Source organism: Podarcis muralis, chromosome 13 (assembly GCF_964188315.1).
Source record: "Podarcis muralis chromosome 13, rPodMur119.hap1.1, whole genome shotgun sequence".
In the NCBI taxonomy this organism is placed as follows: domain Eukaryota; kingdom Metazoa; phylum Chordata; class Lepidosauria; order Squamata; family Lacertidae; genus Podarcis; species Podarcis muralis.
In genome coordinates, this window is record NC_135667.1 from 26,962,506 (window position 1) to 27,103,956 (window position 141,451).

Sequence of the window (141,451 nt, forward strand, 5' to 3'; positions counted from 1 at the left end):
GCTGCAATTCTCTATTTCCCATTTCCCTGACATCTTAGCATTCCTCAATTTTACAACAATTTTTAAGATATATCTTGAATTTCTTCCAGTCCTCTTCCACTGTCTCTTTCGCCTGGTCACGGATTCTGCCAGTCATCTCCGCCAGTCCCATATAGTCTATCACCTTCGTCTGCCATTCTTCCAGCGTGGGTAGTTCTTGTGTCTTCCAATACTTTGCTAAAAGGATCCTTGCTGCTGTGGTGGCGTACATAAAAAACGTCCTATCCTTCCTTGACACCAATTGGCCCACCATACCCAAGAGAAAAGCCTCTGGCTTCTTAGGAAAAGTCCTTTTGAGAACTTTCTTAATTTCGTTATAGATCATTTCCCAAAAGGCTTTTATCTTCGGGCAGGTCCACCAAAGGTGGTAGAAGGTACCTTCAGCCTCATTACATTTCCAACATTTATTATTGGGCAAATGATAAATTTTTGCTAGCTTGACTGGGGTCATGTACCACCTGTAGATCATTTTCATAATATTTTCTCGAATGTGAGATGTAATTTGAGCCAGAAGGCTCTCTGCTTGCAGATGGTATTATTTCCTCCTTTTGAAAACAATGCTGTTTCAGAAATCCTATGGCTTTTGTTAAAGTCCAGGGCATCTCTTCCTTCCAATACTGTTGCAAAAGCATCAGAATTATCTCCTAGTGAGCTGATCAGCACAGAGACCTTTTGCTGATCACCAAGAACAAAACCTGTTAGGGCCAAACTGGTCAATCAGTGTTGCTACCTGGGTTAAATGCTTGCCACAGTCTCTTTTGGAATTCAGTGTTAGCCTCAATAGTTGATTCATCCATTTGACCGGAAACTTCTTGCTAACAAATTCTAATTCTAGCTTCTTTAAAGCTTTGGCTGCAGTTTCACAATGCTTAATTTGAATCAACTGGGAGTATTCTAAACTTTGCACAATGATTCCCATTGCAAAACTGCTTTCTCTGTCTCATTTGCATGCTTCCTCAACATTGTTTGTGGGTCTTGCTTTTTTGTACAATTTAATGCCCTTTCGCCCTTAAAAGGATATCCAATCCCATTTTCCATGGACCAAAGGGGTAAAACTATGACCACTCATTAGATCCTGGGGTGCTATCGTTAAAAAACAAGTTTCACAAAATGCACAAAACTGCCACAACTGCAAAAATATTGCATTTTATTTTATTTTTTACATTAGCCGAAAATGGGACAAAAAATTGATGGGTGGGAAAAATAACAAGATATAATGTTGGTGGTGAGTCACTATTCCCCTCAGCAAAAAAAAGGGGGGGACCAAAAAGGACTCAAAAACAAAAGGGCTAGGGCCCATAACCCATAACCCATAACCATTATTCCTTGGAAAGAATGGTACATTTCACAGCATCAACAAAGAATGCAATACCTGAGCAAGACAAACAGCTTTGTATCATTTCTAAGAATTATTCATTAATGTGCTCAGAGGCAGGGGAACTTTATTTGGCAGGTAGACCAGATCATATCTCCCCACTTTCAGTAGGGCTATCCACCTGCCAATCATCTGACATCCCTGCATCATCAGATGGTGCTGCACATTGAAGTCCCAAATGTGAGTACCACAAATTTCAGCACAGGGCTGTTGGAAAGTCCTCCTACAAACAGCTGTGTAATGCAATTTAATCCTCTGGAAACTGGAGGTTCAAAACGCAGCAAAAAGCTGTTTGCAAAAGGGCTTTCAAACAGCCCCACATTGTGCTTTAAAACTCCAAAAACATTGGAACTACTTTCCCCAAGAAACTATTTTTAAAAGAAAAATATAACTCACATTTATGTACAGACAATATAACATTTCTTTTTCAGACATGGCCCATTGCTTCAAATGTCCAGATGAGCAATATGCAAACGAGAACCAGGATTTATGCATTCCCAAAACAGTAACTTTCTTGTCTTATGAAGAACCTTTGGGCATCATTTCAACCATTTCTGCTCTTTCATTTTCTTTGACCACAGCTCTGGTGCTAAGAATATTCATGAAGCACCGGGATACTCCAATAGTCAAAGCCAACAACCAGGACCTCACTTACATCCTTCTCATCTCCCTCCTGCTCTGCTTCCTTTGTGCATTGCTCTTCATTGGCCAACCTACAAAGGTGACGTGTCTCCTCCGCCAAACAGCTTTTGGCATTGTCTTCGCAATGGCAGTTTCTTCTGTGTTGGCAAAAACTATTACTGTGGTTCTGGCTTTTATGGCCACCAAGCCAGCATCCAGGATCAGGAAGTGGGTGGGGAAAAGCCTGGCCATCTCCATTGTCCTTTCTTGCTCCATTCTCCAAGCGGGCATCTGCCTGGTGTGGCTGTCCACCTCTCCTCCATTCCCAGATACTGACACCCAGTCAATGATTGAGGAGATTGTACTGCAATGTAACGAGTCATCCCCAATCATGTTTTACTGTGTCCTGAGCTACATGGGCTTGCTAGCCATGGCCAGCTTCATTGTAGCTTTCTTTGCCCGGAACTTGCCTGACAGTTTCAATGAAGCCAAGTTCATCACTTTCAGCATGTTGGTGTTTTGCAGTGTTTGGATGTCCTTTGTTCCAACTTACTTGAGCACCAAAGGGAAATACATGGTGGCTGTGGAGATCTTCTCCATCTTGGCCTCCAGTGCTGGGTTGCTGACTTGTATCTTCTTCCCCAAATGCTACATTATCTTGTTCAGGCCTGAGCTGAACAAAAGGGAGTCATTAAATAGGAGGGAGGAGCACTGAAGAAGAGGTCCATGCAGCCTTTTCCACTCAACCCTTTCCAAATTAAAGAATACATTGAGAGTGCAATGGAGCTGCATGAAGAACATGTTGATGTTATGTAACTGTCAGGAATTGATTGACCAGCAGAGGCAGGTGCTGATAATGAGGCTCTTTTAAATGTAAACTCATGACTGGGCTGGCTGGTTGCCAGACTCTTACAGTTGTTATAAAGACCCTATTGGTTCCACATGCCTGTGCTGGATGCCATAGCTCTTGACCTGCTGCTTGAATATTGTACTGTAGCTGTTGGATGTTTTAGTATGGTAAGGTAAATAACAGCTTTTATGCCATATCTCTTGACCTGCTATTTGAATCCGGTTGCGGGTGCAAAGAAGAATCCCTGAAAATAATTGTGGATATGTATAGTCTATTTTTTCCCCTCTCTTCTTCTCCTCCTCCTCCTCCAATTTATAGCCATGCCTTTCCTCCAAGGAGCTCAAGGCAGTATAGGTGGTTTTTCTCTCTATGCCATCCTCCTAACAACTGTGTGAGGCAGGTTAGGCTGAGTGTTAGCAAGTGAGATTCACGGCTAAGTTCAGATGTGAACCAGTCATAGTATGAAACTTGAAGCACTACACCACCCCACCACCCAACAGCTTCTTCTTTTTGCTTTGGCTTGGAGTTGCCAAGAGCACTAAGCAGCCTAAACAAGCTACAGCTCCCAGGATTCTTGGGGGAGAATCTGTGACAGATAAACTTAAAAGTGGCATGACATTATAGCTTGGGCCACCAAAGCAGCACTGCCAAACACTTCCTCCCAGTGCTAGTTGGTAGAGGTCCAAAAGAAGCCAGTGTCTATGTATCTTTTCTCTCTTGAGGAAGCTTCACATTTGAGAAGAAATTCAGAAAATTATACCATTCAATGTCTTATGGCACTGACTTTGCTAATGATTTATTTCTTCAACATCAGGCACCACATAGAATATATATTTTGAAGGATATAATCCACTATGTTTTAGGCCATCTGCCTGGATCTTTGGGGGGGGGGATAAGTACCTGATAGTGTAGCACTACTCTGTCCTGGTTTTTGTACAACCTCGCCGGAAAGTGGTGTTCTAATAGTGAGATCACCGTTCGTTTTATTATACTCGGCTATTCCCAGATTTTCCTAAACATATTAAGTGTGCTGGGTTCACAGGTTTTTTCCCATAGTCTATCTTACAGGATTTTGTGGACACACAGAGTCCAGTATATTGGTTATAAATGCAGTGGTATAGTGTGGGGGGCAGGGGAGGCTGAGGCTCCGGGTGCAGAATCTGGGGGGGGGCACAAACCAAGTGCCCCCAGGCCTCACAGAGATCCCCGTGCCCTGCCTGTCTCCAGCAGTGAGGGCTTGATGAGAGTGGAGGGTGAAAAACATCCTCTACCCCTAGCCCCTGCTGGGCACCCAACCTCCAAAACAGGATTAGACACACCCATGAAGATGTCAGTGGTTGCTTGCCATGAATGCTATGTACTTCCTCCATTGTCAAAGGCAGTAAGCCTCTGGGTACCAGTCTCTAGTGCAGGGCTTGATTGGGATCTTTGAAAGTAATGTCCGAACCAATATTTATTTTGAGGTCTAGTAGATGTTTCCAGATTTTTTTTCAAAAAAATCCTCTTCTACCAGTTTCCTTTAAGCATGAATGCTGAAAAGGTCAGTTACCAGCTTCAAAGTCATGCTGAGAGTATTAATACTTATTCTGATATAACAAGTTAAATTAGTAAATCCAGACCCTCCAAGTGTCCCTATTTTCCAGGGATGTCCCTGATTTAGAGAAGCCATCCTGATTTCTGATTTGATCCCAGAATGTCCTGCTTTTCCTAAGGATGTCCCTATTTTCACTGGAGAAATGTTGGAGGGTATGGAGTTATGCAACCCCTGACCCATCTGAAAGCAATCCTGTATAGGGAAGCTGTACAAACAAAGCCTCTCCCTTATCAGTCCAGGAAGGCTTAGTGATGGATGGCCTTGTCAGTTCCGAGTGGAGCGAGTGGAGACGGGATGGAAGATCTGGGTCTTATCTTGTAGGTTGTAAATATCCTGGCCACTCTGACGCACAGACTTTGCCTGTCAGACCTGTCAGCCCCCACTCCCGGAGACGGCGCCAGGGGAAACTCCTATAGCTGGGTGACCTTCTTGCCCTAAGATAAGCACACAGGAACCGGAATATCTGTTTATGCTCAAGGATGCTCAAGGAGATCAACTTACTCATGAGGCAGGATTCCTGGGGAAGGGGCAGAGGGGGTCTGGAGGGAATATATACTGTATGAAAATTCTCTTTCAGTGTGCTTGCTGTGAACTGACCACACAAGTGCCTTTCTGGCTGCTCTGGAGAGCAGAAATAAAAAACTCTTTCTCTGAACCAACCTCAGTGTCTTCTGACTCCTTCCTCCCTCTCCGGAAGCAACGCTCACCCAACCAATCGGTAAAGTCTAAGAAGGCTACACTAGGATTTTGATTATTTGGGTTATGAAGGGAGAATGCAAGCTGCAGAGTAATTCCTGGGCTAGCCTATGCAAAATGACCTGGCTCAACTGGGGCCATTAAGGAACAATAGAGGGCCATTGAGAGACATTGCAAGACAAGAGAAGAATCCCTGCCTCCTGCCCTGAGGTGTAAACAGAGACTGGGTTTGGAAGGTGGCCAGGGTAACTGGGTGTAAGCTGACAGGAAAATAAAGTTTTGATTCAGGTAGGTAGACATGTTGGTCTGACACAGTCGAAATATCAAAATAATAAAAAAAAAATTAAAAAAAAATGTGCAGTAGCACCTTAGAGACCAACTAAGTTTGTTCTTGGTATAAGCTTTCGTGTGCATACACACTTCTTCAGATACACTGAAAGAGAAGTCACCAGACCCTTGTATATAGTGGGAGGGTGGGGTGGGTTTTTCTCAGGAGGGTAGTAGGAGATGGGTGATTGACTCAATGGGCATGGTAAACATGTTGACTGTTAACGACTGCAATTAGTCCTACATGAAAAAGCAAGGAATAGTATGCAGATGATTAGCATATGTAATGAGACAGGAATCCAATATCTCTATTCAGACCAGGTCTCTCCAGTTTAGTGATAAGTTGTAATTCAGCAACTTCTCTTTCAAGTCTGTTTCTGAAATTCTTTTGTAATAAGACAGCTGTTTTGAGATCCTGTATTGAATGTCCTGGGAGACTGAAGCATTCTCCTACTGACTTCTGTACTGTATAGTGATGATATGTTTTCATAACGTCTGAGTAAAGAGAGGCTGAGGGTAACACCATAACCACAAAACATATTTTTCAGAAAATATGTTTCTTTTCTTGTTTTATTTATTAAAGCCATTTCTATACCACTTTACATTTTGGAGAGGGTCGTGTTGTCTTTAAGGCAGCCATCCTATGCACAATAAGTGCAAAAAACAAGCCTTTGTAAGTTAAGCTTGTCTAAAGTTATACCAGATAGATTCCTATTCAGTGGCAGAGGTCCTGCGGCTGCTCTTTCTAAACCTGGTACAAGGAAAGCAAGCCTTTAAAATAGTGTTTTGTGCCAGGTTGCCAGGAACGAGCAACTAGCAGTAACATACCTTTGGCTAAACTAGGTTTAGAGACTTAGTGCCGGCTGAGCCAGGAATGAGTCCACTGAGTTGGTGATCATCCTAAATTGCTCATCTCAGTGGATCTACACTTGGAGGAACATACCAAAGCTTCCTCATACTGAGCCAAGCCATTAGTCCACCTAGATCAGGGTTGTCTACACTATGATTTCAGTCCTAGCTAGAGATGCCAGGGATTGAACTTGGGACCTTCTGCATGTAATGAAGAACCTGTACCACTGACCTATGACCCTTCCCAAAAGGAAATCCATGAATGTCGAAAGTGTGTTTTCTTTCTCCAGAGATGGGAAATATTTCATCGTAGTCTTGCTCAGACCTGTCCTACAGCCTTTTTAATTTTTTTACTGAAGGGCTATAGGCTGAGTTCTTTAATGGCAAGTTATGCTTCCAGACAACGCTATCCAGAGCATAGTAAATACTTCCTTTCATGAATGACAAACAGGTGTTCTCCAGCAATGCCATAGAGGCTTTGAGCTGAGTCCCCTGTAATTACCATAAGGACGGGAGTTAACTCTGGAACTTGCAGAGTCCTCTCTGGAAATCTAGTGACTAATAAGAAAAGAAATAATATGCTTTGTGAAGGGCGGTATAAATACTCCCATGCACTCCAGTACCAGGGTCTCAGGAGTAACAAGGCTCCATCAGGCTGATTTCTGGTACTCTGTGTTTGATAATGATGGATTTGGTCTTGTCTGCAAACAGAATGATCATTTGGGTCAGTCAAAACAGTCTGGTGCAATTACAGAGATTATAAAGATTGAGATTTCCCTGTTTGCATCTCCTGCAACCTGTGTTCATATCATACATTTGTACTCAGGATGTTGATGTTAGTATTAATGTTGCTGCTTCTACTGCCTCACACAGCATGCCAAAACCAGAAGGTTCAATGTGGGATGCAGCACTCCCAGCCTTCTCTTCCCGGATATTATCAGTCAGGAGATTTCATCTTTGGATGCATTGTTCCAGTTGCCTTCAACAAACATTCTCGTGGGCCACAACAATTACCTAAAAAGTTTGTATAAAGAAAAAATTCTCCCTGGTACTCTACTTCTGTCTAGACGGTTGGAGAGCCCGGCCGATCTAATTAAAGACTAGATCTAGATTGCATTCTGTAGCTGAAAGGGAATAGATGCAACAGTACACCTTTGCAAACCTGGCTTGAACACTGCAAAGTAATTTCACTTTGAAAATGTGACCATGGAAGAGAAAAGGAGGGAAACTGCACAGGAATCTCATGATCTGTGTGTGAATAGAAAAACAAGTAGCCTCCAGACAATGTGTGCTGCAGGCAGCATTAATTAAAGAGGGGAATTGCAAGGAAGAAGGTCTTTTCCTCCTGGGTAAAAAGTCACTTGGCATATATTGAGGCTTTAAATGATTCTTCTTCATTCTTTTTACATCTCCATCCTCTTCAAGCTCTCTTCCCTATTGGACTTTCTTTCATTCCAGGATGGAGTGAATAGAAATATGACTAACCTCCAGGCAATTGCTTACTAGAATGTTTGGTAGGCAACATTAATTAAAGAGGCATTTTTCCCTGTAAAGGTGTCCATGTACAAAAAAGCTACCATGTATTGAGAGTTGGAGACATTATCTGACTTATATTTGCATTGCACCCTCTTCCTATTCTTAGTTCTCTTCCCTGTCAGCTTGATTTCATCCCAGGATTGTCTCATGCTGTTGAGAATCCTGTGAACCTACTGTAAATCCGGTGTATTTGAACTCCACAAACCAAGCTGCCTCCCCCCAAAAAATTGGAAGACAGTGCAGTTCCAAAAAAATAAAAATAAATCGCCCCACCCTGCTTTATTTCAGTATCATCAGGAGCCGAACCCTCACATCTAAATCCCCTTTATGTAATGATGCAAAATAGTATTATAGGGTGGAGGTGGGAAGAGGGGTGTAATTTAGGAAAGTAAGAAGAGCTTTAAGTTTGTGTGCATTCATTTTAGTACACCCTGTGGCAAATAATTTGCCTTAATTGAATAGAGCATGTTTCACCTTGGTTGATCCGATTTACATCCTATGCCCTTTTAAAAAAAATTTTGGGGGGGGAGGAAAGGGTTGGGTTGTTTTTGTTTTTATTAGGTATTTTGCAGTTTTATATCTTGATTTTATTCTGTGAACTGAGACCCCCAGGAATAGGGTGGTATATAAATTCAAAGAATAAAACTAATACTAATACTAATAATGTCAGTTAATATAGGCTTGTGGACTGATATGCTTGTCTTATTCCTGTTTTACTTACTACAGTTTAAAGAAACATAGTGTATATTTTCACGAATGACAAAAAAATTCAAAAATTAGACAGTGTAGAATATGTTTAAGAAACAAAATGTTGATCTCTTTTTAGCATAGCGGCTGAGAACTACCAGCAGATGCCTTAGGAAGAGAAAGGGATAGAAGCTGCACAGGCATCTAATGATCTATATGTGTGGATAGGCAAAGGCTTATTAGAATGTGTTGCAGCAACAATAATTAAAGAGGAGGCCTTTTAAAAAAATCCATAATACAGGTTCGGAAAGTGTATAAGATGTTTATGAAACAAAATGTCAATCTCTTTTAAGCATAATAACTGAGAACTACCAGCACATCCTGGCTTTGGCATTTGCTGTAAAGGAGATCAATGAAAATCCCCAGATCCTACCCAATATTACACTTGGATTCGGCATCCATGACAGCTATTTGAATCCAAATTTGATTTCTCGTGCCGTAATGGAATTTATTTCTCCCAAAAACAATTTTATCCCCTATTACAACTGTGATATCCAGAACAATCTACTGGCAGTCATTGGGGAACTGACATCTGAATTCTCCCACTCAATATCAAATGTTTTCAATATTTACAAGATTCCACAGGTAAATCACCTCATTTCTAAATAGCATGCAGGCTTCCTCTACCTTTCATTCTAGAAATGCACTAATCCCAATTATGTAGACTTGTCCAGAAATGGGGGAGATATTAAATTCACATGTAAAGGCAAACTTACCTAATTTTCACATTCCGAAACAAGATCTGAACTAAAAAATAAAATAAAATACAGCCAGCTTTTGAAATTTATGTTTCTCCTGATTTTGCAATGCATATAGAAATGCATATGCTGGTGTAAAAGTGTGTGTATGAGTGCATATATATTAGAGAATTGCATTGCAATAAGGGAATATTGCTAAAAGGTCTATATTTTGAGAAATTCACAAATGTTGTTGAATTTTCATCACAAACAGATGTGAAAATATAGAGTACAGAAGGGAAGACTGGAAAAGTAAGATACTGAGAGAAGCTGAAATTGCCACGTTCCCTCATTCCTGTTTGACATTGGCATCTGCCTAGGGCTAAGGAACAGAACTGCAGTTAAGACAATGCCTTTCCCACTTGAATGAAAGTGCAACCATTTCCCCATTATGTCAGCACTTTTACAACATAGCATGGATGGGTGGATGAAGGTGTGACAAGCATGGCGGCACTTTTTCCTCTCATGCCGTTGGGCCCACTCTCACTTAGATAAATACACACACACACCCCCACGAACAACCCTTTACCTGAAGGTTTCTTTTCCTTTACTCTTAAAATTCTAGCCCAGAGTAGCCTGTGGGGGACCTTTGTGAGGAGATAATTAGTAAGTTGGAGTCTCAGACAGGTTTTCTTTAAATAAGCAATAAAGATTTATTTAAGGCAAGATAGTATAAAAGATAGTATATAAAACAAATGGGTTAAATGTAGGTTACTTCAGGAATACAGTACAATTTTGCTTTAATTCATCCTCAGTTGTTTTTGCGTTATAGGTTTGGTTCCTTTATACGGTGATACAGTGGTACCTCGGGTTACATACGCTTCAGGTTACATATGCTTCAGGTTATAGACTCCGCTAACCCAGAAGTAGTACCTCGGGTTAAGAACTTTGCTTCAGGATGAGAATAGAAATCGTGCTCCGGCAGCGCGGCGGCAGCAGGAAGGCCCATTAGCTAAAGTGGTGCTTCAGGTTAAGAACAGTTTCAGGTTAAGAACAGACCTCCAGAACGAATTGAATACTTAACCCGAGGTACCACTGTACTTTCTTTCAATTATCCACCCCCTTTAACAATCCTGCTCCTGAGGTAATTTAAATAATAAACCAAAGGGCTCTCCACATTCCCTCCCTTCACGGGGCTGGGGGGATTTCTTGTTTTCCTTAGAAGCATCTCTCCCCTCCAGACTAGATTTGAGTCCCAAGTATGCTCTTCCTTTCCAGCTCCTACTTTTCCTGGCTCAACCTCCGCCTCCCAGTAAAATTCTGGTCTATTCCTCCTACAAGACACCACACTCTGTCCTTCACAATACACTCAGAGTGGAAGTTGTTTTCCCCCCAGAACCAACTCTTTCTCCCATTCACTCTTTATACCTCAACCTGTCTCCCAACCTCTCCAGCCTCAATTGCAACCTACCTCAACCAACCATCTCAACAATCTCTCTCTTTTCACATCCTCTCCTTTTAAACTCTCCCTCCTAGAACCACGGCCAATCAGAGGCTGCCATTTGTTTACCATTTGCTGGCAGTGAAAGAAAGGGGGGGGGACACACTTGTTGATCCAACCTGTCCTGCAAAACCAACTGTTTCATCACAGAAGGCTAATAAAAGTAAGTTATTTTCTTCCCCTTCCCCAAGATCACATCTGTATTGTTGTCTTTCCATTTATATGCTATCAAACCTACAAGGAAATATTCATACAACAGTGTGGCATAAGAACTCAGCAAAATGTAATGCTTCCCAAAGAGAACATTTTAGAAGAATTTAGAAGAAACTTTTTAAAAACTCCATTAAAATGTTGGGACAATCAGTATGGCTAGCATATGGAATAAATGTCATTTTAAAATACAGTATTGTACAAATGCACCCCCCTCTCATAAAGAGATAATGTTATACTATTTTATTGTTGTTAGCCGCTCCGAGCCCGGCTTCGGCTGGGGAGGGTGGGATATAAATAAATTATTTTATTATTATTATTATTATTATTATTATTATTATTATTATTACATGAATGTCATTAAAAACATATTTCTCTCTATCCCCACCTTGCATCTTTAGCTGATGTATAATTCCGGTTCAGTGATCATGGATAACCCAAAACTCTTTTCCTTCTACGAAATGGTTCCAAATAGATCCCTTCAGTACAAAGGGATTCTCCAATTACTTCATCACTTCAAGTGGAGATGGGTTGGATTCATTGAAGAGAACGGGGAAATTTTAGAATGGTTCAAACAGAACATGGTTCCTGAATTTTCCAAGCGTGGCATCTGTTTTGCAGTCATGGAATCCTTCAGCAGCTTGTTTTATGATGCTGTGAAAGGGGGTTTTGTCAGAGGTGTCCTGCAATTTTATGATAAGGTCATGAACAACAAAGCCAATGTTTTGGTCGTCTGTGGGGATGTTACGTCCATGATCTTACTGAGATGGTTGTTAAGCCCAGAAATCACAAAACAAAAGTCCAAAGGCAAAGTCTGGATTCTGACAGTCATGATGGAATTAAAATCCTTTCCTATGGAACAACGGTGGGACATACAAGACTTTCATGGTGCTATTGCACTTTCCCTTCACTCTAATGAAATTTGGGGATTTCGACCATTCATTCAGGAGAGAAAGCCTTCCACCACTGAAACAGATGGTTTTATCAAAGACTTTTGGGCTCAGGCATTTGGCTGTTCATTCCAGGATTCTGTTTCAGGCAACATGAGTGGTGATATCTGCACTGGAGAGGAAAAGCTAGAGAACCTTCCTGGGCATGTCTTCCCAATGAATGTAACTGGCTACAGCTACAGCATCTACAATGGTGTCTATGCTGTGGCACATGCTTTACATGCCCTGCACTCATCCATATCCAACAGTAAGAGTATGATGCTGGGAAAGAGAAGAAAGTTTCATAAAGAGCAGCCTTGGCAGGTAGTGGACTCAACATCTTAAGGGGAAGGGGGTAATGCATTACCATGGTTGTCCCTGTTCCACTCCTGGCAATGATTGCAGCAAGTAGACAGTGATGGAGAGGTCAACAACTTTGGTCGGCCCACTTCATCAAATCTGGCCCTCATTGAAAAATGATTGGACACCCCTGACCTATAAGAATCCACTCTGTAGAAACAGACGATGGACAGGTCATACGGACCTTTAAAGCACATCTTAGAAAAAAATGAAAAAAAATTATTAAGGTTTATTTTTTAAAATGCAAAGATTATTATCAAATATCTTCTTTTCCCCAACCTAAAACAGGAGTAGGAAGGAAGGAGAAGAGATAGAGAAAAGGGAATAGGGGGAAAAAATTAAGAGAGAGAGAGAAGTTAAGAAGCTAAAGAACTTCCAAATCTTCATCTAGCCACTATATATAAACATTATTCACTTCATCCAGTTCAGTATAATACCTAATGAAGCCACTTTCTATTAAACATTATCTTCAATCTTCCAATACAAATGTCATTATTTCTTTTTCATGCAAAAAGTCTATGAGAGGTTTCCAGTCTTTAGTAAGTGTTAACAATGACTTTCTTTCTGATTAAACATGTCAATTTCGACACCTCAGCTTAAGTCCATTTATTTTAACAACCATTCCTCCATTGTTGGAAATGATGAGTCTTTCTATGTTTGTGCATATAAAAGTCTCATATATTGAAGCTAAGTTCCATAGTCTTTTTCTAACTGTATGTCCATAAGTCCCAGCAGGAAGAATTGTGTTTCAATTGAAATTTAACCTTCAAAACTCTCTGTATCAGTGTATGTATTTGTATCCAATATTTTTTGGCTTTTTTATGTGTCCACCAAGCATGATAAAATGTCCCTTCATGTTCTTTACATTTCAAACAAGTATGTGGGGCATTTTTGTACATTTTAAATAATTTTCCAAGAGTTAAGTACCAAAGGTACATCATTCTATAGAAATTTTATTTTAAGTCATAACGCAGTGTATATGTTAACCCTTCAGTTGACATATGCTCCTGCTGTTCTATTTGTATATTGTACCCAAAATTTCTCACCCATTTAATTATGCATTCTTTAACTTGTTCTTCTTGCATTTCACTTTTCAACAATAATTTCTACATTTTTTCAATAATATATTCATCATATGTACACAACTGTATTTTGAAATTTGTCTTTTTTTGGTTCTCTACCAAAGGTCTTTTTATCTATCTAAAATCTCTCAGTTAGTTGTAAATGAGCAAACCATTGGAGACTGTAACTTTCTCTTGTTAGTTGTTCACTTGTTTTAATTTTACAGTCCCCTCAATTCCACTCTAATAATTCTCTCTTTTTTGGTATTTTTTTTTATTAAGGTTTCTAGAGAAAAATACAAAACTTAACTTAATATCTGGCTCTGGCGGCAACAGCAACAAGGGCTGGGCTGGCATGGTGGACTCTGTTCACTCTCTGTGTGGGCTATGCAAATGTCCATCTGCCCCCCCCCCCCAGTTGCCCTGCCCCCAGTGCCAGCAACCTGCCCTATGTGATGCTGGGAGCCGTACACTTCCTTGTACTCCAGTTGCGACTTTTCCACGACATTTTTCTCTTTTCCTTTTCAATCCAGCTCCACCACTTTCTGAAATCCGTGTCGTTTAACAACAGTGCTGGCGAAAAGGTGTCCTTTGACCAGAAAGGGGAGCTTGTTCAAGGATTTGACATTGTAAATTGGGTCACATTTCCCAATCAGTCTTTCATTCGAGCAAAGGTTGGGAAGATGGATCCCTGGGCACTTCCAGATGAACAATTTGCGATCAGCGAGGTTTCCATAGTATGGCACAGCTGGTTTAACCAGGTGGGGTTTAAACGCAGATGCTTTGGGAAGTGTCCCAATTTTGGAAGTTGGAAGTTTTCTCTGTCTAAACAACGAATCCTTAACATGTCTTAATTACTGGATTTAGTCTCAAGACAAATTGTAATATGCAAATGCCTTTATCACACAGATAAAGGACTCTGTATCTTTGTTGCTGTTGTTACTTATAGTCCTTAAAATTGTATATGCTACACCTTTAATGAGGTGGTTCTCAAAATCAGCCACAAATTTTGAAATGCAAAACAAATGTGATTCCCCCCCCTTAACCTTTAAATTGTATGGTGTATAAGCAGTACTAGTTTTCTTGCACATGATAGTAAGCTACAGCTTAGGATCCCAGGTAACAAGGCCTCTAAATACAAAAAATACCCAAAACCTAAACAAACAAGACAGACTCCAGATCAGACATTTTCATCCAGTGGAACCTTGGTTCTCGAACAGCTTAGTTGACGAACAAATCGGCTCCCAAACGCCAAAAACCTGGAGGTAAGTGTTCCAGTTTTCAAACGTTTTTCGGAAGCCAGTCAGCTGTCAGCTATTGTTTCTGGGGTGCCTGCGCCAATCAGAAGCCGTGCCTTGGTTTTCGAACGTTTCAGGAGTCAAACAGACTTCTGGACCAGAGTAAGTTTGAGAACCAAGGTTCCACTGTTTATCCTAAAAAGGAAACCATAAGGTATTTTCATTTAAAGGTACTTCATAGTCAAATACAGTGGTACCTCAGGTTACATACACTTCAAGTTACATACGCTTCAGGTTATAGACTCCGCTAACCCAGAAATAGTACCTTGGGTTAAGAACTTTGCTTCAGAATGAGAACAGAAATCGTGCTCCGGTGGCACGGCAGCAGCAGGAGGCCCCATTAGCTAAAGTGGTGCTACAGGTTAAGAACAGTTTCAGGTTAAGAACAGGCCTCCGGAACGAATTAATTACATAAATTACATTAATTACATACCACTGTACCTTTATTGAAAGATATGTTTGTTAGAGCATTCCTCACATTCTCACCTATGTTCTAGTGCACACGAAATTACAATTTGTTATTATTATGTTATTATTTCTTGAGTGGAGGGGCTATAGCTCAGTGGCAGGGAATCTGCCTTGCATGCAGAAGCTTCCAGGTTCAATCCTTGGCATCTTGAGAGGAGACGCCCTGTTTGAAGCCCTGAAGAACTGCTACCAGGCAGTGTATCTTTATGGGCTAGAATCCTTCACACTCTACTATCACCACATACCTTTAGTACTTCTGATGCACTGCAAGGATTTGGACTGAGTGCCAATGACTTCTTGTATGCATGATGTGCAGCAATCCTCAAGCAGGGTACCAGCAAGGCAAAACACATGCAGTGGCAGATACATTATCGAGACAGGGTCTTGGGATCCAGGATCTGATTTGAACTGGTGTTAGGAAGGCATGACCAACAGGTTTTTCTCTACTCTCCCAATCCCTGGTGATGACTCTTGGAGAGAGCCTGGGACAGATGTCACCTTCCCATGTCAGATGTCTGGAATTGAGCTCAAGTGCTGTGGAGTTGAAGGGAGGGAGGCCTCAAATGCTGCTGATCATGCTTGTTGTTGTTGTTTAGTCATTTAGTCATGTCCGACTCTTCGTGACTCCATGGACCAGAGCACGCCAGGCACTCCTGTCTTCCACTGCCTCCCGCAGTTTGGTCAGAGTCATGCTGGTAGCTGTGAGAACACTGTCCAACCATCTTGTCCTCTGTCGTCCCCTTCTCCTTGTGCCCTCCATCTTTCCCAACATCAGGGTCTTTTCCAGGGAGTCTTGTCTTCTCATGAGGTGGCCAAAGTATTGGAGCCTCAGCTTCACGATCTGTCCTTCCAGTGAGCACTCAGGGCTGATTTCCTTAAGAATGGATGTTTGATCTTCTTGCAGTCCATGGGACTCTCAAGAGTCTCCTCCAGTACCATAATTCAAAAGCATCAATTCTTCGGCGATGAGCCTTCTTTATGGTGCACCTCTCACTTCCATACATCACTACTGGGGAAACCATAGCTTTAACTATACGGACCTTTGTTGGTAAGGTGATGTCTCTGCTGATCATGCTTAGGATAATAGAAAAATCCAAAGCAGGTTGTTTCCTGAACCTCAATGATTCCAGGACTATTCTTCTGAAGCTTAACATTCTCCTCTTCCATTGGTGGATAGGTACAGCCCCTTTCTGTCTGCAGTGCCAACTGCCAGCCTGGTTACAGTATGAAAAAGAAGAAAGGGGAGCCCTTCTGCTGCTATGATTGCATCCCATGCCCCAAAGGGTGGATATCTGACAATGAAGGTGAGGGTTCTAGTGCACAGACACATCAGAAGACTGGTGAGGATCCAGAGGAACATGCATGCAAGAACATCAGTGCACACGCAGAGCTTCTTGGGTGCATAACCTCAGTGTGAGAAATGATCTTTCATGCTTCCTTGTTCTCCAAAGTTACCAGTCTTCAGTATTCGAAATATGGTTAGACACTGTATAGGAGTGTGTCTGCATTTTTCTGAGTTGCAACAAGTTTGCACTGTAGGAACATATTGCTTTGTTGCTCTGGGGTTTTCCCCCATTGTTGCCTGGAATGTGTTGCCTTGTAGGCGGGGTTGTTACTCCAGCACACAATAGTCCTGTGCCCTCCATCCCACATTTGAAACAGGTAAGATATTCCCTCTTGGGCTGGGCTTTTCCCCCTTGAATGTGAGATGTAATTTGAGCCAGAAGGCTCTCTGCTTGCAGATGGTATTATTTCCTCCTTTTGAGAACAATGCTGTTTCAGAATCCTATGGCTTTTGTTAAAGTCCAGGGCATCTCTTCCTTCCAATACTGTTGCAAAAGCATCAGAATTATCTCCTAGTGAGCTGATCAGCACAGAGACCTTTTGCTGATCACCAAGAACAAAGCCTGTTAGGGCCAAACTGGTCAATCAGTGTTGCTACCTGGGTTAAATGCTTGCCACAGTCTCTTTTGGAATTCAGTGTTAGCCTCAATAGTTGATTCATCCATTTGACCGGAAACTTCTTGCTAACAAATTCAAATTCTAGCTTCTTTAAAGCTTTTGCTGCAGTTTCACAATGCTTAATTTGAATCAACTGGGAGTATTCTAAACTTTGCACAATGATTCCCATTGCAAAATTGATTTCTCTGTCTCATTTGCATGCTTCCTCAACATTGTTTGTGGGTCTTGGCTTTTTGTGCAATTTAATGCCCTTTCGCCCTTAAAAGGATATCCAATCCCATTTTCCATGGACCAAAAGGGTAAAACTATGACCACTCATTAGATCCTGGGGTGCTATTGTTAAAAAACAAGTTTCACAAAATGCACAAAACTGCCATAACTGCAAAAATATTACATTTTATTTTATTTTTTACATTAGCCAAAAATGGGACACAAAATTGATGGGTGGGGAAAATAACAAGATATAATGTTGGTAAGGTAAAGGTAAAGGTACCCCTGCCAGTACAGGCCAGTCTTGCCAGACTCTGGGGTTGTGCGCCCATCTCACTCAAGAGGCCGGGGGCCAGCGCTGTCCGGAGACACTTCCGGGTCACGTGGCCAGCGTGACATCGCTGCTCTGGCAAGCTCTGGAAACGCCGTTTACCTTCCCGCTAGTAAGCGGTCCCTATTTATCTACTTGCACCTGGGGGTGCTTTCGAACTGCTAGGTTGGCAGGCGCTGGGACCGAGCAACAGGAGCGCACCCCGCCGCGGGGATTCGAACCGCCGACCTTTCGATCGGCAAGCCCTAGGCGCTGAGGCTTTTACCCACAGTGCCACCCGCATCCCTAATAATTTTGGTAGTGAGTCACTATTCCCCTCAGCAAAAAAAAGAAAAGGGGGGACCAAAAAAATGACTCAAAAACAAAAGGGCTAGGGCCCATAACCCATAACCATTATTCCCTGCAAAGATTGGTACGTTTCACAGCATCAGCAAAGAATGCAATACCTGAGCAAGACAAACAGCTTTGTATCATTTCTAAGAATTATTCATTAATGTGCTCAGAGGCAGGGGAACTTTATTTGGCAGGTAGACCAGATCATATCTCCCCACTCTCGGTAGGACTATACACCTGCCAATCATCTGACATCCCTACATCATCAGATGGTGCTGCACATTGAAGTCCCAATTGCAGATGGGTAGCCGTGTTGGTCTGCCATAGTCAAAAAAAAAAAATTGTTTTGAAGAAGTGTGCATGCACACGAAATACGGGCAGATACGGGCAAGTTCCCGTATCTGAAGAAGTGTGCATGCACACGAAAGCTCATACCAAGGGCTGTTGGAAAGTTCTTCTACAAACAGCTCTATAATGCAGTTTAATCCTCTGGAAACTGGAGGTTCAAAACGCAGCAAAAAGCTGTTTGCAAAAGGGCTTTCAAACAGCCCCACTTTGCGCTTTAAAACTCCAAAAACATTGGAACTGCTTTCCCCAAGAAACTATTTTTAAAAGAAAAATATAACTCACATTTATGTACAGACAATATAACATTTCTTTTTCAGACATGACCCATTGCTTCAAATGTCCAGATGAGCAATATGCAAACAAGAACCAGGATTTATGCATTCCCAAAACAGTAACTTTCTTGTCTTATGAAGAACCTTTGGGCATCATTTCAACCATTTCTGCTCATTCATTTTCTTTGACCACAGCTCTGGTGCTAAGAATATTCATGAAGCACCGGGATACTCCAATAGTCAAAGCCAACAACCAGGACCTCACTTACATCCTTCTCATCTCCCTCCTGCTCTGCTTCCTTTGTGCATTGCTCTTCATTGGCCAACCTACAAAGGTGACGTGTCTCCTCCGCCAAACAGCTTTTGGCATTGTCTTCGCAATGGCAGTTTCTTCTGTGTTGGCAAAAACTATTACTGTGGTTCTGGCTTTTATGGCCACCAAGCCAGCATCCAGGATCAGGAAGTGGGTGGGGAAAAGCCTGGCCATCTCCATTGTCCTTTCTTGCTCCATTCTCCAAGCGGGCATCTGCCTGGTGTGGCTTTCCACCTCCCCTCCATTCCCAGATACTGACACCCAGTCAATGATTGAGGAGATTGTACTGCAATGTAACGAGTCATCCCCAATCATGTTTTACTGTGTCCTGAGCTACATGGGCTTGCTAGCCATGGCCAGCTTCACTGTAGCTTTCTTTGCCCGGAACTTGCCTGACAGTTTCAATGAAGCCAAGTTCATCACTTTCAGCATGTTGGTGTTTTGCAGTGTTTGGATGTCCTTTGTTCCAACTTACTTGAGCACCAAAGGGAAATACATGGTGGCTGTGGAGATCTTCTCCATCTTGGCCTCCAGTGCTGGGTTGCTGACTTGTATCTTCTTCCCCAAATGCTACATTATCTTGTTCAGGCCTGAGCTGAACAAAAGGGAGTCATTAAATAGGAGGGAGGAGCACTGAAGAAGAGGTCCATGCAGCCTTTTCCACTCAACCCTTTCCAAATTAAAGAATACATTGAGAGTGCAATGGAGCTGCATGAAGAACATGTTGATGTTATGTAACTGTCAGGAATTGATTGACCAGCAGAGGCAGGTGCTGATAATGAGGCTCTTTTAAATGTAAACTCATGACTGGGCTGGCTGGTTGCCAGACTCTTACAGTTGTTATAAAGACCCTATTGGTTCCACCTGCCTGTGCTGGATGCCATAGCTCTTGACCTGCTGCTTGAATATTGTACTGTAGCTGTTGGATGTTTTAGTATGGTAAGGTAAATAACAGCTTTTATGCCATATCTCTTGACCTGCTATTTGAATCCGGTTGTGGGTGCAAAGAAGAATCCCTGAAAATAATTGTGGATATGTATAGTCTATTTTTTCCCCTCTCTTCTTCTCCTCCTCCTCCTCCAATTTATAGCCATGCCTTTCCTCCAAGGAGCTCAAGGCAGTACAGGTGGTTTTTCTCTCTATGCCATCCTCCTAACAACTGTGTGAGGCAGGTTAGGTTGAGTGTCAGCAAGTGAGATTCACGGCTAAGTTCAGATTTGAACCAGTCATAGTATGAAACTTGAAGCACTACACCACCCCACCACCCAACAGCTTCTTCTTTTTGCTTTGGCTTGGAGTTGCCAAGAGCACTAAGCAGCCTAAACAAGCTACAGCTCCCAGGATTCTTGGGGGAGAATCTGTGACAGATAAACTTAAAAGTGGCATGACATTATAGCTTGGGCCACCAAAGCAGCACTGCCTACCACTTCCTCCCAGTGCTAGTTGGTAGAGGTCCAAAAGAAGCCAGTGTCTATGTATCTTTTCTCTTTTGAGGATGCTTTACATTTGAGAAGAAATTCAGAAAATTATACCATCCAATGTCTTTTGGCACTGACTTTGCCAATGTTTTATTTCTTCAACATCAGGCACCACATAGAATATATATTTTGAAGGATATAATCCACTATGTTTTAGGCCATCTGCCTGGATCTTGGGGGGGGGGGGGGAATAAGTACCTGATAGTGTAGCACTACTCTGTCCTGGTTTTTGTACAACCTCGCCGGAAAGTGGTGTTCTAATAGTGAGATCACTGTTCGTTTTATTATACTCGGCTATTCCCAGATTTTCCTAAACATATTAAGTGTGCTGGGTTCACAGGTGTTTTCCCATAGTCTATCTTACAGGATTCTGTGGGCACACAGAGTCCAATATACTGGTTATAAATGCAGTGGTATAGTGTGGGGGGCAGAGGGGGCTGAGGCCCCGGGTGCAGAATCTTGGGGGGGGGGGCACGAACCAAGGCCTCACAGAGATCCCCGTGCCCTGCCTGTCTCCAGCAGTGAGGGCTTGATGAGAGTGGAGGGTGAAAAACATCCTCTACCCCTAGCCCCTGCTGGGCACCCAACCTCCAAAACAGGATTAGACACACCCATGAAGCTGTCAGTGGTTGCTTGCCATGAATGCTATGTACTTCCTCCATTGTCAAAGGCAGTAAGCCTCTGGGTACCAGTCTCTAGTGCAGGGCTAGATTGGGATCTTTGAAAGTAATGTCCGAACCAATATTTATTTTGAGGTCTAGTAGATGTTTCCAGATTTTTTTTCAAAAAAATCTTCTTCTACCAGTTTCCTTTAAGCATGAATGCTGAAAAGGTCAGTTACCAGCTTCAAAGTCATGTTGAGAGTATTAATACTTATTCTGATATAACAAGTTAAATTAGTAAATCCAGACCCTCCAAGTGTCCCTATTTTCCAAGGATGTCCCTGATTTAGAGAAGCCATCCTGATTTCTGATTTGATCCCAGAATGTCCTGCTTTTCCTAAGGATGTCCCTATTTTCACTGGAGAAATGTTGGAGGGTATGGAGTTCTCCAACCCCTGAGCCGTCTGAAAGCAATCCTGTATAGGGAAGGTTTTTTAAAATGTTGAATGTTATATTATGTTTTTATATTTGTTGGAAGCTGCCCAGAGTGTCTGGGGCAACCCAGTAAGAGGTGTGGGGTATAAATAATAAGATGGAATGGGACTTCCCTATTTTCATCAAAGAAATGTTGGAAGGCAGTGCTTTTTTTCTTTTAAAAAAATATTTAGGGGTACTCTCATTTTCCTAGTCATATTGAAATACTGCCCCTCAATGAGGCCAAACTTAGATTCACAACATGTTTAGGGGTATGTGTACCCCTGTGTACCCACAGGGAAAAAGGCACTGTTGGAGGGTATGTAAATCAAGTCATTCTTCAACCATGGAGAAATGTTTGCTTTTCACAGTTCACATAAAATAAAGGAGTTTGCCTCTACTTGGGCCTCCTCACTATATATGCACTGATCTGGGTTTTTGCCTACCAGAGCACTCAGGGCAATGCACAAACAAAAACAGCACATCACCACAAACCTAGAACAGGCACACACAAAACCCCATTTAGTTTCATAATGCCTTTTTGACTATCGACCACCAGGGGTCGTTGCAGGCCCATACGAAAACTTACATTCTTCCTATATTGTTTCCCAGCTCAAGGCAGGCGGCAGAGTGGTTTCAGTAGGGCGGGGGCAGCCAAAGGGTTGCAAGGAGAATGAAAGCATGATGCTTTTATATAAGGCACAAGCTGCTGGCAAACTAGAGTGACGTTAAGTCCTTTTAGCCTTCCGTTTCCCACCTCTGCTGTTTGCCAGTGGTGAATAACTTGCTGCCTGACATTCTTCAGACGAGTGGGTAGTTTCAGGTCTACTAAAGTTCAGAATACAGTGGTACCTCTGGTTAGGAACTTAATTCGTTCCGGAGGTCCGTTCTTAACCTGAAACCGTTCTTAACCTGAGGTACCACTTTAGCTAATGGGGCCTCCCGCGGCCGCCACACGATTTCTGTTCTCATCCTGAGGTAAAGTTATTAACCTGAGGTAATACTTCCGGGTTAGCGGAGTCTGTAGCCCAAAGTGTTTGTAACCCGAGGTACCACTGTACTTACGCAACTCTCCCCCCCCCCCATCTTTTATTATTTTCTTTGTCTGTTTGTCCTTGTATTTTGGTACTACTAAAGCTGTAGGCACACCATGTACAGTACCGGTATTTGAAACTCATGGCTTCCCCCAAAGATTGCTTGGAACTATTGCTTACCCCTCACAGAATGAGAATTTTTAGAACCCTGAACAAATTACAGGTCTTGGGATTATTTGGGCGAAATATGTTCTTTAAATGTATGGTGTTTTTTGCAACTACTCCTGAACTTGTTTGTTTGGCTCAGCTTAAGTGCACTGCTAGGCAATGGTCAACTCGCAGTGAACAGCCTCCTTCGGGAGGTGGCGGGCTCTCCTTCCTTGAAGGTTTTTAAGCAGAGTTTGGATAGCTATCCATCAAGGATGCTTTGGTTGAGATTCCTGCCTTGCAAGGAGTTGGACTAGACAACCCCTGACGTGCCTTTCAACCCTACAATTCTAAGATTCTGTTATTGCGATTTACAGATGTTTAAATTAATAGGTATATTCGAATAACTAATCTGTGCTCCGTTTCACAGTTTGACAGCATGACCTCTTCACTCAGGGTTCATCCTGATTCGCTGGCACAATGCTAACATGGAAGGCACACTATACTTTTAAGACACACTCCAAGGACAATTTTCCCCCTTGATGAATTCTGGGCACTGCAGTTTGTTAAGGTTTGCTGTGAATTGCAGCTCTGTGAGGGGTAAACTACACTACCCAGAATTCTTTGAGGGGGAAATGTGCTTTGAACGTGTTGTAAATATATAGCATGTATACAGCCATAGTCTGGTCTTTATTGAGCATTCATTCCGATTTACATGATGGGTGTTTATACATCTTCCCATTAAGCATTCGTTCAGTCTTAATACCACAGCCCCAAACTTTTACTTCATTTCCCTATCACTTTCTTAACTGCTAAAATTCTGGCAGTTGTCTATATTAGTGTGAGTGTTTTACAAAACGCTTTAATCCACTTTAATTGCTCAAAGCCCAGTGTAGGGTATATACTTGTATTCCTCCCACAAAATACTATCTCGCTTCCTCTTCCCCCCCCCCCTCACTCACACACACAGAGGGCATGACAATGTCCTGCTTTCTTCAAATGACTCACCAAGGCTGGAAATCTATTTGCGTTTACCCAGGAGTAAGTTCCATTGAATTCCATGGGGCTTACATATTGAGAAGACATGCATAGGGATGGCGCGGTCAGACACTTGGCACACTCCACACACGGTTTACACAGCAAACCCTCTTCTTGTACTAACCAAAAAAACCTGCCATTATGTACACAAAGAAACAACCCCCAAATATCTACATCAAACATCAGTGCCGGCTCAAGACATTTCACAACACACTCGAGCCAATCTGCCAATCTGCTTTACCGCCTAAGGCAAAACAAAAAAAACCTACGTCCACACCCGACAGTAAAAACACAAGGCTAATAAATGAAATAACCATTTGCTGTGCTTTCATGACCTCCAAAGTCAGTGGATTGAGGTGGCCGCATCAAAGTGCCTAAGGGTAGGGCTGGCCCTGCTGAACACATACAAACATTTTGCATATCCGGATAGGCATATATCCTGCACCCCCCACATACACACACAAATGCACCCCCTGGCCACATTCTATATTGCAAACAGGTCCCACTGAAATCATGCATTTTCCCAGGAGTAAGCCCCAGTGAAACCAATAGGACTTCCTTTTGAATCAACATGCACTGGATTGTGCTGCAATACATATCTAGTTCTCCTACCAGGATGTGATCAATCTTGCTACCAAAAGTCCTGCTTCACCCATACACATGCCAGCTATATGCCGTGCCTTTTTGCATCAGTAGCTCTCTGTTGCCAGAGTCAAATGTGCAATGCAACAGCTCACCAACATTTCCACCCAAAACTTCCACATTCACCTCTCTCCCTTCCACACAAGCAATTTGACAGTCAGGATTCATGCAACAACACAATTAGTGTCAAAAGCCTCTGACTCACCCCCCTCACAGCTGCACAGAAATGCCCCAAACCCTGGTGCACATCCCACCATGCCCTTAAGCCACCTCAGTTCCCAAAAACAGTTCCAGCTGTGCTATGCATGCAGGAAAACGCTCCACATCTGTCATCAAGGCGTATCAACCATGGTGCCAGAGCTTAACCTGCTCTGAAGCTTAAGCCCCTGCATTCAGTGCTAGGTTGCAAACCCTGAAGCGTATCTTTCTTTCAGTTCCTCTGAGCACATGCAGAGTGGACCACTGAGCAGTCCCAGCCAGTGTCCACACATCTGGAAGCAGGGCTTGATTGAACCCCAGCACCTCTCCGCCACACTAAATCCACTCCAGCCTCTGAAGAGGGACTTGTACGAGATCCACTCGCATGTGCCACTCAGGTGTACATAACTGCATTACTGCAAGACACATACTCCCTGAGACAAGCGCCACAAAACCAAACCATCTCCTTCCTCAGAGATGGACCTATTGATCCCGGCCCACTGAAAAGATTCCAAGCCGCTCTGAGGTCACGGCTGGTTTGGCTGGCCACAGATCTCATCGAGCTTCACACCTTCTGTAACCAATTATCCTTATGCTGCGTGGGCAGCAAGAACGGTGCCCATCAGTTGTCACTCCCTGCTGCGACTGATCTCCTTGGCCCTGACTCTGTGGCCACCTTCCAGGTCAGAGTCCACCATTTACCGAGAGAGGCGATTTGATTCCTGTTCCTCGCTTGCCCCCAGCCCTGTTGCAGGAAGGGGAAGGGAGGGTGCTGTGTCCCAGCTAAGCCTCTCTGCGAATTAAAAAAACCTCAGCGGCTGCAGCCTATCTCAAATACCCAAGAAGATACACACACACACAAATACACGCCCAGCTATCTGTCTATCCCGCATGACTGGGCAGGGCTCCGGCTGCCTCTAGCCAGAGGAATTGTCAGCACCGCTCTCCTCGGTCAGTGCAGAAGACACAGGCACGCACAACCAGCAGACCCAGCATGTCAGAGAGCCACAGCGATGCCGCTGCAGAGGGACAGGGTGCCCCTGACCCCACCACGGAAGAGCCACCCTGCGCCGAGCTGAAAGCCGCTTCTGAGAAATGGTAAGGGGGCTGAGGGGCGAAGTGGGCAGTGAACAGCCCCCAAGGGCAGGTACATGTCAGCTTCAAAAGCCCCGCCGGGAAGGTGAGGAAGGATGCTGTGGAGTGTGGCGCACTCATGCACTGAAGGGATGTGGTTGGTGGGTCGCTGAAGACAAGAGTGGGAAGACCCCCACCCCTCAACCTGACTCCCATCTGTCTTTCCAAGGGAAGCTGTACTAGGGTGATTCTAGGTCAGATGAGTGACAGGGCGGGTTGGATGCCCGGAGGCAAAAGCTTGGGAAGAGTAATGAAGGGATACAAGCGACCTCTGCTGAATCAAGGAAAGGAGCACGCTTAGAGTCCAAAGGCATGTGTGTTGGGAAACTGGCCTAGCAGAAAATTGTTAGAGGCCCCCACTGTTCACACACATGCCTAGAGGGAGGCAGCTACCCATATTTTGGCACCTGATGCGGAAAATGCAAATGGCGTCCTTGCCTCATTGGCTGCAAATGATCAAGCAAGGTTCGTTTTTTAAAAGGATGGCTGCCAGCGTGCCACCATTTCATCAAGATAGCTAAAATCTGCCACCAGAGGCAGCTGTGTCCCTCAGCTTCAAAGAAAGGTCAGCCCTAAGCAGGCCAGGCTTATGTCTGGTGGTGGCATAGTTTGTGGCTGAAACCACAGAGCTGTGTATAAAGATCTGCCAGCTCTTAGGACAGTTTTAACACTGATTCCTCCTCCACCCACCTGGTTCGACATCTAATCGCCTGGCTTCACCTCTGGTTCTGATCAGCTTCCGCTTCAATGGGATTTCCTAAACCACGTTAATTGCTTCTCGGGCTTTTGGCTAAGATCAAGTGTAGCATAGCTAACAGGCAGGTGTGTTTTTTGAGAGCTTCATTTGTTAGCTCAAAGCTGAGCGCTCTGCAAAACCTTGCCTCCTCGGCTAAATCACTCACATAAAACCTTTGCAAGACCTGAGCTGCTGGTTAAGCTAGCTCAGAGCTCCTGGAAAAAAACGAGAATGCAATACCTTAGGCTTTCTGCTGCCAGCGAGCTATAACCACATTCAAATATATATGGAGCAGAGTAGGGGAAGAACGGCTGCAGGGAATGGAAGTGACTGCTTGGGGATTACCAGTTGTGAGGCCACACAGATGTCAGTATTCTGGATCAGAAACCTGTGTATATATTTATAATAAATAGGCCATGGCTTAGTCCCTGCTTTCAACGAGAACTTGGGATAAAAAGGTGAGGAGAGGAGGAACTGCAAAAGTAACAGGATATGCCTACAGCATACATTGAAAGAGCATGTGTTATTGAGTTATTCGTTTCCCTGATTTAAATGAAGTAGTAGGGATACGAAGTGGCAACTTCCAGAGCAGCAGACTGGTCTTGAATATACGTTACTGGTGGTGTCTGTGTTTCTCACTGGCTGTATTCACACTATATATATGTGGGGCATCCTTTTGTTTATTTTTATCTACAGCAGTACCTTGGTTCTTGAACTTAATCCGTTCCAGAAGTCCGTTCGACTCCTGAAACTGTTCGAAAACCAAGGTGCGGCTTCCAATTGACTGCAGGAGCTTCCGGCACTCAGTCGGAAGCCACAGAAACCACAACAGACATTCGGCTTCCAAAAAAAGTTCGCAGACCAGAACACTTCCGGGTCTGCAGTGTTCAGGAGCTGATTTGTTCAACAACTAAGCCGTTCGGGAACCAGGGTACCACTGTATATCTATCTAGAGAGAAAGCTTGAGATTCAGTAGAGGTTGCCCATTAAAGCAAGTGGGGCATTGCCCAGCAAACTTCAGCCACACCCAACTTGCCTGCCTTTTTACTTATAACCAGTCCAGGGGTCACTGGTCAGCAGCCAACATTTGGAGACAGTAAGGTGTCGTGTACGCTTCTAGTGCTAGGAGGATGTGTCCCTGCTTACCATCTCAAATTTAGCACAAGAGGGGGGTAACAGAGCAAGAAGGGAGGGAAATGGAGGCAGGGGTACATAAAGCAGTTTTGAAACGTTATACTGGTCGTGTGGAGCAGTTGTGAAAGCCCAGGGGAAAGATGTGGTTTTTTCTTTTCCTGTGGGGGTTTTTTCCATTTCCCTACCTTCTTCTGGGTTTTCCTTCCAGTTTTTTTCCAGACTGTCACCTCTGCACCTACATTTGATTTAAATGGGAGATAAGCCCAGTGCCTGTTTGGAAGGGGGTTGCACTCCTTCTAAAAGGAGCAGGGACACATTTTAGGCAGACTCCTTGATCTCTCTCTGTCACCAGAGGTCCAAGTCTGTGGCAAGGAGTGCATCTTACCAAGTCCAGCTGATTTGCCTCTTCTCTTTTTAACCGATCAGCATTTACTGATTTTTAATGGTGTTTTTGTAGGCGCCTTTTATTGATTTTATTCTTATATGTTGTATACTGGCTTGATTATTATTTTTTTATGAAAGTGTAAATTATAAATACATAAACAAACGGGGCCTGGACTCCTCTAATAAAACTGCCAACTTTTCGGGTAAGGGTCATTTCACACTTACATTGTGTGCACTATTTAGCACAGCTGTGAAGAAATAGCACAACACATCATCATAATCATACAGACTAATAAGGCAATGTCTTTTACTAGGCCGATGTCAGTGATGTCAGTTTTCAAGTTACACAGGTCTCTCTCTATCAGTTTGAAAAAGTTCATCGGCACAAAAACACCACACCCAAAAGCTTGCAAACACCAACAGATAATGGCTGAATAAGACACTGGAGTACCCGTCCTGCATTTCCTAGGGCCAATTCACATATCACTCTTTCTTTAAAAGAGAGAGAAAAGATGTGAACCTAAAATTTTATTTGAAGTGTATGCTTAAAAATATAATGAATGAGTAAAAGAAAGACACGTATCAGACAGACAGGTTTCTGGTTGTAACTGCCTTTCTGGTGTGTACTCTGTTGTCCATAACTGTGGCCAGTTATCACTATGAATTGTAGAAGACCATCTCGCAGCAGCCAACTGCGTATGGTCAGGTGGAAGACCAACGTGCAGCATTTGTCCTGAGGTTCAAGTCCCAGAGTAGCTTGGACCAGTCTTGGAGCCTCAGTTGCCTCTCTGTGAAATGGGAGTAACTTTATGCTGGGTGGTTGTGAGGAGACAGGTAGAAGATTGTATTTGCACATGAAAGGTGCTATGCGGGGTGGGGGGAGAGAGAGACAACTGATGGAAAGGAAATGACAGCTCTGCATTTCTTCTGCCCTTCTTTGCAGTGATACTATTCAGACCCTGAGCCTCCTGAGCCTCAATTAACTCAAGCAGCTAAAGCTCAACTAGGAGGATTAGAGGGTTAGGAGTAAATCCTCCTCTTGGGCCAAAGGCCAGGGTGATTCTGTGACGGATGCATTTGGCCCCACAAAGCTCTCCACAGGAACTAGCACTCTGACCCATTCCTGGTAACAGGATTTTGCCAAATGCATCATATTTTTAAAATACAGGGCTCCAACCAAGCCTATCCTTTATTTTGCGCATACACACACACACACACACACACACACACACACACCCCACTTAAACATTTTTTTAAAACCTCTGCACAATATACAGTGGTACCTCGGTTTTCGAGCGTAATCCATTCTGGAAGACCATTTGACTTCTGAAACGTTTGAAAACCAAGGTGCAAAGGGCAGTCTGCCAATTCAATAGAGACAATTGTGAAAGTGGAACGCAGTGGAAGCCATTCGACTTCCAAGGCACGTTCGAAAACGGAAGCATTTACTTCCGGGTTTTCGGCGTTTGAAAACCGAAACATTCAACAACGGAGACATCAGAAAACCGAGGTGCCACTGAATATAAAACAATAACCAAATAATACAGATTTAATCAGCAAATGTTTAAAACGACTATGTGTAACTAAAGTATGTGTCTGGATACGATTGCTGAACCAAATTAAGGCTTTGGCAAGTGCCTAAAACAGTATAGCAAGGGTGCCTGCCTAATATTAATAGGTAAGAAGTTTCAGTGCATTAAATCCCAGATTTCGGGGGGGTGGGAAGTTCTCCCAAAGAATCTTGAGAACTGTTGTGCATTAAATGTGCTGGAAACTGTAGCTCTGAGGGGGTAAACTAGAGTCTGTAGGATTCTTTGGGGAAAGCAATGTGCTTTCTAAATGTATGGTGTGGGTAAATAAATTTACCTTTGTAAGTTCACACTCTAGCTTCAGGACACAAAACAGTTGTGTATACCTTTAAAGTCCCTTCAAAACACATTTCCCCCCTCAACGTATTCTGGGCACTGTAGTTTAGCCCTCACACAATTACAATTCCCGGCAACGCTTAACAAACTACAATACCCAGAATTATCTGAGTGAACGAATGTGCTTCAGATGTGCTTTAAAAGGTGCACTGTGTGTGCAGCCTTATTTATTGGGTTAGATCAGTGGTTTTAGGAATAGGAAGGCACAGGTTTTACCTGTATTTTTCCACCACAGTAGTTGGAGGGAGTCGTAATTGGGGAAAGGGTTATGCATACACACCGACTCCTCACCTCTGCCCTGGCTACGTTTCAGCCAGAAACCATAGAGAAGGGAGAGGCAGCAGATTATGTTTAGAAATCTTCAACATAGTCTTACTTAGTCTCAGCTCTGGTTTCAAACGCACCCAGAAGACCTACTTCTTGCTCAGTAAATAATCTTGGACAATTATTTTGTTTGCTTGTTTTCTGTATTTTGATGCCATCTTCCAGAGCGACAGCTCTCTCAAGGCAGCCACAATCAAGCTGTGTGGACACATTGTTGGCTTAGAACACGGCTAGGTTGTTCTTTCTATCAATTCGGGTCAAAGCTGGTTTGGGATAAATGCAGCATTTCATGATAAATGATAGGATAGATATGGATTGTGACTAATGCTCTGTGTGCAGTGAGGAATGCTGAGAATTCGGCTATAGTACAGGGTTGCCATATGTCCGGAATTTCCCAGATATATCCGGAATACTGCAATTGGAAGCAGTGACCAGGCGGAAATCGATTAAAAAACAAATGTCTGGGGAAATCTGGACATGTGACAACCCATGCTGGCAATGTTGCTCAAAAACTACATTGGAAGGGTGGCAAAAATAAACTTTCCTGTCCGGATTTTCACTTTGAAATACAGCAACCCTACTAGAGATCTCTAGGCTTTAAATCTCAAATACAAATCCTGCACCCCTTTGTAATTTTGGAGATATTCTCTCCTTTCCTTAAGCACCTCTCCCTTCACCACTACCCTACTGTCCCCTGCTTTTTCTTTTGTGACATCACTGTGATTTTATAATCTCTCTCTCTCTCCCTCTCTCTCTCTCTCTCTCTCTCACACACACACACACACACACACACACACACACACTTGTTTCCGTCTGCCAGGCTAATCCTAAAATGCCTGCAGAGGGGATTTTCTTTTGGAAGATGATAGTTTGGATTTACCAGAAATAATACACTACCAGGCTCATTCCCCTTTTTTTCTTTTTTTGCTAATGACCAGGTGGCTTGAGCTAAAAAGGACTTAGAAAAGATGAGCTGGCAGGGTACATGCTGCTCTCTAGAGGCAGGGCAGATACCTAATGAAAAGCAGTCATTTTGCACATGCCTGCATACATACATACATTCCAGAGCCACCACACTTCAAGCAAAAAAGAAAGGTGCTAGTATTGCAATACTGCATGCATATAACAAATACACACCATTATTGTTTATTATTTTAAGATATTTTTCTTTATACTGCTTTTCTAAAGCAAAGTGCCCAAGGCAACTTACAAACCAAAAGCAATAAAATATGGCTTCGCATATTTCTCATTCTGGATGGAACAATTTTCTTTGGTGAGAAAAATGGTGGCCTCCTATATCCAGTTCTTTTGGATATAGCTATTTTGGATATAGCTTCTTAAATACTTTCTTGATGGGTGACCCTGGTCTTTGTCCCCTTAGCAACCCACACTCAGCTAGCTATCACCAGGCAGGCCTCGCTTGTTAACTTAGGGTTCAGTGCATGGCTCAGTGTAACTTCCCAAACCTCAATTAAATTCTAGCTTTTATTGGACCCAGGAATTCAGGGTGTCTCACACCCCACATCATAGCGCAGATGGGGCCTTTGTGTAAGCAGACCTTTGTGTAACTATTTTGTTATACTTTTTCGGAGTACCTTGTGGGATTGCCATATTTCAACAAGGACACCCTAAAAATTTTGACCTTTTTTTTAAGGAAACCCTCAAAGTTTTTGAGCTTCTTTTTTTTTTACAAAAATACCCCAAAAAAACAGGGGTTTTTTATTGACTTGTCTAAGATCCAGGACAAAGCACCACCTTGCGGAAAAGACCCCCCCCCCCCCGGACGTCAATTTCGCCTTTGAAATCCTGGTAATGTCAGGGAAAATCCGGATGTATAGCAGCCCTAGCGTAGGTATGCTTTATGTGTGTGCTTTCGTGGTTTTAAGATTAGTCGCTCTGACTGGTTTATGCTTGGACAGGAAAAGTGGGGTGCATTTCATGTAAATAAATCTGTGAATTAAAAATGTCGCAACACACTCTGATCGACCCCAGCGGCTCTGATCTGCCTGTTGGTACTAATGCAGGATGACAAGAACGCCCTGTGACTTGCCATCTGCTAGGCTGTGTTGGGGATGGGGACATAGCTGCCGCTAATGAGGCCGCAGGGATTTTTGATCAGCAGGGGACAATCAATTACATAACTGGACTCGGGGGGGGGGGGTTATTGAGGGAAAAGAGACACGGCACACTTGCCAAGGTCAGCAAAGGGGCAGGACAAGGAATGGCAGCATATGTCTCTAAATATCAGTCGCTGGGGGTCACGGGTGGGGAGAGGGCTGCTGAGCTCAAGTCCTGCTTGCAGGCTTCCCATAGGCATCTGGGCTGGCCACTGGGAGAGCAGGAAGCTGGTCTAGATGAGCCATGGGCCTGATCCAGTAGCGCTCTTCATACATACAAGTCATGACTCGCATCCAATGTGTGCTCAGATACCTAGAGAAGTTGTGCGGTCCCCGTCATTGAACCTTGTCGAGGAAAGCCGGAGCAGTGATGTGTCCGCTTACAAATTGCCAAGACAGAAGATACAGGTTTATATAACACACGCACAGCTCAATGTATATCTACCGGTGCAAAATTTAGAAATAATATAGTAATTCAAATAGAAATGCAGTATATGTCACCAGTGCTATTTTTCTAGAAAAAGAGGTGCCGGAACTCACCATGAACACCTCCTCCCTTGTTCTCTTATTATGGCAATGGCACCCACCTGAAAGGTGCTGGAACTGAGTTTCGGCAAGTTCCAGCAGAAAAAAGGTTTGCGGCAAGAGGACTGATGGCCTTTCAAATAGAGGACTGTCCTCCGTAAAGTAGGACACATGGCCTGGTCTAGCGAGCAACCTGTCTCAAGCTGTGGGCCTAGAGCAGCTGTGGTCAAGAGAAAGAGAGCACTGTATACATATCAGTGTTTGTTATTGTGATGTTGGTGCCAACAAGGCTGATGGGACGGATCTTGACTATACAGTCATACCTTGGAAGTCGAACAGAATCCATTCTGGAATTCTGTTTGACTTCCAAAACATTCAGAAACTAAAGCACGGCTTCCAATTGGCTGCAGAAGCTCCTGCAGCCAATCAGAAGCCACGGAAGCCCCGTCGGAAATTTGGGTTCCAAAGAACATTTGCAAACTGGAACACTCACTTCTGGGTTTGCAACGTTCTGGAGCCAAAACGTCCGAGTACCAAGGCATTTGGGATCCAAGGTATGACTGTACTGGCTTGGGGAAGTCCTATCAACTTGATCTATCCTACAGATGGATTGAAGCATAGCTTTTGCTGACTAAAAGGCAAAAGAGAACCTTAAAATGCTTTTTTTTTTTAAAGTACTCAATTTTAGGATTTTTGATGATGATGGTGATAATAGTTCAGTCCTCAATAATAAAAATTAATCTCTTGTCATTTGAAATTAAGTTGAGATCTTACTACTTAAAATCTCTTTGTAGGAAGAACTTTATGTTTGGCTTCTGAGGTTTGGGTTTATCAGTTATGGTGAGGGGGAGACAGGAAAGATCTCTGATCGCTGTGCAGGATTTGGGCCAAATTCAATCCAAGTTGAATGAGATTTTATTTTAAAGAAGAATCCTAGAACTGTAGAGTTGGAAGAGGCCAAAAGAGCATATACCAAATATGTTACTTCTGACATATTGGGATTTCAGTGTTAAAAAATGCAAGTGCTTGTGGGAGCCAGGAAGTCCAACAAGTGCTGAATCTTTTAAATCTATGAACACTTAAAATTGTACTTTGCAAAGAAAAAGAAAAAGAAAGAAAGAAATAAAGAAAGAAAGAAAGAAAGAAAGAAAGAAAGAAAGAAAGAAAGAACTCTGCACTGTATGTTTGCATGCTCAATCCTGTTAATCTGTGGACCTGATAGGAGACGACAGGCAAAGGCAGCCGGCCAGATCCTCCTATCTCTACACAGCAAACGTCTCCAATGGCTGGCACCTGCACAACCACGTGGATCCCAACTAATCCACTGCCAGCAGCACATCCCTGACCCACATTGGGCTCTTCCTGCTGCGTTTCCCTGGCAACAGGCAATGCGTGGAACTGTGGGATTGGTGTGATGGTCTGTGATAACTCCCTGTGTGCCAGCACATTGCTCAGCAGAGGAAGCTTTCCCCTATCTCCTTATCGGAAGAAGAGTCAGTGGTGGATTTGCTGCCTGCTAATGCCACTGTTCAGTGATCAGAGCCAGGTGTGGGACGGACGGCAGGGAGGGGATAGAGTTCTGCTGGATGTTTCACCAACCATCCTACAAGTTGTTCTGCATCTTTTGGCACTCTTAAATATGCCTAGCACTTTAAAGTAGCTTCTAAGTTTTCCCTCGCCCACCATTTCCTGCCAAAACACAAAGGGGAACAGGCGACAGTTCTAACCAGCACATAAGCGCCCTATGGGGCAACACACCTCCATTTTCTACACTAAGTCCAGAAGGTCCAAAATGGAGAAGGATGTTATGGCATGGCAACCAGAGAGGCAGGGAGAAGGAGAGGAGCTGACTCAGCACAGGCTTCATTAGCACCAAACAGAGAGGACAGCCATGTGGAAATAATGTGGCTTGTCTAGCCCCGCGCAAGTAACCCTTTACTTACTGCAGTGTCCCTGTACACAGTTCCGCTCACACAATTTAAAAATAATGAAGAAAGTTCCTTTGTCCAAATTAAACACACACAAAGTTGACCGTTGTTAGTTCCATGCAATTTGAACCAGGAGAGACTGACAAAACTCGGATATTAGAGAACAAATACACTTGGCCATTCCTTGTTAGCGTATGCCATGTCTATGCTAGCCTCAATGTAATGGGATAAATAGAACGCGAATCATTTTGTGTGTGCCGTTAAGGCCTGCAAAGCATTCTCCTGCAGTCTATCTAAAACTGCAGTGTAGGAGCTGCCAGTCAATACATCAAACCAAACTGATGTAGAAAGTGTTTGGGATGTAAGTCAAGGTGGGCAGAAGATAGCAAACCTTGACCTAACAAGGGGCTAACAGTCCTCAAGGGGCTCTTAGAATCAATGGTATATCTCCTTTGTTTTGTTTTGTTTTTAAAAAAAATTATTTGGTTTTACAAATTTATTCACATTTAAAATCACATATAATAAAAATTACACAAGATTCTTCAAAATCTCTAGACTTCCCTTGTCCCCTCCATGGGTTCTTTAGTTAACTTTAGTTAACTTTTTCAAATCATAAATCACTCTAGTTTTTCAGTTTTCCATTGTGTCCAAAGTCTATGTAACATTACAAGAGTTATTTAAGACCTGCTAAAGAGTTCAAGTGTTTACAGTGGTCTCTCAAGTACAATATAAATTTTCCCCCATTCTTTGTTGAAGTTCTGGTCCTCCTGGTTTCTGATTTTCCCAGTCATTTTTGCCATCTCTGATAGTCCAACAGCTTATTCTACCATTCTGGTAGCGACATTGTCATCTTTCCAACTCTGGGCAACCAACATCCTTGCAGCTGTTGTTGCAGTCATAGACAGTCTTTTCTGATCCTTCGGTATCTCTGCATCTAATGGTATATCTCCTTTGTGCTCAGTTAGGTGTTAGAATCCCTGAGCTGTATCAATGAAGATACGTACTCACATAAATAGCTTACCCCAGAGTATGGCTTATGGAATGCAGGAGATAATTAACTCCACCAACACCAGCATTTTGCATCCAGCTCGGGCCCCTCCAAGACACCATTTTGCACCTGGCTCTGACTGGTGGACCTCACACTAATAATAATAAGTACTTGTACCCCACCCATCCAGCTGGGTTGCCCCAGCCACTCTGGAAGTTCCTGCAAACCTGACATCTGTCTGCGCCTGATATGAGCTACACAGGGATGAGCATGGCTGGATTAACCCCACCTTCTTTAGAAACACATGCCAAGAAGTTAACACAGGGTTCCTGGGGACAATCCCCAGATTTGAAGATCTGTCCCCGGACAAATTCCGTCCCCGGAATGTCCCCAGATTTGCAAATCTGTCCCTGGGAAACGTGGCAGTGGCAGCCTCAGTAGCCTGGAGCCAGCCTGGTAGAGCAGTTTGCTCTGGCTGGCTCCGGGCTGCTGACTGCCGCTATCGCCACCACTGCCGAAGGGGAACTGGGGACGTGTAGTGGTACAGATCTCTTGCCCCCTTTCCCCTTTGTTTTTACTGATGGGGGAGGCTCGGGAGTTGCGGGCAGGCGGCCGTTGCCCAGGAGGGGTGCAAGGCACGCGGTTTCTCTGCCGGGCAAAGTGCAAAGCCCTTCTTTCGCACCCTGTGAAACATAAATGCGCAGTGTTTTTTAAAAACTGGGCAATGACGCGCCACCTGCCCATGACTCCTGAGCCTCCCCCGATCTCCTGCCCCCTTCCCCCTTTGTTTTGACAGATCGGGGGAGGTTCAGGTGCCGCAGGCAGGCAGCCATTGCTCAGTTTTTAAAAAACTCTGCACGTTTATGTTTCACAGGGTGCGAAAGAAGGGCCTTGCACCTTTATACAATATGCATGTGTGCTTGGGCCCAGGGTCTTTTGCCTCACCATCCCCACTACTGACTCCCTGTTGCTACTCAGCTTCAAAAAAAAAAAGGGGGGTCCCCAGATTCATTGAAAAAAATCTAGTAACCATGAGTTAACATCCAAGAATGGTCCATACCTACTGGCTTCCAACAAAGGGACAAAGCTGTCACCCTGAGGCTCTTTTTGTCTGGAATGTGCTCAGCTGTAGCAGACAGGAAAGGGGCCCAAGTGAGGAGGAATTTGAGCAGCTGAACCAGGCAGGGAGAGGCAGAAACAGCAGTGAAGACTATTCTGATCTCAGTGGGGTCCCTCTCCTACCAAGTCACAAAGGGCTGGATGCCCTCCATGCCAAGACAGTCAGTTACCATGGAGGTGCCATCATGGTCTCATTGTTAGCAGAATAATTCACTTAATATTCTCAATTCATGAGGTGGGGGTGTTCTTCCTTTACCTTTTATAAAATCCCTCAAATTTTCAGGCTCTCCAAGTGTCCCTATTTTCCAGGGACAGTCCCGGATTTAGAAATACCATCCTAGTTTCTGATTTGATCCCGGAATGTCCCACTTTTACTTAGGATGTCCCTATTTTCATTGGAGAAATGTTGGAGGGTATGGAGTTATCCGACCCCTGAGCCGCCTGAAGGCAATCCTGTATAGGGAAGTGTTTGATTTTTTTATTGCATTTTTATATATGTTGGAAGCTGCCCAGAGTGGCTGGGGCAACTCAGTAAGATGCAGAGAGTATAAATAGTAAACTTATCATTATGGAATGGGATGTCCCTATTTTCATCGGAGAAATGTTGGAGGGTATGCATTTTACTACTGAGAAGCCCCACTGAAGTTAAAGGGCCTTACTTACACCCAAGTGTACATTAGGATTGACCATAATTGACTTTTTGCTGCATGATGACCTCTCTTCTGTGGAGACTCGGTTGATTCAGCTGTGCAGGGAAGGCAGCCATCAAAATCTGCAGAAGTTCAACAATCCTTAGAGGTGGGGGAAGCACTAAGAAGGACAAAAACTCTAGAAAAGTGGTGCAGTTCAGGAATTCAGAGGAAACTCAGCTGATTAGTAAAGTTAGCGTTGTTGATACTTCTCATGTGATGTAAATGGGTGTAGATGGAATGGTTTATTGAATGAATGGACTTTAAACCAGTTAGGCTTGCTGAAAGGCCACAGGAGTCAAAGGAAGGGAACTCAGTAATAACCAGAAATTCAAGTACAGTATCTTATTTTGGAACTTAAAGGAAATCTGTCATTTCAAAGACGCTGGGGAAAATATTCCTGGATAAGGTCTGAAACTTGTAATAAAATTAATAGTTCATTGTTAAAGTACGCTAAACTTATTCCCTTTCTTTGTTAACTGCGATACAGCCCGCCCGCCCACCCCCCAATTTACACAGGCATTGCATTTTGGGTTATCACACATGATGGCCAAGTGTGCATAAGCCCATTACGCCCCTGTTCTGACCCCTTTTCCAGCCACTTCTGAGTTGCTGTGATGCGCACGTGTGCAATCAGTTGGACGCACATAAATTGGTTGTACATAAGCCAATCGGAAACCTCTATAAATATACATTTGTGTTGTAAATTAGGTTCTTTCCAAGAGAACCTCCCTGGCTCTGAGGCCAGGAATAATCCTTAACATTTCAGCAGAGCTTTTTCCATTGGTGGAAATTCGTTATGGAAAGGCACAACTATTTTAATAATCTTTTAAAAAGGCTTTTGAAACATGTTTTTTATCACTGTGCAACTGCATTGTGTTTTTTCTCGTCTCTTGCCATTATGGAATTATTATTTGATAATTTAAAGCAAGTGTTCTTATAAAGACCTTCCCTCAAGTCTTTTTGATTCAAAAATATTCTTTCAGTGTCAATTCTGCCAGAACCCAGTAAACCTCAGGCAGGTCTACTTCCTCCATGAGATATCTTGCATTGTCTAGTAACACCCAGACTCTTTCTCGCAAGCGGCTTACCTTGCATGCTGCTATCTTAGGGTCACTAGTTCAGAGGCATCAAGAACAACCAACCTGTGCATGGGGCCACCCTCAAAAACAGAGACTACGTGAGCTAAATGAGATGTAAGCTTGATGTACTTATGTACTTACGAGACAGTGTGACCTCAAGCTACTACAACTGAAATACTACAACACCTAAGGCGTAGACGAGTCGAAGAAAGGGAAACTAGCCTTTGCTAATCGCTTTAGCTCCAAAAGGTACTGAACTGACCTAGGTCTCTAAAATTCCCAATTGGTGCCACGGAGAGCTCCACCAAACTTGCAGTTCTTCTCCCTGCCGTCAAAAGCTTCACCTGCTAAGTTTCTGTGAGAGTCAGGGCAGGGCCAGGGCAAACAGGCAGCAATTCTCTTTTAGCATTTAATGAGAGCTGGCGCCAAATAGAGCTGCAGGCTCCAGCAGGACCTTTCTCTATGCTTATCTCAGGAGCGACCCTCCCTCTGCCAGCTTTGCTGCTGCTATCTCTGGCCCGCAGGCCTAACCGCCGGCACTTGGGTCTCTTGGTTGGCTGGTGGTAGGTAGCATCTGCAAGCAGTTTGCGGCCTTTTGAGAATGCGCCTGTTCCAGGCTACCACCTTTCTATCTGGGAGGGTTTACTATTCTTCCATTAACAACTGCATAGTATGTTGCTGTTGTTTTTAAAGGAAGGAGAAAATAGGTGACACTTTGCCCAGCATTGCAGTTAGAAAAGAGTTCAGCTGCCTTATTTTGGCCAGCCATCCAGCTGATCAAAACACATAGTAGGAAAAACAAAGACAACTTTAGCAAGGTCAGCAAGCATCAAGCAGGCAGCAGTCTCTCCTGGCTATGGGTGGCCCTCTGCTACCACCTGGCGGCCAATCCATCTAACGTTAATTGACACAAGGCACAAAATATGGAAGGTGAAAGTTACAAGTGAGGGGAAGGTGCTGTTGCTGCTCATCGAAAGCACTCAGATTATAATGGTAGCAAGGTCCTGAATTCCTCATGACCTCTATTTTTTAAATTTTCACTCCTGATCTATAGCCTAATTTGCTGATTGCATGAGGAAATGTTAATTGGCTTTCTCTTCAGACACCCAAGACTTTGTTATGGCAAAATGACGGTCATTTCTTTTTTATCGCTCTTCAGGAGAAATCACATTATTGTTTTGCCCTTAGAACCTTGAAGGTGTCCTCTAGATGACCTGCTTATTGAACACACACAAAGCTTACACAGGTTAGAACATGGCCAGTCATTCCTAAGCACTACTTCCGATTTGGCTACAGGGGAGATTTACATGACAGGCATCCATCCCATTTTTTGTGCTTGCTGCACGTTTATAGACTACTTCCTGTTAACCATTCATTTGCCATGCACTCCCCCTCACTATCCTAACCACAAGAAGACTGTTGTTTAAGTGGAGTTGTTGCACTAGGGCTGGGGCAAGAGAGTGTTTTAATCCACTTTAATTGCACAAACCCAAATTTCTAGCATGTTTAAATGCACTTTGTTAAGCTAAATTCCTTCCATCACATTCCACTGGGTGGGGTGCTTCCCGTATGAGCTGCCAGGTTATGGTTTTTGAGGGTGCAAAAGTCTGCCTTGGATCTATCCAGATAACAGGCTCACAAGCACATTATGGAGTAGTCCTGCAAACCTAGAATAAAAAAGGGTTGCCAAAGCACAACATCTAGGCACAGAACCACTCCAAGCTGCTGCAAGTGTGCATGCTTGTTTGGGGTTTTTTGCAAGTCAAAATCTTTACAGGGCAGGAAATGTAAAGGCTCTTCACTGTTTCCATTTACCTCCTGTAGCATTAAAGAACAGGGAGGAGAGGCATGCAAGGAGCTGCTGGAGGCGTACCACTCGTGTCTGCGGGCGCTGGGCATGGCCCACCAAGATCTAGAAGCCAACCCCTTGGTAAGATATTGTCCTATACAGCGCAAACAGTTGAAATGAAGGGGTGGGTGCTGAATTCAAAAGGTACAGTGACAGTAGCAATACTCTGGACTCAGCAGTAAACGGGATGCATTAACTGGAGCGCCCTGAGACATAGGACTACCTGCCACCAAAGGAAGTCCCTGAGGTAGTGGTGGCTGTGGCAACAAGACCTAGGTTCTCCACTCCTAGCTTTTTTTCAAAAGTGGCCCTTCTGGGACATATAGTTGCGGACCAGGGATAATATGACATAGATGAGAGGCAGTATGAGGAATGGGGAAGAATAACATATCAGCCCACCCTGGAGACTAGTACTGACACATGCACACCCTAAAGGGTGCCTGGGCATTTAACACAGGAGCCCAGGCTGGCAAAACCTTTAGCACATCAAAGCTTTTCCTCCCAAGATGACAAGATGGGAGAAGCTCCACATGCTGGATTTCTGCTAGTCAGAGGAGCCTTGCCAAACAAGAGTGAGCAGCCATAGATCTAAGGCTAGGGGGAGGCTTGCAGTCAGCAATACTAAGGTAAAGGTAAAGGTTCAGGACCCCTGGACGGTTAAATCCAGTCAAACTTGATTATGGGGTTGCTACGCTCATCTCGCTTCAGGCCAAGGAAGCCGGCATTTCTCCAGACAGCTTTCTGGGTCATGTGGCCAGCATGACTAAACCACTTCTGGTGCAATGGAACATCATGATGGAAGCCAGAGCACACAGAAACGCCATTTCCCTTCCCGCTGCAGTGGTACCCATTTATCTACTTGCACTAGTATGCTTTCAAATGCTAGATTGGCAGGAGCAGGGACAGAGAAACGGGAGCACACCCCGTCGCAGGGATTCGAACCGCCAACCTTCTGACCGGCAAGCCCAAGAGGCCCAGTGGTTTAGACCACACCGCCACCTTGCTATATCCATTCTTCACAGAAATTGTGAAAGGTATAGAATAGGTAGGGGCTGGGGGAAAGAGAGAGGCTGGAGACTGTAATGCCTAGGGGAGGAACGCCCAGCTGTATCACCCTATGGTTTCCCTTCCTTATTCTTACAGCCGCCAAGTCACTGAGGGACCTGCTTGACTGAGTCTTCCGGCTCCCGGAAACTCCGTGGCACTCAAGAAGCAAAGTTCCAGGGTGGAGACTGCGCAGAGCTGGAGGCGACGCTCCCTGGAGCCGCTGGAGCAAGGGCTCCCAAGTGCAATAAAGCCCTTTTATTTTACACAGGCTGGGCCTGCATTAGTTACCGAGTCGTTGCTCTTTCATCCACCCACATCAGGGTGCTCCCAGCCCACCTTGAAATCCCTGCCTCCCCCAGAAGGTTGTTGACCCTGCCTTTGCTGTATCTGCTTCGAATATGTATCATTTATATATAGCACCTTAAAAGAAAAGTTTGAAAAAGCGCTTTATGATCCTTTCTTGCCTCAAGTGCCCGGCTGAGCCAGCCCTGAAAGAGGTCCATTTCTACTTCTCCTCATTGCTGTCGCCACAACCAATCCTAGACATCACACATGCAGACAGAACTTTGCATCCGGATCTCAGAAGACACTTCAACTAAACTTCTGGGGCAACCCAGTAAAAAAAACAAAAAGAAGAAAAGGGGAACTGCCTCTGTGGACCTTGGTTCAAGAGGCTTGATGTAGCCTGCAGGAGTTAAGTGCCCATATAATCCAAGAAAATGGGCAGCTCTTTTTCCAGTAAAATGTGGTGCAAATATTAGAAACTCAGTCCATCTCTAAGTTTCCTTTACTTTCCGGGGTTCTTTAATCCAGACCCAACCAGCCACTATGGCCCAGTCTGGGAGGCAACTGAGCCCACATGGCTGCTTTGCACATTTATTTCAAGGATAGGAAGAGATCAGCTCCTTCCTCCACCTACAACATGTTGGAAACTTAACTTCTCTAGAGGCCACTGCGGCCTAGGATTGTGTAGGATTTGGGGGTTCGTGTTTCAGGGTGTAAGATTTGCCCATGCAGATTCTTACATCTGTTGCTCAAGATACTAGCAAGATTCCTTCTACGAGTGTGGCACAGAGATTTCAAAACTGGGTTCGCACTCTTGCAGAACTTATCACATCTCAGATTCTGGATCCCATCACAGAACTCCCAAAGTTTGGTTCCCAAGGACATGGATAAATAAGTAGAAAGACGTAAGGCAGGTACACTACAAACACAAATCAGACAAGTTAGAAACCTGCCCTATCTGATCCAGACCCATACTCAGGATTGCTCCAAAAGCTTTACGTGACGTCCAGGCTTTTCTTCTTAGTTGCCTCTTGCCAATTTTCATGTTTGCAGAAGACTTTCCAGCCTCTCCAGTTCGAAAGACAATCAGGGTGCCACAATATTCCAGTCACACCATAGCTGAGGTTGGTGGCACAGGGCCCTGCTAAACATTCAAGAGTGCTGCATTTCAACTCAAGTTGTCCATTCTGAGAATTTCAAGGTGATGGGCAGGCTGGGTAGAGTGGAACTTGGCGGCTGCTCCACAGCCAGCGCCTGTGGTCATGTTTAAGAGGCAAGCAAACATAGTCAACACACTAAACCAGGGGCAAGGAACCTTTCACCTTCCAGATGTTGCCAAACTATAACTCCCATCATCCCAGCCACTGGCCCTCCTTGCTAGGGCTGATGGGAGCTGTGGCTCAACAACACCTGGAGGGCCAAAACTCTCTACGCCTGCACCTAAAACCTACAATAATCCCCTGCATGCAACACCTATGTACACTTCTCCAAAAGTCATGGGTTGTGTCAGAAAGCCAGATACGCACCGACAGCAGTGCCAAGACCAGGCATAGGCAAACTCGGCCCTCCAGATGTTTTGGGACTACAACTCCCATCATCCTTAGCTAATAGGACCGGTGGCCAGGGATGATGGGAATTGTAGTCTCAAAACATCTGGAGGGCCGAGTTTGCCTATGCCTGACCGAGACTATTGGGCCTCCCAGCTCTGACACTCCACCATGGGAGCAAGAGCAGACGCCACAGGAACGTTCAATACAAATCTACAACCTTTATTACAAGAGACAGACAGACGCAATGGCAACGCCCACCTGACGCCAGGGAGCAGGGCTGTATATAAAGCTTTTAAGCCAGGAAAAGTGCCGGAGTGTCTCTCTCCCCGTTCGCGGGAGCAGGAGGTTATCAGCCAAGGTGCTGCCTGGTGCTTCTCTTCTCGTCTCACCGTCACCACCAAGGGGGGGGGTATTATCAGGGTCTGGGCAGGGGTTACAGTAAGGGATGTCAAACACACTTTCCCCCACCATTCAGAAGAGAGCTCGCCCGAGTCTCCAAACCACCCAGGCTTATGGAATGGAGGCACTGACAAGATACAGGAAAAAGAAAACCCTTTGCCTCCACGACCTCGCCTAGTGATGCTTAAAGTCCTTTTTTTAAAAAAAAGGAAAGGGAGGGGGGAGCAAGAGCACTACACAGCTCCATGGAACCCTTTCCCACCCCTCATGCTGCCCACAGCCACACCCCTCAGGAGCCCATGACGCCCTGCTCCCTGCCGCAGCAGAAATCATCCCAATGCCAGGAGGGTTTCAAAGAGCCAGGCAATGGCAGAGGGAGGAGAGCCAAGCTCCATGCCCGCTAGTCCCGCCGCAGGTTCTTGAGGCGCTCCTCCAGGTCGGCATCTGCATCGGCAAGAGCTGCAGAGGAGGCTTCGGCTTTCTTCCCTGCCGCCACACTCAGAGAACCGCCAGTCGAAGGCAAGTCTGGAAGGGAGAAGAGGAAAGTCTGAGGTGGCAGAAGGGACGCCATTCCCCGCCCTTCCCCCAGTTCTCGCCATACCCTTAGCACCCCGTACCCAGTAAGGACCCTGGGCACTGGGTAGAACTACATATGCATGCAAGAGATGTAGGTCACAACCACTCCATACATTACCTCTTCTACCACTTTAACAATCATGGCTTCCTCCAAAGGATCCTAAGATAAGAACTGTAGTTCGTAAAAGTATGGAGAGTTGTCAGGGCAACCTTAAACTACAGTTCCCAGGATTCATTGGGGGAAGCCATGACCGCTAAGGTAGTATAAGTGGCTTTGAATTTACGGTGCGGCTCAACAACACCTGGAGGGTGTTAAAGACTCTTAAGTCTCTAACCTAACTTCTTTCATTTCTAATGTACATTGTTTCATTTCCTTACTATGTTTCAGTCTGTGTCCCTTCTGGGTTCTACATCACTAGCAGGGTGTTTTTAAGCCAGGGATGGGGAACTTGCAGCCCTCTAGGTATTGCAGCCCTGTATATCAAGTTTTTAATGTGTGATGTTTTATTGTTTTTAATATTTTGTTGGGAGCTGCCCAGAGTGGCCAGAGCAACGAAGTCTGATAGGTGGCATATATATAATAAAACTGTTGTTGTTGTTGAACTACAACACCCACCATCCCTGTATCTGGAGGGCAAGAGGTTACCCATCCATGATTTAAGAGGTAAATAATGAGGCTTGAAATCTTACTGGGCTAAACAAGAGAAATTTCACAACAGTCCAGTTTCTGTTTGCTCAGACTTGGTATCCCTGCCTACCAGACCGTAAGCATGTGGGTCAAGTGGTGGCAGCAGACCTACTATTGAAAATTAAAAGCACCCAACAACTTCTGCAGTGCTGATCCTAACCCTGTTGTTAGAAGCGCTCTCTGACTCATCTGAACAAGAACATCAGTGTGTGCGTTTCTCTCAAAATCAGGGGTGCTGAGGCCCCTTCAAAGCCTTTTGCAACAAGGTCCATCAAGTCCAGCACTCTGTTCCCTACAGAAGGTAAGGCAAATTCTTGTAGAAGAGGAATGGGGAAAGTGTGGCCTTCCAGATGTTGTTGGACTCCAATGCCCAGCCTAGCCAATGGCTAGGGATGATGGGACCCTATCCTAGAAGCTCCTCATCAAGTCATGAAGTTAAAAGGTCATTCCCCATTTGTCCTAAACAGGACCACTCCACTCCTTCCCTCCTGCCAACGGGCCTTATCTTCCCTGTCTGGGAACTGCACTGGTCTGCAAGGGCAATGTGAGTTGTGGCCTCTTGCCTTTGCCAAACTGTTCCTTCCACTCCTGTGTTCACTATGCACAGATACTCACTGGATAGCTCATCCGTCAGCGTCAGACCTAACTCATCCAGCACCTGGGAGACAACAGCGTCACTGTGAATGGAAGGGTAAGACAGCATGAGACCTCAAGATGCATCTGTGTCTACACATCCTGTTCTCCCTGCTCCCCTATCTGCCACAGTGGCGTAGCGTGGGGGGTGCAGACGCACTGGGCGCAACATCGGGGGGGGGGGCGCTCGCACTCGCAGCTCTAAAATCCACGGGTTAGGGGGTGCAAATTACTTGCCTTGCCCCGGGTGCTGACAACCCACGCTACGCCACTGATCTGCCACGCCCCCTGGAGCAACTGTTGGTAAAATTTTGGGTGAACTTATGTATTTTGTTTCATTGTGAACAGGGCTCCACTTGTTGTGCTATGCACAGAGGTAGGAGGGATACAGCAGCTGGGATTCTGCTGCTCCCAACCACCCTCAAATGTCTTATTCGCAGTCTGCCCATGTCCCTTGCATTTGAGTATCACTCAGCTACGCACAGAAATATACAAGCATACAATAAATTTGTGTGTGCATGCACAGATGGGCAAAGAGTATATATTTCTCATGGATAATATCCCTATTGAGGTGCTTGCCCTTAAAGGATGATGTTGTAGAGAAGGAAGCAAGGGTGCAACCAGGGGTGCAACTCACCCCACCCTCCGTCGCATTCACAGTGGTGCTCCACAAGCTAGAGGATGACTGCTCTAGTACAGAGCCCTCTCTACTCATGCAGACACCTGATGCATTTCAGAACTTTGGAAAATCAGGGTTCTAGAACTCATAAGAAACCTACACAATAGAAAACAAGAGTTCTAGAATGCACAAAGTAAAGCAGTTGCTCTCTAACTGATGATGGCCAGAAATGAAACAGAGTGAGAAAGACAAGTAGACTCATCCCCACTTCCTTCTCCATTTGATTAACATGCCACAGATGATCTGAATGATCTCAAACTCATTCCGTTGTTCCCTTCAACGTTCACCATTCAGTGATGGTGGCAGCAGCAGCACCAATAACCTCTCTCTCAATTACCACATGCACACACCCTTTGCAGGAACCTCATCAAGAAATCAGAGTGGGCAAGCCCAGATTTCATAGAGGTTTAGCAGGACTACTGGTGTGGAAGCTGCTGCCTTCATGTGACCAAGGAGAAGCGTCATTCCAAAACCTAAGCTACCTACAGAAGTTAAGAGATAAGCAGCAATGGGGACACAGAGGTGCCCACTCCCCACTGTCTTTGCTTATGGACCCATAACTGTCCCCCATCGTATACACACCTTTCTTCTTCATCTTCTTCATCTCCCATGGCATCATCAATGGCATCATTCATCATCTCCTCCTTCATGTCCATGATCTCTGACTGTTTCTCAAACTCCATCATGATCTTCTGGATTTGCGGCAACTTGAGCTGAAAGAAACCCATGAAGCCTGTTGTTACAGCATCCCAGAAAGAGACAGAGGCAGTCATCTGTCTTCCACACAGGTGGAAGCCGTAGCAGGTTTAAGAACTTGTAGGAGCACAATCACATCACTAAACATGGAAAGCTGTCTTACCAAGAAAGAGGCAGGTTGAATTTTCATTTCTAAAGAAGCAATAATTAGAGACAACAGAATAAACAGCCCAGAACTCCTTACATCCAGTCTGGTGAATCCTCCCTTAGTGCAAGCAAGTCAACTGCTCCAGATGCTGTTGTTGTCTGGGAGAAGTAAGCTAAGGAAACTGAGGAAAGAAGAACTGTGCCCCGTCTAGGTCATTAGAAACATCTTTTCCCATCCTTTGATTCAGGAGCTTTTGAAAAAGACCTTTCCACTTGTTGTTTTCTGCTAGGCACCCACAGCCGATTCTCACCCTTGACATCCTCCCATCATGTGTCCACCAAGGACACCCCATTTTAAGAAAGTCTGTCTTACTGCACATCCTGTTGCAAGAAACAGGGAGCTGTCTTTTCTCAGGCCAGACAATTTGTCCATATAGTCAAATATTGTCTACTCTGTCAACAGCTCCCAGGGGTCTCAGGAAGAGAGGCCTTTCCCATCCTCTGCTACCTGGGATCCTTTATGCTGGAAATACCAAAGAGGGAACATGGCACCTTCTGCATGCAAAGAAGGTACTCCAGAACCAGGCTATGTCCCCTCAAGTGGACTTTCTCTCTATCTCTCTTGGCACTGCAGACTCCTAGCTGGACTGGCTTGGAGACAACCCACCTGTCTGTTCATAGTAGCCATGGCTTTGGTGACACCTTTCATTGCTTGAGCCATGGAGTTGTTAGACTTGAGGGTCTGTATCTTGAGGGACACTGCCTGGATATTAGCCCGCATCATGATGAACTTCTTGACGTAGCGCCTTGTCCTCACCAGGTCTTTCGCCATGATCTTCACTGCATCCTGGGGTTAGAGAAACAAGTTAGAGATGGAGATAAGGGTTGCCCTCCAATGGCACATCTGCACTTCCAAGCTCACCATCTGCCCCTGTTTAGCCATCTTCTTGATGTCAGCAATTATTTTCTTCTCTTGGGTTTCCAACTTCTGCCGTTCTCGGTCCAGCTCTCGCATGGCACGGTTCAGAGCCCGTTGGTTTTGCCGGAGCATCTCTTCCGGGGTTTTCCGGCGTCCGAACAGCATATCCATTGTGGCAGAAGATGAGTCAGCCTACAATTGTCAAGGCAGAGAGTCAGATGATGAGACTGATACATACATCTATCTTTATGAAGTGCTTTGTGGTAAGAGCAAAAGTGAACTCTGACCACTAGATGGCCACTAAAAAGAGGAATAATGGGTTACGAGGGGAACGACTACCAGAGCCTAATGATAAACATATTATACTGGGCACTGAGAAAAGCCCAGAGAGCGAGGGCTGAAAAATATATCTGACCATGAAAATATCGCAGAGAGAAAGCAAGCTATGGGTGATTTGACCTTGCACCTTTCTGAAAGGCGCAAATACACTCCCCCCCTTTTGTTTTGATCATGCTTTGCTAACAGGCTTGAGTCAACAGGGGCTTACTGACCCCTGTTTTTGACCCGTTTGTTTTTGGTGCTGCTGTCATTTACTGCTTACCAATACTCAACATAATAATGACAAACACCTAAGCACCTGCTACGTAGTTCGATGTGGAATTATTTTTTTATTTTATAAGCCACTCAGACAGGACATTGTCCTACAGGGTGAAATCTTCCAATTAAAATAAAATAATAAATATCAGTTTGAATCAACCAATCATATTAACACTCTCCAAATCTTGCATCCCAGCACCAGCTCTCTGCTGCTGTGCGCACATAATAGAAACTCCATGAATTGAGTGAAGGGGCGTGGAATGAAAGAACCAAAGAAACAGAATGTAACTTCTAGAAAGCAAGCAGAAAAACAAAAAGGGAACACTCTTCTAGGCATGAGCAGATGCCCAGTATCAGCCAGCCTTACCCGGTTCCAAAGCACAATCTGATGTTTTGAACAGCCACTGACAGCATACTGAACTTCTGGAGTAAAGCACAGGCATATTTTTGAGCAAACCTCTGTCTGCCATAGACTGTAGACTACTAACTCAAGGTTAGTGGCAGAGCCCAAGACACAGCCTGTGTGACATCACAATGCTAGCATCACAATGCTGCAGTTAGCTGGGCCAGAGGCCCACCAAGCAATGTGAGGAAAAGGCTTCCTCAAACTCAGCCCTCCAGATGTTTTGAGACTACAATTCCCATCATTCCTGACCACTGGTCCTGCTAGCTAGGGATCATGGGAATTGTAGGCCAAAAACATCTCGAGGGCCGAGTTTGAGGAAGTCTACAACAAATGTTCAGAAATGCCACACACAAGATCCCTATGCCTACCCTTACAAAAGTGTATTGGTGGTAAATCCCATAACATGGTTCATGTACCAAACATATCTAAGAAACCACTACCCTCTGACCTCCATGATTATCCAAAAGTTTCTTTTGTAACCCGCAGCTAGTTACAAAATTTTGTTCCCTGAAGATTTACTGGTAGCTGAATCATGGTATATTTTGGTAGAAAGCTGTAAAATAACTTTAGTTGAGCAGAGTCTTAGCAAGGCTAAAATGTAGGGTGTCCTTTTAATGCGTTATTCAACTTTATTATTTTAACTGGCTACCACACACAACACAGCATGGCCCTCCATTGTATCTCTTTGCCACTCTCTAGTATGACCAAGAGAGGTGTAAATCAAGGGGTGGAGCAAGGGAGGTAGGGGTTGGCTTCCTTAATGTCTACAGACACATGCCACAATCTGGGAAAGCCCAGGGCAAATTCGGCAGTAGAGATTTGGAGAGGAAAGGAAACGAGGTATCTCAGAGGCAAACTGTACACACAAAACACCCTCCTTTACTTCTTTCTCCCTTCTTTCTGTGTGTGACTTCTTTCTGTCAGTTTACTGTTACCTGCAGATCAGTGATACAAATCCAAAATGAATACATAAGTAAACAGAATGATATGGGCACAGGACTGATGCTGCCAAAGAGACAAAGAGAGTCACTTGGCAACCAGCCTGGAGATCTCCATCTCTTTCATACTCATACAGAGCTTCTGCATTAGCATCACATTCATATAGACTGCATAACTAACAAAAATTAATTACCCTGTAAAGCATTTTTGGCTCTGAATGTGATTCTTCAATTATTAAAGGGGAGGGACAAGGGGATAAAGGTTAACCCCTATTAATGACTCTAATATAAAAATATAAAAGAAAACCCATAAACAAGACCTGGAAGGCATTTTGAAGTATTTATGTTGAGCATATAACTGCTACCACTTTCACGTAAATTTATACATTAATGTGTCTCCCATTCAAGGATCAAAAGCAACTAAACTTCCTTATAAAAGCTACCCAAGAGAGGATTCTCCCAGAGTAGAAACAGGAGTGAAAAACAGACAATGATTTCGACAGGTATGAAACCTGGCCAAGGAGTTCCTGTCATTAAGCTCCACTGAGACCACCAACAAACTGACAGAACTCTGTTGTTCAGTATTTTATGCTGTCGGGTGGAGGGAGGTTGGTTGATACTAGGGGTGGAGGAACTCAGGTCTGAGGCCCAAATGTGGCCCCTAGGGCATCTCTAGCTGGCCCTAAGGACCATCACCAGGCCACAGCTCCTCCACAGCCACACATCCCTCTCCCAAGATCACAAATACCAACTTTCCTGGCCATATTTTACACCTTCCTTGAGTGTTCCTTGACCTGACTGGAATGCGTCCTTGATCTCTGATAATGGCTCATGGTTGCCAAGATGAAGGACAGATAGGAGCATGTGTAGATAATAGCCTACTGTACAAAGGTAAACTTTACTTCTGTTGCTCTGACCAGTTTTGCCTCTGACCTCACCCATCACTGATTGCACAGAAGGGAATGTGCCCACCCCCAGTCTGAAAAAGATTCTGCACCCTGATCCACACACTCTTTACTGTAATACCACACTTATTTGTTTGTTTGTTTGTTCATTTGTTTATTGCATTTATATGTTGCCTTTCTGCCATGGCACCCAAAGCATGCAATACCAAAAAAATAAATAAAAGGCTTATGGTAGACTATCTGACCACCACAAAGAAAGCTGCCAAGGCAGCTCAACTGAGGGCGACGGCATCTAGGAGATTTGACTGTAGGTTATCTAGAAAATCTACATTGCGAGGCAAGTGATAAACTCCTGGCAAGGGAGGGAGAGGAGAGTAAAAAGGAAAGGGAAGCACTGTAAAAGAATTACTGAATGTCAACTCATAGGATAATGTGGTGAGATTTACTGGCCTGAAAGGAGGGGCATTTGCTAAATTTTACTTTTGTGACTCTGGGACAACCAGAAAAGTTATACTGAGGGCCTTCTCGGTAGTGGCGCCTGCCCTGTAGAATACCCTCCCATCAGATGTCAACAAAATAAACAACTGTCTGATATTTAAGAGGCATCTGAAGGCAGCCCTGTTTAGGGAAGTTTTTAATGACTGATTTTTTAATCTTTTGTTGGAAGCCACCCAGAGTGGCTGGGGGAAACCAGCAAGATAGGCAGGGGGATAAATAAATTTTTATAATTATTATTATTATTTTTATTAGTATTATTATTATTATTTCATCTCAAATCTCTCTCTCTCAGACACACACACATATCATTACATATAATTATACTATAATATACTATGTTAATACAACAAGAAATAAACGAGGGTGGGGAAGAAGAGCCCCACATAAGGCACCCAATCCCCAATCTTCTCACTTAAATCCTAAATCCACCAGGTGCCCCACACCCGACTCCATCAGCACAGCTTCCCTCTCCCCGAGCCCTGCGGGCTTTCCCAATCCCTCTCCCGGAAAAGGACAGGGCACCCCCTCCCCATAATAACCCAGAAAAAGGGAAGCAGCCCCTTACCCAACAGCAACAACAAAAGCAGTAGCAGCAGCCTCAGTCCCCTCCTTCCCAGTCCTTGTTATTTCTTCCCCTTCTTCTTCCGCCTTGGCCGAGTTTACGTCATAGGGCGGGGTTCTCGCGTCAGGATCACGCGGGGGGAGGGCGGAAGAGGAAGCCGGACAGCGGAGGAACCATAAACACAGAGGAAGCCGGACATCGGGGGAACCATAGACACAGAGGGAAGGGAACGGCTAGAGAGTCAAACACAGCCGGCCGTTTTCAATAGAGCCTGTTATCGCGCCAGAGTTAGAAAAGTGTAGAGAAGGCAATCTCACTATTTTCCTGTATCCTTTCCGGGTCCCCATCGAGAAACCACATTTAAATATTCCCATTTACTTATTTTTAGGGGGAGTGCGGCCAGAAGTGAGGGTTGTCTATATGGCAGAACAATGGAACAATGTGGCGATAGCGCCACATGCAGGAATTCGTCCTCTTTCAGTTGCGGGGGGGGGGGGGGGGATGTTTTTTTAAAATTAATCTCTGCATTGGTATCAATGAATACCTTCGAGGCGAGGGGAATTAAATGCGGGTTTCTGTGTTTACTCGGAAATCCCGTTCAGATAATGAAAAAGGTCGATCTATTGTTCCCTCTCCCGTGTAGAGACCTCAGAATTGCCTCGTGGAAATGCTCGGGACAAGCGTCTAGGCTCTAGAGATTAAGAAAGGAAGATGTTTTACCGTGCAGAAACGTGCTTTGCAAGGGCGAGGGGTCTAAGACCCCCCAGCCTAGACGTTGTTGGACTTTAGTTCCCATCAGCCCTAGCCTGCATGGAGAATTCATGGCTCAGGGTGCCCCAATTCCCTGCATTATTATTATTTATCAAATGTGCATACCACCTGTCATCCACTGATCTCAGGGCAGTTCAGAGCATAAAAAATACAAGATGAAAATGAAAAATTCATAATAAGAGCAACAAGAACAAAGCCAACTCCTTGAGATTAATCTGCTATAATAGCAGAGTCAAGATCCTGCTGGATGCAAGTGATTTTTTTCTCCATAATGCTTTGCAAACAAGTCACAGTGACTGTTCCACCACCTCCTTCTGGCCAAGCTGTAAGAGGCCTCGCACTACCTGGGCAAGTTCTGGATGGTATAGTGAGAATGCAATCTTCTTTGCTGCCTTCACTGCCACTAGGTCCTGAGCCACCCCAAAGCCAGCAGTTTGGGAGCCCTCAACACCGCCTGAGACCAGCTCTGTCAGGGAGACTGGGCAGCAAGGTGGGAGGTAAACCAGAATCCCTTTGGTGTTGTTTTTCTAGACCAACACGTTATGTTTGTCATTTCTGTAATGTGATTCATGCTATGCAACTGTGTGCTGGGATCCAAAGGAATTATGGCTTTCACAAATGCTACAGATGTTTCTGCAGTTGTTTGGGGAAGTCTGAAAGCAAAGTCCTAGCAAACCACACCTCAAGACCCGCTGTCAGTCAGAGTAGGCAGTAGTACTTTAGAGCAGTGTTCCCCAACCTTGGGCCTCCAGCTGTTTTTGGACTACAACTCCCATCATCCCTCGCTAGCAAGACCAGTGGTCAAGGATGATGGGAATTGTAGTCCAAAAACAGCTGGAGGCCCAAGGTTGGGGAACACTGCTTTAGAGGGACAAAAAAACCTGAAGGCAGTTCCCTATGCACAAGCTTGGTATCAAACAAACGCCACTGAATTAATTCAAGGGATTCGTGATATGCACAAGCAGTGGCAGGTTACATACAGGTACAACAAATGCTTTTGTTGGTGTATAGTAATTAACCACACTGAATATTCGGTGTAAGGGATGATTTAAGAGCTGCCCTGCCAAATCAGACAAAGGGTCCCATCCAGCCGAGAACACAATTTCCTACAGTGTTGAGCCAGATGTTTATTGGAAGAGCAGGACCTAAATGCATCAGCCCTCCCTTCTGGTACACCCCCCTCCATGTGTCCTAAAGACACAGCACAAAAGGATAGCGGACCAATGACAGTGGAAGGAAAGGGAGGGTAATAAGAAGCTAGAAAGACTCCCTTTTGAGATGCAGCTGCAAAAAGCACCTAAAAATTTATGGAGCATTATTTTAACCACAGACTGTTGTTTTTAATGTCTGCAATTTGGGCCAGCTTGATAATAAAAGATGTGTTCCATTATCACGTTGCCTAGTAGCTATTGAAATTTCAGTGCCAGATGGAGCTGAGCATACATTTCAGCCCTCAAACAATCCTTTTTTCAGGGTTATAGCCTAGGGAAACCAATTTTCATAAGCCCTCTTCTCCCCACCCCTCAGCTCCTTTGAACACTTTAACATTTTCAGTCTGCATGGTGCTGTGCATTGGTTATGTCTCAGTTCGTTCCTGTGGGCTAGATTACTGCTTGGAAGTATTCAGACAGACTGCTCACTGGGGAAAGAAGATGCAGCCAAGAATTCTAGCTGCTGACCCCAGGTTCCATTGGTAGACTCACTACCTCCCAGTCAACAGCCAAGAAAATAGGATGAAAGATTACACTACCACCAAAAATGAGACTTATATCAATTGAAACAAAATCATCAACATTCTAAGGCAAGTTGAGAAATTCAGAGGACCTCAGCTAATCACAAAAATCAGCACCACAAAGCACTAAGTTTCTAACAGGCTTATTCTATGCACAGGAACCACTATGATGAGTGATGTTTCATTGTGCTATCTAACCTAGTCTAGTGCAGCAGGCAGACCCCAGAGGGTTGCAGTTTCTATTCCATAAATAGCATGTTGTCAGACCTGGTCGGTGGTTTGCTGTTGTTTCCAAGAGCAGCATTTAAAGACAAGGATCAGAAAGTCAGCCAGAGAGCTACTGCAGAAAAGATTTCCTACTAGCAAAGGCTCTTCAAATATTTACCACCTTTTATTCCTTCTCTACCTTCACACGTCTTGAGCATACACCAACTCCCTACTAAACAGTTTACCGGCACTGTAAACTCAGAGTGTTTTTCAGAATCAACCAACAAGGTTGCAGGCTGTAATTTTTATGCAAAAAACAAGCATCACCCACCTTGCACTGCCAGTGTTTACTTATTGCAGCAGAGCAGATGACATCCGCCCCGTTAATGTATTCCTAGAAGGCACACGTTTCACAGCATAGCAACCCTGGATTACTTGGAACCATCACAAAGATGGCAACTCTCTCAAACTGAAAAACTAAGCTTCCTAAATAGAAAGATCATGTGGAAAAGATCATGTGGAAAGAGAATGGTGTCACCAAACAAGGATTAATTAGGGTGAAATTTCAGCTCCTCATTCAGTCCCCATAGAAGTGGTCACCAAGTCAGGCTTGCTCAGAGGGTCATGATGCTGTGAATGCAGATGTCCAGAAACACATGCAGAGATTTCTACAACAGCTGTCACAGTTGTCCATGTGTTATAGTGAATGGGGGGGGGGGTGTTTTGTCAGCCAGAACTGTCTCCAGCAAGATCGTAAGAAACTGAGATCAGCTAGGCAAAAATACAGAACACAAAAAAGCCGGTGGCCAGCATGGGGGCTATTTTCTCCCCATATCCAAGCGATCATAAACCAGAGTTGACAAACTAGGCTTGATAAATAACTAGGATTTCAGGGAGAGGACAAGTGGGATGGAAGAGGGCCAAGCCTGCCCACGTCAGAAATGTTAGCCTTCTCAAGGGGTGCCTAAGCTACACGCCCAATCAGTCCAAGGCAGCATGGTCAATGGTCAGGGATCAGAGTTGCCATCTCTGGAATACCACAGCTACTTATCATTCTAGAGCTCTTGCAAATGCACCCAAGATGTTTTAACAGTATAAGGCATACAAAGAGCATAAATATAACTGCTTAGAGTCTGTTTGTCATTCTTTCTTTGGGAGGGGGGGAGATTTGGGCCCCAAATTTCCAATTCCTGCACAAAACACTCAGGCCATATTCAGTCTCAACACTTGGGAGGTGCCTTATCATTTCTGTCCAGACTTTTGATTGACAGGAATGAATAGCACACACTAGGGAACATGCAGTTCCTTTACCTGCAAATAAAATTCTCACGTCCTCAATTTCTGAATGAATCAACCTAAGACTGCCAAATTTGGTTGTATTCACCATAACACGTTCCTGCTAAAATGTCCCAAGCATACCAGCCACACTTCAACGGGAGTGGTTCAAGCGAAAAGAAGTGCTTGCAAGTATCCCAGTGCAGGAAACAGACCCCAAAATTCAGAATAACTACTCCAGGAATCTCCACAGAAAATATGAGCAGAACTCCTTTTTACATAGATTCCTTCATAATCTTTCACTGAAACCAGCACCGTTTCCCCCCTCACACCAGTAGCAAACCAGAAGAGTAGTTACATTGCAACTGAACTTTGCATAGCTGCACCAAAGTAGCTGATCTGAAATTCTCATAGCAGAATCAAATCAGAATTCACGACACTCATCCCTAGACTATACTTGGGAAAGTGTTCATATCTGTAAAATGGGAAGTAGGGAGAACATTATGGTCACTGCAAAATGGTTATCAGCAAAGCAGTTTTAAGTATGTAATAAGCCCCACTCAATACACAACTTGGTTCTGTGTAAATATGCACATTGTGTCTATGTGAATTGTGGTCACAACGCTTTATGTAGACAAATGCAAAGCGTACACACACTTCTTAGCTGTGAATCAAGCAACAACTGAAGGCCAGATCCAATGCAAGGAGCTTTGAACACAGACGTTGTTCTTCAAGCAGCAGTGCAAGACATACCACACAAAGCTTAACTGTCAAACATCTTTCGTGGGACATCTGGATTTGGCTGTTGTGCTATGCCAAGAGCAAGGCTCTTGCTGGCAGAATGGCTGTTGCCTGAGCAGACTGACACAATTAGGCATCGCCCTGTATCTCGCTCAGAGAGAGAGACCCAACCCTTGATTTGCTTTTAATTTTTGAAGGTGTCCTAACACAGAACTGAACCAAGTCTTCAAAGGAATAAAATGAGGTGGCGAGGTAAGGTTTTCACAAAAGGTATTGTTTCTACAGCCCCTCTTCGGCACACACGCCCAACTCTTCCCCCCACCCTTCCTTCCTTGGATCATCTCATTTCCAGCAATGCAAGAAGCACACAGGATCTGCTTGTCTCAGCGGATGGCACATGGGGGGCTGAAGAAAACTGCATCCTATGGACACTGGACTTCACTTTCCCCTCCCGCTCACCAGGGCAGAAGGAAGCAGAACACAAGAGAGAGAGAGGCAAGGGGCCAATTGAGTGCGCTAACATTCCCCTTTAATAACCCGACACACTAGAAGTACAGTGGCTTTATTTTGGCCAGGGGCTCACAGGAGTCACTGGAGAGGCAGAGAGTGTTTGTTGCTGGGCAGGCCCTGGTGGACACAGTTGGGAGACAGCGCTGCCCCCCATTACATTTTTACTACTACTATTATTATTAGCACTGGTTGTTTTGGTTGTGGTTTTTTTATTATTTTTCCTTAAAAACCAGACACACAAGTGAGTTGATTCTAAAAGGAATATTCCAGGCCTGACCCAGCCTCCCCAGAGCCACGGCGCCTGGGGCAGGATGGAGATGGCTCAACGCCCCCTCTCAGCCTCCCAGACTCACCCAGCCCTCGAGAGCCTCCCCTGTGTAATAAATAGTTACGCTCGGAAGCCGTGGTGCCCAGCAAGGGAGGAGGAAAGGAGAGGCAAATGGCCTGCGGATCATGCAGTGCAGTTATACCACACTGCAGGCAGGGGGTACCAGAGCAGAGAGGGAGCCTTCTGTTCTTAGCAGCAAAACCACAGCCCCCAGAAAGGCAAACGGGCACCATCATGGGGTCCCGCACACCCAGCCCCATGGGGCAGGTGGCTACCCCAATGCGGTGGGGCATGGCAGAGAAGCAGCAGTAACCTCACCCCTCGCCCCGCAGCAGCACACAGGGAGAGTGGCGAGAAAGGTACGAGGGTTTAGTGAGGCGGCAGCTGCTGGGGCCCCAGGATGGCAGTTGGGGGGGGGAGGAAGGCGAGCAGGTGGGGCGAGGAAGCGGGGAAAGGAGGATGGAGGGGGGCCTCCTGCCAATTTCTGACTCCTGTGCCCCCCTTGGTGGCTGAAGGCAGCGGTGTTGGCAGAGTCCCTTAGGAGAGCTGGAAGGGAGATGAAGGGGCATGGGGAGGGCAGGTTTGTGCCCGGAGCCGGTCAGTTCTATTTGAGGCAGCGTTCAAAGTAGGTGGAGCCAATGTAGCCGCCCCGCATGGAGCGCTGGACGTTCTGCTCAAACAGGCGTCTGTTGTTCTGGAGGACTTCAGCAGCCTCTTTGTTCAGGGGGTCTTCAGGGTTTGGCTCCTGCGAGGAGGGAGGAAAAAGCTCAATTATTAAATGCCAAAGAGATTTGCAGCACCTTCAAAGACAAGGACTTGTTATGGCACAAGCTTTCATGGAGCAGAGTCCATTTCGTCAGATGCAAGATTAAACGCCAACCCGCATTCCTGTTCTGTTACCTGTTCACAGAGCTGCCTGGGGCTCACTCAACTCTTTCCCCCCCGCCCATCACAAATCCCCATTTCCATACTGGAGTGCAGATGCCTTACTCATGGTCCAAGGTTAATAGCTGATGTTCTAGAGCAGGGGTGGAGAATCCCTTTGAGCAGGCATGGTGAATCCAAAAGCAGCCATCCCTACATGGGCCACTTTTAACGGGTGGGCAAGTCCATCCAGCTGTCAATCACCAGTCAAATGACATCAGGAGGACCAGTGTTTGCCAGGAAGAAGCAGGGCTTGCACTGAACACTGAATCTGAACCGCACCCAAGTCCCACTGCAAAGAAACAACAGGGAGTTTGCTCTAAGCCATGTGCTCCCAATTGTTGCTTGTCGGAGGAACTTGCATTTGGCAGTGTTTAAATTCAGAGCTGAATTAAAGCCCCGTTCTTGGCAGTGATCGGGTCCACTCAGGAACTCCTACTAGGAGCTCCCAAATGGAGCTTATCTCAGCAGAGCTAACTTTCAGTGCTGAATTCAAAAGGCACCAAGCACAAGCCATGCTGGCAATGGAGAAAAGCAGGAGCACAATCAAAGGCTCCTGGTTGTTCCTTTGCAGACAAGCTTTAGCTACCCATCAGTTAATGCCACTCAACTTCAGGTGGATATGGCTGAGGAAAAGCAATCTCTGAAATGGAATTAGGGACCCTGGAGCACCTAGTCCAGCACAGAGGCTGGAGATTCCCCTTGCCTGTTCTAGGAATAACAAGGGAAGACAGCTGGAGAAGTGAAAGATAAATATTGAAGCTAAAGCACATTTAAGATTGGTGGGCTAAAACAAGAACTGGGGGCATCGCCGCTTTTAGAATAATTATTCCCACAGAACTGGAACTAGCTAAAAAGGTAGCATTCAACTCCTGCATTGAGGGGCAAGAAGATCAATTGGTTGGCAGATCAACCCAGACCCAAGAGTAGGCCCACCTACAGAGAAAAAACATACAAGTTTAATAGCAGGGTTTGACTACATGCTTTACAGCAAGTCAAAGCCTGTTTGATTTCTTATTAACATCATCTGCACACCATTTTCATCAGTGTGGCTGATGCCCAACTTCTCCTGAAAGATTGCATTTCCTCAAGCAATTTCCCTCCAATACGAAGGAAAATGAAGGCATTCCCTAAAACCATGCCTTGGATAAGCAGCTAGAAAAGACACAGCAACAGCTATAGCAGGCAATGGATAACTCAGCATAATCATGTGGCAAAAGCCCTTCCCATGCCACCATTTACAACTTAATACCGCGAACTGCACAAACAGTCCCCCAGGTTCTGTCTCTAGTGAATCACATGAAGTGGCCTTCAGTTTCAGTGATGAGAAGAGGCTTCCAACCTCTGGGTTTGCATTGCTCCAGGGGGTGGGGTTCTCTTGCTATTATAGCAAGCCTCCTCCTTTTCCTCCCCCTCCCCGTCAAACAGAGAGAACATATGAGGCTATCCTATTGTAGCATCGCCTCCCAGCATCACCTCTTGCACTTAGCAGGGAGGGAAATACAAAAGGAGTGGGGCAAAGTAAGTCCACAGAAGCCTCTGAAAGGCTTCATGCAAGGAACTCGGGGGGGGGGGGCAGGAATACATCAGCAAGCCTACAGAAATAGCATAATAACCTCTAGCAACCTCAGCAATGATCACAAATGTAGGAACTGATGTATAGCCACATGCTGTGTTCCCCATTACGTTGGCACTTTGCCTCCTGACCTCATGAAAGCACTAGCAGGGATGGTTTCCAGGAGAGGCTTGAATTTGCCTAGAAACAGCCCACAACACCTGAGAGATGCCAGCCTCTCACCATGAATCTGTCTCCTAGGAGACAGTGTGTTACACCCTCTTCCTCTACACTCTTTGGACACAAGGTCAACTAAGGCTTTTAGAACTACCAGGGCACATGACCTCAAATGTTCCTCTGCCTCTCACCCTGCCAATGAGAGTTGTAACCGAATAACTGGGTCAGTTTCAGCTTCCCCATTCCCTGAAGCAAAGAAGCTCCAAGCCTATTTGAGTAAAATAATGATCACCATTCTCCAATTCAGCTCCAAAAGCACAGAATAGACCAAAAAGCATGGCAAGTCTGGGTTGGGAGTTATGAGACATTATGGTACATCATTTCACTTTCTGACAACTATGCAGGGAGGGACCATGACAACAAGATCTACAGTTGTCAGAAGGGTTGAGAGACACAACCCAGAGGAACAGCAGCACCAGCTTTATTGCAAATCCACGCAAATCAGGCTGTATAAAAAATGATTTAAATGCCTTAAAATGGCAAAAACTTTTAAAATCAGAGTTTTTAAAAAGTTATATTAAGCACCCCTTTAAAATAACCTGGTTTTTCAGAATACAATAGAATAAATATTGATGTAATACAAACAGGTCTTTTAAAGCTGGATCCCCGATTAAAAGCAATGAATTAAAGCTTAATTTTCTATGTAAAATTATAATCCAAGAGCAAAAAATGTGGGTACCTTGCAGACCAGCATTACAGGGCTCATTGCTCCTGGAATGTATTTATTGTATGCACGGTGAGTATTTATAGACTTTCTGCCCAGTAACTACCACCCACTGCATACGGAAAGTTGGTGGTACTTGGTCACCAGGGAAGTAATTTGTGTGTCCTTACACATGTACAGAAAGCTAAACAAAACTACTTAATTTTACGAACTGTCCCTGATTTAAGGAGAGACTGAAATTCTGTGTATACTTACCTAGGAGAAAACCCCATTAAGATAGCAAGACTTGCATTTTAGTAAACATGCACAAGACTGCACTAATAGATTTTGTAATGGAAAATGCATCAGGGGGTGGATGACGAGAGGTTTCCAGATTATGCTCCTGGGGCTTCATCTTATTACAAACAGGTATGTTTTCACTATTACAACTACATATTAGTATGCATAGCTGTTTAGGAAATAAATGTATTAGGAAGCTAAAACAAGATTTCAGTCAGTGCCCTTCAACCATGGGTTCCCAGATGTTACTGGACTACAACTCTTATTTTTTGTCATTGGCAAAAATGGTTGGGGAATATGGGAGCTGCAGTCTACTGGCATGTGGTGACACAAGGATGAAGAACACTGGTTTACGTCAAGCTACCCTGGATCAGAGGCTGTCAGAGCAAGGCCTCATAATGCTTCTTTGTCAAAACTGTCAAGTACACTGCTGTGCAAAGGCAAATCCCCATCTCAAGCTATTCTTGAAGGCTGACAGACAGCACAATACACACATCCTACCCAAGCACAACTATATAAAGCCAAAACTGCCTTTACCTTATGCACACCCTGTCTCACACTAACACCCACAGAATCATCAAGCCAGTGCTGCATTTCTTCTACCTTCGGTGCCGTGTGTCTCCCATTCCTACACCCACACTTTCTGCTCAGGCTCAAGTGAGGAAAGACATGTTTCTTTCTGCGTTTTCTACTTTCAACTTCACGCATACTCACCAAGAAAAGATACTGCAGGCCATAAATTATAGAGTTTATTGTTAGTACAGGCTTCCAGTCCTCTCTGTGTGAGAGAGAGAGGAAAAAATGAGTGTACAGAAAGGAAAACCTCCCAAAAGGAGTAATAACAGCAGACTAAAATGTAGGGTAGGATTCAGGATTTATTTATTTATTTTAAAAAATTAATCTTAAATCAAGTCATATTGAGATGCTTTTTGTATAAGGCAAACAACAAATGTCATAAATAATAAGATCACTGCGTGGCACTGCACCAAACAGGTTGAAGAAGCAATTTCCCTAAGGACCAGGACATTATGTTTAAAATCTTAATGCTTGAAGGGACATATAGTAGAACTCTATTACCGAAACACATTTGAATAAAATTCTTAAACCCCATAAAAAATAGCCCAAGAACAGGCCTCAGTACTGTCAAGCTGGTTCCGAACTTTTACTCTCCTTGGTTCTCATTTGTTTGTTCACATCAATGCAGTTCTATCAAAATCCAACTGGTTATTATTATTACGAAGGCAAAAGCAGGGAATGTTACTGATGACCCAAAATGAAAATAATATTTTCATATCCAATTGAAAAATAAGTTAGGGTAATCAACAGGAAGACAAAGTGATGTGATGATGCTTGGCATACATGGTTACTTTATAATTTTAGAGAAGTTCACCGACAGCTGCAGAAAAACAATGTATAGAAGTGAATGGAATATAGGGCTTAGGACAGCAGAGCAGCCTCTGTACCTGAGGATATTTAGGCAGACATTGCCTTCTAGGTCTATGTTGGGATGATACACCATGGTCTCACACTTCACCTTGGGTGGGTCATGTGGGTACCCTTGTCCCACCTGCAAATGAAATACAAGAAAAATAAGAGCTGTTTGCCTCCTTGGGTTCATTATAAGACATTCCATAATGCACAGCAAAACTTTAAGATTACCAGTCACAAAATCCTGGACACACATAAGCCATACCTAGCAGATCAACTTCTCTCATACCAACAAGCTAATTTCCTAACATGGTATCTTATCTTCATACACTCTAGGTTTTGCAACCTGTTTGCCCTAGGTCACAGGGTGTGGAACCTGCAAGAATCCTTATCTTGTTAAGACTACAACTCCCATCAGACCTAGCCAGAATGCCCAATGGTGAGGAACAATGGGAAGTGTAGTCCAGCAATATTTGCTGAGTGATAGGTTCCCCACCTCTCCTCTAGGAAGTTTGTCCTAAAGACATGCAAATACAATCGTACCTTGGAAGTCGAACAGACTCCGTTCCGGAAGTCTGTTCGACTTCCAAAACATTCAGAAACCAAAGTGCAGCTTCTGATGGGCTGCAGGAAGCTCTGTGGGAGCCCCGTCGGACGTTCGGCTTCCAAAAATAGTTCGCCAACTGGAACACTCACTTGCGGGTTTGCGGCGTTCAGGAGCCAAAACGTTCGAGAACTAAGCTGTTTGAAAACCAAGGTATGACTGTAATCAAGTCATTCCTTGAAGCACTTAATGCACCATCTTCTATTAGAAAGCTCTGGCATCTCTTATTCATGTGTGCAGTGCAACGCTGGTTCCAGAAGCAAACAGGTGCTTCTACAAAATGCCTTTCAGATAGTAATTGTGTGTATTTATTTTGTCAATTGCCTGGGGAATATGACTCAAGGATCGTATAAATAAACACTTTTAAATAAATAAAATCAAGGAAACTGCTGTGACTGAGTTGCTGAAAGGGTGAGATCCAGATCTTTGTGAGTGGAGACACTGGGAGGCTCCAACAGAAAAGGTGAAGGGAAGAAGCCCAACATGCTCTCAAGATACAGGGATCTATGTCTGTTTTAAATTAGGTTGAGAGAAATGCTTCCAATGTCTTCAGGAAAGAAACAGCTTTAAAATAAAATTTGATAGCTTGATAGTAGAAGGAACCACCTTGGTGACAGATTTTATTGTGGATTAAGCTTCAAGAACCAATGGACTATATAGAGAATATGTTGTTGGGACTGGATTGGGGAGACCCAGGAACAATCCCTCAATCAACCAAGCAGCTCCATGGGTGCCTTATGACGAGTAACCAGCACCCAGCCAGGCCTATCCCACATGGCTGTTACAATAATCAAACAGCAGGTGAGGGAGGAAGAAGAACCATGCATAACACCCTGAAGGGTGGGATAAAAATACAATTACAGCCAACATTTATGTATCAAGCCCAACTGACAAAGGAAGGGAAATCTTGGGGCCCACACACAATTACGAACACCCTCACTACATTTTTAGAAACGTTCCAGGGTTCTTCCCATTAATGCTGTCTTTAAATAGCCAAAATTAAAGCTAATTTTAATTGTTTACATTTCATACTTTTGTCACTTTCCCCCTCTAGTCAAGAAAGATGAATAATGAGCAGAAAAACCTTTCACCATGGCAGGCAGCCCCTTTTCTAACTCCTCCACATCCTCATCAGAACTCCTAATTTCTACTGACAGCTCTGGCTCATTGGGAAAGTTCTCAGTACATTTTAAGAATTGCCAAGACAGCGCAGAGGCCTAAACAGCACCGAGTTTCTTTCCTCTTTCACCTCCAAGTTCAAAACAAGCCAGGTTCCTTGCCAAGCTACACACCCAACATTTTTCTTCATTTGCATCACATAGCCCAGCTGCTGCTGGGCTTTCACAGAAATGGCCCTGACATGGAGAGAGAAGATCCACCTGGAGCACTTTTTACTGGAAAGGCAGGGTTAAAAAAAAATAAAACTTCTAACAAAAAAATAAATAAATAGAGAGGGTCAGAGCTGTACAAGAAACATTTCAGCTATCCTTTTGTTTTGATTCATTAGTAGCCTGTGTGCTCACTGATCTTCTCAGAACTAGGTGTTTTTTAAAAGTGAAACAGAAAGTTTAAATGAAAGCAAAGATTGCAGGGATGCCAGATTCTGAGCAATGGAATGTGCACCCCAGATATATTAACTCAAGACCAATGGGGCTAAACATTAGGTGCTATGAGATACCCTGATTTGGAAGCAGGTATGTTTTAAAGTGAGAAGAACTTCCTAGATCACTTTTTTTAAAAAACCTGGTTTATAAACCTCATGTTTTGAGGGGCTGGCAAGTTTGAAAACACAAAGCAATGTTTACTAGATGATCAGAACCAGGGCAGCCTTTCCCTTCTATGTTTTCAGATCGCAACTTCCATCAGCCCCAGACAGCATGGCCAATGGTCAGGGATGATGCAAGCTGTAGTCCAAAACATCTGATGGGCAGCAGGCAGAACAAGAGAATTCCCACAAGGGCTCCTCACTCCAGCCCATTCCTTGGCTAAAGTCACTTCAAACTCTAATATATATATATATATATATATATATTTAAGTTTGGTAAAAGCAACAACAGTAAAAAATAAAAAAGCAGCCCCAAAATCCCAAACAATGCATGTAGCTGGAGAATTTATTCTACACAAAGAAGCAGAATTTCTTCAATTTATAAATCATTCAGCAACCATGTCTTCAAGCACAGACCATCCCCCAGTTTGAGGTTCTCTAAGTAGGAAGTCTTACATCAGGCAACAGCCCATTTAGGACATGCCTTCAATCCCTCCCAAATCATTCTCTCTTGGTTGTTGTTGGTTTTTTTATTGGGGGGGTGTTTATTTATTTTAAAAAAGGTGTCTCTTTCCCATCAAGTGGTTTTCCCTGAACCAGGCAGCTTTGAGGCAGAAAAACAAGGACAAACCCTGTCCTGCTGCACCACCTCATTCCCAGTCATGCTTGGATCTACGTTCATAAAATCGACCACAGGGTTCTGCGTGTGCCCAAGAAAGCTCAGGTACTCCCAGAAGTAAAGTCAGATTTGGGGGTTGGGGATACACCCAAGGAAACACACAATCACATTGTACCTCACAATTAACCAGTCTATTACTTCCTCTCCTTTCCTGCCCCCTCTGCTCCAATTACTGTTACTTTTACTCATCTTCATGGCTGTTGACACAATATATAGCCTCTTATAACTAGCCCGAGTAAAACAGGGTAGCTAAAATGCAGTGAAAAGCAGGCAGCTTGATAGTGTGCCAAGACAAACTCCTACAACCAAACGTATACCTCCACCACACCACCCCGTTAAAAGCCTGGGGCTTGGACAAGAGAAAACAGGGAGGTTACTTACTTTAAAACTGAAAACGAATTTCCCACCTTTATAGAAGCCCTGCAAGGCAAAAATTTAAACATTTTAAGCAACTTTGGCTCCATATAAAAGAGAACAAGATTCACCTTTTTGGGTGGGGGAAGGCAGGTTAATGATATTTAAACATTTTAATCAACTCTAGAATCCCTCATCCAAACAGTCAAAATTGAATGTGTACAGCAAGGTGATTAACGCTTCATAAATCTCTGCACTTTTGCAAACCCAGTATTCTGGATGTACAGCTAATTTTCCCAAACCAGACAACAAAATGGTAAACTAGTTGGGAAAACAGCCATGGGTGGAAATTCTGATGCGCTAAAATGTGTTTATGTGCACAGAAGCTCAGAAGAGAGACTTTGAACCATAGTGGAAGGACTGTGTTTAGCAGAGGTGCTTTTTCTCTATTTTCCACCATCTACCAACACTTATCAGTATCCTTGACTGCAAAAAAACCCTTTGTCTGAAAATGCAAACAAAGATTCTCAGGTTTTTAAGTTGAGGCTTTCAGTAATGGCCAGCACCAATCATCACAGATTACTACTTATTGTGCCACCCCAGCAGGGCTCCAACTTTCAGTGCTTGCTTCAGATGGTGGAAGGCAACAATGAATGGTGACTCATGGCCCCAGTTTTTGAAACAGTAAATATACACAAGGCAGCTTCCTCCTGTAATTTTCACAAAAACATGAAAACCGAATGTGTGCCTATGTGACACCCACCACTTGTTCGTTTGCCATATCACCATGAGGAAAAGGTACATTCAGAAAGAAGTTTCCTGAAATGAAGTGCTATCAACAGCCATCTCAAAGTAAGAATCAAGCCAAAAATGTTCCATGTACCAAGTTTATCATATCAGCCAATACTTGAAATCTGTGCAAATCAAATGCCAGATTTGATGGTCTGTGGCCCAAAGTCAGTTACGCATAATTAATCTCCTTCTTTCATCTCACAGCTCACACTTTAACCCGCCACATGCAGGGTTATAATCACAAACACACAGGTAGAGAAAAACACCACTGTCTGAAGGTTTAGTACACCTGTGCTCAAATCAACCACTGCCCAAGATAAGAGAGAACTGCAGCCAGAGTATGTGTATGTAGTTGAAATTGCAAGCAGTACTGCCTGAAAAAAATGCTCATATGAACATGCTACGGAATAGAAGGGAATATGGCCAATTAGTTCTGGTTGCATGGAATTAGCTAAACCAGGAGAGTCTGCACACTTGAGCACAGCAAAGGCCTAGGACAGGAAAATAAAGATGTAATTCATCTTGATCATTTCACTGTAATTCATCTTGATCATTTCAATAACACACATATGAAGTGTATAAAACATGCTGAACTCCCCTTTAGGGACAGCATGCCAAGGCAGATAAAGAATAAGCACTACAAAATGCTAAGGTATGGTTAATCTTACCTCTCGTGCTGATAAAATATATATTGCACTAATATGGATGTATTAAAACATTTTATCCTTTCTTTTTGGCCTAGCAGGTCTCCAAGGTGGCTCAATGTGAAAAATTAAACAATCAAAACACACAATCAACTACAAGACAGGAAAAACAAGGTAACAAACAGCAAATTAAATAAGCACTAGAAACTTAAGTAATTCCTTGCGGACATTAACAGATATAACAGGATTCTAGAGATCTTGGCTTTAAATCTAAGAATGAGCAAAGGGGCAGAGAAGGAACCTTCCCACAGGGTAGAGGTAGTTAACCTGTGGCCTTTCAGTTTTTGTCAGACTACAACTTCCATCATCCCTGGCCACAATGATGGAAGTTTTAATCCATCACCCTCTGGAGAACCATAAGTTAATCACCCCTGCTGGAGAGCATTCTCACGGCCAAGACTCTTCTGGATGCTAGACAGCATAGGAATCCTGGACAGTGCTTCTGAAAAAGATCTTTTAAAGTGTGGGTAGCTTCATGTGATATTGTTGGACTTTTGTATTCTGGATCAAGGAAGCTAACGTGCCTCCAAAATATGTAAGATGTCAAAGTGAAATTAAAATAAAATAAAATACCCACTTACTTGGCATGCATTTTGTACCTGATACTTTAAGTTTTGGTAGCATCTCAATTATTTTACCTAGAAGCAACAAGCTGGTAGGCACAGAGGCTGGGTAGGTAGATTACAGCCTCCATGGTATGGAATGAGGATAAAAGGTATAGGTAAGAAAGAGGTCAAGATAGATTTAAAAATAGGAAACATGAGAGAGTTCTATGGGGGAGGGAAGGATGGAGCATCCCTGATCACTGTTGTCACTTAAGACACAGTCCTTAAGCAATTCAAAATCCACCACAGCCCCAACTAGAAACAAAGTAGAAAAATCACAGAAATCTAAAGTTCAACAATAGATTCCTTGCACAGGTTTCTTACACGGGCAGAATAAAAACAGCCAGATCTTAGAATTCTGTCAACCTCATGGTGGTGGATATCATCTCCTGTCAACTGATGCAAGATTCCTCCCTGCTTTAGCTGTACCTTAGAATTGTGCTGTTATGCAATGGAGTTTCCTGGCACACCCACCAGGCCTTTCTATGGTGACAAACAGAATGGCAAGCCCCAGCAGAGTGTCTGGCTACATGACTCCTCTCTCTACCACTTACCTCATCAGGGCAGATAACTAGCTTGAAGTTGAGGAGGTCATCCTGGTCTGAAAAGTCTATTTCGCATGTTTTCGGCAAATTCAATTCATTAATATCTGGGAGGAAAAGCAGAAGTGGTCAGTTGCAGGGACAGACTACTTCGCGAGACTGGTGATCAAGCCAAAACCAAAATAAACCTCCCACTTTTTAAATCATAATCTATTCCTATCTCTTTTTTCCCAGTGGCCTTACAAGCTTTGTGATTTGCTGAAATGAGGTGCCATTTCATTTTTTAAAAAATTAGAAAAAGGGGGCACAGAAATACCATCAGCTCCCTGGTCACAAGTCATGAACAAAAAGAAATACTTCCATCTGAATAAAAGTCCATGCTAGTATGTTGGAAATATAGATCTATGGAACCGTACGCAAAAATTAAAAAGAGCGACGGGTGTGTATGTACAAGAGCTGGCAACTACCTATGAGTAATCAAACACGGAAGGGGACCTGAAGATTGGTTTCATTTCTCACTCTAAGACAAAACAGGGGAAAGAGCTTATTTAAAGAACTATATACTTAATTCTCTGTTAGATGGGGCCCAAGAAGAATGAGGTTCAAATTCTTGCTCAGCCATTAAGCTCCCTCTCTTAGTCTATTTGAAGTCACAGATTTGCCATAGGGGTAAAAATGTGAAGACACAATGGGTGCCACCCTGAGTTCCCTGGAGAAAGACAGGATAGAAGAAAAGGCAGTAATAAATAAGTAAATATATAGTCTGAGCAAGGGCCCCAGGACTCAAACAAACACGAGACCACCTTGGGGATGAAACAGTGCTTTAGCGTCATCAGCCAAAGAGGCACTGCTCATCCAACACTTCCTCAGGCTTGAATTTCAGAATTCCAACCGGGAGTATGTACCCCAACATCTCTTAGCCACAGTCACTTAAGATAGTGGGCACTCTCCAAGTTTCACCTCTGCCACTCCCTTAGGCGGCATTTATCGTAGTTTGCACAGTGGGGGTACAGATGCTCTAAAAACAATAAAGAGGCAGCATCTGGAAAGCCCACCCAGTCCTGCAACGCTAGTCATACTATCCTACTAATAAAGCAAGTGAGCACCTCTTTCATCAGCAGTGCATAAACTATTTTAGCTTCTTCTTCTTTTCCCCTCAAATTGCAAGCCCCTCATATCGCCAGGAGAGAGGGGCGCCGTCCTCTTAAAACATTATTCTCACTTGCTGTGTGCACAGAGGCCACGTAATAGGACTGATCTACAGCCCAGAGTGCCTATTATTATGCGTGTTTGTGTGATGGGGAGGACAAGGTACTTTCCCCCCTTTCCCCCCTCCCCAACCTTTCTGGATGCGGAGCTGCGCGGCGGAGGCTTTCTTGCTGGAGCCCTTGGTGCCGCCGGCCGATTCCTCCTCCTTCTTCTGCTGCTTTAACGAGAAAAGCTTGATCATCCTGACTGGCTTGGCTGGCTGGCTGGCTGGTCTCTCGCCCTTCCGGCCGGGGCCTCTCCCACCCGGCTACCGAGGCCCGGCCTGGCCCGTCTTGTGGGGGGGGGGGGAGGGAGGGGGGGAGGGACGAGGGGGGAGGAGAGAGAGGGGAAAGAGGGAAGAGGGGGGCGCCGGCGCCGGCGGCGGAGAGAGCGACTCCCGAGGCCTGGCCTGGTCTGGCCCGCCGGGGTCGGCCGAGGGACGGGGCGGCCGGGGCGGGGATGGAGGGGGGGAGAGAGGGAGGGAGCGGGGCAGGGAGAGGAGAAAGAGCGAGGGGGAGAAAAGAGAGAGAGGAGAGAAAGAGAAGGAAGGAGCGAAGGGGCCAAGAAACCGGGGCCGCCCCGCCTCAGAGCGCCGCCGCTTTTCCCTACTGCGGGCTCTGTTCGTGCGTGAGTGTGTCGGACGGCAACGGACAGCCCCCTTCGGCCCTTCCCGGAAGACTGTCGGCAACTTCCGCCTCACGCCCTCCAGCTCCGCCCGCCGTCTCTCCGGAAGCACTCGGGTCCTCCCGACGCTCTCTCGGAACTCTCCGGAGCGGCCCTCGGTGATTTCCGGCTCCTCCTCTTCTTCTCTTTACCACAAGGCTCAGGGTAGTGGGGGGGGGGGAAGGCCCCGCCCCTATCTCAACGAGCCGGGATGTGTGTGACGAAACGGCGTCGGCGCTTTCCGGCCGCCGTTCGGGCTCCGAGCATAGGATCGAAAGGGTTGCTCGATGGGCACGTCCGGCTCCCAGTTGAACGCGGGGGTATTGCTGGCTGACTTGTGCGAAGAAACGGCGCTGCCCCGAAACACTGTCCAAGCTTCCGTTCCGTTCTTTAAAACCTTACCGGAGAAGAATGCGAGGGCGAAGCAACGAGCACCCCCACCTTCCGTTCTGCGCTATGCAGCCTGCCCCGCAAAAGGAGGCACCCGCACGAGAACCGGCAGTAAGGGCATAGCGTGGAACTCCCTTGTTCTTGTCCCTTTGAGCCGCATGTGCGAAAGCGGCGGTTCTTTGCGAGCCGCGCCGCCTTTGTGCATAAACGGGGGAGGAGTTCCATCCCCACCGGTGCAATTCTCACGCTTCCATGGGAAGAAACCTCGTAGAAACCCATAGGCTTTATTTTCGCGTACTCAAGCGTGGATCAGCTTTGCACTATCGGTACATTAGTGTGGTGGTTTTTTCTATTAAGAGCGCGCAGCTGCCTCTCTGCCCTTTTACTAACCGAGATCTTATTTCCATCAGTTGCATCGTTGAGGAAAGTCGCTCCGTGTTCGCATTTATTGGTTTTAATTGATGCAAATAAAAGGGAAGAGAAATGCCTCTTGCGCGGAGTTTGGAATACTTCTAATGCGGGGTGGAGACCTGACCCGCTCCTTTTAAAATAGCTTCCTGCTGCTTCTTAAAAGAGCGAGGATATTAACAATTAAAATATGTAAAAAGTAAGTATGAAAAAAGCTCTTTGATCCCATCCTGACTAGCAGAAGCAAAACTCTGAAACATAACTGTACATGTATTACCATCGCCATCGGTTTCTTGGCACAGAAATTAAGTTTGTACAAGATCTTGTATGCATTAACAGCTGTGTTTTCAACAAGCAAAAAATTAATCCAAGCAGTTAGGGAACCAATCATCCACTAGTGATGTGTTCCAGAGCAGGTTATTTTCAAACCCAGAACTCATTTTTACTCCAAAGGTGCATTTAGGGACCCATTATTTTTTTACCAGGACCATTAACTCTTCTCTCGAGTACCTTCAACCTGGCACACACCAATCTGTTTAGAAACCCACTAAATTCTGCTCCCTCCTAACCTTAACCCCTTAATGCAAGTTGTTCAGATCATATATATGACCACCCATTAACTGCCAGGAAATCTCATTTTGGCACTTAAGCCACACTTTCCCAAGAAACTGGATATAAAGTCAAGACTCCACAAGATCAATGTCATCTCCTGTAGGACCAAATCTGGATCGCAGAACATTCCAAAAGAATGTTGTATCCCAGGTTTCTGCTCATTTGTTTGGTACTCCACAATTGGAACTGGGGGCTTTCACTAATCACAGAAGCAGCCATCCATTTTTTTTCATCAGGAATAAACTGTGGCTTATTTTTTTGCTACAGTTACGATTAGAGCTTTTAGTGCATGCAAGTGAATTGCCAGTTTTGTTTGTTTTGTGTACTCCCCACTTTTAGAAAACTTTGTCTTGGGACAGCAGGAAGGGAGCAATTTTTGAGCCAGTCAGTACAGCTTCAGACTGCATTATGCCCAGTGGAGGCCAACTCTTTAGGGCTAGTGAGGCACTGCCTCACCAAATTCAGGCTGCCACCACCACCACCAGTCCAGGGGATTGAACCACCTTTCAGATCCCATCTCAGCCTAAGTGTTACCCCTGTAGAACTGAAAAGGAAGGATGGGGACAACAGTAGAGTAGGCATTAAACAACACCAGAGTATGCCTTTGTGAATTCTGCCAACTGGGCAGAGATTATCAAATTCACTGTATTATAACCCCACTGTGATGCAGAAAATCGAAAATCAAACTCTTTCCCACCACCACCAAATTGACAAGACACACCAGTTGCAAACATCTTTTATTTTTCTCGAACATGGAAAGAAGCAAAGTCTAAAATATACATAAGCAAAAAAAAAAAAAAAAAAGCACATTTTCATGAGAATGGCTCTTGGGATAGTGAGGATAAACTACTGGGACAGAAAGCTTTTGAAGATACGTACAGCCAAAAAGTACGGCTACACGGAGGGGACAACTGGATTTAAAAACCTACAACTACCTTGACTTATGAAAACAGACATCTCTCCTCTTCAACAAACTCAACAGAAAAAGCAAGGAGTCCTATTTGGACACAGGAATAAAAAAATATATAATCAAACCACCACCACCTCAGAAAACAGCTGTCATGAAGGCCCAACAACAGTTGCATCTATTAGATGTCCAGGTTGATTTTCACTAGGACCGTATATAAATTGAGAAAAAACACTATGTTCAAAAATTCATAGACTTAAAAAACAGACAAGGAAGAGGAGAGTCTGTGCCCTCAACTCTCACTGCAGTTGGGGGCCTACTGGGCACCCCACAAGAGCAGTCAAGTATCTTATATGGGGCAGAGATTTTCTGTTAGGAGATCCAACTTGTTTCTGGGCCACAACAACCTCCCTCCTTGGTGTGCGGAGGTGAGGACTGGGGGGGTGGGAGTGGGAGAATTTTAAAAAATAATAAAAAGGGAACTACAACTTTGTTCCCACTTGGAGCAAGAAAGGAATACAAGAGGAGAGCAAGTTATAGGGTTCTGGATTGCCCCGAATCAATTTCCATTCCAATACAAAAACAAAACAAAACACAAAGTGTATCTGTCAGAACAAGGGCATAAAATTTTCCAAGCGAAAAAAAAGAGAGAACAGGTCAGACGATTTATAACCATTATCTAAGCAGTCGAGGTCTACAATAACTCTCAAAAAAAAAAAAAAGGCAGAGAGGTGCAGAAGGGAACAAAGAAGGGCTGCCCAAGAAAGACCAGAAGAGTGGAGGGCAGAGACAAAATGAAGGCAGCTTCAAGAGGGTGCCCCCCCCCCACATTTCCCCTCCTCCGTGGAATGCTGGTCCGTCTGATAGGAGCAGCTTCTTCACTTCTTTTTAGGTGGCCATTCCCTCGTCCTCACCGCTCCCATCAGGCTTAGAAGAGGTGGCCTCACCGAGGTCGGTGGCTGGGGAGCCACGGACAGGAAGAAGGCCGCTTTCCTGCGGCTCATCCACATTGATGGGGTCGCGGAGTGCCGAGAACTTCCGGTCGCCAAAGGCAGCGCTCAGCTTGGCCTCAAAGAAGCGCTGCAGCCCAATGATGGACTGGACATCCTCCTTGTCCTGATGAGACAAAAAAAACCACCAGGGTGTGGGAAAAGCAAGCGAGCACTCAAAAGTGAGACATCAGGGATATTTATTGCCCACTTGACACACTAGCTGGGGAATGCAGCAGGCAAGAGTGTTCATTATCCTCCAAGTGCAAGCCACATGAGGGAATCCACCCAGGATTACATACAGCCGTACTGTTGCCTGAACTATTCGGTGTTAGGCTGCTGACAGATTTAGATGCCCAATGTTGTCAGCCAACAGGCTCAATTCAACCTGTGAACACAACCAGGCACAGCCCTGTTTGTGTGCAGAAGAAATAGTGTTCAACTTACGTTAATGGCAGAAAGGAGCTAGCCCATTTAGAACTCATCCTATTCTAATGACTGCAGTTTTAACTGGTGTTAAATAACACGTTATTAAATTGGTGTCACCTGTAACCCAAAACCTCATAGTGAAGAGCAGGTAAGAAACCTAATAAATATCTATCTATCTATGTTAAATAAGGGGCACTAATGAACCTGTAAAACAGGTTTTTTATAGTAACCAAAACATTTGCAGGAAGTGTTAACACTAAGTAGAGAACTACAAAGGTTCCCTTGTCTTTGTTATACTCAGTAAATATCAATGATTCCCAAACATTCAACACCCCACCCCAACCACCTGAAAATTGCTGATGGTCTTGGCAGACCCCTTAATTGTTTTCTTCCCTGCCTGTTATTACAATTGGAATTCTATGGAGCTCTTACAGCAATATAACAAATAAAAAAGCAATAAAAATATAACTGAGTAGCAGTAGAAATATTTGGATGTGGTGGATGTGCCAACTCCCATCTTCAACCACAAATCCAGATAAACCACAGGCCATCTGTATTTGGCTTGGGGAACCCTAAATTTGGGGACCCAGGGATATGTTTCCAAAGGAAATATATAAACTGTTAAAAGGGAAAGGGGGGTGGGGGAGAAGAGTCAAGTATTTACAAAGTTTATATATTTCACAATATTTATATACTGCTTGAGTGTTAAAAAAACTTTACAGCAGTTTACCAAAATAGTGAAACAATGAAATTGCCATTACAAAGTTATTTAGAAACATTCAAACAGTCATCAATATCATTGGTAAGCAAAAAAACAACGACCCCAGATTCCAACACAGCACATCTAGACATTCTACATATCTAGGGCTAGTCCTGTAGCAGGTTGGTTGGCTGGAAATGTTGCAGCAGTTTCCGCCCCGCCCGCCCCCGGCCACCATTCTAGCCCCCTTAAACCTGTCGTCCTTCTGCCCTTTTGAGCAAGAGGAAGCCTTACCTCTGTCAGCTTATTAAACTGCCTGAACATCTTCCAGACATCATCTGCAAACTCATCAGGAGAGCCATAGGGTGGCGAGAGCTTCCGCTGCAGCTTGGCTCTGATCAAGGTCAAGTCAATGGTGTTCTGCCCCTCCTGCAGTACAGAAGGAGACAGGAATAAAAACCAAGCTGTCTTGATGAGGTGCTTCCAGCACCTCTCAAGCTATCACAGGTACATGGTTTTAGAAGTCCACAAGACATCCGGCAAGCTTGCAATGCAAATAGTGGCATTTTGGGAAGAGTGCTCCTGCTGTTATGTGAATGGCTACCTAAGAGCAGGTGGGAATTCCTCTGCCCCATCCTCTTTCAAAGGGATCCCCCAAACACTCCCAATATAATGCAATACTGTGTTTTCCCTGCCGAACTGGGAAGCAATACAGCCACAGCATTTGTAGGCCTTTAAAACCATGCAAGTAACCCCTTTTGGGTTTGGTTTTTTTAACTGGTTCTCTCTTCCAGCCTGTGAAGAGGGTGGAAATAGGCAAATTGAAAAGTTGGCAGAACTCCACCAATGTGTCCTTGGAGCTAAGCAGGGGTGAAACAGGGGGGGAGTTACCAGGGTGATTTGCAGGTCTGCCTATTAGAGCAAATGGGAGGAGAAAGTCCATTAAGAGCAGGGGTTGCCAACATGGTGGCCTCCAGTTGTTCTGAACTATAACTCCCATCTTCCCTTATCATTAGCCATGCTGGCTGGGGATGATGGGAATTGAAGTCCACAGCTTCCAGAGGCTACATTAGCTCCTCCTGTATTGCAAAATACCCTTCTCCATGGAAGGAATGGGGTGGGTGTGGGGAGGATCAGAGCTGAAAAAGAACAGGAAACAAATTGCATTTAAATCCATAAAACCGGTCCAATACTTTGGAAGTGGGGGGCCAAAAGGAGAAGGGATAATACTTGTCATAAACGTGTTAACATTTTACAACTAAATGAAGCACTGTTGCGGTGATTAGATATTCAACATTCCCCTTACATCACATACAACATACTCACTATGGTATTGGAGAGTCGGTGGAGAGGCCTGCATGGCTCATAACACAGTAACTCAAGGAGAACCTGCTCACATCTCTGTGGGAGACAAAACGGAGAAGGTGGTTAGTGGCAAATGGAGTTAAGGTGACTAAGCTGCCAGTCAGAAGCCTGCAAGATACATGGATGTGTAGGTTTATTGTCAAGTCCTCTCCATTATCATTTCAGTGCTTTGTGACATCCAGGAATCAGCTGGCTAAATCAGGTCCATATTGGAAGATTCGTGCTGCTTTGCCTGCCCTTTCTCCTAGGGTTTTTAAGCTTACACAGCTGGTGGAATCATACCTCTATGCAGCTCACTGTAGCCCTAGCCCTGGCAGGGTCCAGGACTAGCTGACCTCAACCTGATGTTTCAGATCGTATTTCTACAATCACCCCTGAACATTGGGTCATGCAGGCTGACAGGAGCTGCTGCCAAAAGGTGCCATACTGGGGAAGGATGGTCCATATGGCCCCCTTGGGGCTCCTGGGTGAAACCATGAGCTTAGGGGGCCACAGAGGAAAATGAGAAGCGAAGGGGGATTTTAAAAATAATAAAAAATCCTGATTGGCTGGCTCTCCGCTTGGCCAATCACAACTGGGTAAGAGGGCGGGTCCCTTAAACCAGTAGAGCCTGCAATCCAGAACCCCCAGGTCAGGCAAGTGCAGTGGTGGGATGGCAATGGGTAGGACTGGGAGCGAGCCACAGCTGCTTGTTGCTGCTGCCAGTTCTGGGCCTGGTGGCAGCCTGGGCCTGACACTGCAGGGTGCAATCCACCCCAGCGCCTAGCCAAGCAGGGCTGCCTGGTGCTGCTGACTTGCATCTAGTAAATAACTGTCTACTCAGAAGAAAGCCGCACTGAGTTCAGTGGGCCTTACTCCCAGGTAAGGAGGGGTTTAACTCGGGGTTAGCCAAGGCGACGCCCTGCAGATGATGTTGAACTCCAGTCTCAGCCAGCAAAACCAATGGGACTTGGACATCCTAACCCATTCCTGGGATTGGATGCTGTTATAATTATATGTGCTCCAGACCTTGTCTGCTTTAAAGGTCAGGTCAACCCCGAACGAAGCATTCAGCTCTCCAAAGCCCCATGTCAGCTCTGCCCACACCATCAGCCAGAGCAAGCTGTTTTTCTTCTCAAGGCAGGGCAGACTAGTACCTGCTGGTCAGCAGCTGACAGTATCTTCACCTCCCCATCTATGGAGACTGGAGTCAAGTCGGTCCCATCCTCTTCAATGGATCTCACTGGCTGCTCACACAACAGACACTTCCATTCCTGGCTGCAGGGGCAAAGTGAGAGAGAGGTATTGTTCCAAGGCTGGCCACCGCTACAGTACAGCTAGGGAGAAATCCTGACAACTTGCGTTTGGAATTTTTATTTTGTGATTTCGTTTCCATTCTTGCTACTTTTAAGATGGCTTAGAAGGTTCCATTCCCCACCCCATTATTATTATTTTTTAATCCTGAAAGGGTGCTAGGTATTTATTTCCATTTGGCTAGTCACTGCAAACCCATTGCCTTTGAAGTGGAGAAGTTAAGAGATCAGAGCTGCTTACAGGCTTCACCCTTTAGTTTCTACAAGCATCTCTGTGCAGAGATTTAAGGTTCCATTCCATCAGATAGTCCTCATGCACTCCCCACCACACGTTTGCGAAGACTAGCTGTGGGTGGCTTAGGAAGAAGTCTTACTATTCAAACACCTTCTAGAATTGTGGTGGGGAACCTGTGGCCCTCCAGCAAAGGAATGTTCCCAGATACACTAAGTCTGCATTAACTTCAGATCATATAACACAGAGAGAGGAAAATTCATTTTGATGATTTCCAAAGGGGGAAGCATCTATTTCCATGTCTTCTGAGCACTCAAGTGTTTTGTTGAAGGACTTCCCTTCAGCAGCACTACAAGAATAGATATTGGGCACAGTTATCTTCATAAGGCTTGCTGCTTGTGCCACTACCACCATTCCTGACTTACAAGCCCTGTCTTCTCCTCCAGAGCCAGCGGGAGGAACACCAAGATGCACAAGATGACACTCAGGAATAGGGAAGCCCATACCTGGGGATTTCCAGGAGAGCAGGCAGGTGACAATCCAGGTGGTAGCACTTCTTGCAGCCATCACACATGACCACAGCACCAGCTTTCATGCAGACTCTGCAGGAAGCAGCTTCGTCCCCGTTGGCAGTGCCATCATGGCTGTGAACAGACTGCATTTCCATAGCAGAGCTGGTACTGCCACTGGGGGAGATGAGCCGGGGCGCTAAGGAGCCTTCTGGAAGCAAAGCATCCTGGGGCAGCACCACCGGCTTAGTGTCTTTAGCGTCAAGAGAAGCTGGGTGGTCAATAGCTGCCTCCATCTGCTCCTCCTGGAGGAAGGAGGACAAAGGAGGAGTCAGGACAGAAGCACAATGAGAAAATGCACAGGGAAAGCAGTGCAAAGAATAAAGAGCACCCCTCATTATAAGGGAACGGGTGAAATAAATCTGCTCCTACAAACCAGCTGGGATGAATTTAGTGAATTATAGTGATCCAGATTATGCAATAGTCTCATGTTTTAGAAATTTTTCTGAACAGCTTAATATCTAAAAATGTATAACTGACACAATGGAAAAATTGAAAACTGTTTATATTTTTTTTTTAAACTGATTTTTTTAGATGCAGGAGACCATGTCCACATTGTCAATATTGGGCTAGACCTGGCATAGGCAAACTCGGCCCTCCAGATGTTTTGGGACTACAACTCCCATCATCCCTAGCTAACAGCATCAGTAGTCAGGGATGATGAGAAATGTAGTCTCAAAACATCTGGAGGGCCGAGTATGCCTATGCCTGGGCTAGACCAACATCGCACAGGAATTTACTCCCTTCATTAAAATTGGGGGGAGCACACAAGTATTCTTCAACTCAAAAAGCACACTGGTTTTTCCTTGAATAGCTCCTAGAACGATGGATGGGTATCCACCTTGCAGCTGCCCGCGACAGGCCAGTTAAACCTGTCCCCCTATTATCCAGCCTCCCCACTGCCTAGATGACAAAGGATCAGAAGACTGCGCTATTTTCTGGACACTGATGATATTCTAGGAGCTCCTTACGTCTTTCAGCTTTAACGCAGACTGAAGATGCCCAAGTAGATTTCCTTGTCATACTAGCTGGAGGGAGAGGTTGAATACAGATCGGTCAATCTGCAGCAGGCATCCCTGCTTCACTGGTCAAATTCATCCAGGCACACTTCAACCCCTTGGGCACTGCAGCAGCATGCTCTGGCCCACACTTTCAGCAGTGGTGGGCAGGACGGACTTACTTTGCTTGACTGTGTACAAAACTTGGAACTCCTTATGGACTGAACAGGAGGCGATGGTGGTGGTTTTTAAAGTGGGTGGTATTCACAGGTGAGCAGGATCGCTACATGAGCAGGATAGCAATACTCACCACCCCACCCAGATCTATGCTAACTCCAAAGGGGCAACGCTGACCTTCACTGCTGCCGGCAGCCCTGCTAAATGGGCAGCGGCAGCTGCCGCAGCTGCAGCTTGCTGAACCCCACGTTCGATCACAATGAGATTGAAGTCTTCAGTGGAAGAACCAGGAAACACCTTGAAGACAGGTGGCTGGTTGTCCGATGTCAGGTCCACATCCAGCCGCTCCAGACTGACACGGGGCACCTTGCGCACGGTGCCACCCTCTCCATCTTGGCCACGGGACCTGAAGCATAGTAGGAAACCCATGTTAGGAATTGCAGGCCTGGCCTTCATGTATAGACAGTGAAGTCTAGGAAATTTAAGGTCCTAGGCCCTCTTGCCTTAGATTTACAGTTGAAAATTGTGTATGTTAAACCTCAAAAATTACAAAGGTCTAGCTGAAGTCTGCAATACCTGGTGGGAAAAGAAAGTCTCCCACTGATACCACCCTTTCAACACACCTATTCAATGACACTCCTGCAAGAGTACAACCCCATTCAGCTGTTGTAGTGTTATCTAGGATGGAACTGGTTTTATATGCTTAATGAGTAGACGGCAGCCTTCTATCTAGTCCAGCTCAAGGCAAAATACACTTCCTAATGATTAGACCTGAGATCCCAGAACATGGCAACTCTCAAGCTTTCCATCTGCATGGAAATTTGATTGGAATGTGTCACATGGATGGGCAAAATAAAATTCTCGTTTGCACCAAGAATTCCAGTCCAGCAACACAACCAGTTTTAATACCTATTACCTCTTGCAGTCAAGGATGCTTGCTGGCTCAGTTTTAGATCCACAACAAAAGGTTATTCAGGTCTTATTCTGAAGAACTCCTAAGGTTATACTTTCATGCAGGAATAATTCTTGTTCCAGGCATTTTGCGACTGGGGGGGTGGGGGGTGGAAAGAGTTACCCAGCAACTGCATGATGCTGCCCTTCAATAACCATCTCATACATTTACTGTCAAGAGGCAGTAAATAGGTAAAGCTACCCCTGCCCGTACGGGCCAGTCTTGACTCTAGGGTTGTGCGCCCATCTCACTCTAGAGGCCAGGAGCCAGCGCTGTCCGGAGACACTTCCGGGTCACGTGGCCAGCGTGACAAAGCTGCACCTGGCGAGCCAGCACAGCACACGGAAACGCCATTTACCTTCCCGCTAGTAAGCTGTCCCTATTTATCTACTTGCACCCGGGGTGCTTTCGAACTGCTAGGTTGGCAGGCGCTGGGACCGAGCAACAGGAGCGCACCCCGCCGCGGGGATTCGAACCGCCGACCTTTCGATCAGCAAGCCCTAGGCACTGAGGCTTTTACCCACAGCGCCACCCGCGTCCCTAGAGGCAGTAAATAGAGTATCTCTATATTTTAGGTAAGTTACCACTCCACTTTTTCACAGTAGCCTACAAATCTACAAATCCATGGCCAAGATCTTTTTCCTTTGGAGCAGGCAGATTCTTAGCACTCAACAATGCCAGATTCTGAAATGGCACACGTGTGTGGGAATAGAGAAGACGGAGTATGGTTTGGAAGTCAACTACTGCAGAATGGGGCCCAAGCGCCCCAGGAAGACATGGCAGCATATAAAAAAGAATGCACTTACCTCTTCATTCCAGAAACATTGGCTTCACCAGAGTATGATCCTTCTGTTGTAGTAAGGGGAAACAAGTGTCAAAAGACAGTCACCCCAAAGTGGATCCCATCAGCCCTCCTTGGCCCAAATGAAGAACAAATCTGTCATAATCCATGGGACTGCCCCATGCCTAATTTTACCCTTCACCCCCACCCTGATGCGCCTTCTAAATCTTAGAAGTGAAAGGGCCCCTTAACGCAGAGATCAGAAACCTGTGGCTCTCCAGAAGCTGTTAAAACCACAACCTCCATTACCCCAGACAACGGAACAAAGCTCATGGAGTTTGCAAAATCTGGATGGCCACAGGCTCCTCAGCCTGCCCTTAAAGCTTTTACCTGCCCTCCCACTGAACACCCCTTCAGCTCCCTTCACGCTGCTTACCTACGCCAAAGCCGTCACCCATGTCCATTGGCTGCAAAAGAACAGAGCAAAAAGTCAAGGGAGAGACCCAACACAAGCCTTAAGCTGCTTCCTCACCACTTTCCGTCAAGATACATTACTTGTTACAGGTCCTGTGCAAGACAGTGGCCCTCGACTGCAGGCTTACAACTGAAAGGCACACCTTGGGGGAAATCAGCACCCACAAAGACACATTCCATCTCCTGTAAGCAGTGCCAGGAAAGGTGCCCTCCTCCATTCTAGAGACCCTTTCTTCCTCATCCTTCCCTGCTCACCTGTCCAGCAGAAGAGGCACTAGCATCATTGATATAGCAGTCGGGGATTGCCTGCCGCTGGCTGTTGGAAGGCAGCACAGGCTGAAGCAGAGCTCCCTTATTCAATATGCTTGTCTGCAGAGACATCTGCTGGACACCCTACATGGAAAGGTGGACCAGGAAGCCTGTTACTGCACGTTAAGCCAATGGATATGGAGCATTTCATGGACCATCGACCACTATGGGGGCCCCGGCAGGCTAGCCCAAGGCATGCAGCAACGTACTATCTACTTGTAGAAGGCACACGACTGATGACGCATGGTGTGTTGTTACTGTGACAGCTTCATGCATAAAATGCACCTCCCCGCCACTGAGACAGGCACTCCCAGGATGCAGGTGGACCAACCAGCCAAGGGTTGCTGGATCTACAGAGACAGGCAATCACGGGGAGACAGAACTGGTACAAAGGAGAGCCGGTACCTGAGAAGGAGGAACAGAGCCCTGCCTGACTGCCACTCCTCCAGATGCAGCAGAGGTAGAATTGGCCCGCTGTTGGGGAGTCTGGGCATTAGGGGTCGCCAGCAAGCCACTCCGCTCCGAGACTATCTGACCTAGGGGAGGGATGGTGGGGTAGAAAAGGTAGGTTATGTCTCTCAAGGGCTGGCATTTGTTACCCTTGTCTCGATGCAAGAATGTAAAAATTGTCACAATGAGGTAGGGCCGGAACAGTGATGCAGGCAAGCAAAGCATCCAGCCACAGAGGCCAGACAGCTGGCACATAACAGCTCAAGAGAGCCACATCCAGATGCTGTTACCCCTGGGCAGGTTGGTAGGCAGCACTGTACATTAGGTCACATAAACCTTACCACCTATTGAATGCCAAAGAGGCACTTAAGAATTTTCTGTTCTCTGTCTGTCTGACAAGGCACACACATTTTTTCACTAGTAGATTTTTATCTTGAAAACACATGTATCTGCAAGACGTTTGGGACTGCACTGTGCTTTGCATGGTTTCCCCACCTTCCTTTGTGGCCTTCCTGCACATCACCCAGCATCACTATTGTACCATCAGTGTGCATGAAGTCTATGGAGTAGCTAAAGAAGACAGACAACAGTTCTTCTAAGTTCAGGAAGTCCCAGTTCAGAGAAGCCATGCACAAAAAGGGTGCTGACTGACTACACCCAAGAGTTTGGGGTCTCAGAAATCTGGTTCCCTGGAAGCAGGGGGGGAATTAACCAGTGTGTTACTTTCTGTTCCAATCAAGTCACTCCCTTGAAATGGGAAAGAAGTTTAGTATTTATTTTAGTTACTTGATGGTATTGATGGTATACTGCTTACCATAAATAAAATCCAAGACTCTGTTTTAAAATGTAAAATAGAGATCTAAAATTATTTCAAACCGAAGTTATTATTATAGATTCCACTGTGCGAATAGGACAGCAGGACCCCATGCAAATGCCTCCATCCCTTCTCTTAAAAGCATGAATTACTTGAATGGAAAGCACTGTTCTTTAAAAATGGTAACAAAGCCCATTTTTCATGTTCTTAATTGCTTTTACAGGCGAAGGTTTTGGAACGTTATACTGCAGGGTAATAAACATAGCTCACTCCAGATGTTCTGAGCTACAGCTGCTGGGTGCAACACCTGGGGGGGTCACCACGTTGCTCTGCTCTGCTGTATTTTATTGATTTCATGGGGAGGTATATGTCCGAAAAGGTGGGCTACATTCTTATTAATAAATGAAATAATTCCAGTAGTCCGGTTCTCACCAAATGTCTCTGCGCTCTTGGTCCAAGCATTTAAGTCCCACTGGAATTTCATGTCTCCATGGGGCTCCACGGGATCGACGATCATTTTGAGAGCCCTGTGCAGCTGGAAGTAAATCTGAAGCAGAAGTGGGTGAGAGAGAGAGAGAAGAAAGCTTAATTGTATCAAAGGGAAACCATTAAAAGCTCATTCACTACCATCAATATAGTACAGTCTAGCTGGTCAGTCACCACCCTTCTGCACTGCCTTTGGGTACCCAGAATGGATACCCATACTGTGTGGCAAGGAGGGCAGAGATTTTAATGCAAACCGCAGAGAACCATGGCAGGTTTGTTAAGGAATGCAGTTAATGGGTCAATTCCATTAGCAAGGAAAGAGCTCCTTGTGATTAGACTTCCTTATCAGTGTTACTGGGCAGCTTAGGTACCTAACTTTATGTATAAAAGGGCTCAAATTACAGCATGGGTTGTGTTGTGCACAGCTCACAGACTTAACATATAGAATAAGGAGAACATACATTTAAAGAAGACTGGAAAACGTTTATTGACTATATGGGAAATAACTGTAAAGCTGAAAACACTGGCAGCATTAAGAGAAATTCAACAGGGTAACAAGTTTTGATGGATGCAGTAATGGAATACTTAATGGTATGGTTTTTGTAAAATATGCAGGCATTCATGATATGAACCATGAACCATGGAAAGAGAAGGTAAGTCACTGATATCTTAAGGATGTAGTAAGAGTATTTTAAATTGTAAAACAGAAAACTTAATTTAAAAATTATATACAAATTACAGTGTGGGTTGTGGATCATGATCAGGAAGGAGTGAATCGCTGTGTAATTGTGGAGTTATCTGAACATTTTGAAAAGGATGTCTGAGAAGATCTGGAGAACTGCCAGACTTATAGGCAATAATACCAACAAGGTTTCCAGTGCCAAGGTGTGTGTAACCTACTACTTTTGTGGCAGGAAAACCCATGTTAATGAACAATACACAGTCTAAGTTCAATTCACACTTAACTAGACACAGGTGATTGTGGGGGATAGCCACCTTCATATAACCAACCAGCTTGAATTTAATTAATGCACTAAAGGCGTTAAGATCATAAGACTGGGCTGTCCTGCCTGGCTTAGCTAAGTCACTTCCCCTCACCTGGGAAGGAAGGGTTTCATGCCTTTGTTCTACCATTCCACCATGTGAGCCCTACCAGGAAGGAGGCCTGCGCAGGTTGCTCCAGGCCCAAACCACGTGGCTTTCTTACAAAGCCACCTTTGTGTTTCTGTACAAATAATTTAGAAACACTTACCACTATGGAACCTAAGCTTCACTGCCTGTTTAACTGCTGGATGGAAAAGCACATGAATCTGACCTTTGAATGGTTTGTAATTACAGTCGTACCTTGGTTTTCGAATTGAATCTGTTCCGGACGCGGCTTTCAATTGGCTGCAGGAACGGATGTTCGGCTTTTGAAAACCGTTCAAAAACCGGAACAATCACTTCTGGTTTTCGATCATTCGGGAGCCGAAATATTCGAGTTCAAAGGCGTTTGGCTTCCAAGGTTCCACTGTATACCATTTTTAACTACAAAATGTATCATCTTTTACTATGCTAAGGGAAATAGGGAACTTTGGAAGTAACTTAGAAGGAGCCATTTTAAAGCTCTAACAGACTGTATTCCCCGCTTTGTTTTGCTGCATCTTTTGAGATTTTAAATCTCTGCTGGGGTTCTCTCACCAAAGAGTACTTGTCCCAAACCTGGATCTAGGCACCCAGAGAATTCTGTTTTTTTAATACAGCTTTTCCTTTAACCAAAATGCAAAAACCAATAGGTGGATTAACCTCAAACATGAAGCAAATATCAAACATTTGAGAAGTGCCAAGTAGCAGCTTGAAAGCTCTCAACAATTCCTGCATGGGCATGTGGGAAAGGAGCACCAGAGCTCTCACCAGCTTCTTCGAAAGCAGCAAGGCAGTGTTGTTGTCGCTCTCCAGGGCCCAATTTGCAAAGCGTAGGATATGCTCCTGGTGGCGCTGGAGCTTTGTCATGGCCCAATGTTGTCTCTCCAGTTTCTCCTGCTGCCCTTCGGTGACTTTCTGTAAAGGGGAAGGAAAAAAGGGAACACTTGATTCATTATCATCATAGCCACTACTGCCTTTATCTAGTCTTACTATACCCAATACTGGCAGTGACATAGTCAAAGTTAAGCTTTGGCTGCCACATGTGAGGAAGCTGTGGCTAAGGCCTTTACTGTGCATATTTGCAGTGATGGTGACCTGTGCAATAAGGCCACCCCCTCAAGAGCAGTTCTTCCCAGAGTCAGATTTTGTTCTGCTTTTTTAAAAGCATGGTTGGTCCTCCTTGATTAGATAAAGAATGACTGAACGCTAATAAGTGAAGATTACTTTGATTGGTGGCATTCAAGTTTTCTTTATGCAATTTTCTTCCCTACCCCAAACTCTCCCGTCTTTCCCCCAAAACCACCACGCTATGCCATGCCCAATCGCAACCAGAAGCGGTCATTTCAGTCTCTCACCTGCGCATCATTAACCAGCACCTTGCCCCGCTTATTGAGCTCCTTCATGATTTGCAGGATGGCCATCTTCACATCCACCTGCACTCGCTTCTGCACATCTGCCACCTGCCGGATCCTGTGGATTTAAAGCAGGTGGTATCATAAGGCTGTGGGTCCCCAGAGAGCCAATACGTTCTGTACAATTCTGCTACTAGTGCTTTTTCTCCCATAATCCTTTGAAAAGCCTGTGACCCAAAACCACATGACGACCCTGGAAGCTTAATGGATTCTAACTGTGGTCATCCAAGAATTGGGTCTTCTGCAAACGAGGCACTTACGAGGTTCGCACTTCCTTGGTGGACTTCTGGAGGTTGGCATGCTTATCTCCCAGGCGCTTTACCAACGAGGCCAGCATCTTGCGTTGGTTCTTGACCGCATCCTCCAAGAACTGGTACCTGCAGAGAATGGTACAGCCCTCATTTGGTGACAGTACTAGGACTCTAAAAGCTATTATTAAAAGGTGTGCTTGCATTTTCTCTTGCAATTTTTATTTTTATTTATTTAAAAGGATTTATAGAAAAGAGAAACATTCAGCTGTTTTATTACTGCTTTAGAATTGTTGTTTGCTTTTACAGTAATCCTTCTGTGCTCCCTACGGGAGGAAAGGCAGGGCATAGTGGTGGTGAAACAACATACCGAGATTCTTGCATAGCACAGGGTTGGACTGGATGACCCCCTACAATTATACGTTTCTATACAGTGGTGCCTCGCAAGACGAAATTAATTCGTTCCGCAAGTTTTTTCGTCTTGCGATTTTTTTTCATCCTGCGAAGCACGGTTTCGGAAAAGTTTTGGAAAAGCTTCAAAAATCACCAAAGTCTTCAAAAACCTCAAAAAAGGCTACCACACCGCGTGCTATGAGTTGCTCCTTGAAGTCAAGTCGCAACTGTATTAACGGTTTTAAGAAAAAGGAAACAAACTTGCAAGACGTTTCCGTCTTGCGAAGCAAGCCCATAGGGAAAATCGTCTTGTAAAGCAACTCAAAAAACCAAAAACCCTTTCGTCTTGCGAGTTTTCCGTCTTGCGAGGCATTCGTCTTGCGAGGTACCACTGTATTCTGATTAACCATCAAAACCTATTGAATCTTAAAATCTCAGGCTGGAAGGGGGTCAACACCTATATGGCACTGGCTTTCCCCACTTATTGTCAAGACCAATTTAGCAGAAGCAGGGGGAGGAAAGGGGTGAAGAAATAAGCCTAACTCAATATAGGAGCAGCTGGTTTTTCTTGATGGAACTTCCACATGTGGGCATGGAATGGCATTCTTACAGCCAAGACAGCCTTCCCTAACCTGGTGCCCTTCAGATGTTTCTGGGCTACCAGCTTCCCATCAGCCCCAGGTAGTACAGCAATTAGACGTGGCTTATTTGAGTCGCAGTCCAAAACATCTGCAGGACACTGGATTGGAGAAGGGTGGCATCAGCTGATGAACTCCACAGTTTGTCTCAGGCAGCAGCAGCAGAAGGCATCATTCTAGATTGACAGATATGTTTCTACATAGCCAGCAGGAATGCTTACTGGTGATCCTTGTGCACATTCAGCTGGCAGTCCCGGCAGGTGAGGGTGTCGCAAGTGTCGCAGAACAGCACCAGTGGCTCATGCTTGTGGACGGAGCAGTACACTGTCTTCTCTCTCTCCTGGGATTTGGAAGAGCCTAGCAAGAAGCAGAGGACAGCATGTTTACGCTTGCAAGGCACACACCTCAACAGATGCAGCATTATGTGGGTGAGAGAGAGAAAACCATGGCATTTGCGCCCACCATGCCAGGGCCAGCAGCACTAGTTTCAGACAAGTTATGTTTCTCTCTTGGACATTGTTGGGGACCGTGCTGAGGAGAGCTGCATGGAGGAGGCATGGTTGGGAGCCTCCCCCTGCTCCTGATCAGAATCCTGAATCTTCCCAGGAGTGCAGTATAGATTTGGAACAGTGGTTTGCAGAAGAACATAGTTCAGAAGGCAGAAGCTGGGAAATACTGGATGGGGAACAGGTAGGAGAAGAAAAAGGGGGGGGAGAGGGTTAACAGATTCACCGTCTCTGGCCAAGGACAATAAGAGCTCAGAAGGTGGCAGAACAGAAAGAACAGAGGGTGTGAGATCAGGTTACAAGATGCAGTAGTGACATGGATGACTAGGGAGTCATAGGGTGGAACTCTTAATTGGGAGCACACCATTCAAGGGAAATGGATTCTTTGTTCTCTCGCTGTGACCATTAAAAGTTTCTAACTGGTAAGAAGACTCCTTTTTCTTTTTTTCTGCTTCTCTGCTGCCAAGGAAGGGAGGAAGCAGATTCCCTGAAGCCTGACAGACGTTTCCACCAAACACCCATGACAGTGAACCTTTGCAGCCCAGAAGACCTTCTCCCTATGCCGCCAACTTACCTGTGGACCGGACAGTGTGTTCCTTAGTGTACTTCACTCTCTGGTGAGCCTCCACGCAAGTCTCACACAGGGGCTCTTGGCACTCCACACAGTAGCTGGTGGCCGGGGCATTGTCTTCACAGCTGGTGCAGCACTGATGGGAAAAGGCACGTGGTTAATTATCCATTAAGAACAACAGAGTCTTTTTCCTCCAACCACCCCAATCGGAGAGGCAGAAACAGCCAAGGAACATCCAAAGATTGAGCAAAGAAACATTGAAATGAGATGCTTTTTGTGAGGAGGGGGGTGACCCCATTACCTGGTTAGCTTCTCTGGCATCCCCAAAAGACTCTGTTGCACCATCCCGCAGGAAGTAGTTCTCCACTATGTCTTTTAGGTAACACTGGTGCTTGCACACTGGGCAGTCAACCACTGCAAAGAGAAGCACAACACAAACATCAGGCACGACCCACAGGAACCCACTTATCTGTATTTTCTGGAAACAATTTAAGACATTTTTTGTTTCATTTCAACAGCCTTTTCCAGCTAGATAAAAAAGTCTCTGCCTTGGAGATTCTACGTTTTGTATTGCTTATAAGCCTACCTGCGGGGGTGGGGGGTGGGGTTGTACTGCTTATCATGATTTTTACATTTTTTAAACAAAAGGATATATGCTTGTAAACTGCCTTGTAGAAATAAAAATGGAAGACCCACAGAAGCACCTAGCAGAACCAGTCTCCTCTAGCCTGTTAGCCATATTTGTGCAGCCATTTCAGGATAAGGTGGGTTTGCAGATAAGAGAGAAGCAATGATAAGGCGCATGTCAATGCTTCTGAACTGTTCTCCCATTACTCATCTGCCTTGCCAGGTCAGCAGCCATCACTGCAACCTGAAAAGTGGGGGAGGGGTGCTCGCTTGCGCACGTGCTCTCTCACTCACACACCCCTCCCCAAATCCCCTGTTGCCTTGATTTCCCTCTATATCAGAAAGATATAACCAAATATACCTGTTTTACAAATGGTTACAGGGGATGAAATGGAAGAGCCACACCAGCAGCTCACATGTAAAGATTAGGTCAACTGCTTTCATTTCGGCTGGTCATATTAACGACTCAGAAACTTTAAAAACTGGTGCCCCTCTATCCTACTTTCCTTTTCATCTCATGCTTTTAGACTAACATCATAGGCAGGGACTGTTATGTTTTGTGTACAGCACTGACCACAATATACAAATTATAAGCAACCAGTTATTAGTACAACAAGCAAGTCAAGTCTTTCATTCATTTCCCCTGTGCGTGTATTTCACACATGCGTGTGTGCAAGGATCCATTTAACCCAAGATTCCAAAGCTGCCCATTTCACAATCCACATTTCCCCCACAACCTATAACCAACTACAGTCGTACCTCGGGTTACAAACTCTGCTAATCTGGAAGTAGTACCTCGGGTTACAAACTTTGCCCCAGGATGAGAACGGAAATCGCGCACTGGCAGCATGGCGGTAGCAGGAGGCCTCATTAGCGATAGCGTGCCTCAGGTTAAGAACGGTTTGCACTTATTTTTTAAAAATGTGAAACATATTTGCGTAGATTTTTGTTATTTCCAGAGCAGTTCACACCACAATTCCAACATTAAAGCAAAAATTTTAGAATCAATAAATACTTGTATATTTACCACATCTTATTTCACCATCAAAGTATTCACAATGTTGTCATCTTTACAAAACCAAGTAACAGCCAGAATGACAACAATTGGCAGCTAAGCCACACTATTTCATACTGAGATACACTACTACTACTACTACTATTATTATTATTATTATTATTATTATTATTATTATTATTATTATTCCCCGCCTTTTTCCTCCCTGACAGACTGAAAGCAGTTTACAGATAAAAAGAACCACTAAAAACATTGGAAAACAGTAATTAAAAAAACAGTAAAATATTGATAGAATTTAAACTACAAACACTCTATAAAATCTGCTTAAAGCATACAAATAATTACAATAAAAACAGCACAGCACCAGCCCTTTGATTAAAAGCTGTCAATTCCTGAAAGCCTGTTGGAACAAGAAAGTCTAGCAACTAATATGCAAGCAAGTATATTAAGGAAAAAATGTTTTGGCTAGTTCTGACCATACACCTCAGTATTCTCCAAGCACAATCACAGACAAGATCGTCAATAAGCACGGCCTTTGTTTTATACTAGCAGATATTACTTGAACACAATTCTCTTTTAAGGGAAAGCCACTGTACAAACCTTTGTTCTGCAAAGCTTATCATTAACATGAGATGCACTATTGGCAATAGCCACCAGTTTAAATGAAACCTCCAAAAAGATTCTAGAAACATACAATAGGCCAACTTCCCAGAGTCATCTGGCCGATGCAAACAGTGGACAACTCATGTTGCCTGGAGGGGGCAGAGGCACCAAGCACAAGTATGGCAATAATGAAGGGGAGCATTCCCTCAAGGAGCCCTATATACTTTCGAGGATAAATATATAGCTTTCTCCTGCAAGTTATCAGCTGTAATTTCTCAGGGCGTCTTTGAAGCATCCGATTCCAAGAATGAATTCAGTTCTGCAGAGAAATGATGCCTGCAGACTATTATTTCTCTTGCCACCCCGCTGAAGGCTGCCCTCCTCGGTTCAAGAGACAGGCCAGAGAACAGAAGTCGCCATGGTCTTATAAAGTAGCCAGTTGCCAAGTACATTCTCCAATTGGCAGGGGTCATGGGTTAGACAGCATTTTTGTTAGAAGGGGGGAGAACCTCAGTTAGCTATGTTTTTATGGATTTAGGGGGGCAGCTCCCACACACACACCCCTTGGCCACACCCATGGCACAGGTCCAATTGTGAACATGTGGCGATCTCTCGATGCCAGGTTGGCAGCTGACATCTCCATCTGGCTGGCCTCTCCAGCTTTCTTAAGCAAGTATGCAGAAGAGCTTATTCACTGCATTTATATCCCACCTTTTTCTTCACTGAGTATATGGTTCACCCACCCACTCTTCTCAGTTAATCACTACAACGACCCTGTGAGGTAAATTAAGAGATTGTGACCCATCCAGGGTCACCCAGTGAGCTATCTGACTGAGTGGAGATTTGAACCCTGATCTCCCAGGTCTGAGTCCGACACGCTTAACCACTACACTGCACAGGCTTCCTAGAGTAATTCTGCTATGGTGCAGCTATATACATTAAGACGGTAAATAAATATGGGGAAAGCAATATGCAACTTGGAGAGGGATCCAAAATATTTTCTTTGAAGCTTGAATTCATTTCATTCTAGATTGTTTATTTGATGTTTTAATATGTTATAAATAGCTTTGAGATTTTATTTCCTTTAAAATATAAAGTGTTATTGAAATTAAATGAATAATAATATATAATAAAAGGTAAAGGTAAAGGGACCCCTGACCATTAGGTCCAGTCATGGACGGCTCTGGGGTTGCGGCGCTCATTTCGCTTTACTGGCCGAGGGAGCCGACGTTTGTCCGCAGACAGCTTCCAGATGATGTGGCCAGCATGACTAAGCTGCTTCTGGCAAACCAGAATAAGCACACAGAAACGCCGTTTACCTTCCCGCCAGAGCGGTACCTATTTATCTACTTGTACTTTGACGTGCTTTCAAACCGCTAGATTGGCAGGAGCTGGGAACGAGCAACGGGAGCTCACCCCGTCGCAGGGATTTGAACTACCGACTTTCTGATCAGCAAGCCCTAGGCTCTGTGGTTTAGACCCCAGTGCCACCCACATCCCATTAATACATAATATATTTCACCAAAAAAAAAAAAAATGTGCCTAGGCATTCTGTGGTGGCAACTGTACCCAAGCTTTAAAGTGTCATTTTGTGATTAGCTGAGTTTCTAACACTTGAGTGTCGCCCACCAAGAGGAAACAAAAGGAAGCCTCATTTATCACTTTTATTGCTGCAAACCAAAAGATCAGCAGCAGGCGCATTTGTGCAATCACCATATGAACAGGGGAGGAAGCATTCATGAGGCTACAGAGCAAGGTGAGGAAACGTGGAGGGGAAAGGGGGAGAAAAACTAAAGGCAAAGCTTCTGAGATGGAGAAGGGCACCAATCCCTAGTAGAGATGGACCAAAAGCAGCCCTAAATGTGCTATGTTGGAAATGACCCTAGCCACCATGGCAATACAAAACTTATGAAGGTATAATCCGGGAGTGCCTTTGGGTAGTAAATCTCACAGCACAATCCTGCCTATGCTTACTCAAAAGTAGGCCTCTCTGCACTGGCCTGTTTTGTGATCCACACAGAGATGCTCCCAGGACTACAGCCTAAAGTGGAAAAGGTCAGGCTCCTTCGCTACCATCACAAGGCCTACCGATTACCACTGTTAAACGTCTGTTTTAATTTAGTGCTCCAACCCATCCTGAATCTTCAGGATTAAATACATAATTTATAGCATTTTATAACCCACTCTTCAGCCAGAGTGGGTTTCCAGAGTGATTGACAAACAAAACAACAAGGCAACAGTCCCTGCCCTCAGACTTACAATCTCAGAAAAAGAACACAAAGCGTGGGGGGGGGGGTGTTTACAGTTGTATCTTGGAAGTTGAACGGAATCCGTTCTGAAAGTCTGTTTGACCTCCAAAACCAAAGCACGGCTTCTGAAGGCGTGGAAGCTCCATTGGACGTTCGGTTTCCAAAAATAGTTCACCAACTGGAACACTCACTTCCAGGTTTGCAACGTTCGGGAGCCAAAACGTTCGCGAACTAAGTTGTTCAAAGACCAAGGTACAACTGTATTGGGAAGGGAAGAGGATAAGCAAGGCCAGGCTACAAATTCTTAAATGTTTACAAGGTTCTTTTAACAACCAGCTTTGATGAAAACATGCTGTTCAAAGCTTTAAAAACAAGGCTTTAGATCTAACCTTTCTAAAAGTAGCTGTAACACAGCCTTGAGACTGAATTTACAGGATTGTATCTAAAACCCACTCAGCCCAGACCTAAGCTTGCTATTTCTATTCATCTCAATAAGCTTCCTCAGAGCACGACTTATACTGGATACAGTGGGCCATCTGGGGCCTAGCTGGAATCTGCTGGCTGGTCACCTCCCATCACAGCAGCCAGGGCCACAAAGGCCCAGATGATGCCATTGCCCACCAGGGTAGACTGTCCTCCTGGTCTTCCTAACAGGGTAGTCGGGTTCAAAAGCCTCAAGGGGACAAATGATGGTACATGGAAGCTGATGGATATTGTAAGCAGAGATGGATCTTTCCATTTCAATTATTTTTAAAAAAATGCAAGTCTGTACTCTCAATGAATTTTGTTTCACCGTTATTTCTAAAGGCTAGACTACAAGACCAAAAAACAGTGCTTTGAAACAATGGCCCTGGGCCAAGCATGACATCATTCTTCTACTGAGATAACAAGAAGGCTGTATTTACATTGAGCTTCAATTCTGCTTTCCGAATATGTGGAACACAGGAAGTATTCCTGAGCTGAGTGAATCTTACACATTTATTTTATATTCTTAGAAGTCGGCAATAGGAAAGTTAGTTCAGGCTCTTAAGCGGTAAGGACTAATTTACTGAAATGTAGACAAAGCAGCCCTCTATTTTAGCTTGAGGGCAAGCCCAAAAAACAGAGAGAAAAGAGCAGAAAATGCACAAAGGGACAACAGCAGGACTATAATTCTGTGTGGTGCTACCATGTGTTCAAACAGCACGTAAGTCAATTAGCTAGTGCAGGACAAAAAAAATATTTTATTCAAATGGTATGTGCAACACCACCACAACCACCCCACAAAAAATAAGCTATTTAAGAAGACATGTGCTAAAATACAATTTTAGCCCACCAATGGTAGATTACCCCCTTTCCCCTGTTTTGTATACAAAGCCCTGCCAAATAATAAAGTTGGTACTTCTGTTTTGCTATGGCTGGTTATAACCATCCATATACCACAAATTGAAAAAGAACCAAATAAATTCTCAAAAGCACAAGTTGTTCACACATTTATAAAGACACAGGGTTTTGTCAAATTGCCCTCTCTAATTGAGTAGAAGGGGTTTGGTTTGGTTTTTACTTTTGCTAGAAGGAAACACCTCTTCTAGGCTGCTTTTCAACTTAACTGGCTCTGTGTTTTGCTAGTGAAGACCATTCCCAAGTCTTTTGTGCACATCATTTACTCCAGCTGAATGGGAGCCCTGGCTAAAGATATCCTCATCTTCAGCTAAATCCCCCATCTTGTCTTCATTTGCTTTACAAAGCAAGGCGTCAGCAATCCTTAATGGAAAGCCCTTATCTCCTTTCTCTCCACTTCTCAGGAAACTCATGGCGTTGAGGTGGGAGTCATCAATCTTCACACACTTAAAGGAACACAAACTTGCCCTTAAGCTACAGGGAGAAAGAATGGCTGGGTGATAAGGAAACTCCCCCACATGAAAACCTTGGCATTTCCTCTAGGAACAGAGAAAGCTCAGGGAACAAAGGCGCATACACAAGAGTCTTGTTTCATTTTTGAAGAGAGTTCTGCATAACTTGTTAACCAACAAGATGTTGCAGAACTACACCATCATCTCTGGACCACCACCTCTAAATGTTCTCCTAATGCTAACTGGAACCAACGGACAACTGCAACTCACAGTAAACCTCGGCAAATAGTCAGGGATGGAGTTGTAGCCATATAACATCTGGAAGGCCCCAGGTTCCGCACTCCTTTCCTAAAAGCATTTTCCTTGGGGGATAGCTGTGCCATATTGTTGCAGCAAAATGAAAGAACCACCTTTTGGCAGCTTAAAGATTAATGAACCAATAGTGGCACAAGCATTCATGGATTACAGTCCATTTCACCATGTGCCCGAAACATCCTGCTTTATACATACAATTTGAAAGAGTGTTTTATGAATTTCTGCATTTAATGCCCCTCTAAACTCACCAGTTACAATTCCACTCCAAACCATATGTATATACCAGAAACTATGGATAACGCTCCATGTGTCTGATGAAGTCTACTGAAATACATGAAAACTTAATGTTATAATAAACTATTCTTAAGGCATAAAGTGTCACAAGAACTTTGTTGATCTTAAAGCACTTAAGATATTAAAATATTTTACAAATATTTCCATTTCTCCAGTATGAAGCGTAAATAGAAAGTTAAATGTTGACTTGGTGATCTTGTGCAGTCCTGAACACTTAGGGTACTTTTACTACAAACCCCAAAACCATGTTCTACTGCGCCTGAAACACGCAGAATGAGGCAGAAGAGAAACTGTATCACTTCAGGTTGTAGGTGAGGGATACTGCTTTTGAATGTTGCCTTGTGCAAAACAAAACAAAACACCAAAAGCCTGCAAATATAAAAATTAAGACTCAAATTTCTAGCCTAGCCTTCCCCCTCATGCACTTGTTTCCTGTTTTCATGGAACTATCACACTAGGGAACGTTCAGAAATGTTTACAAACTGCAGCTGACCAGTACTTTACAAAATGTCACAAAACTACAGAATGCTAGAGTTGTCTGGAACTCTTCATTTGGCAAGATATTACACAAAGCAGGAGCTGGGAAGAAACAAGTGAAATATATACACTCTTGTGTGAATTAATTGAAACAAACAACGAATGTAGTAGGATTTCCATCCGGGGAATTCCCTGGCCAATCAAGCACCTGTATTTGCTGCTCTGCCGTGAATTTCTTCACCACTTTCGATGTGTGACAGGAGGCTAGGTCCAATGTGGCAATCATGAAGCTTCTTCTCTCCCTGTGAGCTTCGAACATGCGGACTTCGCTGACCCTGTACAAAGAAATGGATTTCGCCGGTGAAGAGGACTTTTCTCCACTGGTCTTTTATTCATTCCTTGTACTTTTTTGCCAGTTTATACCACTTTTCTTTCATTTTTTTTGGTTAAAAGCTGCTTATTGACTGGTCTTCTGGCTTTTTGTTCGATCGCAATAAGGCGCCTGCGAACTGTAGAGGAACTGATTTGAATTCCTTTCTCCTTGAATACGTATTCAATGCATCACTCTTCTTGCGGGGATCCTTTTTGCTTTGTCGAAGCAAGTAAGCATCATCTCTAGTTGTTTTCTTCTTACGACCACACTTTCCTTTACGTTTAGGAGGAACCGATCTGGTTTCCTGCTTCAACTTGATGACACGGCTGACAGTTGCTAAACTCACACCAACTACTGAAGCAATCTCTCGATACGTCTTAGCTGTGTGTTCGTGCAGATTTACGATCTTCATACGTTTCCTAGGTGTCACATCCATCTCGAACGGCGGTTGAATCACATCTGGTCAGGTTTCTAAAAGCTGAAATACTGTAGCTGCTGACGTAATGATTGCATCATACACTACAGTGGTCGGACAGAATTCTACAGTCTGATGCAATACAGTAGCTGCTGACGTAATGATTGCATCATTAAAACATAAAAAATGATCAAACTGACTTTTGATGTTTGTTTTGAGTACAGGATTATGAGTAAGATAGAAAACATGTTTTGTTTCAATTAATTTGCACAACGGTGTAAGGTACAAAAATTAAACAGCCTATTGTAGCCATGAGGTCAGCTTGTAGGCTCATTTCCAAGATGAAGATTGCAGGATAAGCAAATCCCTCCCAGGTGTTAAGGGTATCAGGTTACCCACCAAGAATTCTGGGATGAAGAGGCAATGGCTGCTCCTCATTTCTGAGAAATGAAAGCCAAGCTTGTAACCTATCTGTCCTAGATCTTTTTAAAGCTTCACTTAAATTACATTTTTATCCCATCTTACTCCAAGAAGCTCATGCTATTGTACGTGTGTGCCAACCCCTCATTTTATCCTCACAACCACCCTGAGAGGCAGGTTAGGAATAGAGAATATCCATCTCAAGGTCCCTCAATCAACTCCATGGACAGGTAGAGAGATTTGAGCCCAAGTCTTCCCACACCAATGCTGTAACCATCCCACCACATTGGCAGCAATGCAGAAATAACCTTTCTGTAATTATTAGTTGTTCTCTAAGGCTGGGGAAACACACATTTCTGTGGAGACGAAACCATTTAGAACTAAAATCGTAGTATGATATATTTTGGGGGGGGATTAGGAATCTGTTTGCCTGGGGTCACCAAAGGAAAGCCGGATGCAGGCTTTAAATGAAGCTAGACCTTTATTGTGATGAGCGCACATGATGACAGTCTCCCCGACTGCTCATTGTATGTGAAGACAGCATTCTTAAGCATTTCTGTATGTACTACTATTAGCCACTCATATGACTACAACAAGATTACAGCAATCACAACGCACTGAGGCAAACTGAAGCCAATCAGGAATTTTCAAAGTCCTTCACATCCATTCTTATTAACTTTTAATTAATGTCTCATTCATTAACTTAACTCCTCTGCAACAGATTCCATTCTTCTGAGATTAGCAGTCATTTGACCCTGCTGATTACCGTATTTTTCCCTCTATAACACGCAGATTTTTTCTCCTAAAAAGGAAGGGGAAATGTCTGTGCGTGTTATAGAGCGAATGTGTGGTCCCTGGAGCCAAAAAATCAGGCAAAAATCAAACCGCGCTTCACGGAGAAGGGAAACCTGAAAAGAGGAAGCTGTTGCTTTCCTGCATTCTGCCTCAGGGTCTTACTGCCCACCCTCCTCTGTTTCGTTGCTGAAACGGAACAAAGAGCAGGGAAAGCCCCTCCCCTCCAGGCAAGCAGTGTCGTTCTTTCTAATTCCTCTCTGTGCTCCGGTGCTGCTGGGGGAGAGGGAGAGAGAGTGGGGGAGGGAGAGGGAGAGGGGGGAGAGGGAGAGAGAGTGGAGGAGGGAGAGGGAGAGGGGGGGAGGGAGAGAGAGGGGGGGAGAGAGAGAGATGGCTGGCTTGGGGGGAAACTTTTGCCTTTCTTTCCTCCCTCCCTTAAATCCCTCTCCTGCATTCTTAGCCAGCTGCTTCTCTGCACACCCCTCTCATGTCCCTTCTTTGTTTTTCCTTCGCTCCCCACTTAAAATGTGGTTACAAAGCATAGATCAACATGGATCCTCAGGATCTTTGCATTGGGTCACCCCAAATTCACCATCAGATCACATAGCATGTCCATGGCTACAGCCTGCACCAAAAAAATCACGCACCCACTGTTGCCTGGGGCTGCAATGGTGCAAAAACGTGGTTAAAAAGCATGGATCCACATGGATCCTTAGGATCTTTGCATTGGGTCACCCCAAATTCACCATCAGATCACATAGCATGTCCATGGCTACAGCCTGCACCAAAAAAAGCACGCACCCGCTGTTGCCTGGGGCTGCAATGGTGCAAAAATGTGGTTACAAAGCATGGATCCACAGGGATTCTCAGGATCTTTGCATTGGGTCACCCCAAATTCACCATCAGATCACATAGCATGTCCATGGCTACAGCCTGCACCCAAAAAATCACGCACCCACTGTTGCCTGGGGCTGCAATGGTGCAAAAACGTGGTTACAAAGCATGGATCCACAGGAATTCTCAGGATTTTTGCATTCGGTCACCCCAAATTCACCATCAGATCACATGTCTGTGGCCACAGCATGAAGCACAAAAATGATACATCCACTGTTTCATTCAGAATGTTTTTCCCCTTGTTTTCCTCCTCTAAAAATGATGTGCGTGTTATGGTCAGGTGCGTGTTATAGAGCGAAAAATACGGTACTTGCATTCCTCCAGCTCACCTTTCTTGGCCTTGGGTTCCCATCTTAACTACAACTCCCCATCATCCTTGACCACTGGTCCTGCTGGCTAGGAATGGTGGGAGCTGTAGTCCAACAACATCTAGGGACTAGTTCAGAAAATCTACTAGTTCATCAGAATTCTGATTACTACATAGTTACTATCTATAAGCATACTTCTCCTGAAAGTAGTTTGCTAACATTCATGCACATATGCTAAGCTACAAAATGGATTCAAGGCAAGGAAAATTAGGTTTTCTCCTTCAACTAAGCCTGGACCCTATAACAATAAATTGTGGAGGCAGGAGAGAGACCGGGAGAGTGGAAGAGGAAGGTACCTCCTAGTCCAGACTTTTCTTAAGAAACTCTTACCTCCTAGAGCTAGGATGGGAAACTTATGCCTCTCCAAATTTTGTAGGATCTCAATTCCCTTCAGCCCCAAACAGTAGGACCAATGAGAGATGAGTCAAACAACATATGGAGGGTTACAGGTTCTCCGTTCCTGGCCTGGAGGATGAAGAGGCAAGCACCCAGCAGCTGGGCCAAAGGATGGCAAAAAAGGGATTCTGTGACGACATTTTAAAGACCACTCTAACCTTGGTTTTCATATACAGTGGTACCACGGGTTAAGAACTTAATTCGTTCTGGAGGTCTGTTCTTAACCTGAAACTGTTCTTAACCTGAAGCACCACTTTAGCTAATGGGGCCTTCCGCCGCTGCCGCCGCACAATTTCTGTTCTCATCCTGAAGCAAAGTTCTTAACCCAAGGTACTATTTCTGGGTTAGCGGAGTCTGTAACCTGAAGCATCTGTAACCCGAGGCACCACTGCATAGACTCATTTGTTGCAGCTTTAGCTTCAAACTGGGGACAGGGGGAGGCACAAATTGAGTCCCCCCAGTTTGAAAAGCCTATTTTGAACTAGACACCTCTGAATTCAGGTCAATTCAAAATGTAGCTGTTTCTCCAAAGCTGCCTGGCCTTCCCAGCCAATTTCCCCACAAACCTGTTCCAGAGGAATGAGAAACCTACAGGAAGAATGTTAACCAGAAGGGTAAAAATCTTGCTAGTGTGGGAATGATGCTCCCAACTACACTCAGAAGCATCATTTCCCAATGGGGAGCATTAGATTTGGAAGTTCTCTGGCTCCATTTCCCCAAATAACCTAATTTTCCAATAGCTCCCAAAGCAAGCTGAAAGGGTTTCAGTCACAGCTGATTCAAATACAAGCCAAAAAGCATTTAGGTAATGAAGCACACAGCTGTTAACATAAGCATGGTATTTAGGAGCAAACAGTAAAGTTATGCTCCCATACAAGACATCTGAACTATCTGAATCTTGGATAGTTACAAAATTAAGAATTCTCCATCTTTAAAGGGACTACCAATTCTATAGTAAACAGAGGAGTACTAATATACTCTCCTTCCTTAATCAGAAAACAGTGCCACATACAAGTTTTAACAACACACAACGTAAACAGGCCCCTATTTAGAGAAAGCACTGTTATTTACTCTCATAAACAAAGCTGAAAATTGCTGTTCATCTTCTTTTGGATAAGCAGCAGGAAACTGATACCATTCTAGCTTTTGGAGTACCTGTTTTAGTCTCTTGTAGCAAAAAGAAAACTAAGGACTTGTAGTACTTGAAAATTATGCCAAAAGGTTTCAGGGACTAGATGTATGCAATGCTTTCCCAGTTTGCCAGGTTTGTAAACAAATGTGGAGAGAGAAAACATTAGCATAGAGATCACAAATGTATAAAGACCAGAGGTAAGCCAGTTAAAATGCTAACTTTTGCTAACGTTTCCCCACCATTTCCCACCAATTGCAATTCAATAGCTGGTTTCTTTTGGCGGGGGGGGGGGGGGGGTTGGGGGACTATGTGGGAGAGAAGAAAAGAGGTCTAGCTCCCAGACTGCTGCAGAATCTTATCAGAGGGAGTAACTGGTGGTTTCTGCTTTCACAATTCAAGGCCAACTTGGCAAACATTCTACTCAAGAATTAAATTCAGTTCCATCTTCACTGAAGCTGCACTGGTGGCAGAAGGATCATATCAAAGGCAGATCAAACCCTTCCTTTTGTGAATCAGTAAAAGACAGAAATCAATTAACTCCCCCCACACTTCATTTAGATCAGCTGCATTTCAAGTCAAGAAAAAGAAGAGCACTCAAGGTAAAATAATGTTCAATTGCCTAGTTTCCTAGGAGTATCCAGCTGCTGCTTTGAAGGTCTGCCCCCTCCCAAAAAAAGTATATGAGGTATTAAAGCTGTCAGGAAAGGACTCTGGGGCGGAAGGGGGGGTCCCACTCCCAAATGCATCTGAGCTAGCTTACCACATTTTAGAGTGAATGAAGTAATACACTTGACTAATGAGTGAAGGACCCCTTAAGACCATTAAGCCCAGCATCAAAATTACTGCACCGTTGTTTATGGTTTAGGGGGATTTGAATTCTTCCTTTTCTACTCCAAGATGTGCCCTCAAGGAATGCAATCCTAAAGTTGCTTATGTGTATTTGCATGCACAACGGGGAGGGCCACCACTAAGAAAGCTTGTCTGGCTGCCACTGTGCACCAGTGATAGGATGGCAGAATAAAAATGCACCAGAATAATAAATCTTTGTTTGCTGAGAGTTTCTGAGGACAGAAACCTCTAGACGTTTCTTTTCCTTGACCAAAGCGTCCTGAAAGATCTCACCTCTCACTCTGGTTTCTCTTGTTTGCCAGAGGGATCTAAGAAAGAGGCAAAGCAAGTTATCCGAAGTGTTCTGTGAGTAAGAGAAGTCTTTGCATTTTTCCTCCAGAACTATCAGAGGACTTGGAAGAAAGGCTGAGATTTCTCAGAGGGAGGTTTGTTTACTTAAGGGGGGGGTATGCTTCCCTTGCGTAAGCAGACAAGGCTCCAGCCCACTCCCGCGTTCTCACCAGAGGACATCTGGGCAAAGGAATCCTCTCACTCCTGCTCTATTTTGGAGAAGACGAAAAGCACCAGAATAAGATGTACATACTCACATAATAAGGCCGATCAAACTTTGGGTAAACTTTGGATAAACAGAGGGTTACTCTAAGGGCTAGGCAAAATCATAGCTAAAAGCAGTTTGAAATCAAATAAATAGTTTAAACGCCACTTGGCACATACCGTATTTTTTGCTCTATAAGACTCACTTTTTCCCTCCTAAAAAGTAAGGGGAAATATGTGTGCGTCTTATGGAGCGAATGCAGGCTGCGCAGCTATCCCAGAAGCCAGAACAGAAAGAGGGATTGCTGCTTTCACTGAGCAGCGATCCCTCTGGCTTCTGAGACTCAGAATATTTTTTTTCTTGTTTTCCTCCTCCAAAAACTAGGTGCGTCTTGTGGTCTGGTGCGTATTATAGAGCGAAAAATACGGTACTTAAAAGTATGCTTAGGCCAGACCATTAAATAAAGAGCTGACGCAAAAAAATAAGAGGTTTTTAGCATCACAGTCTGACAAATGTCTAAGAAAAAAGAAGAACCAAGGAGAGGGAGAGACATTGTTTTCTTTTCAAAGAAATGAATAGGGCAGAAGTTACCACCACAGGAAGACTTGATTTAAGAAAACTTTCAGAAAAGGCACTCTCATATCTGAACAGATTTATCGGGCAGAGCTTTCAGAAGATGAAGAAAAGACAAAGAACTGAACCCATATGTGAACCTGGATTTGGGCCAAGACACTATCGGAAATCACCTGTCCTAAAAGTTCATTACATATAAAAACCAGTAACTTTGCATATATTGCTTATTCTTTTGTATGTAGTAATCATAACTTAATAAACTTTAACATTATCTTAATTTGCTTGTTCAGCTGGCAGGTGGAACTCCTGTGGAATCAAGAAGCACACATCTTCACAAGCAGTAGGATCCCTGAAGAAAGGTACTGGGGCACATTTTAGGCTTATTTCACCACAAATTCCTACATCATCTTGTCCACATCACAAGGCAACTCAAAGAAACCCTGATCTCTTCCAGAAGTCCCCCTCTTCATGCCAGAAGAAGTGGGAGTAGGTAGGAGTAGAATGCATAGGCTGCCTGATAGACCCAAGCAGCTGAGTGCAAAAGCACTTCGCCTGCAAAAAAGCCCTCCAAAACCGCCATTATGAAGCAGAGGTTCTCCTGTTAATTAGTGTTTAATTGGACTAAAGTACAGGCACATGCTACAAGAAGTGAGATCACAAACTCTGGAACGGAAACAACTGCAAGGACTTTTAAGATTTGAATTTGATATAAAACTTCATTTGGTGCAAAAGACGGTGTGGGGGGAGGGGAGCCTATGGTTTCTTTATTTAAAGTTTTCTTCTCTACATTTATGATTTGGCAACCTTCCTCTGAATGTTTAGTTCAAATTATATTTGTACAAGTGAGGACTGAAGATATGGAATATAACATTAAACTGAACTTTGTGAGTTAATAAAAGGGGGGAAAGCTCTATTTTGCAAAAGGTTTATGATGGAAAATTAGAGCTGGCCCTTCCCCTTTATTATTTAGTGAGTGAACTAAATAACGCTAAGAGGATTTGGAATTTAATGCTCATTTATCTTCAGTTGAAAGGAAGGATGAAAGAAATCTGCGAACTTGCCAAGGAACTGATAAGATTCATTACTGAGTCATCTGCAGTTCGACAGACCACTCTTCTTCCCAGGCTGAGAGGGGAAATGGTGAAAACAGGTTATTTATTGGGACACAGTGATTTTTGCAGCTGTTAAAAGTGGCAAAATGACAAGCAAGGGAGAAATTTCTGGAACAATGGGATATCAGCTTCTCCCAAGGCATGATGGATAACAGCAACAACTGGGGGAAAGAAAAACATATTTGAACAATTGGTATTAATAATTGTATTTATAAATTGGTATTGTTATAATGAGGCTATTGTTGAATTGTACTTTGAAACTAATAAAAGTATTTTTAAAAGAATTTACAGGAAACAAAATAATAATAAACCAAGCAGCTAACCATAAACACTTGGCTATGTTGATGTTACAGAATGAGGCTGGATGGAGGGAAACAAAACATTCCCCATCCCAAGAAGTTCAAGGCCAGAGACAAGCCTTTAAAGAAGCCTTTGCTCCACTAGCCCAAGATGTAGTCCAAAACATCTGGAGGGGACTAGATTGACCAAAGCAGATTTAAAGGTTCCCTAAGTCCAATGCCAGAGAAATTTTTTTTTTATTTTTAAAAATATGCCACTTTTCTGGAACTAGGAGGCCTAAAGCAGCTTATAACATTTTTTTAAAAACCAACAACCATAGCACTGTTGTAAAACAGTGTCCCTCCCAGCCTAATTCAGGCAAATGACCAGGAAGGATACCCCAGTCAGTGGTATGAATAGGTCCAGGAAAACTAACAGCAGGCACCCCTTCTCCTCTCAGGTGACTGAGGCTGTTTCCAATCCAATATCCAGGCCTGAAACTGAAAGGATCAAAATAATCAACTTCATTTAAGACTGCTTGGAACTGAGAAGCCATGACCAATACCTGGACACCTTCATTTAGTGCTAGAGTGAAATGACCTAAATATACTTGGGGTATGCAGATTCTATCAAGAACTAGGAATATAAGCATGGGTCAAGAAAAAGCACATATCTTAGCTTGGCATGTAACTTCGGTTTACTTTCACTAATGTGGAAGAAACAATTATCACATGAATTACGTTCTAGAACAATGACCATACAGTACTGGCTCGACAGTGTTGAGCAGCAAGCTTTTGGAGTGCAAAAAACTCTTCTTAGGGACATCAACAGCAAACATGCTGCCTTTTTGATTAACCCATTTAGAGATGTTTCTGAACCCATTGCAGTGTACTCCTCCTATGCATGCTTTCCCATATGTTCTCTCACCAACTTTGACTGAAGTCTCATATGCTTTCTTTTTTTGGTGGGCGTACCCTATTCAACTCAGGCAATTAAATTCCGCTCCACAGAACGTTCCCCCTTGTAACGAGGCACCTTAAGTACTGTATGCATAAAACAAAAAGTTACGCTTCCAACATCTGTTACAATTCCCTTCCTCTCCCTCCCACAAAACCTTGAGGATAAGGAGGCAGAAATCCCTGTTGGGAATGCTCAACGCAACCAGGGCGGGCCTGGAAAAGGCGGGAATGGCGAGGAGGGGAGATAAGGACCCGTCGCTTCCCCCACCTCAAAAAAAAGGCAGACCAGCAGCTGCACTTCTCGCGATACGCGTCGGTGCCCCCCTCGTCGGAATGCACGTGGCCACGCCTCCCTCGCTGCACCTCCGCCGCCGCCGCCGCCATACACGCATCCTCCTCCTTCTCCACAACGTCCCTTCCTCCACTCCCCCTCGCCTCCTCCTGCTCACGACCCCCACCCCAAAATATGCTCTTGAGCGGGGAACGTGTACAAAACAAGGCATTCCTCTCATGCACCTTTTTCTCCCACGTCTCCTCCATTTTTTACTCCCATTTATACCAGCACGCCTGACCCCCCCCCCGCGCGCGCACTCTCCCAAGGCCACTTCTTGCAATATATATATATATATATAAATCGACCTAGCGAGCACGAGGATAAAACAAGGACGTTCCCTCCCACACCAAAGCCCCCCCCCACCCGATAAAGGGAGAAAGGGGATGGGATAGGAAGCCAACGTCTTTTGCACCCGCCTCCCATTCCGTCGCAAGCTTCCTCAGCCTCGACCCCTGCCAGGAGGGGCTCCTTCTCACCCGCCGCCCGCTTCTTCCCCGCCAGCCTCACCTTGGCCATCCTTGTTGTTGCCGCCGGCTGCTGCAGCGGCGGCGGCGGCGGGCTCGACCTTCATGCACTCCTTGCAGACGGTGTGGAGGCAAGGCAGGAGGCGCGGGTCCCGCTCGGAGCGCAGCCTCTCCCGGCACACGCCGCATTTCTCCAGCAGGTCGATGCCTTCCACGTTGAGCGGGGCGGCGGCGGTGGAAGAGCGCTGCTTGTCCCCAGCGGCGCCGGCGCCGCCTCCGCCAGCAGCTTCCGCAGGGGCAGGGGCCGTCGCAGGAGCAGACATTGCACCGAGAGGAGGAGCAGCAGGAGAAGCAGCAGCAGCCGCACACACGCGCCCGCGCGCGAAGAAGCTGGGCCTCGTGGGAGGCTGGCGGGGGGGGGGAGCGCGGCGCTGGCGGCCTCGAGAGGGAGACGCTCCGCCACCCGCTGGGGGCCTGCCTGTTCCCCGCACGCGCTGCGAGAGAGAGAGAAAGACAAGGGGAGCGGCGCGCGCAGCGAGCACAGAGAGACAGACAAGAGGCCTGGCTCCGTTACAGCTCGCTCTTGCCTTCGCTCTCTCTCTCTCCCTCCTTCCTCCTCCTCCTGAAGCTCCGCCCACTCGGCCAAGTGAACGACGGGTAGTTTTCAGGAGTTGGGGGGGGGGAGGGAAGGCAGGGATAGAAGCCCCGTTACGCGCGCCTTCCAGGCTTCTTTTTTTTTTTTCAGGAGGCGGAGCTAGGCATCTTCCAAGGCCAATAGGAATCTTTGATCGATGCTCAAAATCGGCCAACTGGTAAACTGCCCTCCCTCTTCCCGCCTCCTCCTCCTCCTCCTCCAAGAAACAAGGAGGGAATAAATAGCCGTCCAATCAAAATCCGGTACGCTTCACAATTGTCCACCCCGCGCACCTCAGCTTCACCGATCTGTTTTATTGGAGCGAATAAATCAAGGCTTGGAATGCTGTCGGCTCAGGCCCCGCCCTCTCCCTGAGCGAAGGGAGATTTAAGAGGCTGAAACCATGGCAACCGTGAAGTCTCTGGAGCTGGTCGGGAGAGGCGGGGATGGGCTTTGGAGTGACATGGGAAGAGCCAGTTGCGAAGAAGCAAAGTCTGGGAGCAGCCAGTCCTTTTTGTTCCGCCTCCCCGCCCCTTTGCTTAGCCGAATCCCTTTCATCCTCCATGTTGAAGCCCGAACAGAGGCTCCCCTTTAAAGCATTAAATGGCTGAAGCGAAGCAAGCAGGTCAGGGTAATTCTGGAGTAGCTGCTTCGGAGTGACACTGAAGTGACACCGACAACCCCTTCGCAGCCCAATGAACTGGATAATTTATTTTTCAAAGATAATGGGGAGTAACTCCGGATTCACAAATGTCTCCTAAGCACTAGCCAGTCCCTGCCACCACTAACGGCTGGCAAGTATTGCTACACACATCTCGCCCTAATACTGTACGATTGAAGCCAGTAACATGTTTTTCTTAAAAAAAAAACAAATCTTGCAGCACCTTAAAACCTAGCATGGGCGTGGCCAGGATGGGGGGGAAGAACCTCAGTTAGCTCTGTATTTTTATTGCTTATGGGGGCAGCTACCCCTCCCTTCCCCCTTCCCATGAAGCCTAGTAAATATATTGTGGTAGGTAATGGCATAAGCCTTCAAGACTAGAACTCACTTTATTAGATATATGAAATGAAGATAACACTTTGTGTGTCTCATGATGGGGACTCTGGTGACTGGAAGCTTGGTCACAATATTATTTTTTTGTAGTTTTCCATCTCAGCTATTGCTTATGAAGGCTAGGCCAACATTAATTTGAGCCACCTAGCTTCCACGTTAAGGTGGTCACTTATCTAACACCAAAAACATGCAAATGCACTGGCAGAAAAAAAGAGATTTGCATAAAATTTGCTTATGCTGATTTATATGTATAGATGGGGGGGAACTGGGGGGGGGGGGGGAGACCATAGTGGCAGACTCGGAGCAAGTGACCTATGTGCCTGCTTTGTTGGCTGCCCAGGTGCTAAATTCTGATGGGCAACTTCAAGCTCTTTACTGTCCTTAATGGGTTTTGTAATCTTTAAACTAGGTTTGGACCAGATAGCCATTCAAATAAAGGACACATTCCAATATATTATTCTATCTTTTTATCTTTTATTTGTTTTTGTTAAGAGTACCTAACCTGTTTAATACATTTACAGTATATCCTGCTTTTCCTCCAGGAAGAGTACATGGTTTTCCATGCGTCCGTTTTATGATCACAGCCACTCTGTTGTGGCTAGGGCAAACCAGTCACATGGGCGGGGTACAAATAATGAAATTATTATTATTATTGTAAAGTATGCAAAACTAACAGATAATGACTGGCCCCAAGTAACCCCAATAATGGGGGGCTTTGAATCTGAGTCTCTCGTTGCTACTTTGTAACTAGTCTGGTGACTCCAATATTCCTTCAAATACAATACCATCCTCACATGATGACCCTATTCCAGGTTCCAGTATCAGACACACACCATGAGAGTCCCAGCAATTTTCCTACAGTTATTCATCTTTTTCCCACACAGATTCGTCAAAATCCAAGCTTGAGCCTCTCTCTGAAATAATTTAGCAGCTATCTGTTTTGAGGGGCATGTATAAACCTGAAGAGGATCACAGCATTTGTGTTTAACTGATTCAGACATCATAAAATACAACTACCGCTGCATTTCATTTCCCAATCACTCTTCCCAAGTAATTACTCAGTAAGGCTGCAACCCTATGCCCATTTACATAGGAATTAGCCTCAATGAACTAAAGGGGACTTACTCCTGAGTAGACATGCCTTGGATTCTGCTGCCAAAATTTTGAAAACATACAATGGAGTCTGAAGTGGACCCCCCCCCCCCACAATGACTCTCAAGTACATACTTTCTTACACATTCATTCACAGCCCAGTGCTTTAGTGGCTCCATTGATCTCTCATCAGTGAATAACAATGAAGGATTTCCCAAGTTTTATTTATTACATTTATTCCCTGAACTATCCTACTTAACTTTACATTTTTTTGGATAGCCTTTAGAAGAATCCTGCATTGACTTTCCAGGCAAGACATAATAGGTCATTTAGATGCTAATACACTGAAACAGAGCAATCAGGAACAACTGATTATTAGCTTGTGCTTTTCTCTTTTCCATAGAAACACTGTCACCCTGCCTTTTCACTTGATTGTTAAAACTCTTTGAAAATACATTTCTACATCTTCCTGGTGACTTGCATGGTGTGGGAAAATTGGAGAAAGGTTTTTCTGTCTTCTAATACTAGATTAGAACCTGGGTCATACAATGAATGTTTGATGATTCAGGACAGGTAAAAGGAAGTAATTCTTTGCACAGTACATAGTTAAGCTGTGGAATTTGCTCCCGCAAGAGGTAGTAATGGTTGTTGTTGTTGTTGTTGTTGTTGTTTAGTCGTGTCTGACTCTTCGTGACCCCATGGACCAGAGCACGCCAGGCACTTCTGTCCTCCACTGCCTCCCGCAGTTTGATCAAACTCATGCTGGTAGCTTGTAGTAATGGTAGAGAACTTTAATGGCTTTAAAATTCATATAATGCTATCAATTGCTATTAGTCAGGATGGCTGTGTACCATGTCCACTGTTGAAGGCAGTATGTCTCTGAATACCAGCTGTGAGATAGAGCTGGACTTGATAGAGCTTTGGTCTGATCCAGCAGGGCTTTTTATCTCATTTTCTGCCTTCTTTCCCCTCTACCAAGTATTTTGCCAAGTTAGTTCATCTGTCTGTCTGTTCTCTATGCATTCATACACCTATTGATATATCACCCACCCAACTTGGCACAATGGTTCTCAAGATGGAGGAGTTAGTTTCTGCCTACTTTTAGAAGCTAGGTGCCATTCTGAATCAGAATAATGGACCAAATCATTCCAAACTGCATCAATTTGGGCACTTCTGAAGATATTGTCACCCAATTTGCTGTGACAGTTCCCAAGATTGAGGAGTGGGATTTGGTTTATGAAAGACCAAACAGTTACAAACACTACTGATTTGGACACTGTTGAAGATATCATTGCTCAATTTGTTGTGATGGTTCCCAGGATGGAGATGGAGATGGGTTTTGGTCTGTGTTTGGAAATTGCCATGCCCCTTTTGAATCAAGATGGCAGACAAAACTATTCCAAACTGCACCTCTGAAGATATCACCACCCCCCCAAGTTGGCATAATGGTTCCTGAGATAGAGGGTAACATTTTGGTCTATATTTGGATATCATGGGATGCTATTTTGAATAAAGATGGTGGGCTGAACCTTTCAAAATTGCAGTGATTTTAATCAAATTTGACAGTTGATTAAAATGGCTGTGCACCAGATTTGGATCTGAGCTTCAACCAAGTTGGGTTGAGACAGCTACAAATCACCCTGAGTCAGGTTGCCTGGAGTAATCCAGGTCTGTCATGGGAAAGGTGGTGAGACAGGCAGCTTCTACCAATAATAGCATGGGGCTGTTTTCAAGAGGGCTTTCAAACAGTCCCACACAGCAGTTTGGCTGTGTGTTTCTATTCCCAGCAAAGGAACACACACACAGTCAAACTGAACAGGACTGAACCACCTAGTCACTGGACCACCACTGCAGGTCAGTTAGTTGGTCTCTCACCATCAGTTATGGCCCCCATGGCAATGACTAATGCACAGGTCAGAAGATGGGGAGGGGAAATGAGCTGGGTCCAGGTCAGGCGGATGCTTCCCACAATGTGGTGGTAGCAGCAGCGATGATGGCAGCCAGATAAGCAGTGGCCAGGGAGTTGGAGAAGGCGATGCTGGCAGTGGTAGTGATCGGAGTGGGTGTGCCTGAGGCCTGAACCACAAGTCAGGACACATGGGTAACAATGTGGAGGGCAGGAGGGCAGACAAGGGAAAGCAAGCAGTTATGAGCATGTGCATCAGCAGTGCAGGAGCCTCCCACCCATGCTGCAGTCCTTTTGGCTGCAGGGGTCTGCTTTGCCATAGTGCTCACTGCAGGGAACATGTTAACAGAACAACACCCAGCAGATTGAACCCTTCTGCTATCTGCAGTGTGGTGGGGAGGCGGGGGGTGGGGAGGAGTTGCAGCATCTCTTTCCTTTGCCCCCCTCCTCATCATATTATGTTTTTAAAATCCTAATTAAACATGAGGCCTGCCCCCAAATTGATTTGGGGCTGGTCAGGTGTTCCCTAGTTGGGGGAGGGTGGGCATGAATAGCCCTAAAAACTAAGAAAATATAGTATTCATTTATAAATCCTAGTATTTATTAGCTTGTTAGAATTCCCAAGCAATGCTGGGCTCTTCCAGCTAGTATTCAATAAGAGAGCAAGTGAGAGAATTTTATTGCTAGATTGGGAATGTGTGTCGTTTGGCTATTTTCTTTTAAATATGCACTGGTATATGCTCCAGCATAGGAGACAAGGGAATACATAGTCTCCAAAGGTGGGGAGGGGGGCTGAAGCTTCATAAAATGCTGGTGCAGTAGTTTTCTCATTTGAGTGTTATGAAAATATATCGAAAATATGCTATGAAAGTATATTGCAACCACTAAAGGTTTTGTGTACACTTCCTATTAGTAATATGTGTTTATTTGTGAGGAGAACTAGGAGGGAATGTGAGAGCTAGTTAGGAGCCTCACTGTGAGTCTTCAAAAGCACCTCACTGTTGTCTGCCCTTCTCCCATATTTAAGTTTCAAACTGCATCATGTACCTTCAGACCATGAGATACAGAGTTATCTGAAAAGTAATCATACACAAAATGACTAGAAATAACAGATAAAAAAAACAAACATAAGCAGACAATGGCCTGGCTCCTAGCTGAAGGGGGAGGGAGTTGCATAGGTAATATGAGAAATGGAAAACTGGACATATAGGACAATTTCAGGGACAGGACAGATTCCATCTGTGTGGGTTTCTGACAGAGCAGAAATTTTAATTTATAGGCCATAAATACTTATAACTCAGAAATTCCAGAAACGCAGCCAACCATGCCCTTACTCCAGTCTGGTTTGTTGCTGAAGCTGAAAGGGCACTAAATCAATGTTACAGATAATATCTCTGGGGCCCTGCTGCTCACTCCCTGAGCTCTAGGAGTGAAGCTTCAAAGCAGTTTTAGATCACTCCTGAAGTGCATTGGTCAGTGGACTCGTCCTCCCTTCTCACAGTCTTATCAACCCTGCCATAAACTAGAACAAAGGGAGTATTGGAGGAGAAGGACAAGCATAAATCTCTTGGTGGGGGAGCAGTCTGCAGGGTGGATCAAGGAAAGGAGCAGTGCTTTGCCTGGAGGCAGAAGGGGCACAAAGGAGGCTACCAAAAGGATAAGCTTAGGCTTTCGTAAATGTATTATAATGTAAAATTGGAAGCTATCAAGCACCTTCCATTTCCAAATCGGAGCCGAGCCAATATTTAAAACTGTTGCTAAAGCCGAACTGTGCGCATCAAATGATTTAATAAGACTATGCACCTTACTGCGCTCAAAGTGCTTCACATAAGGATGCTGCGACCACGCCGTGCATTTAAAGCACACGCACGAGTCCCGGGAACCGCAGTTTATCCCGCACAGAGCTATAACTTCCAGCACCCTGAACGACCTACGTTTCCCAGGATTATTTGCGCTTTAAATATACGGTGTGTGCGCGCACCACCAACACCACAGCCCTTCAAGGGAGGCCCTTGCTGTGAAACCCGCACGGCAGCAAATCTTGCAAATCGGTGCTGAATGCGACCTCTGCATTCGGAACGGGTTTTCTTTTTTTAAACGGAAATAAATAAATCTGCCTCTCGGGTCTGTGGAAACGAGCGGCGAGAGCTTGCCGTCGTGCCTTTTCTTAATAATGATGGTGGTGATGCATCCTCTCTGCCTCCGCTCCCTTTGCGCTTGCTGCTGTTTCCCAACCCAGCCGGGCGAACTCCCTCCCTCGTCGGCTGGAGCAGGGTTAAAACCATCGAGCCGGAGCTGCCGCCGCCGCCGCCGCGCGAAGCGAAGGGTGGGGGACAGGATGCAGCGAGGGGTCCTTTCCTGTGCCCGGACTCGCCGCTGCCCACCCACCCACACACGCTGCGAGGGTGGCTGGTTCCCTCCCAGGGCCCGAGCTCCGGACGCGCCTGCCGAAGGGCGCGCGAACCCCCCCCCCCTCCGGGATCCCTGCGCGGGGCTGCATCGGTGAGAGCGCCTTGGACGGAGAGGAGGGCGGAGCCCACGATGCGGAGCCGGGGAGGGCGGCGCGCGCTCCCTGCGCCGGAGGGCGCTTCCCGCCTCCCAGTTCCGTGCCCCACATTCCCCCCGTTTTTCTCTCTTTCCTTATTCCCCCCTTTTTTTTGCAGCAGGGAGATTCTCTCCTCCCTCCTCGCTTTCGGCCTTTAATTGTCTTCCTCCCACTCGCCCCGTTTCCGCGACTAAGCGCGGCCCAACCTCGGGTGGGATTTTCGTTGTGGGTTATTCTTTTTTTTATTTTATTTTTCTGCAGATTGAAGGCGGTCATCCTGTAATGACTTACCGGGGGGAGGGGGGAAGCCCCATTGAGACCCATCGGATTTGTGCGATTTAGCTTGTAATGGGGGAAAAAAGAAAAAGGCTGTGTGGGTGCGGCTTTCTAATGATGTATCTGAGGTGTTATAGAAATGCTTGGCTTGTTCTCTTTGTATATAAATACATAAAGGTAAAGGGACCCCATACATACATACATACATACATATATATATATTCACACACATACACAGTGCTATTTTTCTAGGGGGGGGGGAGTGCCCAAGCTTCTCCCTTATTCTCTTAGAATGGCAATGGCGCCCACCTGAGAGGTGCCAGAGCTGAGGTCCTGTGAGCTCAGGTTTAAAAAAAGCCCTGCACATACACACCCACACAGGTTCAAGAACCATTGTTTTGTTTTTCTGAGTAGCATTTAAGATTTAACGTAGAGCGTAAGTTACGTGGGGCAGGGAGCTAAATACACATTCACTATTAAACATCACAACATAGTGTGCAAGTTTTCCGGGACTCTTCACCAGGCCTGATGGTAAGCGAAACAATGAGTGGGGAAGGAAAAGGTGGCTGTGGACTGGTGTCAAAGCCACTGTGTCTCAGCTGGCCATGGTTTTAAGATGGAATTCTGATTCTACATCGGTAGATTCTCCTTGTAAGCTGGTTTGGGGGCCGATCTTACCTGAAAAGTATAATTTGACATTTTTTTAAAAAAAACCAATTTCTTTGGAAGTGTGTTATTAACAACAAGCCTAAAATGCCCTGGATCTAAAGGTACAATGTGCGCAATGCACATCAATAGTGCAGTAATAAAACATGTAAAATGCTACTTTTTATCTACTACATTTCCCCAAAAGTACATGAGCCACTAAAAAAAATGTATGTGGGGGTGAAGGTGGTGAGTGCAGCAGGTGAAAAGTATTCATAAACTTTGTTGACCTACATTACGTTGTCTCTCTTTCCCATCCTATTGGCCACAACTCTCATATGTTCCTTCTCTCTCTCTCTCTTCTCTTTTCTTTTTCTCTGTTTCTCGAGCAGGTGGTGTGAGCAAAGGTCCAAAACCTGTTAGTCAAGAGAAGGCTGAGAAGGTGAGAAGTGGTTGAAAGAAGGCTTATAAAGAAAGAAAAAAGCCTAACTATCAAAACGGCTTACTGCGGGAGAAGCCCCGAGATAGGCCAGGCCTATTGCTCTGGGCTGGCAGGAGGTCTGTTCAACCACTGCTGGCCAGGCCAGGCCGAGGTGAGGTGTGCTGAGGCAGGAGCTTCCTTTTCCTACGGAGGTACCTTCCCCGGACCGCCGCCACTACCACCACCACCAGCAGCAGCCGCTGGCATGGGGGAGAAATCTCACACGTGCCCCTACTGCGGGAAAGGCTTCCGGCGCAATTCGCACCTGACCCGACACATGGCCACCCATTCCGGGCTCCAGCGCCCCTTGGGCGGGAAGCGCCTCGGGCAGCAGGTGCAGGAAGAGGACCGGCCATTCAGCTGCAGCTACTGTGGGAAAAGCTTTGCCAAGAGCGCCCACCTGGCGCGGCACCAGGAGACCCATTCAGGGGAGAGGCCCTACAAGTGCACCTACTGCGGGAAGGCCTTTGGGCGCAACTCCCACCTCACCCGGCACCACAGCACGCACACCGGGGAGCGCCCGTACGAGTGCGGCGTTTGCGGCAAAGCTTTCACACGCAGCGCCCACGTCACCCGACACCAGGGCACGCACACCGGGGAGAGGCCTTTCCGCTGCACGCGCTGTGGCAAGCGCTTCACCCGCAGCGCACACCTCCAGCGCCACCAAGGCATCCACAGCGGGGACAAGCCCTTCTCCTGCGGCGACTGCGGGAAGGGCTTCACCCGCAACGCCCACCTGGAGCGCCACCGTGCCACACATTCGGGGGAGAAACCTTTCAAGTGTGCCAGCTGCGGGAAAGGGTTTGGGGCGGCCTCCCACCTTGTAAGGCACCAGAGAACCCATAAAGTTTAGTCAGCTGGGTTGGTCCTATATCCATCCAAACGGGGGGTGAGAAATGGCCAGTATTGGACATATGTTTGTCTTTATGTCAGGATGGCTCTTCCCCCCCTTCCCCATGTCTTTTCTCCATGCTATAAAATAACCTGAGTGTTTAGCTGCTGTGATTTGAGAGAGAATTGAGCATAACAAATTCAGCAGTGGTTGGTCCCTGGTCTGCACAAAGACCGAAGCAATGTGGACTTCACACTCAGTTCATTTGCAGACCTAATGACGATAATTTTAAATGCTGGAACTGCAGGTTGTTCTGCTACTTCTTTCAGAGCGGGAAGGTCAGTGTCAAATCTTCCCGACGCCATCTGTATGTGGGAGTGGGTGTTTTTCCTTCTCTTCGGTATGGCAAATGAAAGCCACCCTTTTAAAATTTCCACTTGGCTATCAAGAAATATGCTGTGCGTCAAAAGTAAGAAACGCTGAACAAACGCTTAGACTTGAGGTGTTTGCACACCTCCCCCTTGCACACCTCCAGCATCTCAACGGATGTGGGAGCATGTAAACATTATGCCAATCTGTGGAGTAAAAAAAAAGCATCATTCTGGTGATTCACTTGGAATGAAGTTAGAGTAACTCTTCCACCCTCCTTTCCCTCAGCTTTTCATTTCAGCCATCGTGGCCAAGAAAAAGCAGTTTATATCATACTTTCATCTGCCCACAGTACCCAGGAAATGACACCAGGAACACTGGGCCTGACCTTTGAGCATTTCAGTATCCTTCAGCTGGGGGGAAAGGCTATTGGTTTGCTTCTGAACCAATTCTCAGAACTTGTCTATGTCTCTTCCATGGCACTTGGCAGTGTGTGCATCTAGTTTTGCAGTATTTTTATCTTGCAAGCGGGATCTGCAACAAAATGTTACAGTGCTTTTGCCTGCCAGCCACGCCTCTTTTCAGAGTACTCCATCCTGTTCCCCACCTCCCAGTTTTCTGTCCCATTGCCCCACCTGACAGATACTCGGTGTTCTGTGGCCACCGAGCGTGCTCTGTTCTCATTGGGGTTTGTTTGGGTTGGTTTCTCCTCTGCCCTTCAGAAGGGCTGTAGCTCAGTGGTAGAGCATCTGTCTTGTATGCATAGTGTTCCAGGTCCAATCTTTGGCATCTCCTGGTAAGGCTGAATCTCCTATCTGGAACGGTTTTCTTCTCCTTGGACAAGACTATAGTTCTGCTGATACATTTCACAGTGTAACTCTGTTGTAGTTGAGAGATAGGGTAAAAAACTAACCTTAAATTAGTTGGGTTTTTTAATGTAGCTACTTGTGCTTTTTTAAATGGAGGAGGAAGTTATAAATGATACTGTCAGCTGTCTCCACACAATATAGTTAGCTGATTTTCCTCTATAGAAGACATTTAAGGGGACATTTGGTGATTCTTGAGGAAGTCGGATATCTTGCTGCTCTGAAATATATGGAAAGAGATGCGGAGGCAGCAAACTTCTTAGCTGGAGTCCCCAAAACTTTCTCTGCTTAAGACTGCGCTCCTAGGAAATACTGTCTTGCTTATCTCCCAGTTTCCTGTCTGTGGCTCTTAACTAATCTGATGTGTGGTTTTTTGAAGGTCCTGGGCACTCGGGCTCTTCAGAGGCATAGCACAAGGGCACAGCCATGGTCTTGTATCGGGGCCTCCCTAAGACATGGATTCCCCCATGTGACAGCCTTGAGTTATGTGGCCTTTGGCCTCTGCATGTGTCATTTTTTATGTGGCCTCTTTGGAATCCAGGGTGATGAAGCAGTGCAGAAGTACAGCAAGTATGGAGCAAAACATCTCATGAGAAAGGTTTGAGTTTATGAACACACACAAAAGAAATAAATTTAAACTCAACGGAGGGAAGAAATAGGAGCCAAGGAGCGACAGCAACCTGCCAACTCTCCGTTTGTTCGGCTAAGAGCAGAAATACTTTATAACACCTTTACTAGTTTGCCTAATGACAGGTCTAAATCTTTGAAGCCCATGTTATTCGTAACAAAGGGAACTGCCAGCAAGATGCAGGCACAGACTCTTTTGTTTTCCCTCTGCTTTTTCTGAACTCTTTCTAAATATAAAATGGGAGAAACAGCATCTGTACATCAGAATCTCAATGGCCAACATGATGTAGCGCAACAAAAACCACAAGAGTCATTGGAAAGAATACTAAGGTTGATGGGTCAAAACTGCAGCTGTTTCATACTTCTATTTCAACTCTTATTTTATTCTGCTTCCTATGAATTTGAAACTGCACTAAGCCTGACATTGGTTTCTCTCTGAGTGCTCAATCAGTGGAAATACTGAAATTGTGAACCTATATTTGTTCAGTATTCTGCATAGTACAGACGTGATGGTTGACTTTTTCCGTTTGGGATTCCCAAGACCCTGCAATTGCTAGAAAAATACTTGGAATGTTCTGCCGTGCCCTAAATGATGGTTGCAACCTTTTAATTGCCTTAGGGGTTTATCTCCCCAAAGTCAGGCTTTTGCCTTTCTGAATGGGGATATCCCTAGTAATTGCTATACAGCACACTTGAGACTGGTATAGTTTTCCCTTCCTCTTGGGTGGTCAGTTTGTGTGACGTTCCTTCCACTAGGGCCAAGGCTCCAGAGTCTGATTTGAGCCTTAATTCTTCAAGTGAGGAGCACAAGCTAAGTCAGTTCGCTTTGGGGCCAGAGGTACAGTTTTCAGGTCTGCTCCCTCATACATCACAACCAGAAGGCAGCTTTTCCTGGAAGTGAAACTGCTTGCTTCCCTCACCTAGGCTTAAACACGTCCTCTTCCTGACTGTCAATAAGCTTTCAGATGTGTGGAGTGGGGGAAGATAGTTTTCTAAGAATATGTCACCTCTGACCCATGGCTTAAAAATCTGGACCTACACACACCCACACCCATTCTAGATGTGTGTAGTTATAGCTGTTGCCCATGGGGCTGTAAGATCAATAAAATGTGGAGCCACAGCCAATGACAGGCAGAGCCAAGTAATTCCAGTTCCCATCTTTCTCCCTGCTGACTTGGGCAAGAACAACACAGAGACTAAGGATTGCTGATAGACGGTGTAAACCCCCCCCCCCCCCTGCACCATGGTAAGAAAGAAGGCAGGGAGGACTGGCTGAAGGCAGACTTGAGATGGGTAGGGCAGTGCCCTATTCACCGTAATGGGCCAGCCTCCATTCCCAAGTGTGGAGGTTATGCCACACAACAAACTGTTAAAGAAAAGAATAATATTGGTTGACTCCAGACTCTTGGGCTGCAATCTGCCATATTCTTACCTTGCAGAAAGTCCCATTGAACAGAGGAATAGCATTTGATAGGATGGTGCTCTTAGTCATGCTGTAGGCTCATTGAAATCAGTAAGACAAGTTGGTCGTGACTGTATTAAGTCCCACCGGTTCCAGCAAAATTAAAAGTGTTAAGTTATTTAAGCTGGATGCAGCCCATTGATTCATTCTGCTAAACCCCTGTCAGCCAGAGAGGTCAACTCTCCACTGCCAATAAAACCCCACAAACTTATGGGTGTTTGCACCTATCCTTGTAAACAGCAGGAGTTTGCTTAAGCGGTAAAGTCAGCGCACAAACACTAAAGTGAACAAGTCATTTTGTTGCCAATCCATTGTACAAGAGAGTACAGAGGGGAAATGACTGTGGTACTGTTTGCGATCGTAAGTGCAAATGCATGGAAAATTCTGAAGGCAGAATTCAGCCATTATTTGGAGAGTGGAAGACCTGTAGGGCATAAAGAGGTCTCTAAAGAAGAGCCATCCACTCAGGGCCTGATTCTAATCCTGCCATCCAAGAAAGAGGACTCCTCATGAGTCAGGTAGTAGGGAACTGGTTTGTGTTTCTTGTTGCAGACCTCAGCTGCCTGATCTTGGAAGGAAGGAATATGCTGATTCTGCTGGGTTTATGCTGGAGAAAAAAGTATTTTTGATCTTGCACTTGATTGGTCATTTTCATTAGACATTTTGCATGCATATACCCTATGTCTGCTGTGGACTCATGTACAACTATGACTGGTAGATTCTGGGGGAGCAGGAAAGGGTCTCATTTCCCATGTGAATGGTGCACTCCAGATAGAAGGATGCCAAAAGCCTATTGATTCCAGTGCGACTTCAGAGCCTGAAGTTCACTGCGCTGCACCCATAATGTTGTGTTATGCCTGGCCTATGACTTTGCTAATGGCAGTTTCTTTTTTGAAAAAAACACCTCCCAACAGCTTGTATATAGATAATTTTTCAAGTTGTGCAGCAGTATTGTAGAACTATCATTGCTGGTGGTACACTTTTAATTTTCCCCCCTGTACAATTGTGGACTTTGGTGAAATCAGTCATTTCTGTAGTAGCAGTACTTGGAGAAAAGCAGAAATTGGCTCGTAGTGACCAGACCAGCTCTGCTGCCATAGATGTGATGTTATGGATTACCATTCTCCCATCCCCAACCTGGAAAGTGTTTCTTCTTTATTTATTTTAATTTTTTTCTTCTTTTTCTTTTTGGATGTAACATCAAGCAGTTATTATTGCACACCTTCCAGTGCGTTTCCCCATCACTTTCCTTACTGCTAAAAAGTGGCTCTCTTTTTTTAAAGTGCTAAATCCACTATTAATTGCTCAACCTGAACTTGCTAGCATGTGATTGAATTCCATGTGCAAAATAGCAGTGGTCCAGGAACCTTCCCCTGCCCGCCCCCTCAGTCTCATTCTTTGTGTCAGGCTTTTCCAACCAGATGTTTTGAAAATGATCCTGTAGTACTTCAAGAACGGTGTCTAGATGCCAGGATCTGGGGCCACCTAAAAGTGTACATTTGAACTCCTTGGCTCACAGCCTCGGCCAACCTGGTGTCTTCCAGATGTTTCAAACTACGGCTCTGCTGGCTGGAGCTGACGAGAGCTATATAGTCCAACACATCTAAAAGTCGCCAGGTTGTCGAAGGCTGGTTCAGTCGTTCAACTCCTACCCACAAGAGAGCAGATGTCCACCTGCTTGTGGACATCTAGTGAAGCTGAATGTTGGAAGATTTGGGACAGATAAAAGAAAGTACTTCTCCACTCAGTGCATTGTTAAACTATGGAACTCACCTCCACGAGGCAGTGATGGGCACCAGATTGCTCCAAAAGAGGACTAGACAAATTTATGGAGGAGGAGGGGGCAATCAATGACTACTAGCCATGATGGCTGTGCTTTGTCTCCACAGTTGGAGGCAGCAATAATTCTGAAAACCAGTTGCCAGAAACCAAAGCCGGGGAGAGTGCTCTTGTGCTCGAATCTTTCCTACAGGTTTCCCAGAGGCATGTTGTTGACTGCTGTGACAACAATGCAGGACTAGATGGGCCATTGGCCTGATCCAGCAGGCTCTTCTTAGGTTCTCGTGTTCTTAAGGGTGTTCCTGAGAGCAGCTGAGTCTTCTGAACTCGTTTATGAGCATCAGCACCACTTCTGTGGGGTGGCAGAAGGGGCAAAGTGCATTTTGGGTGGTGGGAACACGGTTCCACATGTTAAGATTTGTGAAAGAGAAACAATGGCGTATTTCACTTTCATGCTTCCGTCCTGTTTTTCCCTGGAGTAAATGTCCCAAGCCCCCCTCACGCGATTGCAATCCTATTAGTTTTGATAGAGTTAACTTTCAAGTAAGCATGCATTTGAATTGTGGCCTTCTTTTAATTCCTAGTTTATGATTTAGTTATATTGTTTAGGTGTTGTCTGGCAAAAGTGTATGTGGTGTTTTTTTTCTCCTTACTAGTGAATAACAGAAAGCCTTTTCCATTTCACAGGAGGCTCCAGCAAAGAGCAAGCTATCAGTTTGCAGGAGGGGGCATAGCTTGCTCCCCATCTTCCCACTCTGGTGCCACCTATGGAGCCAGTTCTGGGGTATTTGTTTACTCTGGCTCAGTTCAGTGTTTGTGAGCTCTGCGTTTTAGGCTTTGTGAGGGCTGGGGGTGGGGGGTTTAGGGTTCCTTTGCTTTAGAATTGTTTGTGGGCAGGGATGTTTTGGATTATTTGGTCTGTACTTTCTATGATTTTTATTACTGCCAATGGGTATGCCTTAACAAAACAATTGTAAATGCCATCGCAGCAGTATCGTAGCCAAACTTAAGCCTGGGTTTCCCGCCCCTATGAAATGCCCACCACCAACTTCCTACTTTCCCTGGTATTGCCCATGGTATCTTAATCTATTTCCCTGTCGTACTAACAGTGTCTGTCTCTTCACTGTATGAAATAAACACTTTTCCTGATTCCAAGATGCCTTGTTGAAATCCTAAGTACTAGGACACTTTTTGGGGGTGTAATAACCTGACACGGCTAGGAGACTTACCTGGACATTTTGAGTGGGTCCAAAACGCAGCGAGCTGCCTATTGCTGTGTCAACGTGCAAAAATACACTCCTATGCTAGAGCAGCGGGTAGGCAGAAGGTAGGTTGGGATGTGCTGCTAGATCTTTGGGTGGTTTGCAGAAGATGAGTCCCAGCTGTTTTGCCTTCAGTGTTCCTAAGTGCTTAGCTTTGGAGCATACAGAACAACTTGTGCTTGGCATTCTTCCCACACAAGAGTCAGGGTTTCATAGTGGCCACAGGTCTGGTCTAGAACCTTGGGAGACCAGAGTTTAATCCCCACTTGGCCATGAAGCTCACTGGGCAACCTTGGGCCAGTCACCAACTCTTATCCTGACCTACCTCGCAGGGTTGTTGTCAGGATAAAATAGGAGGAGGGAGAATGGTGTACACCGGTTGGAGCTCATTGGAGGAAGGGTGGACTATAAATGTAATAGTAAAGAGAAATAAAGAAAATCTGACTGCCTTCTACCATGGAACCCAAGGCTGTGTATATGTGGTTCTCAGGTAGTCTATTCCTCCCAACTGATCAGGCACAGACCTGCTTAGTTTCAGCAAGGTGGTGCCTCCCTGTGTCTTCGGACTCTACTCTAGAACCACATTAAACACAGTGTGTCATTTGAGCCTCAGGGGTGTCAGGAAAAGGCAACAATTTGTTGTGTTTACTTGTGGATTGATTGATTCAACAAATTTTATATATGGCTTGATTGTAACAAAATCTCTAGGCAGCTTACAAGAAATGTTAAAATTATCAATAAAAACAGTTTAAAACAAGTTGTCAGGGTTGCTTCAAGATCCTAGCTCACAGAGGATCACGCTAGCCAACGGTCATTAAGTAAAAGTCTTTATTGAGTTACAGTTTCCATTCTCACGCTGCTGCGTGCAACCCTACGTCTAGTAGCTAGATCGGCGAAGCTCCGTCTGAATCTCCGCCCCTCGTACACCAACTTAATATCCTAGCCCTGCTCCACCTTTTCCGCCTGACTGTTCTTCTCTGGGTCCCTCTGCCCCCCTGGGTCTCTTCTTTCCGGGATTCTTCGGACGCTGACCCCCCGGACTCTCCTGTCTCCTTCCGCCGGGCTTTAGGACCCGGCTCTCTTTCCGGGCTGCCTACTGCGCCTCCTTCCTGTGCATTTGAACTTGGCGTGCGCGCCCAACCTTCCACCTTCCGTCTAACCGTTTCTTCGCTCCCCGATGGAGGTGTGGCCACCCCTGACTCGTGCCCTCCCTCCTGCTGTGAGCTGCCAGCGCTTGCCCCCTGGCTCCTTTCCTCTTCCCTGTTCTCTGGCGGTGACGCTGGACCCGATCTCCAACTGCTCTCCTCTGATTCCCCTCTGGCTCTATCTCCCTGGGGTGCCCCCCTAAACTCCCCCCTTGCCTTGGCCACTGGTGCTCCTTTCTGTGAATCCTCCGACTCACTGGAGAGACTCGGAGATCTCGGGTCGTCGTCATCGCTCATCCTTTCTTCTGCCTCCTCCCCTTCGCTCTCTGTTTCCTTCCTTGCCCTTGCCTCTGCTCCTGAACCCCTGACATCCATCCCCCCCTCGAAGCCCCCCACTCCCCCTTCCCCTCCTTCCGGTGCTGGAGCTGGGTGCTGCTGCGTCAAGGAGACGAATGTCGGGTACCGTTCGGTTCCCGTAGCGGGCCTCCCTCCGAAGTCTTCCGGTTCTTCCTCCCTTCTCTCGTCGACGACGGTCACCTCTGCTTCCATCTCTGTGCCGCCGTGCTCGAAACCTGGATCGTCCCCGAAAATGTCCATGTCCGTCTCTCCCTCGCTTCCTCCAGGCGGCGTTGCTCGGCCTGGACCTTCTTGCCACTTCCTGCGCCACTGTTCCTCTGGTTTGTCGTCCCACCAATACGAGGGTTCTGAGGCAGATCCCGAGGGCGACCCCTCCGGGGAACGGACGTCTCGTATCGGGTCCTCGTCCGAGTCGAACCCCCGGAACGTGCTGCCCGAAAGCGTGGGTGTGAAAAGCCAGTCGTCGAAAAAGTCTGCTGGCATCGGTCTATGTGGGAAGAGGGCATGAAACTCGTCTTTGAGCAGAGGTTCGTCCAAGGCGTAGTCCGGCACCCAACTGTTCGCACTGGCCGGGGTGCCCTCCCTGGCGAGAAAGTATTCTACCCCTTCTTCCCCCCATCTGGAATCCAAAATCTCTGTGACTTCGTTGATGCGCTCCTTCTGTGCCACTCCTGCGTGCCCTGTTCTGTCTCTGGCCGGACTCTGCGCCGATCCGGGTTCCTGAAACCTGTGCGGTGCCTTGTAGGGAGTGAGCACCGATCTGTGGAATACCGGATGCATTCTGGAACCCTCCGGAAGCGCCAGCCTGAAGGCCACCGGGTTGACCTGCTCTTCGACTTGATAGGGCCCCAGTTGCTTATGCCCTAGTTTCTTCTTGGCCAACGACCTGGCCGGCACTGCGTGGGCTGCTAACCAGACCCAGTCCCCCACGTGTAGCTCTTCGCCAACCCTTCTGCGTTTGTCCGCTTGTACCTTGTATGCGTGCTTGGCCAGTTCCAGGTGGCGCCTCAGCTGATCGTGGACTTCCTGCAGTTCCGACGCGAACGCATCTGCCGTCTGCGGCTCCCCTTCCCCCAGCCTCTCCAGTCCCGGGAAGGTTCTGGGGTGCCTCCCGTTGTTGGCGAAGAACGGTGTGACCCCCGTGGACACGTGCTTCGTGTTGTTGTAAGCGAACTCGGCGAGCGGCAGGTAATCCACCCATGTCGCAGGCTGTTGATTTGCATAACACCTCAAGTACTGCTGCATGATGGCATTGACCCGCTCTGCTTGCCCGTTGGTTTGCGGGTGTCTCGCCGACGCCAGGTTGATCTTGACGTTCAGGAAGCCCATCAGCCGCTGCCAGAAATTTGAGATGAACTGCCGCCCCCGGTCGGACAGAATAGACCGTGGCAGACCGTGAACCTTGAACACGTGGTCTATGAACAGTTTGGCGGTTTGTTCCGCCGTGGCCACCTTCGCACACGGAATGAAATGTGCCATCTTGGAGAACAAGTCCACCACCACCAGCACTGCCGTCTTGCCCCTCGAGCTGGGCAGATCCGTGACAAAGTCCAGGGCCACCCTCTCCCAAGGTTCGGCCGGAGTTTGCAGCGGTTCCAACAGTCCGGCCGGCGGTCTAAGCACTGGCTTCGCCCTCTGGCAGGTGTCACACCTCGCCACGTAGTCCGCTACCTCCCTTCTCATTCCCGGCCACCAGAAATCCCTGGCTACTAGTTCCACCGTCTTCTCCTTGCCGAAGTGCCCTGCAGTGGGCGCGTCGTGCATCTGCTGCAGCACCTTGGCGCGAAGTTCGTCTCCCGGCACGTAGATGGCCCCTTTACGGATGAGCAATCCATCTCTTAGCTGGAAACCGTCGGCCGCTGCTTTGCCCCTTTGCACCTCTGAGATCTTTGCTTGCGCGAAGGAGTCCCCCTGCAACGCTCGTCGCACCGCCTCCAGATCCACGGTTGCCGCGGCGCACGCCCACACTGTTGGTGCGAAGATGTGCATGGCGGCCGCTGGCGTTGCTTCCTCCAGATACTGTGGCTTGCGGGAGAGAGCGTCCGCCATGATGTTGGTGTCCCCCGGGACATACTCTATTCGGAAGTCGAAGTTCGCAAAGAACTCAGCCCAACGTATCTGCCTTTGGTTCAGGAACTGTGCCGTGCGCCAGTGCTCTAGGTTCTTGTGGTCCGTGCAAACCTGCACCGTGTGCTTGGCGCCGATCAGAAAGTGCCTCCACGCCTTGAACGCTGCATGAATGGCCAGCAACTCCCTGTCCCATATGGTGTAGTTCTGCTCGGACTTGCTGAGCTTCCTGGAGTAAAACGCTCCCGGTCGCCACACCCCCTGCGGGTCTTTCTGCAGCAGGACCGCCCCCACGGCTCTGTCCGAGGCGTCAGTCTCCACCCTCATCGGCTTGCTGGGGTTGACATGAAGCAGCTGCTCTTCCGACGCGAAGAGACGCTTGAGTGCCTGAAAGGACTGTTCCGCCTGCTCTGTCCAAATGAACTTCTTTTTCTTGGAGCTAAGCGTGTCAGTGATGGCCGCCGTCTGCATAGCGAAGCCCTTGATAAACTTGCGGTAGAAGTTCGCAAAGCCGACAAACCGTTGGACCTCCTTCCGGTTGCGCGGGCTCTTCCAATCCAACACCGCTCGAACCTTGGCGCTGTCCATGGCGAGCCCCTTGTCAGACAGCTTGTAGCCCAGAAAATCCACCTCCGTCACGTCAAATTGGCACTTCTCCAGCTTGGCGTAGAGCCTATGGTGCTTCAGCCTGTTCAGTACTTCCTTGACGTGTTTGTCATGCTCCTGTTGCGACTCCGAAAAGATCAGGATGTCATCTAAGAAACAGACGCACGTCTTGTAGAGAAGTCCCGCCAACACGTGATGCATGAATGCTTGAAAAACGTGGGAGCCATTTTGCAATCCAAAAGGCATAACTCTATATTCGTAGGTCCCCAGTGGCGTGAACATGGCTGTTTTCCACTCGTCTCCCTCCCGCATGCGAATGAGGTTGTACGCACCTCGCAGATCCAATTTGGTGAACACTCTGCCCTTCCGCACCTTTGCGAGGAGGTCGTCAATTCGGGGCATGGGGAAGTCCGACGGCTTAGTCACACTGTTCAAGGTCCTGTAATCCACTACGAGCCTCTTTTGGGGCGTATCCCGCTTCTTAACGAAGAACACTGGGCTGCCTCCCACCGCCTTGGACTCTCGGATGAAACCGCGCTCCAAATTATGATCTATGAACTCCTTGAGTTCTTGCAGCTCGTCCTCTGACATGGAATACAGTCTCCCCTTAGGCAGCGCCGCCCCTGGCAGCAGGTCAATCTTGCAGTCATATGGCCTGTGAGGGGGTAGCCTGTCTGCCTCCTTCTCGCAGAAAACTTCCAAAAATTCTGCGTACTTGTGGGGAATCGCTTGCAGCGTGCCTAGCAGTAGCTGTGACTCCTCTTCCTCTCCTTCCTGCCTGGGCACGATGCAGTGTTCAGCACAAAAGGAAGAGCCGAAGGTCAGCTGCCTCTGGTACCAAGCCAGCGTTGGGCTGTGTTTGTCCAGCCAACTCATGCCCAACACAATGGGCGTGTCCGACAATTGAGTGACGTTGAAGCTGATAACTTCTTGGTGATTCCCAAGTCGCATCACCATCGGTGGCGTCTGCTGCACCACTTGCCCTCCTAGCAGCTCCCTGCCATCCACCGTGACCACCTGCAGGGGCAGTGTGGCCGGCAGCAACTGTATAGCATGCTGGTTGACAAAGTCCTGCCCCATAAAGTCCGCATTGCTGCCTGAGTCAATGGTGATTGGCACGTCCATGGTGATGCCATTGGGCAGCTGGAGCGACGCGGTGAGCCTCACCACTGGTTTGGGCGGGAGGGGGTTCACGGGCTGTAAAATCTCTGGGGACTGCATCATTAATACGTCTGGCTGGGCCCCAGTGCCTCTTCCTCCAGCCAGACAGCGTCGTTTCCCTGCTGTGGTTCTCCCTGCTGCGTTGCTGCAGTCGCCATTGCTGAGGCTGCAGTGAGCTTGTGGAGCCTCTGGGGACACTCTTTCGCCATATGCCCTGGCTCCTCACAGACGTAACACTTCCTGTTCCCTCTAGGAGGCTTCGCTTTCACTGCTGCTGGTGCTAGGGCTCTGGTTGCTGACTGAGCCCTGGCACCTCCAACCTCCATCGGTTCAGCTCCTCCCCCTGGCGGAGGCGTGGATTGCGTACGTGCTGCTTCTCTGGGAAAGAAGGAGGAGCCCCTGGCTGGTTCGCGCCCTCCACGCCCTTCGTCCCTGCTCCACGGACGTCCTTCCAGCCGTACCCCCACTGCCAGCGCCCTCTGCACGACCTCCTGGGTGGTCCGGGGTCTCTCCCCCCTCGCAATCTCATCTTTTACAGAGCTGTTTAGTCCCTCCCAGAAAAGGTCTCTTACAGGGGTCGCATCTCTGTCCCATTCTAGGGCACTGGCCAAGGCGAAAAAGCGGGCATGGTACTGCCGTACGCTGGCCCTTCCCTGCTTCAGTCCATGAATCTGTTGCCGAGCAAGATCCACGTCAATGCTTGATAAAAAACACGCATCCATCGCTTTAATAAAGGCATTCGCATTTTGGAGCGCCGGATCGTTATCCCTCCATAAATTGCGCAGCCATGCTCTGGCATCCCCATGCAAATAAGACATGATGAACCCCACTTTCTCTTGCTCATCTCTAAAATCTTTACTCAGCAGTTGCAGTGCACACAGTACGTCTGCTTTAAAATTGGGATACTGTTGCAGGTTCCCATCGAAGTGAGAGACCAGACCGCCTGTGCGTCTCCCCAACCCAATCCCCTCTGGTTTGGGTGTCTGTTGCCCTTGCTTCGTAAGCACTTCCAACCTGACCTGGAGATCCCTGTAGGCGGCAGCTGCGTCCTCCTCTCTCTTCCTGGATGCGAGAGCCTCGGCATTCAGCTGTGACACTGCTTCTCTGAGTTCCGCTATCTGCTGTTCAGCCGTCATGTCGGCTGCCGTTCGTGAGCTCACTCGTAGGCACCTGCTTCTCTCCTCTCCTCGAGGCTGTAGATGCCCACAATACGTGAGACGGAGCTTACTGTCAGGGTTGCTTCAAGATCCTAGCTCACAGAGGATCACGCTAGCCAACGGTCATTAAGTAAAAGTCTTTATTGAGTTACAGTTTCCATTCTCACGCTGCTGCGTGCAACCCTACGTCTAGTAGCTAGATCGGCGAAGCTCCGTCTGAATCTCCGCCCCTCGTACACCAACTTAATATCCTAGCCCTGCTCCACCTTTTCCGCCTGACTGTTCTTCTCTGGGTCCCTCTGCCCCCCTGGGTCTCTTCTTTCCGGGATTCTTCGGACGCTGACCCCCCGGACTCTCCTGTCTCCTTCCGCCGGGCTTTAGGACCCGGCTCTCTTTCCGGGCTGCCTACTGCGCCTCCTTCCTGTGCATTTGAACTTGGCGTGCGCGCCCAACCTTCCACCTTCCGTCTAACCGTTTCTTCGCTCCCCGATGGAGGTGTGGCCACCCCTGACTCGTGCCCTCCCTCCTGCTGTGAGCTGCCAGCGCTTGCCCCCTGGCTCCTTTCCTCTTCCCTGTTCTCTGGCGGTGACGCTGGACCCGATCTCCAACTGCTCTCCTCTGATTCCCCTCTGGCTCTATCTCCCTGGGGTGCCCCCCTAAACTCCCCCCTTGCCTTGGCCACTGGTGCTCCTTTCTGTGAATCCTCCGACTCACTGGAGAGACTCGGAGATCTCGGGTCGTCGTCATCGCTCATCCTTTCTTCTGCCTCCTCCCCTTCGCTCTCTGTTTCCTTCCTTGCCCTTGCCTCTGCTCCTGAACCCCTGACACAAGTGATTAGAAAGCATTAAAACTAGTGGTCAGCAAAAAGAAAGAAAGAATAACCCATTAAAATACATCAACATCTACATGTCTGGATAGACCTGCCTAAACAAAAATATTTTAAGCAGATGCCAGAAAGAACACAACGTTGGTGTCTGCCTGCTGTCAGTGTAAACCATTTTGCAACCAAAGCTACAGAAATGATGTAGAATGAGACAAAATACAGAATCTAGAAACTAAAAGCAATCAAACCAGGTCTACAAGTATTTGGTTAATTTTATAATTTTAATTGCATCGTTAATTTCACTTAACAAAAAGCTGCCTAAACATCAAGATACTAAGGTAGTAGACACTTGTCTAATTTCAGCTGGTAACATCCCAAAGGCTGGAGCTGCATCACTGAAAGCCTAGTCTATTATTATTATTATTATTATTATTATTATTATTATTATTATTAAATTTATATACCATCTTTCATTCAAAGACCACAGGGCAGTTTACAGCATAAAAATACAAAATGAAAACACATAACGTAACAAAATACATTTATTAGTTGCCATGGCAATTCAAAGCTCAAAATGACTTACAAAAAACAATACATACATGCATACATTAAAGTGAGGCAGGGTATCCATTTAAACATCCCACCTACCGTAGTTAAAAGCCAGATTAAAAAGGAAGGTTTTGGCCTGGCACCTGAAAATATATAATGATGGCACCAGGCAGAGTTCCTTGGTGAGAGCATTCTGCAAACACGGGTCCTGAGCCCCATTTCTAGGACAAAACCAACACTTTGAAATTAAGTGCTAGACCAGATCTACCCACTCTTTGAAGAAACTGATTTTCTAGACCCATTTCAATCAGAATTTAGGCTTGATTTGGACACAGAAACTGCCTTGGTCACCCTGTACTGATGACCTCTCTTGGCAGAGAGACAGGGGAAATGTGTCCCTTTTAATTCTTCTCAACCTCTCAGCAGTTTCTGATATCAAGCATCGTATCCTTGTGGAGCAGATGTCCAAGTTGGGGTGGGAGGCACTGCTTTTCAGTGGTTCAGGTCCTACTTGGATGATCATTTCCAGATTGTGATGCTTGGTGTGTGCTCTTGGGCTCCGTGGAGCCTTCAATATGTTCTGCTCTACATCTACAGGTGTGGCAGTGGATGTCCTGGACCTCAGTGTTAAGATTACTGCAATGCCTTATACACAGGGCTGCCTCTGAAGACAGTTCAGAAACCTTAGCTGGTGCAGAATTTAGAGGCCAGGTTGCTCTCTGAGACAAGATGCTTTGAACATATGACGCCAATCCTGGCCCAACTGCCAATCAATTTCCAGGCAGATTCAAAGTGTTGGTTTTGACCTATAAAGCCTTAAACAGCCTTAAATACCCCGAGGACTGCCTCTCTCCGTATGAACCTACCCAGACCCTGAGATCATCCTCTGAGGCCCTTCTTTGTGTGCCTCCTCCACTGAGAGGTCCGGAGGGCGGCAACATGAGGCTCGCCTGGCGCCTTCATTACATATCTTTAGGCAGTAGGCAAAAATATTCCTCTTTTACCAGGCCTTTGGCTAATTAAAAATACCTTGCCTTTTAAACTAGACGGAGGTTCTGGTTTGTGACTATGCTATATATTTTGTGTTCTCAATTTTTTAAAAAAAATTCAAATCACTCTGTGATCTTCGGATAAAGGGTGGTATATAATTTTTATTTTTTTTTAAGTATTAAATGCACCTGCAGGGTGCCTGTCCGAGTAGCGCAGCTGCAGGGCAGGGATCTATAGGAGTGAAGTTAAATATGGAATACCTTATTTTTATTATTATTAGGGGGGTTACTGCCCTGAAGAAGATGCTAGTGGGATTCTCTTCTTCTGATGCCATGCCAGTCTTGGGTGCACAATACCCCTCTGGCCTAATGATGTTTAAGCCTGGATTATTTATTACTTATTTTATTTATTAAATGTATGCACTGCCAGTTAGACCAGAGGCCCGTCTAACTAGTGCAGCACCCTGCTCCCCAGAGGCACGTGCATCCGGAGGCCCAGGAAGCTCGCTCGTCGTTGTCCAGGCACAGGTATTTGGTACTCAGTGACATGTCCCCTCCGTGAACCTGGAGAGTCCCGCTGGAGTCAGCCCTCCCTCCCACTGCATCCCGCTCAGCCCTTGGAAAGCCGCCTCGGCTTCGCCCAGCGCCCCCGTCCGCGCTGCGCGTCGGCCGGGCTCCGCTTCGGTCCTCGGGCCCCGCCGCGGCGCTTGGCAAGTGGGGCTCCGCGCCGGCCTCTTGTTTGGGGCGGCTGCTCCGCCTTGCAAAACAGAAGCGATGCCGCTAGAGGGCTCTGGCCATTGTCAAAAAAAGGAGAGGCAGAGAAAGAGGCGACTGTTCTCATTTTCTCTCTCGCTGCTGCTGCTGCTCCCGCTGACGATTTTGGGGGCTGAACTTCCCAGGTCAGCGCCGGAGAGCCTTGTTGTTGCTGCTTCTCCTCCTCCTCCTCCTGCTTGCGTAGCAGCGGCAGCAGCAACCCCAGACCCGGCGCCACCCCGACGGGGCTGCGGGAGCCTCCAGTTTTAAGAAATCTCCTCGTTCTCCAGCCGCATCCTCAAGGGAGAGAGAGACCTTTATCAGCCTCGGTTGCTTTTCTCTCCCCCGCCCCCACTTCTTTCTTTTCTCTCTCCCCCCTCCCACCCTTTTTAATATTATCATTTAAAGGAGAGATCGCGAACTCTGCAGCTTCTCAAGGACCCGATCCTGAAGCCAGAGACTTCCAGGTAACTCCCGCCGACTGGGGTTTGGGCAGCCAGCCAAAAGTCCAGCAACGTAGCCAGGCAACTTCCTTATTAAAAGGGGGGGGCGGGGAGCAGGGGGGGCCTATCACAAACAGCGGGGAGCCAACGCACCGCCGTTCCATCAGCGCCTCTGCTCTCCAAACGAACCGCTCCCCCCCTCCAACAAGGTGTGGGGGGGCGCACACCCGGATCTTCCCTACGCGTATATAAACAAGAGGAGAGCTTGCAAGACGTGAGAATGACGCAGACCTTGGGCTGGGTTGGTAGAGGAAGTAGGAAAGCTTGCCTCCTCCTCCTCGTCCTCCTCCACCCGCCGCCGTCGCCTTCCTGGCAGGACTCGTGTGCCTCTTAAGAGCTGTGCACGCCGTGCAGAAATCGGCCCAGGAAAGTCTTCTTCACCTGTTGAATTTCTGCACGTCGTCCAAAGTTGTTAAAAGTGCACCAGCCTTGCCAGGGAGACGGGAGGCGCAGCAGGATTGATATTGCAGAGGAGAGAGAGAGAGGAGGGCCGCAGGAATCCTGTAGCTTTGAGATCAGGGGGGCTAATGCTGTCCAGCAAAGGCCACGTTACAGGCCCAAAGCGGCAGGGTTGGTGATGGATTCTGAGCAGGGGAAACTTATTTTTTCAGAGGCCACAGCCTTCTGCAGAAGTGACTGATGTATTTTGCTGAGATTCAGTGGGCCCTTCTGGACCCATGCCAGAGACCTGTCTACAGGGACATTGTGCAGGACAATTATGGGACTCTACTCTCACTAGGTAAGGACTTTTCTTTTTATTTATTTCTTTTTTTACTTCTTTTTTATATTAAAAAAAAGTTCAAATAAAATCAGCTTTAAGTAGTAAAGATGGCTATTGCAAACCTGAGATCCCAGAGGTCCAAAAACGTATGGCGACATTGACTTCTGCTGGTTTAAGAATATGCAGCCTTTTGAATTGCAGGGAACTCTTGATCAGGCCAGGAGAGTTCCTTTGAAATCTAGAAGGCTGCGTGTTGCTAAGCCAGCAAAACTCTCTCCAATGAAAATATGTCAGGACACTTCTTTAGTAAGCTCACAGAAAAGCCTCAGAAGATTAGGATTACTCCATCTTGTGGTAGATGGAGAGAAGATAGAAAGTTAGGAGAAAATTTCCTGTCCCTGTATAGTCAGCAGTCCTACATCACAGAAATATTTGGAGCGTTTGATAGTTGTGGAGGCCAAACCCAAAAACTCTGGTGGAATTCCCATAGAATTCTGCTGGTAAGCTATGGAATGTCAGGACTTAGAAGTTAATATTAGTGTCAGCCAGCACTACCTCTTGGGTCTGGGTTGGTCTAATTCACCTATTGTATGGAACGATGCTTTTAAACCACAGCACCAGCAAATGGGTTTTATTTAGTTATTTTGACTCCTGCCCCCCATCCATCCGTCCAAATATCTCAGGTTGGTAACACCACTTAAAACAGCAAATGATCAGACCAACAAGGTAAGGTAACCATTCAGATATAAAACGTTGAAACAAAGCAAAAAGGGGGTGGAAATTATCCCATGCTTGCTTCACTCTCTTTCCTTTGATAGATGGAGGAACCATGAACCCAAATCCCCAGCCTGGAGGTGCAGAGGCTGCGCCGACACAGAAGCAGGTTCCAGGACGCCCTGAAGGCTCCCTTTACCCAGGCCAGAACCAGGCTGGGCAGCAAAGCGAGGATCCCGGGAAAGGATGGGCCAAGCCGCCTCTTCCTCCTCCATTGCCAAAAGGCAACCCCAGTCTCCCGCCCCGGGTCTATATGGGGCCTGGCCCAAGCCTGTGTGTCCAGTGTGGGGAGAGCCTTGCCCAAACTCGGCACAGCGTCGCCCAGCCCCAGAGAGCCCCCCATCCTGCCGATAAGTTCTACCCGTGCTCCGATTGCGGGAAAAGCTTCGGCGTGAGTTCCCACCTCACCATCCACCGGAGGATCCACACGGGCGAGAAGCCTTACGAGTGCAACGAATGCGGGAAGAGATTCAGCCAGAGCTCCACCCTTGTTCTCCACCGCCGCATCCACACCGGAGAGAAGCCTTACAAATGTGTGGATTGCGGGAAGTGCTTCTCTGTGAGCTCTCACCTGACCAAGCACCAGAGGGTCCACACGGGGGAAAAGCCGTACGAATGCCAAGCGTGCGGGAAAAGGTTCAGCCAGAGCTCCACCCTCATCCTTCACCAGCGGATCCACACTGGGGAGAGGCCTTACAAATGCGACGAGTGCGGGAAGACCTTCAGCGTCAGCTCCCACCTCACCATCCACCAGAGAATCCACACAGGGGAGAAGCCCTATCACTGCACGGAATGTGGGAAGAGTTTCCGGCAAAGGTCCGGCCTCAGCACACACCAGAAAACCCACATGGTCCTTGTGAGACCTTACAAGTGCCCACCTTGAAGAGGGAACCAAGCTTTGGGTCGCAAACCACCAGCCTTTCTTGCCCGACGCTTTGCTCAGTGAAGAGACTGTGGCTGCAGACAGATAGGAGGAGGGGAGAGTTGGCTGGCACCCCGCATTTTATGAGCTTCGTTGGAGACTTGTGGGGGGCTGGGGGGCACTGTTAATGCGAAAGGTACTTCAGGGGTGCCACCCTCCCGCCACAGTCGAGTTAGGGCCATTCATGAGATCCCAACATGTTCCTTCCAAAAAGCACTTCCGCTTTAGGTGATATTTCTTTCAAACCACAACACAGTGTTATGGGGAACGTGGCTTTCTTTCCCAAGCTAGCAGTTTGGAGGGCTGTCTGAAATGCAATTTGTGTCAACTGTCACAGACACTAACCGGATATTTCCCGTGACATCGCCAATGCCAACTTAGATCAGTCCCCCCCCCCCCCCCGAGCGGTCCTCAAGTGTGGAAATGTTCCAGTAACAATTTAAAAGGAAAGGAGGAGGTTAAGGGAGTTGGGTAGACTTCTCTTCTCCACAGCAACGCTCTGCCATTTTTGTAAACATTTTCTTTTGCTTAGTTGCTCCTTTCTAGCTTGTTGTTTTCAATGGTTTATATACAGTGATTGGTGGTGGTTTTATATGTTGTACAATTGTGAGCTTTCTTGGGGGGGCTTTGGCTGGGGAGCGGCATAGAGCATAATCAGTCACAAATGGGATGCTGATGAAAGGTGTATCTTCCCTGTGGTCCAGAGCTAGAACCACAGCACATATTTCCTGTGTGTGTTTGTGTGTTTTAAAAAGACAGAAATGAGAATAAGAACAGAATATCCCAGCACAGCAAGGTTGCCTGGTTGCAACGTAGAGATCCAGGCTGTGTACACATAATACGTTTGAAGCACAGGGCTTCCGCCAAAGAATCCTGGAAACTACTTTAGCCCTCACAGAACTACAATTCCCAGCACCCTTTAAACTACAGTTCCCACGATTTTTGGGGGATAGGTCAGGTGCTTTAAATATACAGTGTGTACAGAGCCCTGCTCTGTCCTTTTAAAAGTCCTAAAGCCAGTGGTGTTAGCAGGGCAGGAGTCCTTGGCCTTACTCAGCAGATAGAGCAGAAGAGCTGGCTTGCTAGAAGAAGTATAGATGGCTGCCAACTTGGTGGTTTAAAATGGGATTAAACAAATTAATGGAGGAGAGGGCAGTCAGTGGTTTCTTGACCATGAGGGCTGTGTGCTGCCTCCAGGATTGCAGTCTGCCTCTGCATACCAGCTTTTGGGAATCTCAAATTTGCTCATTTCTTGCTTATGGGCTTCCTATGTGAAAACACAGTGTGGGATTAAAGCTTTTGGTCTGACCCAGTATGGCACTTCTGATGTTCCTCCCACAGTTTTGAGTCAGTGAAGTAATACACCAGGGGCAGCCCATGTGGTGGCCTCCAGATGTTGGACAGCAACTCCCATCATCCCTGGCCATTGACTGTGCTGGCTGAGGCTGATGGGAGTTGAGGAACATCTGAAGAACATCTGGTTACCCTTATAATATCTAAAGAGAGGAGTTCCCAAGAGACCATTAGGCCCAAAGGCTAAAATGACCGGACTGCACCACTGCCAAAACTATCACCTCCCATACCATCACTCCTTTGGTCCCTTTGCTAGAGTCTCTTTCAACTTCTGCAGCCAATGCAGCAACTGCAATGCTATTTTTACTCCAGCAGAAAGTGGGAGAGAACAGTGGGGTAGACAGAGGGGGCCCTCAGCAGATACACAGAATGGAATCGCACATGTAGCTCTGTCAGGAAAGAAAGATGGCTGTCGAAGGCTGGCTGCAACTGAACCTTGTCTCCAAGGAGCCTCAGAGCTGTGTGGGATGTGCTGTTCCTCCTTGGCATACAGTGGTGCCCCGCAAGACGAATGCCTCGCAAGACGGAAAACCCGCTAGACGAAAGGGTTTTCCGTTTGCGATGCGCTTCGCAAGACGAATTTCCCTATGGGCTTGCTTTGCAAGACGAAAACGTCTTGCGAGTCTCGCCATTTTCCCCCCCGCTTTCCCCCCCCCCTTTTTTCAAAGGCGCTAAGCCACTAATAGCCTTTTAGCAGCTTAGCCGCTAATCCTTTAATAGCCGCTAAGCTGCTAAATCGCTAATAGCGCCAATCCTCTTAGCTGCTAATGGGGTTGCTTCGCAAGACGAAAAAACTGCTATACGAAGAGAATCGCGGAATGGATTCTTTTCATCTTGCGAGGCACCACTGTACTATATAAAGTAGGTGCAGGGAACTTTCAGCCCTCTGTACTACAATTCCCATCATCCCTGGCTATTGGTCATTGTTGCTAGGGCTGATGGGAGATGCAGTTCAGCAACATCTAGGGTCAAGCATCAATTTGGAAGGAACAGAGATAGAAAAGGAAGTACAGTGGTACCTCGGGTTACATACGCTTCAGGTTACATACACTTCAGGTTACAGACTCCGCTAACCCAGAAATAGTGCTTCGGATTAAGAACTTTGCTTCAGGATGAGAACAGAAATCATGCAGCGGTGGCGCAAGCGGGAGGCCCCATTAGCTAAAGTGGTGCTTCAGGTTAAAAACAGTTTCAGGTTAAGAATGGACCTCCAGAACAAATTAAGTACTTAACCCGAGGTACCACTGTATCACTTCCATGTGGGAGGTTCAGCAGGAACAGCGAGGAAACTCTGGATCACAATTTGGTGGTGAGCCAGGAAAGTAGACTATTTACAGGATGAAGTATTGAAGGAGGAGGGAAGAGAGAAGGAAATTTGTCCAGAAACCCCAGGAGATATCAGTGATTCACCAAGGACATCCTGAAGGAAATAGGAAGTTTGAGGGCTCTGAGATCACTTGCAAGTTGCTGCTCTCATATGGGGGAGATTTCAGAACAGGAAAGATGCTACAGCAGGCTGGTAGATATTTACAAGATTATGCATGGTGTAAATAAAGTGGGCAGATAGGTTTTTATTTCTCTTTTGGCAGCGTTAGGACCTGAGGTCATCCGGTGAAACTGATTGGTAGAAGATGCAAAGAAACACAGGACTTAAATAATAACTTTCACATTTAACATACAGAATTCATTGTTGCATGATGCAAGTTGCCACGGGCTCTCAAGGGGGACTGGACAAATACATGGAGGAACAGCCTATCAGTGGATGCCTTGAGCATCCATGTTCCAAAGCAGCATGCGTGCCTCATGAGTCCCAGCCTTTGGGAGATGACAGCGGGGAGATGCTCTTGCCTTTGTGACCTGCTTGTGGTCTTTCCTGAAGCATCTGGCCAGCGCTGCTCGAAAGAGGACTCCTGACTAGATCGGTCTTTGGTTTGATCCGACTCTCCTTAGCTTTTAAAGGGACGCTGTTGGAGGTATTATGCCTCTGAACACCACTTGCAGAAAATTGCAAGGCTGTTGCACTCAGTTTCTCATAGGTATCTGGCTGGCCACTGAGATCAGGATGCTGGACTATGATGGGACTTTGGGTGGATCTAGCAGAGCTCTTCTTCAGTTCGCACACGATCTCTGGCCTAGATCTGGCAAGCCCAGATCATCTCTCTTCATTCTGTGGGGGTCAGCATGTTGGTGCCTCTGTCCCTGGACTGGAGCAAGCAGAGTGACAGCACTAAGGAGAACACCCGTTTTTGTTTTGTTTCTAATTGTCTGGATGTTGTTAGATAGTCAAAACACTTCAATTAACAGGAATTTTAGCCGTTTTAGGTGCTCTTCCTTTCCATCTGTAGCTTCCCCTTATTATCAACAGCCGTTTATATTTCTTCACCCACAAATCTCTCACTAACATCTCACCCTGTAATCTCCATGGCTTCATTCAAGGCATATTAAAAGTTCGGAGAATTTTGCAGGAGTGTTTTGTGTGGTTATTTTTAACCCATCAGCTGGTGAAGCTCTTGCTTTACTTAACACAGGGTCCAGCCACACTTCCTCTGCCCTCAGGGAAAACCCGCAGTTTAGCTCTGAATTGGAACAAGCAGCAGTTGGGTTTTCTGCATATTGCCATTGGTTCTGATTTAGCACTAAACCACGGATTTTCCAGGGGAACGTGGTGGGGCGAGGACAGAAGCACTTGGACGCATGCCTAGAAAGCATGGGGCAAGCAGAAAACCACTCAGACCCAGGCTTTATAGGAAATGTGGACTAGCCCACTGACTGTAATAAACATGTTCAAGATAAAAGGAAGGCAAACTTCTTCGTGGAGGCTCTCTTTTTTTAAAAAAAGAAAAGGGGCTAGGGCTTTGTACAGTTATTCTTCATACTCCATCTTTCCACAAGGAATATATTGTAATTCACGCCACTCAAAAGATTGGTACTTCTCATTAGCTCCTTTGTTTCAAAAGTTAACAGCCACTTCCTGCTTCTGCTAATGGAGATGGCAGGTTTATGTGTGACAGTGAGATTTCCTTTCATTGTAATTCCTGGGTGCCAGACAGTAGAATTTAGCAGCATCAAAATACAGGCCAAACCAGTTTTTCGGTGTTCAAGAAATTGAAGGGATGGGCCATTATAAGAGGGCAAAGGGGAGGGTGATGACCATTAAGAAAGCCATCAGCAAAGCTAGGGCTAGGTGCTAGCCGGGGAATGGAAGGAGCCCTGCCCTTGGCTCTAGGTAGTTAGCAGAAGGCAATACCATAGGTGGTTTCAGAACTGCAGTTTGCATTGATACAAGTTGCAGGGAAAATACCGGTAGTTGCAGTTTATAAGCAGCGGCAGGCTGGAGAAAGGCAGATTGGAGAGTAATGTGGGCTGACAATTAGAATCCAGGATTGTGGACTTGGGAGAAGCCAATCTTCCTCACTTGCCAGGAAGAAGGCTCCCAGGAGATTAATGGAAAACCTGTGATTTCCTCATAACGACCAGCAGTTTCTTTCACTCTATTGCCATATAATAAATGCATGTGTGTTGTTTAGGGCCTATGACTTGTTAGCATTTAGAAATGCACAAACTGAATAAGAACAGTTATTTTAAGCTCAGGTATTTTACCCACTTATAATTAGTAAGTAACTTCCTTAAATAAACTACTTTCCTAAGGCTGCAATTCTATATTCGGCTAAGAAGAAGTCTTACTGAACTTGGGCCTACTGCTCATGGGCATGTATAGCATTGCACTGCTAGTTAGTTGCCCCTTCTCTCTCCATTAAACACTCTGTGGTGTTCACAGAGTAGGAAAAGCAGCTGGAGCTCCAGGTGTGCTTAAGCAGCAAGGGTAATGTTGATCCTGGAGAAACCTATCCCCAGTCGGGGAGAGTTTTGGGTGGGTAACCCAGAATGAGTCACACAGGTAGAATCTGAAGCTCCACCACTTGGGGTGGGGAAGAGACTATTCAGGGGTCAGCAAACATTTTCAGGAGGGGGCCAGTCCACTGCTCCTCAGACCTTGTGGGGGGCCGGACTAGATTTTGGAGGGGGGAAAAGAACGAATTCCTATGCCCCACAAATAACCCAGAGAGGCATTTTAAATAAAAGGACACATTCTATTCATGTAAAAACAAGCTGATTCCCGGACCGTCCACAGGCCAGATTTAAAAGGTGATTGGGCCGGATCCGGCCCCCAGGCCTTAGTTTGCCTACCCATGGACTAACCAATCTAAATTAGAAGAAAGGAAAGAGATGTTCTTTTAAAAAAAAAAAAAAAGCTCTTGTCTTTTAAAAATGGAATCCTTGCAAATATATTTGCATTCATCTGACAGATGAATGGTTTATGATATAATTCTGTTCTCATATCCTCCAACAGAGCTATCTGTTGTGTGTGTGTGGCTGCATACAAGTCATACATTTCAAGCCCATTTAAAACACATCCTGCCCCTAGAAAAAAATAATGAAAACCATGGATTACCCCCTCTACAGAAGCTACAATTCCCATCACCCTTTTAAAAACAACAACACACCTACGGTACAGCTTCCAGGATAGCTCCGTCTGTAGAGCATGAGACTTGATCTCAGGGTTGTGGGTCTGAGTTCCACGTTGGGCAAAAAGATTCCTTCATTGCAGGGGGTTGGACTAGATGACGTTTGCTGTCCCTTCCAACCTTACCATTCTGTGAGGGTGGTGTGCTTTAAATGTATGGTGCGTACATGGATGCTGTGTTTATTTACTTTGTTTGTACCCCACTTTTCCTCCAAAGAGTTCAAGGTGGCTCCCCTCAACACCCACTCACACTTCCCCACAACATACACAATGCTGTGAGGTAGGTTTGGCTGAGAGACTATTGGGAGTTGGCTCAAGGCTTTATGACCGAGCGAAGATTTTAAATCTGGTTTCCTGGGGTCCTTGTCTAACCACTGCATCAAACTGGCTCACCCATCTGGATGTGTGAAATATACAACGACAGACAAGAAAGGCCCAAGACATTTTGCTGCCTGTGGAGAACAGAACGGAACACACACAATTCCACCTATGGAAGCCAAATGGGCCTACAGTTGAATTTTGCTTCTGCACCAGCAGTGCCACCTATTGCACCGGCAGGCAGCAACATTCAGTCAGTGGGCATGGGGCAGGCAATGTGGCACACATGAGGCAGCTGCCTTGCTTGCCTACTAGTGGGACTGGCCCTGTGCATACATACACAACCACATACACAGGTTTCAATAATAATAATAACAACAACAACAACAACAACAACAACAACAACTTGCATTGAAAAAGGATTGTTTCCAACCCTTCATATGAGAGGAGAAGTTGCATCTGGTAGAATTTTCCCTCCTCTGGAGATGGGTGGGTACAGGAGCCCTCTCACAATCTGGAAAAGCAACCCCTGTGCCATTTTCGGTGTGTGGCTTTGTTTTTATGCCCTGGTAGGGTTCCTGCCTGCCTGACATATATTCAACACAGCTCTTGTTAACGGAGAAATCTGAGGGCTCCCTTGGACAAAAAAACAAGGACACCAGCCAGGAATACCAGAGCAAAACAGCAGCCAGTAGGCTTGGTCTTTATTGAAGACTGTCGTGACAGGACTCCCACCTGCCACGAGGTGGAACAAGATGGAAGCCCCAACAAAAGAGTC

At 45.7% G+C, this 141,451-nt stretch overlaps 7 protein-coding genes and 1 long non-coding RNA gene across 11 annotated transcripts in view; 5 read left to right on the plus strand and 3 right to left on the minus strand.

Annotated features, from left to right (window-relative positions):
• Positions 1 to 1,750: 1,750 nt before the first annotated feature.
• Positions 1,751 to 2,913, plus strand: LOC144325020 (vomeronasal type-2 receptor 26-like). The gene has a single exon (XM_077916689.1). The coding sequence runs from the start codon at positions 1,815 to 1,817 to the stop codon at positions 2,748 to 2,750; it is 936 nt and encodes a 311-aa protein (XP_077772815.1). The 5' UTR covers positions 1,751 to 1,814; the 3' UTR covers positions 2,751 to 2,913.
• A 15,728-nt stretch (positions 2,914 to 18,641) lies between these two features.
• Positions 18,642 to 19,749, plus strand: LOC114582094 (vomeronasal type-2 receptor 26-like). Its single transcript, XM_077916690.1, has one exon. It carries the CDS (start codon positions 18,642 to 18,644, stop codon positions 19,542 to 19,544), a length of 903 nt encoding a protein of 300 aa, XP_077772816.1. The 3' UTR covers positions 19,545 to 19,749.
• Positions 19,750 to 25,377: 5,628 nt separating this feature from the next.
• On the plus strand, positions 25,378 to 41,769 carry LOC114581878 (uncharacterized). Its single transcript, XR_013390402.1, has 3 exons — positions 25,378 to 25,618; positions 40,430 to 40,535; positions 41,598 to 41,769. It is a non-coding gene; the product is annotated as an uncharacterized LOC114581878 (long non-coding RNA).
• Positions 41,770 to 43,534: 1,765 nt separating this feature from the next.
• On the minus strand, positions 43,535 to 52,133 carry CHMP2A (charged multivesicular body protein 2A). Its single transcript, XM_028702570.2, has 6 exons — positions 51,983 to 52,133; positions 48,077 to 48,265; positions 47,822 to 48,001; positions 46,894 to 47,024; positions 45,615 to 45,676; positions 43,535 to 44,260 (listed from the first exon to the last, which is right to left on the minus strand). Exons 2-6 carry the CDS (start codon positions 48,242 to 48,244, stop codon positions 44,136 to 44,138), a joined length of 666 nt encoding a protein of 221 aa, XP_028558403.1. The 5' UTR covers positions 48,245 to 48,265; positions 51,983 to 52,133; the 3' UTR covers positions 43,535 to 44,135.
• Positions 52,134 to 57,212: 5,079 nt separating this feature from the next.
• Positions 57,213 to 70,608, minus strand: UBE2M (ubiquitin conjugating enzyme E2 M). Its single transcript, XM_028703417.2, has 6 exons — positions 70,017 to 70,608; positions 68,688 to 68,782; positions 66,060 to 66,098; positions 62,666 to 62,769; positions 61,917 to 61,980; positions 57,213 to 58,288 (listed from the first exon to the last, which is right to left on the minus strand). The coding sequence occupies exons 1-6, from the start codon at positions 70,123 to 70,125 to the stop codon at positions 58,148 to 58,150; spliced, it is 552 nt and encodes a 183-aa protein (XP_028559250.1). The 5' UTR covers positions 70,126 to 70,608; the 3' UTR covers positions 57,213 to 58,147.
• Positions 70,609 to 72,716: 2,108 nt separating this feature from the next.
• On the minus strand, positions 72,717 to 106,746 carry TRIM28 (tripartite motif containing 28). Of its 3 annotated transcripts, none has more exons than XM_028703414.2 (18): positions 106,164 to 106,746; positions 89,115 to 89,227; positions 88,817 to 88,949; positions 87,958 to 88,093; positions 86,718 to 86,834; positions 86,401 to 86,515; positions 85,814 to 85,960; positions 83,867 to 83,981; positions 82,576 to 82,706; positions 82,117 to 82,254; positions 81,824 to 81,854; positions 81,413 to 81,455; positions 79,952 to 80,060; positions 78,417 to 78,724; positions 77,523 to 77,643; positions 76,348 to 76,422; positions 75,316 to 75,450; positions 72,717 to 74,019 (listed from the first exon to the last, which is right to left on the minus strand). In XM_028703414.2, the coding sequence occupies exons 1-18, from the start codon at positions 106,441 to 106,443 to the stop codon at positions 73,792 to 73,794; spliced, it is 2,475 nt and encodes an 824-aa protein (XP_028559247.2). In that variant the 5' UTR covers positions 106,444 to 106,746; the 3' UTR covers positions 72,717 to 73,791. The 3 variants fall into 3 exon arrangements, with proteins under 3 accessions (XP_028559247.2, XP_028559246.2, XP_028559249.2); XM_028703413.2 differs by having other exon boundaries at positions 79,832 to 80,060; XM_028703416.2 differs by lacking the exon at positions 82,117 to 82,254 and having other exon boundaries at positions 79,832 to 80,060; positions 106,164 to 106,744.
• Positions 106,747 to 113,114: 6,368 nt separating this feature from the next.
• Positions 113,115 to 121,843, plus strand: LOC114582769 (uncharacterized). 2 transcript variants are annotated; one of them, XM_028704026.2, is made up of 2 exons: positions 113,115 to 113,308; positions 114,665 to 121,843. In XM_028704026.2, exon 2 carries the CDS (start codon positions 114,959 to 114,961, stop codon positions 115,604 to 115,606), a length of 648 nt encoding a protein of 215 aa, XP_028559859.1. In that variant the 5' UTR covers positions 113,115 to 113,308; positions 114,665 to 114,958; the 3' UTR covers positions 115,607 to 121,843. The 2 variants fall into 2 exon arrangements, with proteins under 2 accessions (XP_028559859.1, XP_028559860.1); XM_028704027.2 differs by lacking the exon at positions 113,115 to 113,308 and adding an exon at positions 113,322 to 114,158.
• A 9,083-nt stretch (positions 121,844 to 130,926) lies between these two features.
• LOC114582768 (uncharacterized) overlaps positions 130,927 to 141,451 on the plus strand; it is a 14,295-nt gene continuing 3,770 nt past the window's right edge. The window contains exons 1-3 of the mRNA XM_028704025.2: positions 130,927 to 132,024; positions 132,672 to 132,799; positions 133,600 to 134,405. Coding sequence (XP_028559858.2) covers positions 132,700 to 132,799; positions 133,600 to 134,405 — 906 coding nt within the window. The 5' untranslated portion in view covers positions 130,927 to 132,024; positions 132,672 to 132,699. The remainder of the gene's footprint in view (positions 132,025 to 132,671; positions 132,800 to 133,599; positions 134,406 to 141,451) is intronic.

What these genes read in the sequence shown, in the direction of transcription:
- LOC144325020 (XM_077916689.1), top strand. Translation starts at nt 1,815, where the DNA reads ATGTACAGACAATATAACATTTCTTTTTCAGACATGGCCCATTGCTTC.
- CHMP2A (XM_028702570.2), bottom strand. Translation starts at nt 48,244, where the DNA reads ATGGATATGCTGTTCGGACGCCGGAAAACCCCGGAAGAGATGCTCCGG. An exon ending in TGGCTAAACAGGGGCAGATG is followed by an intron (nt 48,002 to 48,076) that starts GTGAGCTTGGAA and finishes CTCTAACCCCAG; the next exon opens with GATGCAGTGAAGATCATGGC. An exon ending in TGGCTACTATGAACAGACAG is followed by an intron (nt 47,025 to 47,821) that starts GTGGGTTGTCTC and finishes GGTTTCTTTCAG; the next exon opens with CTCAAGTTGCCGCAAATCCA.
- LOC114582769 (XM_028704026.2), top strand. Translation starts at nt 114,959, where the DNA reads ATGGGGGAGAAATCTCACACGTGCCCCTACTGCGGGAAAGGCTTCCGG.
- LOC114582094 (XM_077916690.1), top strand. Translation starts at nt 18,642, where the DNA reads ATGACCCATTGCTTCAAATGTCCAGATGAGCAATATGCAAACAAGAAC.
- UBE2M (XM_028703417.2), bottom strand. Translation starts at nt 70,125, where the DNA reads ATGATCAAGCTTTTCTCGTTAAAGCAGCAGAAGAAGGAGGAGGAATCG. An exon ending in GTCTGCCTAAATATCCTCAG is followed by an intron (nt 61,981 to 62,665) that starts GTACAGAGGCTG and finishes TCTCTCACACAG; the next exon opens with AGAGGACTGGAAGCCTGTAC. An exon ending in GCCTGCAGTATCTTTTCTTG is followed by an intron (nt 58,289 to 61,916) that starts GTGAGTATGCGT and finishes CCCTCCTCGCAG; the next exon opens with GAGCCAAACCCTGAAGACCC.
- TRIM28 (XM_028703413.2), bottom strand. Translation starts at nt 106,443, where the DNA reads ATGTCTGCTCCTGCGACGGCCCCTGCCCCTGCGGAAGCTGCTGGCGGA. An exon ending in GTGCCTCTTCTGCTGGACAG is followed by an intron (nt 81,855 to 82,116) that starts GTGAGCAGGGAA and finishes GTTCTTTTGCAG; the next exon opens with CCAATGGACATGGGTGACGG. An exon ending in GGGTGACGGCTTTGGCGTAG is followed by an intron (nt 81,456 to 81,823) that starts GTAAGCAGCGTG and finishes TTACTACAACAG; the next exon opens with AAGGATCATACTCTGGTGAA.